The sequence below is a fragment of the Trachurus japonicus genome, unplaced genomic scaffold (genome assembly GCF_045865225.1).
Source record: "Trachurus japonicus isolate A0001 unplaced genomic scaffold, Traja_1.0 AP031100.1".
Classification (NCBI taxonomy): Eukaryota; Metazoa; Chordata; class Actinopteri; order Carangiformes; family Carangidae; genus Trachurus; species Trachurus japonicus.
Window position 1 is genome coordinate 145,451 of NW_028221233.1, and position 144,179 is coordinate 289,629.

The 144,179-nt window shown below is 42.5% G+C and overlaps 6 protein-coding genes across 6 annotated transcripts in view; 3 read left to right on the top strand and 3 right to left on the bottom strand.

The window, feature by feature from the left end:
• Positions 1-11,781: 11,781 nt before the first annotated feature.
• LOC146959756 (GTPase IMAP family member 2-like) lies at positions 11,782-20,650 on the bottom strand. The gene is made up of 3 exons (XM_085772933.1): positions 20,600-20,650; positions 13,316-13,450; positions 11,782-12,452 (listed from the first exon to the last, which is right to left on the bottom strand). Exons 1-3 carry the CDS (start codon positions 20,616-20,618, stop codon positions 11,782-11,784), a joined length of 825 nt encoding a protein of 274 aa, XP_085629059.1. The 5' UTR covers positions 20,619-20,650.
• A 2,254-nt stretch (positions 20,651-22,904) lies between these two features.
• Positions 22,905-69,137, bottom strand: LOC146959757 (thyroglobulin-like). Its single transcript, XM_085772934.1, has 49 exons — positions 69,068-69,137; positions 66,976-67,084; positions 66,766-66,857; positions 65,932-66,087; positions 65,139-65,301; positions 64,756-64,862; positions 64,532-64,675; positions 63,570-63,761; positions 61,771-62,279; positions 60,145-60,535; positions 58,927-58,969; positions 58,604-58,830; positions 57,314-57,418; positions 56,387-56,464; positions 56,115-56,209; positions 55,039-55,150; positions 54,122-54,283; positions 52,297-52,494; positions 52,026-52,153; positions 49,401-49,563; positions 47,720-47,878; positions 47,312-47,455; positions 46,574-46,738; positions 46,349-46,453; positions 45,381-45,484; positions 45,141-45,270; positions 44,529-44,702; positions 43,345-43,515; positions 42,664-42,723; positions 41,274-41,336; positions 40,989-41,126; positions 40,710-40,892; positions 39,871-39,985; positions 39,661-39,740; positions 39,418-39,564; positions 37,864-37,923; positions 37,554-37,688; positions 36,305-36,490; positions 35,080-35,287; positions 34,381-34,468; positions 34,121-34,274; positions 32,571-32,824; positions 32,305-32,472; positions 31,107-31,247; positions 30,117-30,304; positions 26,596-26,700; positions 26,310-26,450; positions 24,972-25,153; positions 22,905-23,015 (listed from the first exon to the last, which is right to left on the bottom strand). The coding sequence occupies exons 1-49, from the start codon at positions 69,135-69,137 to the stop codon at positions 22,915-22,917; spliced, it is 7,293 nt and encodes a 2,430-aa protein (XP_085629060.1). The 3' UTR covers positions 22,905-22,914.
• Positions 69,138-79,619: 10,482 nt separating this feature from the next.
• Positions 79,620-89,459, top strand: LOC146959758 (uncharacterized). The gene is made up of 7 exons (XM_085772935.1): positions 79,620-79,652; positions 79,790-80,036; positions 86,973-87,341; positions 87,426-87,695; positions 88,215-88,299; positions 88,426-88,479; positions 89,205-89,459. Exons 1-6 carry the CDS (start codon positions 79,620-79,622, stop codon positions 88,469-88,471), a joined length of 1,050 nt encoding a protein of 349 aa, XP_085629061.1. The 3' UTR covers positions 88,472-88,479; positions 89,205-89,459.
• Positions 89,460-101,434: 11,975 nt separating this feature from the next.
• On the top strand, positions 101,435-106,288 carry LOC146959759 (uncharacterized). The gene is made up of 6 exons (XM_085772936.1): positions 101,435-101,510; positions 103,434-103,802; positions 103,887-104,156; positions 105,102-105,112; positions 105,231-105,311; positions 106,211-106,288. Exons 1-6 carry the CDS (start codon positions 101,435-101,437, stop codon positions 106,286-106,288), a joined length of 885 nt encoding a protein of 294 aa, XP_085629062.1.
• An 8,193-nt stretch (positions 106,289-114,481) lies between these two features.
• LOC146959760 (CKLF-like MARVEL transmembrane domain-containing protein 6) lies at positions 114,482-130,026 on the bottom strand. Its single transcript, XM_085772938.1, has 5 exons — positions 129,861-130,026; positions 125,229-125,355; positions 117,325-117,501; positions 116,258-116,356; positions 114,482-114,817 (listed from the first exon to the last, which is right to left on the bottom strand). Exons 2-5 carry the CDS (start codon positions 125,343-125,345, stop codon positions 114,650-114,652), a joined length of 561 nt encoding a protein of 186 aa, XP_085629064.1. The 5' UTR covers positions 125,346-125,355; positions 129,861-130,026; the 3' UTR covers positions 114,482-114,649.
• An 11,350-nt stretch (positions 130,027-141,376) lies between these two features.
• Positions 141,377-144,179, top strand: part of LOC146959761 (copine-4-like) — a gene marked incomplete at its 3' end in the record, with an annotated part of 49,019 nt that continues 46,216 nt past the window's right edge. Inside the window, exons 1-2 of the mRNA XM_085772937.1 lie at positions 141,377-141,399; positions 141,497-141,686. Of these exons, the coding sequence (XP_085629063.1) occupies positions 141,377-141,399; positions 141,497-141,686 (213 nt within the window). The remainder of the gene's footprint in view (positions 141,400-141,496; positions 141,687-144,179) is intronic.

The following is a 144,179-nucleotide window of genomic DNA, read 5'->3' on the forward strand; positions in this document are numbered from 1 at the left end:
AGACAGAGTTGTGGAGAATTCTCAGCATTGGGCTGAATGAGAGCAGAGAGCTCCCTGGCTGCATTTAAAAAATATTTAAAATTATTATCTAAGTCTCTTTGCATTTTTGACCAGAATTTTAGCCAGAAGACAAGTGTGGCTACAAAACTGGAGAAAATAATTTGTCTAGAGTTTAATTTGCAGAAAAAGTTAAATATTTGAAAAAGTATAAATAGTTAAAAAGAGAAAAGTAATGCCGATAAAGTTCAAAAAAAGCTGCACGTTTTGATATATGAATTGTTGAAATAGCACAACACCTAACACACTAACCATATGGCCACAGAGAACCTGAGTTACAATGAGCTTTATACTATGAGGAATCAAAGACTGTCCAATGACAGCTGAATAATTGGAATCAAAAGTCAAGCAATGATGTGAAATGACTGAGGCAGGACTCGAACCCGTGACCATATGATCACTAAGCCTTTACTCTGCCACTCGGCTACAGAGAGCATACTGCTTTCAAGACTGTTGTCATTCATTCTAATGTGATGATGTGCTGCAAACTGGTATGAGTAATCAAGAAGATAACAAACACCTGTAACCAATTGAAGGCGGGGGAGGAGAGCAGAATTCAACATAACATAACAAGAGTTCTTCCCTTGGATTCGAACCAGTGACCTTAGGGTTGGCAGGCAGTTACCCTACCCCCTACACTACAGTGGAGTTGTGAAGAAGAGAGGTTGAGACTTTGATGAATGTGAGATTTTTTGTGAAAAAGTTAAATATTTTAAAAAGTATAAATAGTTAAAAAGAGAAAAGTAATGCCGATAAAGTTCAAAAAAAGCTGCACGTTTTGATATATGAATTGTTGAAATAGCACAAAGTATGTGCTATTTCAACATTTCAACATTCAACATTCAACATTCAACAACAGTGTGACTGCTTCAGCAGTCACACTATTGTTCTTCTGTTTGGCCATTTTCTTCCGCCTTTTTACGGTCTTCTTCTAGTCCTTCATACTTTGTGCTATTTCAACAATTCATATATCAAAACGTGCAGCTTTTTTTGAACTTTATCGGCATTACTTTTCTCTTTTTAACTATTTATACTTTTTAAAATATTTAACTTTTTCACAAAAAATCTCACATTCATCAAAGTCTCAACCTCTCTTATTCACAACTACACTGTAGTGTAGGGGGTAGGGTGGATGCTTGCCAACCCTAAGGTCACTGGTTCGAATCCAAGGGAAGAACTCTTGTTATGTTATGTTGAATTCTGCTCTCCTCCCCCGCCTTCAATTGGTTACAGGTGTTTGTTATCTCCTTGATTACTCATACCAGTTTGCAGCACATCATCACATTACAATGAATGACAACAGTTCTGAAAGCAGTGTGCTCTCTGTAGCCGAGTGGCAGAGTAAAGGTTTAGTGATCATATGGTCATGGGTTCGATTCCTGCCTCAGTCTTTTCACTTCATTGCTTGACTTTTGATTCCAATTATTCAGCTGTCATTGGACAGTCTTTGATTCCTCATAGTATAAAGCTCATTGTAACTCAGGTTCTCTGTGGCCATATGGTTAGTGCTCAGCCTGAAATTCACAGACATTTTCATTCTAAGTCATTCAAGCTTGACTCTCAAGCTTTCTTGATGTTGACAGTGTGCAGATCATTAACAGACAACAGTCTCTGCAACTGTGTGTGCACCGTGGCCTAGAGGCAGAGTGGAAGTCTAATGACCATGAGGATGTGGGTTCGATTCTGACCTTGGTCAAACATTTGTATGGTGATCACTGCTTGCACTATTTGCTAATTCTGCAACAGCGTTCAGTTGCTATCAGCAGTCACACCATTTCCATTCTTGGAAATGCTTTTTCTAGTTAGTGTGACTGCTGAAGCAGTCACACTATTGTTCTTCTGTTTGGCCATTTTCTTCCGCCTTTTTACGGTCTTCTTCTAGTCCTTCATACTTTGTGCTATTTCAACAATTCATATATCAAAACGTGCAGCTTTTTTTGAACTTTATCGGCATTACTTTTCTCTTTTTAACTATTTATACTTTTTAAAATATTTAACTTTTTCACAAAAAATCTCACATTCATCAAAGTCTCAACCTCTCTTCTTCACAACTCCACTGTAGTGTAGGGGTTAGGGTGGATGTTTGCCAACCCTAAGGTCACTGGTTCGAATCCAAGGGAAGAACTCTTGTTATGTTATGTTGAATTCTGCTCTCCTCCCCCGCCTTCAATTGGTTACAGGTGTTTGTTATCTCCTTGATTACTCGTACCAGTTTGCAGCACATCATCACATTACAATGAATGACAACAGGTTTGAAAGCAGTGTGCTCTCTGTAGCCGAGTGGCAGAGTAAAGGTTTAGTGATCATATGGTCATGGGTTCGATTCCTGCCTCAGTCTTTTCACTTCATTGCTTGACTTTTGATTCCAATTATTCAGCTGTCATTGGACAGTCTTTGATTCCTCATAGTATAAAGCTCATTGTAACTCAGGTTCTCTGTGGCCATATGGTTAGTGCTCAGCCTGAAATTCACAGACATTTTCATTCTAAGTCATTCAAGCTTGACTCTCAAGCTTTCTTGATGTTGACAGTGTGCAGATCATTAACAGACAACAGTCTCTGCAACTGTGTGTGCACCGTGGCCTAGAGGCAGAGTGGAAGTCTAATAACCATGAGGATGTGGGTTCGATTCTGACCTTGGTCAAACATTTGTATGGTGATCACAGCTTGCACTATTTGCTAATTCTGCAACAGCGTTCAGTTGCTGTCAGCAGTCACACCATTTCCATTCTTGGAAATGCTTTTTCTAGTTAGTGTGACTGCTGAAGCAGTCACACTATTGTTCTTCTGTTTGGCCATTTTCTTCCGCCTTTTTACGGTCTTCTTCCAGTCCTTCATACTTTGTGCTATTTCAACAATTCATATATCAAAACGTGCAGCTTTTTTTGAACTTTATCGGCATTACTTTTCTCTTTTTAACTATTTATACTTTTTAAAATATTTAACTTTTTCACAAAAAATCTCACATTCATCAAAGTCTCAACCTCTCTTCTTCACAACTCCACTGTAGTGTAGGGGTTAGGGTAACTGCTTGCCAACCCTAAGGTCACTGGTTCGAATCCAAGGGAAGAACTCTTGTTATGTTATGTTGAATTCTGCTCTCCTCCCCCGCCTTCAATTGGTTACAGGTGTTTGTTATCTCCTTGATTACTCATACCAGTTTGCAGCACATCATCACATTACAATGAATGACAACAGTTTTGAAAGCAGTGTGCTCTCTGTAGCCGAGTGGCAGAGTAAAGGTTTAGTGATCATATGGTCATGGGTTCGATTCCTGCCTCAGTCTTTTCACTTCATTGCTTGACTTTTGATTCCAATTATTCAGCTGTCATTGGACAGTCTTTGATTCCTCATAGTATAAAGCTCATTGTAACTCAGGTTCTCTGTGGCCATATGGTTAGTGCTCAGCCTGAAATTCACAGACATTTTCATTCTAAGTCATTCAAGCTTGACTCTCAAGCTTTCTTGATGTTGACAGTGTGCAGATCATTAACAGACAACAGTCTCTGCAACTGTGTGTGCACTGTGGCCTAGAGGCAGAGTGGAAGTCTAATGACCATGAGGATGTGGGTTCGATTCTGACCTTGGTCAAACATTTGTATGGTGATCACAGCTTGCACTATTTGCTAATTCTGCAACAGCGTTCAGTTGCTATCAGCAGTCACACCATTTCCATTCTTGGAAATGCTTTTTCTAGTTATTATCTAAGTCTCTTTGCATTTTTGACCAGAATTTTAGCCAGAAGACAAGTGTGGCTACAAAACTGGAGAAAATACTTTGTCTAGAGTTTAATTTGCAGAAAAAGTTAAATATTTTAAAAAGTATAAATAGTTAAAAAGAGAAAAGTAATGCCGATAAAGTTCAAAAAAAGCTGCACGTTTTGATATATGAATTGTTGAAATAGCACAAAGTATGAAGGACTAGAAGAAGACCGTAAAAAGGCGGAAGAAAATGGCCGAACAGAAGAACAAAGCATTCACACTAATAATTCAGTCATACAAAGATTAGACTAGGTGCAGCAGGTGTCTTCAACTTTGTGAAGTTGTGATATCAAATCGGAATGGGGTTTATAGGGGGATTGACAGTATAGGCTAGTGCTGCCTATATAGTGAAAAATCAATACATTTAATTAATAAATTTAATCCAGAGGAAGTACAGAGTTAAACTAGAAAAAGCATTTCCAAGAATGGAAATGGTGTGACTGCTGATAGCAACTGAACGCTGTTGCAGAATTAGCAAATAGTGCAAGCAGTGATCACCATACAAATGTTTGACCAAGGTCAGAATCGAACCCACAACCTCATGGTCATTAGACTTCCACTCTGCCTCTAGGCCACGGTGCACACACAGTTGCAGAGACTGTTGTCTGTTAATGATCTGCACACTGTCAACATCAAGAAAGCTTGAGAGTCAAGCTTGAATGACTTAGAATGAAAATTTCTGTGAATTTCAGGCTGAGAGCAGCAGTTTCAACATGAAGCAAGTTATCAGAAGTCAACAGAGGACGACTGGGAAAATAATTCACTATAATTGTTGTTGAGGCAAGAATTGAACCAGCAACCTTCAGGTCTCCAGACCAGCAAGCTAACCACTAGGCTACAGACAGAGACAGCATGTGAGGGGTAAAGAAAACCTTTGATAAGAGGATCACTGGCTTCTGCTTTAAAAAAAAGTAAGGAATCGAACCCATGACCTCATGATCAATAAACCTTTACTCTGCCACTTCGCCACAGAGAGCACAGACATAAGCATGTTTCAGACAGAGTTGTGGAGAATTCTCAGCATTGGGCTGAATGAGAGCAGAGAGCTCCCTGGCTGCATTTAAAAAATATTTAAAATTATTATCTAAGTCTCTTTGCATTTTTGACCAGAATTTTAGCCAGAAGACAAGTGTGGCTACAAAACTGGAGAAAATAATTTGTCTAGAGTTTAATTTGCAGAAAAAGTTAAATATTTGAAAAAGTATAAATAGTTAAAAAGAGAAAAGTAACGCCGATAAAGTTCAAAAAAAGCTGCACGTTTTGATATATGAATTGTTGAAATAGCACAACACCTAACACACTAACCATATGGCCACAGAGAACCTGAGTTACAATGAGCTTTATACTATGAGGAATCAAAGACTGTCCAATGACAGCTGAATAATTGGAATCAAAAGTCAAGCAATGATGTGAAATGACTGAGGCAGGAATCGAACCCGTGACCATATGATCACTAAACCTTTACTCTGCCACTCAGCTACAGAGAGCACACTGCTTTCAAGACTGTTGTCATTAATTGTAATGTGATGATGTGCTGCAAACTGGTACGAGTAATCAAGGAGATAACAAACACCTGTAACCAATTGAAGGCGGGGGAGGAGAGCAGAATTCAACATAACATAACAAGAATTCTTCCCTTGGATTCGAACCAGTGACCTTAGGGTTGGCAGGCAGTTACCCTAACCCCTACACTACAGAGGAGTTGTCAAGAAGAGAGGTTGAGACTTTGATGAATGTGAGATTTTTCAATGATGCTTAAAACAAAAATAAATTAATATAAATTAGCCACACCAAGTAAGAAGAGGACTTTTTTGTGACCTGTGACTATTTTTTGGTGAATTAAAATGAATTAAAAAGCACTTAACAGCAAGTTACAAAGTTGAGCTCCTTCTCCTGCTGATGTGAAAAAAATGCATTGAGCTTAATGAGAGCAGAGAGCTCCCTGGCTACATTTAAAAAATATTTAAAATTATTATCTAAGTCTCTTTGCATTTTTGACCAGAATTTTAGCCAGAAGACAAGTGTGGCTACAAAACTGGAGAAAATAATTTGTCTAGAGTTTAATTTGCAGAAAAAGTTAAATATTTGAAAAAGTATAAATAGTTAAAAAGAGAAAAGTAACGCCGATAAAGTTCAAAAAAAGCTGCACGTTTTGATATATGAATTGTTGAAATAGCACAACACCTAACACACTAACCATATGGCCACAGAGAACCTGAGTTACAATGAGCTTTATACTATGAGGAATCAAAGACTGTCCAATGACAGCTGAATAATTGGAATCAAAAGTCAAGCAATGATGTGAAATGACTGAGGCAGGAATCGAACCCGTGACCATATGATCACTAAACCTTTACTCTGCCACTCAGCTACAGAGAGCACACTGCTTTCAAGACTGTTGTCATTAATTGTAATGTGATGATGTGCTGCAAACTGGTACGAGTAATCAAGGAGATAACAAACACCTGTAACCAATTGAAGGCGGGGGAGGAGAGCAGAATTCAACATAACATAACAAGAATTCTTCCCTTGGATTCGAACCAGTGACCTTAGGGTTGGCAGGCAGTTACCCTAACCCCTACACTACAGAGGAGTTGTCAAGAAGAGAGGTTGAGACTTTGATGAATGTGAGATTTTTCAATGATGCTTAAAACAAAAATAAATTAATATAAATTAGCCACACCAAGTAAGAAGAGGACTTTTTTGTGACCTGTGACTATTTTTTGGTGAATTAAAATGAATTAAAAAGCACTTAACAGCAAGTTACAAAGTTGAGCTCCTTCTCCTGCTGATGTGAAAAAAATGCATTGAGCTTAATGAGAGCAGAGAGCTCCCTGGCTGCATTTAAAAAATATTTAAAATTATTATCTAAGTCTCTTTGCATTTTTGACCAGAATTTTAGCCAGAAGACAAGTGTGGCTACAAAACTGGAGAAAATAATTTGTCTAGAGTTTAATTTGTGGCCATGCTGACAGTTTAGCCAGAAAAACTCTAGAATGTTTTTTTGCCTCTCTCCACTCTGACACCACTCTGGCTCTGCTCGTTAGACGCAATACACACACATTATAAAGCTGAAAAAAATCAGAAAAAGTTAAATATTTGAAAAAGTATAAATAGTTAAAAAGAGAAAAGTAATGCCGATAAAGTTCAAAAGAAGCTGCACGTTTTGATATATGAATTGTTGAAATAGCACAAAGTATGAAGGACTAGAAGAAGACCGTAAAAAGGCGGAAGAAAATGGCCAAACAGAAGAACAATAGTGTGACTGCTTCAGCAGTCACACTAACTAGAAAAAGCATTTCCAAGAATGGAAATGGTGTGACTGCTGACAGCAACTGAACGCTGTTGCAGAATTAGCAAATAGTGCAAGCAGTGATCACCATACAAATGTTTGACCAAGGTTGGACTCGAACCTACAACCTCATGGTCATTAGACTTCCACTCTGCCTCTAGGCCACGGTGCACACACAGTTGCAGAGACTGTTGTCTGTTAATGATCTGCACACTGTCAACATCAAGAAAGCTTGAGAGTCAAGCTTGAATGACTTAGAATGAAAATTTCTGTGAATTTCAGGCTGAGAGCAGCAGTTTCAACATGAAGCAAGTTATCAGAAGTCAACAGAGGACAACTGGGAAAATAATTCACTATAATTGTTGTTGAGGCAAGAATTGAACCAGCAACCTTCAGGTCTCCAGACCAGCAAGCTAACCACTAGGCTACAGACAGAGACAGTAAGTCAGGGGTAAAGAAAACCTTTGATAAGAGGATCACTGGCTTCTGCTTAAAAAAAAAAGTAAGGGATCGAACCCATGACCTCATGATCAATAAACCTTTACTCTGCCACTTCGCCACAGAGAGCACAGACATAAGCATGTTTCAGACAGAGTTGTGGAGAATTCTCAGCATTGGGCTGAATGAGAGCAGAGAGCTCCCTGGCTGCATTTAAAAAATATTTAAAATTATTATCTAAGTCTCTTTGCATTTTTGACCAGAATTTTAGCCAGAAGACAAGTGTGGCTACAAAACTGGAGAAAATAATTTGTCTAGAGTTTAATTTGCAGAAAAAGTTAAATATTTGAAAAAGTATAAATAGTTAAAAAGAGAAAAGTAATGCCGATAAAGTTCAAAAAAAGCTGCACGTTTTGATATATGAATTGTTGAAATAGCACAACACCTAACACACTAACCATATGGCCACAGAGAACCTGAGTTACAATGAGCTTTATACTATGAGGAATCAAAGACTGTCCAATGACAGCTGAATAATTGGAATCAAAAGTCAAGCAATGATGTGAAATGACTGAGGCAGGACTCGAACCCGTGACCATATGATCACTAAGCCTTTACTCTGCCACTCGGCTACAGAGAGCACACTGCTTTCAAGACTGTTGTCATTCATTGTAATGTGATGATGTGCTGCAAACTGGTATGAGTAATCAAGAAGATAACAAACACCTGTAACCAATTGAAGGCGGGGGAGGAGAGCAGAATTCAACATAACATAACAAGAGTTCTTCCCTTGGATTCGAACCAGTGACCTTAGGGTTGGCAGGCAGTTACCCTACCCCCTACACTACAGTGGAGTTGTGAAGAAGAGAGGTTGAGACTTTGATGAATGTGAGATTTTTTGTGAAAAAGTTAAATATTTGAAAAAGTATAAATAGTTAAAAAGAGAAAAGTAATGCCGATAAAGTTCAAAAAAAGCTGCACGTTTTGATATATGAATTGTTGAAATAGCACAAAGTATGAAGGACTAGAAGAAGACCGTAAAAAGGCGGAAGAAAATGGCCAAACAGAAGAACAATAGTGTGACTGCTTCAGCAGTCACACTAATTAAATTCCAGCCCTGACTCCATATTCAGACCATCTGCAATCCTGTTTGTGTGTGTGTGACAGTTGAGGGTCCTGTCACTATGCCTCCTATTGATCATGCACCCTGGCTACTTGGCCAAGGGGATGTCCCTTTGGCCGAATGGTTAGCATACATGACTGTTAACCAAGAGTCTGGGGTTCGAAGCCCGCCCTGGACCCTCTTCACCTTGCCACATGTGCCTTTCCTAACCTCTGCCATGAAGCACTGTTGCAAAATTACAATATTTTTTTTAAGATAGATAATAATGTAATCATGAAAATAAAAATGTTTAAAGCAGGACCTTCTAAGGAAACACCTACTCATTTTCTAATCAATTCATAGTCAAATCGGTGGGGGATGCTTGGAGATGGTAATGCTCTGGAGCAGGTGTGAATGTTCAGGGGTTTGGAGTGTGTTGTTGCTCAGGAGAGAGTCTGGTCCAGCTAGCCTTCCAACATAACCTCCCCTCCCCCAGTCCTCCTTCAAAGTTGAACAGCCAGCTCCATTGCAAGCTCTGTGCAATTTGTGTGACAATGGGTGACCAATAGGCGGCCCATTAGGGCAAACAAAAGATTGAGCAATGATAATGCTAATTCCCTGGTTGAAGGCATGCACTGAATACCTGCAACTGCAAACATCTTAAAAAGGCTTTCATCACTCCCTTAGTTTTTTCCTATTTAAATGTAGAGTCACAGTAAATAAATTGTGATAAAAAAAAATTGACAGTAGGTATTATTAGCTACAACAATTTATTTCCAGATAAAACAGTGGCCAGCATCTCCAGTAGCTAGGTCTGTTAATTAATTTCACTTCTTAAATCAAACATGTACTCGTGGTTCTATGAATTATGTGAATTTCCACTCACCACCAGCGGCAGCACTTTAAATGGCGCCTCTGGCGATATGTACTGTTCTGTGAGAGAAGCGCCATCTCCTGGTCATGTCATGTATTTCATTGAATGGGTGGAGTTCCAGTAAAAACTAGTCACACCCAGGAAAAGGAGGGGGTCACTCCAGCTGCTGGGACTTTGCTGGAACTCTCATGGGAACAGCATGGGAACAGCATGGCAGCAGCATGGCAGGGGAATTTCTATGTGGCTCCCACTGTATAGTTGTCTCTCAGTGCAACTTATAGCTCGACTGGAGAGACTGCTAAGCATTTGCTCAAAGATTGTAGGACCAACACTTGAGCCAATTTTTGGTTATCTGTTTTTTATGATGAGCTACCTGACATTGGAATTTCCTTTCTGGATCAGTAAAGTTCACTCTACTCTATATTCTGTCTGTTCAGTGTCCTCCAACAAGGACGGGTGGTGGTGGGGTTCATAATGTTCACAACGTTATAATAATAATAATACCTTTTATTCATAATGTGCTTTTACAGGTGCACTAACATGAAAATATCAACACAATTAAAATGTAGAACAATGTGGAGTAACACACAATTAAGGTAAACAAACAATGTAGAAGGTTAAAAAAGACATAAAAAGAGGATAATAGAACAGAAAATTAGACCTATTTAATTCACAGATTCAGAGACAGTTTAAAAAGGTGTGTGTATTAGGAGTGTAGGAGTGATTTGAAGTCTGTACAGGGGGGTCTGTACCCTGTGAGCAGGTGGGTAGCGGAGAAAAAAAAAAAAAAATGTGCATCCCTACTTGTGTCTTTTGCCAGTCTTTGGAACTTTGGCTCAAATGTTGTGATGGCCAGGCGGACACACTGTTGCAAGTGTTCATTTGTGTGCAATCTAGGCTCCAACAGCTGGAAAAGTATGCAAACCGCTTCAAAAAATAAAGTGAAACTTAAAAATGCGCTCGCAGCGCAACCCAGTAACAGGCTGTCTGTGTATCATTGGCATGGAAACAAGTCCCGATATACATGTGTTGACCCAACCAAAACACATGCTGAAGAAATAACAGTTCGGGGGCCACAAAGAGGTGGCCGGCGGCCGCCTATGTTATCCTAGCCATTAGATAACAGAACATAACAGGATGTGGATTTGAACAACGCCTTTACAGTAGGAAAGTTTGAGAGAGACGGGGAATGGGGGGGCGCGGGAGGGGGAGTAAAGAGCTGCCAGGGGTGGAGTTGTTGTTGTTCATGAGACGCTGCTCTACCAGCTGAGCTACTGTACACCACGGCCCGTTGCGGTTTAGCTCTGACTCTCAGATCACACCATCGGCCACTGCTCTGTCTCTGCAGCCCAGAGCAGCTGGAGACCCGAGGTCACAAGATCACGGAGCACAACCAACCAGCTAATGTGATAACAGCTGTGTATAAAGTCAGATTAACACGTAAACAACAGGCCACTTTGCCTTTCTGAGACCTTGACTTGCTGTTCAACATTACTCCTTGATTTTTTTTCTTTATTTTCTGTTTGTGTTCTTGTGGAACGGATGTTTTATGTCATAAAATATTGATCTCCATGAGGTCTTGTTTGCTTCAGGACTCTGACTGACTGGTGACTCGTGGCCTGGGCCAGTGAGTGTGACTGATGTTGACTAAAGCAATGATTTTAAAATTGGGTGTTTACCCATTGTGTCTTGTTTTGAAATTTACCGGATGCTCAGTGCATTTGACTTCCCGTTTGGAGCGATCTAGTCTAGATAGACTGATGCATGCTGGCTGTATGACACTCTTGATTTGCATGTTTTGTATTGTGATACTTAGAGTAAATTACTGATTACATTTTTGACAGGTAACTTGTAATTTTACTGGATTACACTTTTAAAGTAGCCCTCCCAACCATGACCACGCCCCTTGTTTCCATAGTTATACTCCTCGTCAACTCGGAACTTCATCATCTGAGCTCTAGAAGAACTTAGACCCAGTCATTTTCAAACTTTTATTCATCTTCAGACGTTGAAACAACTGAAACATTTAAACAACCACATTTTACATCAGGTTGATGCTGATTGGATGGAGGTCGTCTGGTTTTCAGGTTATAGACAGAACCACTCCAACATGTCTGTGCAGGTCTATGACCTCATGAATATTAATATAGGATTAGTGATCAATCACATTTGTAGGAGATTAATTCAGGATGGTGGTTAGACAAGATCTGATCTCAGCACATGTTTATTTACTACCCTCCACCCGTGCCGTGATCTCACTATTGCTGTCTAAAGATCAACCTGAAGAAGTTACAGATGATGTTATATACATTTCTAAACGTGAGACTCATTGACTGAGGTCTTTCCTCATAAACGAGACGTCCTCCCTCAGAGACTGAATCTATCTTGTGCAGCAGCTGTTGGACCTGATCTCTGTCCTCCATCCTCCTGTTATTGAACACCTGGTACCGACCACTACACTTCTTCAGAAGCTTCTGCAGGTTCTTGTCTTCTCTGATGAACTGGTCCAGGTCGATGCCGCTCTCTTCCAGTCTGTCTCCGTAGGTGAACAGCACCATGGTGTGTTTAGAGACATCAGGACTCAGCATGTTCTCCAGAGCCTCCAGACCTTTCTGCTCCTGTTCAGTGAATCTTCCCAGCTGGATGGTGAGGAGGAAGACGTGAGGACCTGGAGAGCTCAGCTCCAGAGCTTCCTCCAGCTGAGCCTTCACCTGGTCCTGAGTCAGTTCAGAGCTGAAGAGACCGGGGGTGTCCACCACAGAGACTCTACGACCACCAACCATAACTTCTCTCTTCTCACATCTCAGTGTCACAGGTGAAGCACTGAAGCTACAGTCGAACTCCTTCGTCCCCAGGATGGTGTTTCCTGCTGAGCTCTTCCCAACTCTCTCCTGACCCACCAGCACCACCCTCAGGTCAGAGCTACACCCTGGAAACAACACAGGTCATTAGGCTGGAGACAGTGAGGAAACACCTGAGCTCCAGGACTCAGAGCTGTCAACACATCAGAGAGACACTACAACATGTTCCTGTCTCATGTTTCCATGTGTTGAAGAATCAAGTTCTGGAGACACAGCTGCTTTTAAACATTTGTGTTTATTAACATGTTTAACACAGATACATCACATGTTGGATTCATGATGTTTGTTCCATCAGACTTCTGCAGTCAGTCTTTTACAGCTCTGAATCAGACAGAGAGGGTATTAATGACATAATGAATTATCAGTGTTGATTAATGACAATGTTCATAATCGATGAAAACCAGAACAAGTGATAAAAAAAGATTAAGCTGTCCAGTTGTGGACATAATATAATGGTTATTTGACATTAAATATCACTGTATGGAACAGACATTGTAGTGTTTTAATGCCGCTGCTGCAACTCCCACCCCAGCTCCCACTACAGCTCCCGTTACACCTCCCACTACAGCTCCCACTGGACCTGCTACAAATCCTAGTGCAGCTCCAGCAGCAGCTCCTGCAGTAACACCTCCGACAACACCAAATACTACAGCATCTACTGTAGCGTCTCCATGGGTGAACAGGACCATGCTGTACTTTCTTGCTTCTCTTCCAAACATCTCCTGAAGGATCTTCACTGTTTCTTGTTCTTCTTTAGTGAATCTGTTTGGTTGGATCACGATGAGGAACACATGAGGACCAGGAGCAACAAAACAGACGCTTTTAGCCACCTCTCTCTTCACCTCATCCATTTCTTTTCTGGTGTCAAACAGACCTGGAGTATCAACAACAGCCACTTTTTGACCATCAACATCTCCTGTTTCCTTCTTACACTCTGACGTCACTGAGGATAAAGACAATGTAGATACAAAGGCTGGTCTTCCTAAGATGGTGTTTCCTGCTTTGCTCTTCCCAACTCCAGTTTTCCCAAGAAGTGCAATCCTGAGTTCTGTTGGATTTTCTGCCTCTGTTGGAGAATTTAAAACTCATTAATGACCACTGTTGTGAATAGACAGAGTGTAAACTAAAATTACAGCAGTGTGTCAACAGAGAGAAACAACAACTGTTTAGAGTCAAGACCAGCTGCCACAGTGTCAGGCTGGAACCAGTCTGGAAGACAACACAAGCTAGTCTAGCTTGTGCAGACTAGTGAGACTTGTTGCGTATGAACTGATGAAGCCCCTTGGATAAGAGGCGAAACGTCTTCCCAGACAAATGCAAGTCCAGTTGCCTACGATTCAATTTGCCCAGAAAAAAAAAAACAAGGTCTAAACAGCCATTAAACACTACGTCCAGAAAACAAACTCCCTTCATCACAGTCACATGAACTCATTTTTCCCACAGGCCTTGAAGGTTGCTGTGACGCTAACAGGTGGTGCTAATATGGAACAAGGAACAGGATGCAGTTTTGGTTTAATGGAAGGTCTAAACAAGTTCCAAGGTGTTTCTGCTCCATCGTGTCCATCTGATCTGATTGGTTCTGGTTTTCACACCAAAGAACTGCTTATGACATGTTGGCGTCCTGTCAACTGTCTCCTCCCCCTCCTTTCCTTCAGCTCCCACATAAAACATGTGACTAGGACCGCCTTCTTCCATCTGTGCAGTATGACTAAGATTAGGAATATCCTCTCCCAGAGTGACGCTGAGAAACTGGTGCATGCATTTATCACTTCTAGGCTAGACTACTGCAACTCTCTCCTGTCAGGATGTCCAAAAAACTCTCTAAAGAGTCTCCAGCTGGTCCAGAATGCCGCAGCAAGGGTTTTGACAGGAGTTAGGAAGAGAGAGCACATCTCTCCCACTTTAGCTTCTCTCCACTGGCTTCCTGTAGGATTTAGATTAGACTTCAAAATCCTTCTGCTAACTTATAAGGCTCTTAACTCATTGAGTGCCGCGCTCCTTTCCAAAGTTTTAGTCAAGTGTACCGGCAATTTAGACCATTTTTGACGATTTTTGTAGAGCCACAGCGTATTCTATATTATTGCCACCAACACATACTGTGGCTCATTTGAAAGGTGAAAGTTCTGCTTCAAATGGCCACAAACCGTTGTTTCTACGTGCCTCCGTTCCTGAGAAAACTCAAGCTAAACATGGCTGGAAGAAAAGAAAACGGAGCCTGGAGCACACGAGTCACTGGTGATGCGAGTAGTTTACTTAGTGCAAAGCAACAAGACCAACGTTTCGACGTACAACGCCTTCATCAGGGTCAAATGGTTCTGGTGCGGTATACGAGGCATTTAAATATCCTCCGTACTGTGACTGGTTGAGGAGGGTGGGAGTGCCAGCACCTATCACACCTATCACATGGAAGCATACATCGTTTCTGAACCAATCAAAAGTGCTCATTCGTTACAAGACAAAAAACTATACAAACATCAATATATACAATATTTACACTTTTGTTAAGCAATAAATCGACACGGGCAAGTGGCACATAGCAAAACAAAACAAAAAACAAAAAACACACAGTAGCCTAATGCAAAACACATAGGGCCGGATTTACTAAGATCTCAGATAGCGGGCGCTATATTGTTTGCGCCCGCTATAATATTGCGAGTTTGGTTAGTGCACGCAAAACAGGTGATCTACTAAGAGTAACCCGCTAAATGAAAACACGTGCAAACCGCAATATGTAAATGAGGGTTTTGCGCGTGGTAATCGTTTCCGCCATGGAGAGAGTGGACAGAGAGCTGGACGGACAAAGGGACAGAATGACATTTGATCCGATGCATAGGCTACAATGACAGCATGTGTGTTCATCTCTCTCGCGCTCTGTTTAGATAAACACAAATCGCTACATGGCCCAACTCGTCATATAGTGACGAACAGGCAGCAGCTGCAGCGACAATCACGCACCTATAATATGTGTGTGCCGCCCATGATCCAGTGGATTAATAGAGAGCTCAGGTGGGACACACGGATCTAAACGCTCTGACCACTGACCAGAGGGATCAAAGACGGGTGAAGGCAGCGGTGACGTGTCTCAGTCCGGGACCGGGACCGAGAGACGGAGCTGAGCAGCCAGGTACTGGGAGGAGAGGAGCCAACGGAGCGCACTGCAGGACAGACGTGCCCCGTGCGTAACGGCGCGTAAATGACTTTTAACACGGCTGAAAAACTGTTACAGAATTACCCAGACGTGAGGAAATGCAGAGATGTAAGATCACGGGGCTCTGACAGGTATCAAACCAATAAACGCATACGTTTTGGCAAAGTTGTATCAGTTAGTACATGGTTTTCAGACGTGGTGAATAAAGACGCAAAAACAGCCACCGCAATCTCTTCCTGGTTTGGTAAATCACATTGCACACGCTAAATAAATCGATTTACATCTATTCCCAGTATTCTGCACATTCTGGCAGAAACGCCCATATTTACATATTCATCAAGGCAAACACGCTAAATGGATCACACGTGCTATTCTGCCCGTGTGAGGGACGCAATCCTCGGTGCGTCTGGTTAGTAGATCAGGTTCCACATGTGTTTGCGCGTGCAATCACGTTTGCACACGTTTTAATACACGCAAACCTTTAGTAAATCCGGCCCATAGGCTATTAAAGAAAACATGAGAGACTGAGTTCTTCATTCAGTCCGAGTGGTTCCACTGTGTTAAGGGTGTAAATCCAAAACGCCTCCCTCCTGAGGAGCTTATTGATAATATCTTCGCCCCTCAAGGAGGGAGAAATTTTCTCAATGCCCCAGAAACGCAGAGTCGCAGCGGAGCCCTGGTTTGCCTGTTTGTAATGCCGAGCGACTGCGTAGTCCATGTTATTGTTCCGGATGGCTGCTTTGTGTTCAGCTATACAGACTTTCAGAGGACGTTTTGTTTGGCCGATGTACACCATACTGCAGGGGCATTTGAGCATGTAGATGACATGTGTGGTACTGCAATTAATGAAAGAGTTTATGGGGTATTGTTTACCAGTCCGGGGGTGACAAAAGTGTTTGGTCTCAGGGAAGTTGGAGCAGTGCGCGCAGTGACCACATCTGTAGAACCCAGAGGGGGGAGCAGGCAGCCAGGTGGTTCTTTGGGGGGGGCGGTGTCATTGTGTGAACCACTCATTGTATAGTTTTTTATCTTGTAACGAATGAACACTTTTGATTGGTTCAGAAACGATGTATGCGGCCATGTGATAGGTGTGATAGGTGCGGGCACTCCCATTCTCCTCAACCAATCACAGTCGGGGGGATATTTAAATGCCTCGTATACCGCACCAGAACCATTTGACCCTGATGAAGACGTTGTACGTCGAAACGTTGGTCTTTGTTCTGCTTTGCACTAAGTAAACTATTCGCATCACCAGTGACTTCCTTCCTGAGAGCACCGACCTCCACCTGTGGAGGGGCCGCAGCGCACAGATACTCCTTTCTAAACATGGCTGGGTTTCACCAAAATCCCTCCTTTTTTTCTAGAAAAGAGAGCGTCTTTTATGAAAGCTGCTCTGTTTGTGTCTGTCGCTCTTCTGACACTCGCATTTCTGGATCAAAGGGCTCGTATAAGATAAATATACACAACAATTGTTGTTCTATTCACAAAACCACCATCGGGGGTGGGGGGGGGGGCGCCACTAAACAACAATAACACAGACGCACCGTGCCGTGTCACAGCCTCTCACCGCGGAATGTGATGGTCTCTGGGCCACAGCGGCTCGGGAACACCGGCCCCACCGGTGGTCGCGGTCTGTCTGTGGTACGGGTCGGTGATGCCGGTCTGCTTTGACCCAGAGACCATCACATTTTACGGCGGGAGGACCTTGGGGAGGACACGGTGTTGCTCCAGATGAAGACCGGGCGGGACTGTCGGCTGAGAGCTTCCTGTTTCAGCTCTGAGCTGCTGGAGCCTCGCGGGTGAGAGCAGAGCAGCTGCTGCATCCACATGCAGAACTCCGTTTTGATAAAAACTTCCAGATCATGAGCTGTCATGAGTTTTTGATCATCTATTTCAGTTCTGCTCGTCGTAGAGTCCCCAAATTTGCACATAAAGGTGTGTTAAAGTGTCTATTTTCATAATAATAATAATAAAAAAGCAAAAAGCGTAAAATTATGTTTTTGGCACTCAACGCATGGGAGCGAAAAACGAGAAATTACGTGGTTGGCACTCAATGAGTTAAGTTAAACTAACTTGTCCCATTCAATCACTTCAAATCATTAATTAATAATTCCCTGTCTTCCGTTTGTAATTGTTTCCTCTGATCTCTTCTGTATTTTGTTTGTTTTGCTTTGTACTCTCGTCTGCACTGTAAATGAGGCTTGCCTCAGTGTACTAACGAGTTTATGTAACCTAGATGAATAAGACAATAAACTTATAAAATTAAGATCAAACCTAAAAGTAAGCAAACATAATAATTATTGTGTTTAATTTAATAGAATGTCATCAAAGCAGTCAAAAAGCAGAGTACTGTTCAATTAATCATTATTTTATGTTTACTGCTCCTTTAATAAGTGCCGGTCAGGTGACTATAGCGCCGCTTACTGGAGGGAGAGGAATAAACAGAGTAACAGCAGAACGCTACCGGCAGCAGCAGGCGGATAACTCGTGAGTGAGAGGAAAAAAAGAGAAACAATTAGGAGTGAAAAGTGTGTATTTTGAGGTTTTATACCCTGTTTTCTTTACTTTTTGAGGAAGATATTGTACTCGACTGCTGTCCACGTTGCTGGAATCGTTTTTGTTTTGTTTCAAACGAGGATTTGGTGAGTGAAAACTATTTTCTATGTGTGTGTATTGCGGCAGATAATCCTTTGCCGTACGAACCCAGTGTGTAAACAATATAACTCGCAGCTAAGTTAAAGCAGTCTTAGGTTACTGTTATGCTGTGTATTTTTTATTTTCATGTGTGTAATAAGTAATTAAGAGCTAAAAGACAGAGCATACGTGGTCGAGTTGCATCGCGGCCAGGTGAAAGCGAAAGTAGAGCCGCCATGTTAGGATGCGGTTTGTATTTATGTTGGTAATTAATCAGTTTTCAGTACTGGTAATTTATTTTTATTTAATTTACTGATTTATATAATGCTAAAGTGCCTGCTTGTGCATTGCCTTGCTATACGGCAGGCCAGGTTTTTTGTCGGGACCGGTGGACCGTTAGCCAGGCTAGCGCCGCCTACTGGTTCCGGCAAATTTCATTTGCCTCAACCATGTAGTCAGGAAACTAGCAATGCGTTTCGGTTTGCTCCGTCCGCCAGAGCGGACGGACCAATCAGCGAACAGACGGGTAAGTGAAGGCGATGACGTTGAACTCAAGCGCTCAAGATTAACCTATGAGCTTAACCGGTGTATAGCACACGTGACCACCAAGCAGCAGCGATTAGTTGAAGCAAATGTAAGCAACCGCCTCCCGGAAGCAAACGAATCCCTATGGCACGTGTTCAGACGCTACATGAAATGTAATGAAATAAGCGGCTGATGCATCAGGCTAGTGGACCGTGACAACACCGAGGAGAAACCAAGATGGCGAGCTACCCACGATAGGAGACGAGACCCGAACGGAGGAGAACTGAGGAGCACCTTGCTTGCAGAACCCGCCTACACACAGACACATACACTGACAGTGACACTGGGATCGTGGTAGGACAAAATTGACTGGTTTTGCAACAACACACAGTGGATTCATTTGGATAAAGAACTCAATCAAAAGACTGGTTATTCACCACACTGTGGAAATTTGAGTTATTGTTTACATTGATCTGTGAGATCCGAGAATTGAGTTGTAAGTTTGATATTTGATTTAATTTTATTTCTTTTTATTTCTTTTCCTTGTGTGCCAATTTGGTATTACATTGTTGGGTTTTGAAAAGGTGATTTAAAGCTTAAACATAGCTGATTAAGCAAATTAAAGGGATAGAAGAAAAATAGAACTAAAACTCTTAAATAGGCCTAAACCGAGAATAAAACGAGAACTTAGACTGAACAAACTCAAAATAGATACCAAGAACTAAACAACCAAAATAGAAAACCTAAACCAAAATTATATCTCAACTCAAATAGGTTGAATTAACACAGAAGAAATAAATAGGGATAAATAAACCTGATTTCCTGGGATTTTGGTTTCATTTTGAATGGTTGAAGGGAGATTGAACATTTCACTTATCGAACGTATGTGTGTATGAATGTTGGTACCATTTAATGTTTACTGTTTTTCTGATCATTTTCTATATAAATAAGCCGGCAGTTAAAAACTCACTCACTGGTCTGTGGTCTGTTATTCTTTTTTTTTTTTAAAGTATATTTTTCGGCTTTTTTGCCTTTATTTGATAGTGATGACAGTAGAGATAGACAGGAAATGGGGAGGCAGAGAGAGGGGGAATGACACGCAGGAAAGGTCTGCCCGATGCGGGATTCGAACCGGGGACACCTGCGGCGAGGACTGTAGCCTCTACATGGGGCGGCCGCTCTACCCACTGCGCCACGCACCGCCCCTGTGGTCTGTTATTCTTAACACTAAACTCACCACTCTTCCTGAACCTAGAGACTAGTCCAAGTTATCTGTATACATTACAGGTGTTACATTTAAATAAAGGTAACTAAACTAAACTAAACTTGGGCTGGTTCAGGTAGTTCTGAACCATTTTATAGCTATGCTGCTATAGGCTTATACTGCTACACATCTGGTTACACATCCGGTCCCCTCCCCCCCTGCATCATCTTCTTCCCCCTACACAACGACCATGATGGTTGTTACGTTAATTTCTTTTTAGCATCTGGAATTTTTTTTACCTACTAATGACTCAGCATTTTGATCTCTAACACATTTCTATACAGTCTTATCTGGGGCGTTCTGGTCTTCATTAGATAGGACAGTTGAGGAATGACAGGAAACAGTAGGAGACAGTGTCTTAACAGACAACACACAGTAACTCATGGTCTCTGTCTGGAATCAAACCCACAATCTCCTGCCTGACGATCACAGCCTGTGTGGGACGTTGCTGTCTGACCACTCATCCGTGCTGCACATTTTAACATCACATCTATCGTAGTACTAACTCTAAAATGCTCACACAGTAATCATCTACTTAATGAGTGGCTCAACTTTAGAATAGAAATGATGTTTCTCTAAATTAAGTCACTGTAATTTAAACAAATTATAATCCTGTAAATAACTCTGAGCAGTAAAACACCTACCAAGCTGACGATGAGCCATGTTTGTCTTTTCCAGGTCGAGGACGTGTTCAGTCTCTGCCGCTGTTGAAGTCAATACGTTCAGTTTCACTTCCTTTTGCTTTATAATCTGCTGCCCTTCACCCCACCACCCCACAAACCATCACCACCCTGAAAACACGTCAGGTATTCACCAATAGAAACTATCTGCATGCAGTCAGAGGGCGGAGTCGATGGAAAACAAGTTGCAGCTGATCTGACCTGATCAGTTTACAGCCTGTATGAGGAATATTACAGTTTTTCTCTGTTGCTAAAACTCTAATTCCTGTTGTGTGAATCAGTTGCTCAGTTTTTGAAACTCCTTCACTGAATCAAACATCCTTTCGACAAAACCATAAACTATCTTCACCTATACTATATTACTATATTTACTAGTAAAACACTATTTACAGATCTCAGGAAACAACTCCCATGTTTTTCTATTTATTTTAATTGATTAGAGCAAGACCTGAAAACACTGTTTGGTTTTGCTTCAGATAAAAACTGTTCTGAGGAGATGGTTTGGTTTTACAAAAAGAATCAGAGGTTTTGTGAATGTAGTATGAGAAAATCGTTTTGTGTTTACAATTCTGAGAAAAGGGGAGGAGGATTCAAACAATGTGTTTTAACAACTGTAAAGCCCTCTGAGAAAAACTGTTTGTAAAAATGGGCTATACAAATAAAATTGCCTTGCCTTGCCTTGAAAAACTGCAATATATTAATGTACAGTGATGAAGACATATGACATCATCACAGAACATGAAAGCTGATTCTTCATTGATCAGTCTGAAGCTTCTCTCAGATGAATAAACAGTAAATGACTGCGTTTACATGCACTTCAGTACCCCGATTTCAATCGGGTTTTTTAAGTACCCCGAATTTGTGTTTGCGCATGTAAACACCATTTCCCGATTCCAGAAATCGGGATAAGCTCATATCCCGATTTTGAGAAACCCGATTTTGCTGCCCGGAGAACTCCGAAAGAAACCAGGATACTGGAGCATGTAAACACAGTACCCCGATATCTGAAAGCCGCTCAGCCAGCTGACGTAACAGTTACCATAGATACGTTATGTAACAAAATGGCGGCGACAACAAGAGCGCATTCTGGAGCGACGAGGAGACTATTACGTTTTTTTGTTCGTTTTTTTCATGCGAGAAAATAACTGTTTAGTCCCCCAATGTGCGGCCGGTTTATCCAAACGACGGCTGTTTACAAGTTTGCTACGACGTTTTCCGGAGCAGTGAAGCTCCCCGTGTGTGAGCTGTGACCGGGACATTACAGAGGCAGCAACCCCGTCTCCTGACGTGCTCGCCGGCCAGACTACTCCGTCACCTCGGGAGAGAAGACGATCGTTAATTAACTTACCCGTAGGTTTTTAGATGTTTACTGCCGGCTGGTTATATTATTTTTAGGAGATAAATGCTGGTTTCATTGATGAAATCTAATAATTGTGGCAGTTGCCTTAGTTTGTTTGAATGAAAAGTGAAGCTTCATGTGTGTATTGGAGGAGCAGTGCTGCCTGGAGGCTCTGTCGCCTAACGTGTGTACAGAAATCACTACTTTTACATCAATAAAAGCATGTTTTACAATGAACCGATCAGTCTGCATTGAATTTACCTTTCTTTTATTAAGTTATATAACATGGCAGCATTTTTAATTTGTAATTTTTCGGACCTATATTTCCTAGTAGTTGCGCTTCCTGTTAATAATAAACATGAATGAAACACACATACGCACGTAAGACGCAGTAGGCCTAATCAGAAACTGGGATACTGTATTTATCATGTATACAGGGATACTGAATAACCGGGGTTCTCTAACTTCATGTAAACACCATACCCCGAATTTGATCAATAATCGGGGTACTTAAAAAACCCGATTGAAATCGGGGTACTGAAGTGCATGTAAACGCAGTCTATGTAAAGAGACAACAGATTTTAAACTTTAGACAGGAAGTGGTTCCCTGATGGAAAGCTTCACTCTAGTTGTGTTCATTTACATGAAGATTTGGGCAGCCGTCTAATTCCCATCATGCCTCTTGGCTGTAAAATATTGATTTATTATTGATTATTATAAATGACGACACTGAAGAAAATATCAAATATCAACACTGATGATGTCAGCGGCCTGAAACGATGATGTCATACTGAAGTGTTGATGATGTCATGTTTCAGTTGAGAGAGCGAGCTCAGACTCAGGTGAGTTTCAGATGCTTTTATTGATGATTGGAAACTGGATCAATACAAACTGGATCAATGAATTGGAAGTGGAGACAGGAAGCTGTGATGTCATGTGATTAACTGTAGCCGTCTTTCTCGGGCTGTGATTGGCCGGAAGCTGCAGCCACTGGCAAATGAGGGCTCAGCACAGGTAGGACAGGCTCCGCCCCCGACTCACCTGCAGAGAGAAGAACAGAGGGAGCTGAGTTCTACTGAGTTCTACTGGACTCTAGTGAGTTCTACTAGACTCTACTGGACTCTACTGGACTCTATTGGACTCTACTAATTTCTATTGGACTCTAGTGAGAACAACTGAGTTAAGTCCAGTAATTTTAGGCCAAAAAAGGGGTCAACGTTAAACAAATTGCAACAGAAGCAAACTCAACTGATTTTGTATCCTCAACATGTCCTGAGTGAGGGAAAAAAAGCCCCGAAGAATCCCATTAGGGGAAAGTTTCGAAAAACACCCAAACATATCCCATTTATACGCATATAAAAAAAAATTTCACGTGTATAGGGTAAAATTTTTAACCTTTAGATATCTCCATGAAAATTACTGAGTTGATTACTTACATTAAGACAAACAAAAAATGTATTACAAGTTTTTTGAAATTCTTTGTTAACATGAGCAAATTTGCATAAATTTGTATAAATTTGCATAAATTCCACTGTTTTGACGGCACATGTATATATGAAGTTGCTGTGGTGGTACCAGCATGAAAATTGGAATGAGTTGACTCCATCGGTCAACCGACAAGTTGACCACTTTAAATTTCAAGATGACTGTAATTTTTCAAGACAGCCACATCCTTAGTAGAGCAGGTATGACATGAGCCAACAGTTTGCATACATACAACACCTGATCTAAACATTGAGTAGAGTAGGTGAAAATGTCTTGTTCAATCTTGTTAACATATAATATGTTAACAAGATTGAACAAGACATTTTTTAACTGTAATATGATATTACAGTTAAAAAAGGAATGGAACCAATTTAGGCTACCCATGAGCATTAATAGAGATGGAGCATGTCATACCTGCTCTACTAAGGATGTGGCTGTCTTGAAAAATTACAGTCATCTTGAAATTTAAAGTGGTCAACTTGTCGGTTGACCGATGGAGTCAACTCATTCCAATTTTCATGCTGGTACCACCACAGCAACTTCATATATACATGTGCCGTCAAAACGGTGGAATTTATGCAAATTTATACAAATTTATGCAAATTTGCTCATGTTAACAAAGAATTTCAAAAAACTTGTAATACATTTTTTGTTTGTCTTAATGTAAGTAATCAACTCAGTAATTTTCGTGGAGATATCTAAAGGTTAAAAATTTTACCCTATTCACGTGAAATTTTTTTTTTACATGCGTATGAATGGGATATGTTTGGGTGTTTTTCGAAACTTTCCCCTAATGGGATTCTTCGGGGCTTTTTTTCCCTCACTCAGGACATGTTGAGGATACAAAATCAGATGAGTTTGCTTCTGTTGCAATTTGTTTAACCTTTTCTCATAAAATGACTGGACTTATAAGTTTTACTGGACTCTATTGGACTCTTCTGATTTCTATTAAACTCTACTGGACTCTACTAAGTTTTACTGGACTCTACTGAGTTCTACTGGACTCCACTAGACTCTACTGTAGTAAAGTAAAACAAAGAGTAGCAGGTCAAGAGGACACAGTAGAGATCAGTAGAGTCCAGTAGGGTCTAATAGAGTCCAGTAGGGTCCAGTAGAGTCCAGTGGAGTCCAGTAGGGTCTAATAGAGTCCAGTAGGGTCCAGTAGAGTCTAGTAGGGTCCAGTAGAGTCTAGTAGGGTCCAGTAGGGTCTAATAGAGTCCAGTAGGGTCCAGTAGAGTCCAATAGGGTCCAGTAGAGTCCAGTAGGGTCCAGCAGAGTCCAGTGGAGTCCAGTAGGGTCTAATAGAGTACAGTAGGGTCCAGTAGAGTCTAGTAGGGTCCAGTAGGGTCCAGTAGATTCTAGTAGGGTCCAGTAGGGTCCAGTAGAGTCTAATAGAGTCCAGTAGGGTCTAATAGGGTCCGGTAGAGTCCAGTAGGGTCTAGTAGGGTCCAGTAGGGTCTAATAGGGTCCAGTAGAGTCCAGTAAAGTCCAGTAGAGTCCAGTCCGTCTCACCTATCAGAGCGGTCAGTGTCGGGGCCAGGTGTCTCCAGAAGGAGCAGGGTCTCTGACTCAGGCCCTGCTGGTGGACGGGGGCGGGGCTTAGCTGCAGGTAGGTGGGCGGGGCCTCGGAGGCCTGGACCGGCTGCCAGCGCGGCAGAACTGACTCCTCCCACACATGGGACGGGTTCGGGCTCCTGGGGAAAAAACACGACAAATGAACTTCATCATCTCACCTGGTGACGTCACAAACCTCCCTGAGCCAGACTCTCCCCCTTTAACTGGACTCTACTGAACTCTATTGAGTTCTACTGGACTTTACTGAGTTCTACTGGACTTTACTGAGTTCTACTGGACTCTACTGAACTCTACTGGACTCTACTGGACTCTACTGAGCTCTACTGAGTTCTACTAAGCTCTACTGGACTCTACTGAGTTCTAATGGACTCTACCTATCTCTACTGAGCTCTACTGAGTTCTACTGGACTCTACTTGTCTCTACTGAGCTCTACTGGACTCTACCTATCTCTACTGAGCTCCACTGAGTTCTACTGGACTTTACTGAGTTCTACTGAACTCTTCCTATCTCTACTGAGCTCTACTGAGTTCTACTGAGCTCTTCTGGACTCTACTGAGTTCTACTGAGCTCTACTGAACTCTACCTATCTCTACTGAGCTCCACTGAGTTCTACTGAGCTCCACTGAGCTCTTCTGGACTCTACTGAGCTCTATTGAATTCTACTGAGATCTACTAGACTCAACCAAGTTCTACTGGACTCTACTGAGCTCTACTGGACTCGACTAACTTCTTCTGAGTTCTACTGAGCTCCACTGAGTTCTACTGGATCTTACTGGACTCTACTGAGTACAACTGAGTTCTACTGAGCTCTACTGAACTCTACCTATCTCTACTGAGCTCCACTGAGTTCTACTGAGCTCCACTGAGCTCTTCTGGACTCTACTGAGTACAACTGAATTCTACTGAGATCTACTAGACTCAACCGAGTTCTACTGGACTCTACTGAGCTCTACTGGACTCTACTGAGTTCTACTGGACTCTACTGAGTTCTACTGAGCTCTACTGGACTTTACTGAGCTCCACTGAGCTCTTCTGGACTCTACTGAGCTCTATTGAATTCTACTGAGATCTACTAGACTCAACCAAGTTCTACTGGACTCTACTAAGTTCTACTGAGCTCTACTGAGTTCTACTAGATCTTACTGGACTCTACTGAGTACTACTGAGCTCCACTGAGTTCTACTGGATCTTACTGAGCTCTATTGAATTCTACTGAGTTCTACTGAGTCCCGGGTTAGGCTCCACCCGTCCTTACACCTGTGCAGGTGTCTCACCCCGTCCTGACGAAGCTGGACACGTAGCTCATCATGGCCAATGAGAGGCGTCGATCAGAGGAGGTGAAACGCTGAGCGCTGATTGGATGATGCGGAGTCCCGAACGCGAGCTGAACGTCCAGAGGAATGAACACGTCGGCTCTGAAAAACAAAAACCCAATCAATAGGTCTGATCAGCGCTGATCAGAGTGGTGGAGGCCCAGACAGGAAGTGGACAGGTAAAGGTATTTATTTGTCACATATACAACTAGTACAGTGAAACTCTTTATCTGGACAGCTGTGGTACCTGAGGTCGGTGCTGGAGGCTGGCAGGTGATACAGGAAGACGTTGGCTCTGCTGTCGGCCCAGTGGGACGCCATGTGCAGAGTGGGACAGGTGATGAACAGGTCTCTGTGGGGACACAACGTCCTCTAGATCAATAACTAATTACTCGGCAGCGTTGTAATGTAACAAAATACAAAAATAATTTTCACTTTGTTATTTATACAGTATATCTGACAACTTCCACTTTTACTCCACTATATTTCCTAAATACAATGTGAACTTTTACTCTGATATACAGTATTTCTCTTAACCCTAGAACACTAACGTCGGGTGATTTTCACCCGTGAAATTATTGTTTCATAATTTTCATTATGTTGCTGTTGTCTGCGTTTCATGGGTCCCTGTAGCTTCATCCTGCTCACTGACGTCATTGAAGGTAGGAGGCATGTTTCCCTGCTCCCATCCCTAGTTTTTTCAGCAGGCACATGTTCGGGTGGATTTCACCCGACGTTAGTGTTTATGTATCTAAATCTGGCGACCATTTCTGGTGATGCTGAAAATGTTTCTTTTTTCTTTTAACTCCAACAAATAAGGCTCAAATGTCCCACAAATGGGTCTGAAGGACAAAGTCCCAGCTCCATTAGTTTTTTTTAAAGGAAGTTTTTTATAGGGTCCTCCATGATACCTTTTTTCATTTTGTGAAACATTGTATAGTGGAAAATAAAGTAAGTGTACTTCAATTTGCCATGTATTGTTGTATTTTAATATACTTTGATGAGAAATATTTTTTTATGGGTATATTATATCGGGTAAAAAATACCCGGCATTAGTGATGATGTTACTATTTTTAACGTTAGTGTTCTAGGGTTAATCATCTTTGTTAATCGTTACTACAAAATCAAAGTTTCAAATCAAAATTCTAACCGCTCACTTGTTAAAAAACGTAATTGCATTTTATATCAGAAAATTACTTTTGATACTTAGCCGCAGGTTTTCATGTTGTAACATGAGATATTTACCCAGAAAGACAGTACACTGAACATTTTTTTTAGTTTTAATTTAAGACCAGATCTGCACAGTGGAACCATCTTGGCCGTCTGCTCTCTGTGTGGTTACCCAGTCTTCAAGAATGTTTTCAAGTTTGGGCCATCTGCTTTTATGTACTCTGAAAGCTTTTGTCATCTTTTTTCAGTGACCCAGTTCTTCCCGCTGCTGCCTCCAACGTCTCACCATTAATTCATTGATACTATTTCCTTCTTTGACGGCCAGATCGATTGCCTTTAGCTTAAAAGCTGTATCATATGCATTTCTTCATGTGTTTTCCATGATGGTGTGTGTATGATGCGCAAAATGACCGTTCAAAATCAAAACTAGTGTCTTCTTTGGCACATAATCTTTCCCCACATTTCTGTCTCAATTTTGCGCTTCCTGCTAGAGCGCCCCCCGGAGGCCGTTAGCCAGTAAAAATCTATACATTAGCCGCATTGTTGTACAGGCCGCATGGTTCAAAGCGTGTGAAAAAAGTAGCGACTTATAGTCCGGAAATTACGGTAAGTACATTTAAAGGTGTACAGAAAAGAAAACTGAATTTGAGCCCACTCTGGGTCATAAAATTAATGTGATAACTCATCTATCAGATGATGTAGCCAAACTTTGTGCAAAATTCTATTTTTGAGTAAATCCAGGATGAAAGTGTGTATTTTTTTTTTCGCATTGGATAATGCAGGCGCACAGATTATACGTCAGCCTGTACACGATTCATCAGCCACTGATATTGGATCCGTCATTCAAACGTCTGAGACACACACACCGAGCTCGGTCTCACCCCAAACATTGAATATCCCGCCCGCTCGATAACGACCAATCAAATTCGTTTTCCTTACTCGGGTAAACTCGTGTTGCAGCTCGTGACAACTCGGTGCGACAAACAGGACAAACGGCCATTTCTGTACACCTTTAATGTCAAGACTTTTACTCAAGTCATTTTCTAAAAGGTGACTTTAACTTCTACCAAAGTCATTTTCTGGTAAGATACTTGTACTTTCAAGTACTTTATACAAGACTGTCAATACCAGGGGCCTCATTTATCATTGTGGATACACGTTTTTTTACACGCTCTTTCCCCCGTTTTGTGCGTACGCACTTTTCTCCGCCTAATTTGGGATCTATCAAACCAAAACCTGTCGGGAGAAAGTGCCGAAATTTACGACCAGTCCGACCCTGGCGTACCGGCATTTACACGCTTTTTGAAGAACAAGAGGAATTGGCGACGCCGCTGCAGAGTCAGAGAACTGCAGTATGCGAGGGAGAGAGGAGCGCGGACACTGTTTGAAGTAGCAAGTGGTGGTGATCATGACCCCCCCCCCCACCACCACCACCACCACCACCACCGCACACGTGTTGACGTCGGCACTTTACATGAAAAGCACAGCGACTCTGATTTTTCCCCTGTGCATTTACACTAGTTTGCTCCTAAATACTGCCTTTATAAAACGAATTTCGTTTTCTTTTGATATCATATTGATATTTTTCCCTTGCATGTAGGCTACAACTCTTCCACAACCCGTCTGTCCAGTCTGGAAAATAATTTCTGCGATGTGCGTGTGTTACGTAGCCAGACTGGACACAAACAAGCAAGCAGCAAGCACAATAATGTCGGCGCAAATCAAAGCAAATGAGAAAACATGATCGATATTTTTTGTGTGAATAATATTTATTGTATTTAACAAAAATGGGTGCTGCCCAACATCATTTTAGGAAAAGTCACAGACTGGTGGACTTCAATGTTTTTTTGTTTTTTTTTAAATATATAGCTATGCACAAATGAAAATCAAAGTCTTCCAGTGAACGGAAGTTGGGGGTTAGTGGAAAGGGGTGCAAAGTAGTACTGACTGGCAGTGGAAACCCTGTTTTAAATTATTATGACATAATCTAAAATAAGGGGCAGAATAAATATGATTCAAGTGACCTGCTGCAACCCAATTTCCCTACGGGGACAAATAAATTACTACTACTACTATCTTCTTCTTTCTGTTCTGTTTCATTTAGATTTGGGAGTTTTTTGTTTTTATTGTAGCCTTTCAATGCAAGATGATGTTTCTGACTGATATTGCCGTGTTACCGTGCATCTCGCTTTCAGAGAAATTCCGCTTCTTTCTCCGCTCTCCGTCCGTCTGTTGTCTTCACCGTCTTCCACTGACGTCATTCCACACGTTTCCAGAGTGCACATGGCTACTTAATATGCACGTAACTGATTTGCATTGACCACATATGGTTGCGTGGGGCCGTTTAGGGGGCTGGGTATGAGGCGTGTTCTCATCCACGCTTTTCTCAGGTCCGGTGTGATCTATCAATGGAAATACCGTGCAGCCGTGTGTACGCGGAGTTTGATAGATCTGAAAAGAGTGTATATTTTTTGGTCGTACGCACATTTTGCCTTTCCGTCGTACTGAAAATTTAAGAGGACTTTTACACGCTCTTTGATAAATGAGGCCCCTGGTATTGATCCAGGTCTCAGGTGGGTCCAGGTGTGTGTCTCTAACCTGGTGGCGTTGTTGAGCGCTCTGGAGAACAGGTTGTATCCTGCGGGGGAGGGGCTGTGATCCAGAGAGTAGAACCAGGCCGCCGCCTCCTTCAGCAGCTCACTTCCTGTCTCCCCGCCCAGCGAGCGACTCAGCGCCTCGTAGAACGCCGTCTTCCCGTCGGCCCGGCCCCGCAGCGCCTCAAAGTCCTGAACACACACACAAAACACCCGGTACAAACAGGAAGTGGAGCCCGAGTGGGTCCAAGTCACTGACTCAAACGTATTCACACCAGGAAAGTCCGATAGTTCACTTGCTTTGGTACGGAAAAAACGTTTTTTTTAAAAACTTGGTGCAGTTCCTATTCACATTGCAAGCAGACAAACTTTAAAAACAAAAGCATGTGTGTCCTACAGTTGCTCAATTATTGGATAAAAATTTTGGACGGGATATTGCATAAAAAGTAGCTACACAATGGGGGTCATGCATGCGTTTCTCGCTGCCCTTTTAAATTGGTATTTCCAGTCGTTTACGTCACTTCATCATTGAGGGCAAAGACGCACAAGACAACTACGGAGGAGAGCCTTCATCAATGCCTCCTATATATTGGGGAGTGTGTCTTCTAGGGATGGGCAATGATTTTCAAATATTCAAATAGTCGAGGATAAAATAGAATAAAAAAAACTCAAAGACAATCATCTTGTGTTGTAAATGTACCATTTTTACTGTCACAGAAGGAGGAGAAACATGGAGAGACTCTTACAACTGTCAGAAAGTTATGTGTCAAATGAAAAACTACCAAATAAAAAATATGGCTGGCATGTAGCTAATGAGTGATGATTTCTGCATTTTCTGACAAAAACGGAAGCCTGTTGAATCCAAAAAGGCACTTTTTTGTACATTACTAGATTTTGCATTTGGTTTGGAGAAGGTTCGGGCTGAATTCACACCACAAATGACCCTTATTGTGGAGGGGTGGGGTGTGGGGTGTGACTTCCTGTGACCTCTGACCTTTAACCGGCGAGCTCGGCCAATCAGCCCGTCCTGCTCCGACGTTCCCAGCAGCAGGTCGACTCTGTGGAGGCTTGATGGGGGGGAGGAGCCACGGCGGACTGGAGACCAGGACCTGAAGGGACCACGGACCGCTAGGAGCTGCAGGGACAGGACAGGTGAGAGGCTTTTTAAAAACTAATCATTATGTTTTTAGGACCTTAACTTCCGTTAGTTTTGAGCTTCGACACAAACTGTTTTTGTTGAGATTGTACCTTTTATTATCTTATTTTCACTAAATTGCAGAAATTAGGCACACTGAGGCCTCAGTGAGTGAACTCAAAACAATCTTTTTCTTGTTCATTTTGAAAAAGTTTCCCTTAAATGCTAGCCTGACCACCCAGACTATATAATCAACATGTCTAGTCTGGTAACGAGCGGTAGACCTCGGCTCAATCCAGGGGGCGGGATGAAGGCTGTCTTTCAAACTGCCTCTGCACCAATAGGGTAGCGCTACGACCAATCAGAGCAAAGAGCAGGATGACGTTAGCCTGACAAGCCAATTAAAATGTATGTCGTCATGGCGTTAAGCCGCCTAACGACTCTTTAAACAGATAGAGCGCTGTGATTGGTCAACACAAACGGTGTTCGAGAGTCAAAAAGTTCCTATGGCTCATTTCTAGACCTACGGAGCAAAGAGATCTGCTGCTGCTAGGGGGCAGATAGATTTATAGGCTACTTAAATGCATCATTGTTTCCATAAATCTCTGCTTCCACTCTGATCCAGTAAAAACAACTCTAAACACTGTAGTAAATCCGCCAGGCCTGTGTGTGGCGCTGTAACGCTGCCACACATAAACACCAGAAACAGAGAAGAAGACAGACATTTTCCCCGCTGGATTCAAACTCCAGTGTGGATTAAAAGTTGACTGGGAGTCATGTCAGAGCAAACATGATGATCGATAGTCGTCAAAAAAAAAACCTTCTTTAAAAATTTGAGAAAAAAAGTTTAAATTTCTCAAAAAAAAGTGGTAAAAATTTTTCAAAAGAAAAAAAATGAAAAATTTCTAGACAAAAGTGGACCACACATTGAGAACTAGCGCTTCTGAAGGTCTGGTAATATAGATTGAGTGAGTGAGAGTGATTGAAATTCCATACCCTAACTTTTTATTTCTTCCGCAAGCACAGGCGAGACAGAAACCAGGCCTTTAAACTCTACCTTGGTCTGAGCAGCGTTGAGCTGGTGAACCGGCGCCGCCCGGAGGCAGGAGGGGAGGTCAGAGGTCACACAGCCGAGCTCCGAGGCCAGATCCAGAGCCAGACGTCTGGAGGAGGAAGAGGAGGAGGAGGAGGAGGAGAAGAGGGACGGAGAGAAGACAGACCCACCCTGCAGGAGGAGGAGGAGGAGGAGGAAGAGGAGGTGTCAGTTTTCCACATGAAGCAGCTGCTGAGTGAGGAAACATCTGGAGTGACCGACAGACTCACCATCAGCATCATCCTGTGGAACAGAGGAGAAGAGGAGGAGGAGGAGTAGGAGGAAGAGGAAGCGGAGGAGTAGGAGGAGGAGGAGGAGGAGGAGGAGAGGAGGTGAAGGCTGGTGATGTCAGCGCCCTGACGCTCCGCTCCAACCGTCACGCTGCTGTTGTCTCCGCCCATCAGGGAGATGTGGGCGTTGACCCAGCGAAGCACCGCCTCCTGGTCCGACAGCCCGTAGTTACCACGGAGACCAGACTCATCATCTGGGGGGAGGAAGAGGCAAGTCAAGTCGTTCCTTTCATTTCTTAATTTTCCCCCGAGTACAAGCAGCACCAAATACATTATATCTAAAGCCATTCCATAGGGCAACAGGGTGTTTTAACACAAATAATAATAACCCCCCTCTCGGAAAACAGCTGGAACATTGTTATTAATTACATTGAACATAAGTTGACCAGTTTTACATTTCAAGGTCCAGAAATTTTTATGTTTTAGAGGCTAAAAACAAAATATTTGTATGGTCCAGATGACCAGCTTGGTTAAAGCAGTACTAAAGAACTTTCAGTTTTGGTTGAGTTTGGCGGCGACAGTGGCCCAAAGCGGTAGTGTTTTGCCTGAAGGAAGACTCCATTTCCCATGAGCACCAGCGCGTAGCATCGTAAACATCTTGATCTCCCGGTGCATGGAAATGAACAGAAGACGTCCAAACTAAGTTTCTGTTTCCAGCGGATCATTTCTCAGTAAACACACACGCACAATCTGACAGAAAGGTGCCGCATTGCTGTTCCCTCCTCGTCGTGACTCACGAAAGTGAAAGTGAAACTTAAGTGAGAGCCAGTGTCCTACCATGCTCCTCAAAGCTGCTTAGTTCCAGTGACGGCGATACAGACCATAATGATACAGACCCCCTCAGGCCATGACAGAGGTGTCATTCAACCTGTTGTAAGTCGATGTACCATCACAAAAGTTATGAAAATATTATATGAAGGTTGAAAAGTTCCTTAGTGTTGGTTTAATTAACCTTATAGCTCGCTTCTGCAATGTACATATCCGTTTCAGGTTACTTTCACACGTATTACCCCATATACTTCAACACAATATAACAAATAGGGGGTGATAAGTGAATGGTACAAAGTAAGTAGGGATTTCTGATCCAAAATGTCTTTTTTTTTTGTCTTTTTCTTTACACATTTTTGTGTTTTTGGTTTTTATTGTGTTGTATTGTATTACTGTATCTTGTGTTGTATGCTGTGATCTTGTGCTGCTTTTTTAATGAGCTTGTCTTTAATTTAAAGGTGAACTTGCGATTTTACATTCACAATTTCCAAAAAGCATTACTTTAGCTTTTATTACATTTAGTGATAGTTTATTTTTATCAAACCAACACTTTAATTTGATCAGTTCCTTGTTGGTAACACAGGGGAGACTGGAGATTATCACCAGAACATAGAATATTCGTGTTTTTCACCAAAAAAATACATTTTACAGATGTCGTTAATATATAAAGGAGTGGTTAAGGAAGAGGTATGTGTGTGTGTGTGTGTGTGTGTGTTGTTCACCTGTGTTCAGAAATCCCAGCGCTGCAGTCCTGTAGTTTGCCGTTACCACGACGATGTTACCCACAGCAGCGAGGGCGGAGCCGTCCAACAATCCCGCCGCGTTGTCATTGGCTGATGGGTTGAAGAAGAAGACCAGGACTGGGACACGCCCCCTCTGACACACACACAGACACACACACACAGAGACAGGTGAGCTCAAAGGTGAACTGTGAGACGACCTGAGAGAGATGAGGAGTCACCACGGCAACAGGAAGACTCACCACGGCAACAGGAGAGAAGACGTTCAGGTAGAGACAGTCCTCAGAGACACCTGCTGACTCCTCCTCACCTGGCTGCACACAGGTCGGCCTGCACACACACACACACACACAGAAAGATTGTACTCAAGTAAGAGAATTGTAACTTAGAATAATATTACTCGAGTAAAAGTAAAAAGGAGCCATAGCAGTAGCCAAGCTATTTACTTGAATAAGAGAAATAAGAAAGTACTTGCTGAAAAAACTACTCAAGTACTAAGAAACTGTTGAGTAACCTCTGATTGATTTGTTTAATAATCAGCACAATATTCAAATACACAAAAATATAAAATAGTAATGACAAAATTCAGATAATGACAAAGAACAACACATAACAACTAAGATAATAAATCAAGTCTTTACAAAGTTACACAAATTAAGGTAAATTCAGCCACAATTCCTGATTAGTGACAGCTTGTCGTCGGGCATCATCCCTCACACGCAATATGTAATAAACTTTGCCGCATTTTGTAATAAGTTGTTACATAATGCACCAAATTATTACAAAATGCAGGTGTTGCATTTTTTTATGAAGAAAATGTAATAATTTGGTTCATTATGTAACAACTTATTACAAAATACGGTGTTATTAGCATATCGGTGTCATGATGTCATAATGTAATAAAGTTTCACATCATGACAGACAGACAGACAGGTGGTTACCGTGGTTTGGTGGCGTCCCAGGTTCCCGTCCAATCAGCTGGCTGCGCCTCCTCAAAGCGGAGCGATCCTATTGGTGGACGTGCGTAGGGGACTCCCAGGAACTGAACCACCGTCCTCTGGAGGTCCGAGCCCAGGGCTGTCTCCACGGCAACGCCCTGCAAGGTCCCGTGACCCGGGATGGCGACAGTCGTAACCGGCGGCAACCGTTCTGAGGAGACACATAAGAAGACACGTAAGAATTCTAAATCAGCAAGATCAAGTCAGTCTGTCATTGTCACCAGTATTGGTCAACAAATTGAACTTATATCTACTTTCAAATATCTGGGGTTCTTGATTGATGACCACTTGTCTTTTAAGGCACATATTCAGTATACTGTAAAGAAGCTGAAGCTTTTACTTGGATTTTATTTTAGAAATAAGTCTTGCTTTTCTTTTAGGGTGAAACAGAAACTGGTGGAGTCGACCTTTCTTCCGATTATTGATTACGGTGATGTGTTATATATGAATGAATGCCTCCGTTCAATGCCTCCACATGTTGGATAGTGTGTATCATGATGCTCTGAGGTTTATTACAAACTGTGGAGCTCTAACTCATCATTGTGTCTTGTACAGTAAAGTAAACTGGCCATCTTTATATGTGCACAGGCTCGGCCATTGGTATGTGCTGATTTACAAGGCTGTTCTTGAGATGATTCCATCTTATTTATCATCCCTTCTAATCTTGACTAACAGGGTCGACAGTCTCCGCTCTCAGGACTTTTGTCATTTTACTGTTCCTAAGGTGAGAACAGAAATGGGGAAGAAAGCTTTTAGATTTTCTGCTCCGAGTACACGGGAACAGTTTGCAGTCAGAGCTCAAACTCCAAAGTCTGGTTGGTTTCAAGTCCATCATAAATTGCATCACTTCCAGGCTTCAGGAGTGCAAATGATTTACTTGAGTGCAAATGTTTGACAACCGGTAATCTTGTAAATTCTTTTAACTAATTTTGAAAATTGAATTGCTTTTTGTTTTGTTTGTTTGTTCATTTGTTTTGTGTTTTTTAATTAATGTGACTATGTGTTGAAACTATGTGCTGTCATTCTTGGCCATGTCTCTCTTGCAAAAGAGATCTTGGATCTCAATGGGACAAACCCGGTTAAATAAAGGTTATAATAATAATAAATAAGCCAGGTGAGCACCAACACCAACCTGTGCTCTGTGCTGTGATTGGCTGACGCTGCTCACCTGTCCTCAGGTACACCTGGGCGGCCGGCTCTCTGACGACCAGCCGGCAGGAAGTGGCGGCGGGCGAGGAGGAGCCGGGGGCGGAGCTCAGCCCACAGGCCGTGGTGTCGGGGTAGAGGACGCAGCGGGCGGCAGACTCCGCCTCCCCGAGTGACACGGCCACACAAGACTCCGCCTCCTCACAGGCTGAACAGGAATTGAACAGGAAGTGATGACATAACTTTTCATCTCTAATCTGGGTCCAATTCCTTTATCTAATAATAATAATAATAATCATACATTTTATTTGTAAAGCACTTTTCATAAAGTAATCTCAAAGTGCTAAAGAAAACAGAAACAAAATAAACAAAAGACTAAGAGAAAAATCAGACACGTTAAAATCAGCAGTAGATAAAACAGCTAAAGGAGGAGATTAAATGGTAAATGGTCTGTTTTTATATAGCGCTTGATTATACCTGAAACGATACCCAAAGCGCTTTACAGTGCATCACATTCACCCATTCACACACTGATGGCGGAAGCTGCCATGCAAGGCGCTAACCACGACCCATCAGGAGCAAGGTGGGTAAGGTGTCTTGCCCAAGGACACTACGGCAGCAACCGGGACAGAGCGGGATTCGAACCGCCAACCCTCTGATCATTGGACGACCCGCTCTACCACCTGAGCCACTGCCGCCCCTTATTAAAGTGCAGAGAGAGAATAAAAACATCTAGGAACGACCTAGGAAAGCCCGTCTGAACAGAAAAGTTTTAAGCCCTTTTTTAAAGGCATCGATAGACTGGGGTTGTCGTAGGTGTTCAGGGAGGGAGTTCCAGATGTGGGGGGCAGTGGAGCAGAAGGCTCGGTCTCCCATGGTGCGGAGTCGTGTGCGGGGCTGATGGAGGAGGTTGGTGCTTTGGGACCGGAGGTTACGGGTGGATGAGTGAGGGGTAAGGAGGTCTTTGAGGTATTGCGGGGCGTTGCTGTAGATGCAAAGGTGGGTGATGAGGGCGATTTTGTATTGGATTCTTGAGGTTATGGGAAGCCAGTGTAGGTTCTGAAGAATGGGGGTGATGTGGTCGTATTTGCGGGTTTTCATCAGAGTTCGGGCAGCACAGTTCTGAATGAATTGAAGTTTCTGAAGGTGTTTGTTGGGTATACCGATGAGCAGGCTGTTACAGTAATCAAGCCTGGAGGAGATTAGGGCGTGGACGAGTTTATCTGGTAAAGGAAGACGTGTGTTGTGTTGTGTTGTGTTTGTTTTCTTACCATGGAGACACCAATCCCTGGTCCTGTTCCGGTCGGTGCTGATGTCACGGCTCAAGTGGATGACGTCATACGTGGAGAGAGACGGGTCGACCAGGAGGGAGGAGTAAGGGAGGAGACGCCAAACGTCCAGAGACACTGAGACACGATCAGTAAGAGAAGTAATAACAGCAATAACAGTAACAGTATTAGTAATAGTAGTAGTATCAGTAACAGCCGCACTAGAGTAATAGTATTACAGTATCAGTAACAGTAGTACTGCAGTAGTAGTAACATTAGTAAGAGTAATAGTATCAGTAGTATCCAGTCTCACCTGTGTTTGTCTTGAGGCTGAACTCAGGACACAGAGCAGGAGCTGAACTCCACTGGTTCACTGACAACACACACACACACACACACACACACACTGGGTTACACTGTGTTTATGTGTGGGCTTGTATTTGTATCGTGATGGGGATATTAATGTGTTTACACAGTCACAACATGGGGACCACCTACACTATAGGTATGGACCTCAATCAATCAAACCTCAATCTTGGCCCTCATCTTGTCAGAGGTCCCCATGTTGTAGGTGGTCCCCATGTTGTCAGAGGTCCCCATGTTGTCAAAGGTCCCCATGTTGTCAAAGGTCCCCAGATGTTACTGTTCCACCGACACTGTACAACATGGGGACCACCTACAACATGGGGACCACCTACAACATGGGGACCTCTGACAACATGGGGACCACCTACAACATGGGGACCACCTACAACATGGGGACCTTTGACAACATGGGGACCTCTGATAACATGGGGACCTCTGACAACATGGGGACCACCTACAACATGGGGACCTCTGATAACATGGGGACCTCTGACAACATGGGGACCACCTACAACATGGGGACCTCTGACAACATGGGGACATTTGACAACATGGGGACCACCTACAACATGGGGACCTTTGACAACATGGGGACCACCTACAACATGGGGACCTTTGACAACATGGGGACCACCTACAACATGGGGACCTTTGACAACATGGGGACCACCTACAACATGGGGACCTCTGATAACATGGGGACCACCTACAACATGGGGACCACCTACAACATGGGGACCTCTGACAACATGGGGACCTCTGATAACATGGGGACCACCTACAACATGGGGACCTCTGACAACATGGGGACCTTTGACAACATGGGGACCACCTACAACATGGGGACCTCTGACAACATGGGGACCTCTGATAACATGGGGACCACCTACAACATGGGGACCTTTGACAACATGGGGACCACCTACAACATGGGGACCACCTACAACATGGGGACCTCTGACAACATGGGGACCACCTACAACATGGGGACCACCTACAACATGGGGACCTCTGATAACATGGGGACCTCTGATAACATGGGGACCACCTACAACATGGGGACCTCTGACAACATGGGGACCACCTACAACATGGGGACCTTTGACAACATGGGGACCACCTACAACATGGGGACCTCTGATAACATGGGGACCACCTACAACATGGGGACCACCTACAACATGGGGACCTCTGATAACATGGGGACCTCTGATAACATGGGGACCACCTACAACATGGGGACCTCTGACAACATGGGGACCACCTACAACATGGGGACCTCTGACAACATGGGGACCTTTGACAACACGGGGACCACCTACACAATGGGCACCACTGACGACATGGGGACCAAGATTGAGGTTCCCATAAGGGAAACCCTTTCAAATCACTAAAGGATCAGTTCTAAGCTCTGTGAAGTTTTAAGCTTTTGCCCATAACACATGCTTTTCAGTCAGTGTATATGTGTGTGTATATATATGTGTGTGTGTGTGGTCGTTACCAGGTTTCTGATACCAGCCGAACGGTTCTGGTTTGGTCTTGACGTCAGACTCTCGACAGTCCTGAGTCCTCCAGGTCGTCCTGTCGTCCTCACCACAGGTCTGAACCCCGAGACTGATCAGAGACAGACACACCACGTCTGAGGCCCCTGCACACACACACACACACACACATGAACACACACACAGTTAATAGTAAACAAACTAAACAAAACAGCAGCCATCACCGTTACACCTATAGTCACCTGTTGACTTGGTGTCTCGGACAAAACCGATGCCACGGCAACAAGGATCTTCATCACAACGACGTTCACACTCCCTGAACCTGCACACACACACACACATGCAGATTGACTCACTAAACTTTCACTTTTTGAAGATGTTAACTCCACATATACAGTAATATATTTATTGTGTGTATGTGTGTGTGTGTGTGTGTGTGTGTGTGTGTGTACCCCTCAGACAGCGGTGTGTCCTCTCTCACGCTGACTCGGCTGCGTACGGAGTAGGACACCATCTTCTGGAAGGAAACTCTGGTGTAGAAGCTCCTGACCGGTCCTGACAGATCCACTGGTACAAACAGGAGGAATCAATAATCAATAATACACATCCACTTAACATAGGGGAGAGCGGGGACGGTTGTAACATGGGGTCAGTTGTAACACTTTCAATTTCTCCTATCAGAAGAATGAGAATAACAACAACAAGGAGAAGACGAAGGGGAAGGAGGAGGAGAAGGATACTGTGTGTGTTTGGTTTATTCACACACAAACACACAACACATATTTTGTGTGAATCAGGTCTCCCATTGAAGCTACCAAAAGCTTATTGCGGGAGCCTGGATACATATAACACAAATCAATACAGCATATACAAGACTGCAATACACACGAAACATTAACAGTATGAATACACACACACACACACACACACAACAATAAAGCACGTACAAAACTAACAATACAGTACATGAAACATTAACAGACATTAGACAACGTGGACCCCAAGCGTACCAACAGAAGCTTTTCATGTAGATAAAAAAGCAGATGATTATAAAATTTACATTCAATTTACTATGGTTCAGATGCTCAATGGTTGCAGCTTATATACAGTATATAAACTAAGTAATTTAATGTTTAGCTTTTTCTTGAAAATGGAGATGGACGTCTCCACCTTCAAGCTCTCATCTAGCTTGTTCCAGATCTGCGGCCCTCTGCATGCAAAAGACAGTCTCGTTCTTTTTAATCTTCTTTTTTTCCCAGTGATGGGGAAAAAAAAGTAAAGGGTTTCCCACCTTTCTTGCTGTAGGTGTTGTTGGGCCTCCGGTCCAGCAGGGGGCGACAGGCTCGTCTCAGCGGTGTCTCGTAGCCTCCACACACTCTGGTGTCGGGAAACAAGGAGCAGCTGAAGAAACCTGCTGAGTCATCGTCGCCATCTGTGATGTCACAGAGCGAGCACAGAGGCTCCACCTCACAGCCTGAAGCACACACACACACACACACACACACCTGTCACCACACACACACCTGGGCACAGGTAACAACAACAACAACTTGCGGCTGTAGGTACATACGTGAGAGGCACCAGAGCAATGCCTGCTGGGAGTTGTAGTTGTTCTTGTTGAGCCAGAAGGAGAGAGACGGGAGTTTCCTCTGAGGGTCGACGAGGACGTCGTCTCCTGACAGGGACTCGAACCTCTGCTGCACTGACACTGAGCACACACACACACACACACACACACACACACACACACACACACACACACACACATTATATTGATCTTCCTCTGTGTGTGAGTGACAATCGGACGACAGGATGTTTGTTTTCTGATGTGATGTAAAATAATATTTTTACACACCGTCCAGAGGACCGAGTTCTGTCGATGCTCCACATGACGAAGAACCAGAACCAGAACGAGCTGCTGAGATGCACAAACAGTCAGTCAACATACACACACACACGTACACACCAATCATCATGATGTTTAACACACTGCTGTGTATAAACTGTGGCAGTGGTCAGTGTGTGTGTTTCTGTGGAGCTAGCTGGGCCATCAAAGAACAAATCTATGAAAAAGTTAGACGTAGTGATAATTTAAAAAAAAAAAGAAAAAAGTAAATGACTGAAATAAACAAACGAAAAAACATTTATTAGCATTTTTTAAGTTGTCTATTTTCACTTATATTCTTTCTTCCTATTTTTATTTCAGTTTTATTCATTCTTTCTATTTTCTTGCTAATGTCTAACACAGGGGTGTTCAACGTTTTTTAGGCCAAAGACCCCCAAACTGATGCAGAGATGCAGCAGGGACCCACTACTGTATATGTTATATAAAACTGTAATTTATTAATCTGGGCCCAGTGCCATGTATAAACGTACCTTGTTATTGTGCATTGTACAAGATACCAGTGTCGATATCAACAGTGTCTGTCAAATGATAATCATGCAGACAAGCTGTTCAAATTGATGTTTTTTTTATTTGAAATATTCGATAGGCTATAGCTAAAATTAAAACTAGAAAAGGTTTAATCTGTTTTAATTATCTAACTCTCTTTGATTGGCTGCTGATGTTTATTTTTTCAGCTTCTCTTGTTTTGTTCTTTCTTTCTTTTTTTTCTCAATTCATTTATTTTTTTGGCAACTGTGTTGCGGTGTTAGGTCCTTCATGTCTTGTGCTTTGCTTTTTAATTCTGTTTTCCTAGCGCCCCATGGTTTTTTTTTTCTAGTTTTTCTTTTCTTTTCCCTTTAGTGTTTACTTGAACTTAAATCATCTGTACCAGTTCTCTTCTTTTGTCTCGCTTTCTTTTATCACCTCTTTTCGTTTATTTATTTATTTATTTAGTGCTGTTATCATTACTACTACTTTTATTTTTACTACCAACATCTTCCCTGCTTTTTTTTTCTTCATTTTTTCCCCCTTTCTTTTTATTTTTTTTAATTGTATTATTTCTCTACCTTGCACAAGGTATGTGATTATTATTTCTTGACTGTGCTTCAATGATTTGTTAGATCAAGGTGAGGTCGTGTTAGAAGCCTTTCGGGTTTCAGACCTCACCTGCACATTTCTTTTTCATATCTTTCTTACTAGTAAGAGAGATAAGTAAATGTTTTGTTTTATCTTTTATGTGCAAATAAAATAAAGTCTAAAAAAAAAAAGTCTAAAGTCTTGTCATGTCTCCATGTTTGTCACTTGTATTGCACAATAAAAAAAGCAGTGGGAGTCAGGGTTAAGGTCAGAGGTCAGGTACCTGAGTTCAGGTAGACGCCCTGGAAGACGAAGGCGTCGTCCTGCGGCAGAGCTGAGGCACCTGGGAACCAAACACACACACACACACACACACACACACACACACACACACACACACACACACACACAGCGTCAGTGGGGAGAAACTAACCTACTTCCTGTCTGAACTTTGCGATGTCACAGATATTTACTAAGTCAGACAACTGTGGGACAACGACAAGGAGCATGAACAAGCAACACTGTAAAATTCGAAGATGCAGGACAACATTCGGCCAATCATCCCTTTCAGTGCTGGGTACACACCTATGGAGTTTTTTACCACCAGAAATCAAATCCCAAATAGAACTAAAGATGTTTAGTGCTAAAGCTAAACATTGGCTTAAGCAGCAGCAGAAATGTGAACATTAACTTATCTCAAGTCACTGTCAGCATTTTACTAATGTTTAATGTATTTGATCTGTGCAATTTCTTAATCTAAATTTTGTGGCTGTGTTTATTTATTCATGATATCCATTCACTGTATTATTCACTGTATTTGTATTATTGCACTTATTGTATTCAGTATCTTTTATCCTTCTTCAGCCTGACCAGGGACAAAGACTGCACATTAGCTGAAGCTAGACGTCTTGTATGCATCGCATTTTTCATTCTTTGTGGCAATGTTGTATAAATGTTTTCTCACCGAACGTGAACGTCTCTCCTCCAAAGTCCCACACGAAGCGCCCATCCTGCTCCTTCTCCATTAGCTTCGTCCCACAGTCACGACTGGCCGGTCCCTGTCCAATCACGTCCCAGTCCTGGTCGCCACACATCAGCACCGACGGAGCTCTCAGCCAACCACAGAACAGAGACCCTGTGGGGGGAGGTGGGGGGCGTTCATCCAGTCACTCACTAACACTTTTACATCCATATCTAAAACCATCACTTAGTTTAGTTTAGTTTCTTAGTTTAATAAGGGACAGTGTGCAATTACATTAATCATTTAAAGGAAAAAAAAATGAAAAGATGGTTGCACCAGATTTAGCTCCCAGCTAATTTCCATATGTAGTCCCTACACATAACAGGAAAGTGATAAAATACACAGAATACAAGCTACTATACAAAGATGAGGCATAAATAGACACAGTTAGACAATGGACAACACTTAGACAACACCGAAACATGTGTGATCACGTATCACTGGTTCTCTCTTGGAGTTAACCTGTGAGTTTGAAAAGATTCAAATTCCTGACAAAACTATACGTAAAATTCATAGTAATATCTTATACTCCTCTTATAGAAATTCAATCTCACAAATGTTCTCCAAGGATACAATACACTATGAAATAATCATGTAACAATATGAGACAGAGTTGTTTTAGAGGTAAATGCAGCCGGAACTACATTCCTGACACGGCTGCTGGGCGGAGGGATTTCAGGAGAGAAAGTAGTTCAGAGTATTTGTTTCATGTGTCGTTATGTTACATAATTATACGTGATTATCTCATAGCGTGGTGACTGTACAGGTCACAACTTGATGACTTTCTCATCAATAACATACAGACACAAGTGCAAATTTCTAAAAATCAACTCTTAGGTTTTTACATGTTTCATAACAAATGTCTTCATTTCATAAAAACTCTCTTATGAATGTTATGAAAAAGAAAAATGCCATTAAACTGTTTAGTATTATTGGTAAGTATGATTTACAAAAGAAGCCCTGGCCTTTGTTTTATTATACACATATGTTTGTCACATATACTATATGTTTGTTTGTTTCCCCTTGGTTCTCATATGCACCTGTTCCTTTATTGTGTTGTTAAAGAAACTTTTTCCACCACTCTCATTCCTCACTCACTCACCCGGCCCGTCTCCATGGTAACCTACCTCCGTTCAGCCTGTTGTGGTTGAGGACGAAGCCGTCGCAGCAGGCGTCGCGGCTGCAGCTGTCCTGACAGAAACGGTGAGCGTCGGTCACCGAGGTCCGACCGGACGGGAACACCTGAGTCCTGAACACACCTGAGACTACGCGGGTCATCCTGGTCTGCAGAAACTCCACCCCTGACACACACACACACACACACACACACACACACCTGTCAGACTACCATAATATCATTTAAAAAACACTCAAAAATAGGATGATCAATTCATGTAAGTTAGAACAATGAACCATGATGCCTGCTATGCTGTAGAGAGTTTCATCTCTAGTAGATTGCATAGTTTTTAATATAACCTGATTTATAATAGGGTAGGCAAAATAAACTAAGCTTCAGCCTACAACTCAATCTAAATGTCTATTGTACACTTTCTTAATTTACTTATTGTTTACTTTGATTTACATATTTTCTGTTTTATTGCTCTTTTCTTTTTTAGACCTTGTCTCGCTGCTGTATTTATGTTGAGCTGTAATTTCTATTGTACATTGAGGAGCCATGTCAAGACCCAAACAAACTAAACTAAACTAAACTAACTGTTGTTCCAAGTGTCCGTCGCCGCCTGGTTGCCACGGTAACACCTTACCATTCTTCCTGATGACCACCAGCTCTGAAGCTCCGCCCCTCACTTTGACAGAGCAGCTCAGCCAATCAAACAGCTCGGCCTGAGGATTACCCAGAAACCCACTGGTCTGGAGAACGACACATCAAACACACGTTAATCACATGTTTAGGTGTGTGTATGTTTATGTGTATGTGTATGTGTATGTGTGTGTGTGTGTGTGTGTGTGTTTGTATGTACCTGCTGCGAGGTGTTGCAGTGTGTGTTCAGTGTGTGTGTGCTGTACAGTTCACACTGTCTGTTGAACAGCGCCACATGGTGACAGGACGGCTCCACTGCACAAGCTGAGAAACACACACACACAACAGAGCTCAGATTCAACTGTTCTACAAAATGTGGTCAAATTTCTCAAAACAATTCTAGAAAAAAGTGGTCAAATTTCTCACAAAAAGAGTTTTTTAAAAATTCTAGAAGAAACTGGTAAAACTTCTCAAAAAAGTTTAAAAGTTTGGTAACACTTTACTTGAATACGTGTTCATACTTACTTTTTTACGGTATGTTTTAAATGACATTACCATAGTTTTTAGCTATAGTTTCTATTTATTGTACTTATTTATTTTTGTTTATCTTAGTGGGCTGGCATGGGACCAGGGCATCGAAATTTCCTTCATCCCATGTTTTTAACATGTGTTGTATGACAATAAAGAGACCTTTGACCTTTTGACCTTTGATAAAACTGACCACAATGTCATAACCATGACATAACAGCTGTCATAAACATCAATGAATACTTATGACAGCTGTCGTTAAGTGTCATTCGGTAAGTTATGTCACTTTTGATGCAAAGTTGACATTATTTGAGATGTCCTTGTTCTGACAACTTGACACAAAGACAACATAACCTGTCATAGCAGACCCAAGTGCCAAATTATGTCAAGTTGTCATAACAAAGTGATATAACTTACCGAATGACACTTAAAGACAGCTGTCATAACTATTCATTGATGGTTATGACAGTGTAATGTCAATATTACAGTATGAACATGTATTAAAGTAAAGTGTTACCAAAAATTCTCAACCCTACGCTCATGTTAAGATTGATAAATTCAGATCCTTGCGGTGGAATTGGCATACACCCATTTTTTTGGTGTGGTACACATGATTGGTGAAGAGCACAGTGTGTGTGTGTGTGTGTGTGTGTGTGTCACCTTGGACACAGGTCTTGAGGTCAGAGGTCATCGTCTGCAGCATTTCAGTATCTTCAGCTCCGACAATCAGATCTGATCCAGGAACAGCCTGAAACCTGCTGAGAACTGCAACACACACACACACACACACACACACACAAATTAACAGCACTGATCCATATGTTAAAAAAAATAAACAAACAGTAGCTGCTCTCTGATTGGCTGCTGCTGCTGCTGCGTCGTCACCTGAGCACTCCTCATCGGTCAGAGCCTCGCCGCTATTGGTCCACTGAAGCTCCGCCCCCTCGCTGCTGACACACCTCCACCTGCCGGACAGGAAGTCAGGCTGCGCTGACAGGAAGTCGCCGCTCTCCGAACAGCGCAGGCCCCGCCCCTGACAGTCCGTCACACCTGTCACACACACACCATCAGTTTAATTTGACTTACAGAGGTCCTATGTTTTGGGATGGACGACCTCCTTCACTAAGATCCATTTCTTCTTATTCACTTTTTAAAAAGCAGCTACAAATACATCTCAACTTCTCTTGAATTTCCCGCTCTTTCCTCTCTCTCTTTCGCTCTCTTTCGCTCTCTCCATATCCCACATCCTCACTTTGTCTCTTTATGAGTTTAATTAATACTTTTTTTTTTGTACCTTATCTCTATTGTCTCTATTTGTTACCGAATCACTTTGCACTTTATCTCTTTATTTTTTTTCTCATTTCTGTTCATTTTGCTCATGTAACATTGATTATGTATGCACTTAATCTGCTTTTTTTTCTATGTTTACTTGTTAGCCATTGAAATGTGTCATGTCATTTCTGTGCTAAATAAATAAACTCTAAACTCTAAACACACACACACAGGGAGTTAGATTTCCATTGATTGATTGATTGATTGATTGATTGATTGATTGATTGATTGATTGATTGATTGATTGATTGATTGATGGTTTAAGGCCCAGTGAGTGAAGCTCTGACTCACACTGACTGACAGATGAGGATCCAGCGGGTGAGGAACCAGTGGGGCAGCTGTTGCAGAAGCCCCGCCCCTCTTCGTCCTGATAGGTTCCCTCAGGACAGAGAAGACACGCCCCCTCTCTGGAGAAGCTGCCTGCAGGACAAGCCACTGTAGAGACAGAGACGGGGACTAGTACAGACCAGTACAGACCAGTACAGACCAGTACATACCAGTAGAGACCAGTATAGACCAGAACAGACCAGTATAGACCAGAACAGACCATTACAGACCAGTAGAGACCAGTACAGACCAGTCCAGACCAGTCCAGACCAGTATAGGCCAGTCCAGACCAGTAAAGACCAGTCCAGACCAGTATAGACCAGTCCAGACCAGTACAGACCAGTATAGACCAGTCCAGACCAGACGACTCACCGCAGCCTTCACCGTCTCCAGACAGGTGGTAACCGGGGGAACAGCCGAAAGTTGCCGTCGTCATGGAAACCAGTTTAGGCTCCGACGTGAACATGGACCGGATGTTTCCCAGAAGCCTCTGCACTCCCTCCAGGAGTCTGGACTCGTTCAGGAACAAACCTGAACACAGAAGAACACAACCTGATCAACTTCTGATGGTTCTGATCACGTGTGTGTGTTGTTGTTGTTGTTGTTATACGATACGATACGATACGATACGATACGATAAACTTTATTGTCCCGTTCAGGGAAATTTGTCTTGGACACTGTAGCTGCTCCATAAATGCCTTAATGGCCACAATGACAAAAACAAAAAACAAAAAGAACAATACACCTCAAACATATTAACTCATTGAGTGCCGCGCTCCTTTCCAAAGTTTTAGTCAAGTGTACCGGCAAATTAGACCATATTTGACTTTTTATTTTAGAGCCATAGTGTATTCTATATTATTGCCACCAACACATACTGTAGCTCATTTGAAAGGGTTAACTTTATCCTTCAAATGGCCACAAACCGTTTGTTTCTACGTGCCTCCGTTCCTGAGAAAAGCCAAGCTAAACATGGCTGGGTTTCACCAAAATCCCTCCTTTTTTTCTAGAAAAGGAGATAGAGCGTCTTTTATGAAAGGTGCTCTGTTTGTGTCTGTCGCTCTTCAGACACTCGCATTTCTGGATCAAAGGGCTCGTATAAGATAAATATATACAACAATTGTTGTTCTATTCACAAAACCACCATCGGGGGCGGGGGGGGCGCCACTAAACAGCAATAACACAGACGCACCGTGCCGTGTCACAGCCTCTCGCCGCGGAACGTGAGGCTCTGCCGGCCACAGCGGCTCGGGAACACCGGTCCCGCCGGTGGTCGCGGTCCGTCTGTGGTACGGGTCGGTGGTGCCGGTCTGCTTTGGTCCAGAGACCATCAGATTTTACCGCGGGAGGACTTTGGGGAGGACACGGTGTTGCTCCAGATGAAGACCGGGCGGGACAGTGGGCTGAGAGCTTCCTGGTTCAGCTCCCAGCTGCTGCAGCCTCGCGGGTGAGAGCGGAGCAGCAGCGGAGCAGCTGCGCTGCATCTGCATGCAGAACTCCGTTTGCAGAAGCTGAGTTATGATAAAAACTTCCAGATCATGAGCTGTCATGTGACTTTGATCGTCATCTATTTCAGTTCTCCTCGTCGTAGAGTCCCCAAATTTACATATAATGTGTATTAAAGTGTCTATTTTCATAATTTAAAAAAAAAGCAAAAAACGAAAAATTTCGTTTTTGGCACTCAACGCATGGGAACGAAAAACGAGAAATTACGTGGTTGGCACTCAATGAGTTAATCCAACAGCATTGCACATATCCCATAACATAGCACATATTGCACACATCCCACAACATAGCACATACATACACCTCATAAATTCACCATGGTAACAGCACTATAAGAATTATTGCACAGACTCGTTAAGAAATTTGATAGAAGTTGGGATAAAATAATTCTTAAAACGGTTGAGTTTACAGCGAGGGACTCTGTATCGTCTACCTGAGGGTCGGAGGTCAAACTGAGTGACGGATGTGGGAGGGGTCATTCACTATCCTCAGGGCTTGTCTAAAAACAGTTTGCTTGTACATGTTATAAAAGAGGAAACAGACTCACCGACGTCGTGCAGGTCGGGCAGGTTGTGGGACGGCAGCTCAGACAGGGACACGCTCCACCTGAGCCTCAGATCCACCGACTCAGCACCGACACCGACACCGACACACTGCAGCTGCACCGAGGAGCCGTCACACACCGACACAGAGCTACCGGACACGGGCAGCTGCACACACACACACACACACACACACACAGATGTAGTAACGTGCAATTGTTTAACGCAGTGGTTCTCGAACCTTTTTACATCAAGGACTCTAAGTTCACAAATTACACCATTGGACAAAATTTGAAGGAAACCAGAAATACACAAATATTTGTTCTGAGACTGAAGAATGTTACTTTTTTAGATAAAGTACGTTCAACTTAGGGCCAATGGCGTGAATTTTTGGAAATATTGTAGAGAAAGAAGAGTTCCCGCACACATGGCCAACTTGCAGAATTTATTGTATTGCAACGTTTCGGTACTAGACCTTTTTCAAGCAAATGTTTCCACATTTTCAAGCAAATGTTTCCACATTTGTTGAAAAAGGTCTAGTACCGAAACGTTGCAATACAATAAATTCTGCAAGTTGGCCATGTGTGCGGGAACTCTTCTTTTTCTAATTTGGACTTAATTGTCATCCTCTGACACACCTGCCTAAGAAATAGATGTGCGAAGATTTTTGTTTTTTCTGGAAATATTGTAGAGAAAAAAGTGGTAAATTTTCTCCAAAAATATTTAAACATTTCTAGAAAAAAGTGGTAAAAATTCTCAAAAAAAAAAGTTTTAAAAACATTCTAGAAAAACGTGGTAAAGATTTTGAAAAATCTAAATAGAAAAGTTAAAATTTTTCTAGAAAAAAGTTGTCACATTTCTAAAAAAAAAAGTTTTTAAACGATTCTAGAAGAAACTGGTAAAATGTTCTCAAAAAAAGGTAAAAAGAAAAAAATTCTAGAAAAAGTGGTAGCATTTCTATAGTAAATTTCAAGAAAACGTTGGGGGCCCCCTTGAACCCACACGGGGTCCCCGGACCCCACTTTGAGACCCACTGGTTTAGTGAACTGAATCTGTTCACATCCATGATGGTTTGGACCAGAGGAAAAACATACGCGTGTGAATGTGAAACAAACAAACTGAAAAACAATGAGTCGTTTCTGCAGCAGTCTGAGTGAAAACAGCCTGAAAGTGAATGAATGAGAATCAATGACTACGTGACTTTCTGTTTGTGTTGAGACTTATTTACCATTTAACTCTGTTCTTACTTCATGTTTCTGCCTGAGAAGTTGTTGAAGCTCAGTGGAGCTTAAACACAAAAAGTTTGATGTGAAACAGTTTTTTTTTCAATAAAGTAGACCAGGGGTATTCAATTAAAATTCATTGAGGTCCAGTTACTAAACTTTCATCCAAGTGAAAGGTCCGAACCTTATAAAGTCCAAATGGTGTCTTATAGCCTACCCCTATGTCAAATAAATAAAATCAACAAAGTGCATTTTCATATCTATCGTCAATTTTCAACACAGGAAACATTTAACATAGTGCACTTGTATAGTAAACAACTAGCTTTTAATTTTTTTTTTTTTTTTACCATGAATAAAAGTAGCCCCCAGGCAAATTAATTTAAGGCCTGTATTTCAATTAAAGAGAACAAGACCGAATAAATAAGGGGGTTTCCCTGTTTGTTTGTTTGTTTGGTGCTTTTTTCTTTCTTCCTTTCTTTTTTTGAGGCCAAGGTGTCAAAAGCATCTTGATAGCTGCACTGTCATTGCATTGTCCCCCTCCATTAAATATGGAGGGAGGCTGAAAATCACAGGATGTGTCTGTTCTGTTCTGGTGATACAAGTCAGTAGTCCTGAAATAGGTGTTTCTCTTCTATAACACACATTCTACATCTCTGAAGCGACGTCTTCCCGCATACGGGCTTCCTTCTCCTTCCAAACGGGGCAGAGCTCCGCGTGAAGAAGTTTACAGACCGAGGGAGAACCGGGGTCTGACACAACACCGGCGGAGAAGCAGGAAACAAGCACGTCGCACTGAATACGCACCGCTACGGCGTTGTGAGCGCACATTAAAGTAATGGGCTTGTGCGCGCAACAAGAGACCCATCTGAACGGCCCCCACGCGCACACACGCTTAAACCAAGGCGGCAGCGGCGGCCACAAACGCCCGGCGGCTCGCCTTTGACTTCAGCATCAACTTTTTTTTTTATTTTGGAGCAAGACAAGCTGTCATCAGTCCGTCTCCTTTCTCTTTCCCTCTCAGACGCACTGGCCGCGCAGGGTAAACAAACGATCTGATTGGCTCAATTGAGTGAAGCTGCCGTATTGACCTATAGCTGAGCCCGCTGTCCCGTCGGAAAAAAATGCTCCAGGAAAATGTTAACTTATTAGAGATTGGTCTCGGGTCCGGATCGAAGCATCACTCGGTCCGGGTTCGGACCGAGGTCCGCCATTTGGTGATGCCTGAAGTAGACTAATGAATTTAGAAACACATGGGTTCTGTTTTTTTTTTTTAAATCGTGGTATCAAATAAGTATCGAGAATCATCAAAATTCACTGGTGTTGGTATCGACTAGTACTGAGACTCTGGTATTATGACAAGAGTGTGTGTGTGTGTGTGTGTGTGTGTGTGTGTGTGTGTGTGTTCACCTGTTGGGAGCAGAGCCCCCTGCTGGTCATGGAGCTGAACAACAGAGACTGTAACCGGCTGATCTGAGAGCAGGACGAGGACAAGGACCAGAGCTGAGAGGACGACACCGTCTCGAGAGGCCGAGACACTGAGCACGAGCACACACACACACACACACACACACACACACACACACACACACACACACACACACACACACAGAAAAACAATCAAAGTGTGTAAACGTGTTACACACACAAAGATCCTCAGAGAAGTAAAACGATGTCTCACTCTGACAGGCTCCTCTCAGCGGTTTGTCGTCTCCGTCCCACCGGCGACTCCCAGTGTCACACGTGAAGCTGCTGACAGGAAGCGAGTTGTGGTAACCATGGTGACACACGAGATCGCAGCTCTGACGGCCGTCGGCTGCTGCCGGGCGCCGGCAGAGCAGTGCACCGTGGGTAACGACGGGGTCGGGACAGACGGGACCTGGAGACAAACACTTCAACTTCAACTTCAACTTCAGCTTCATCGTCCCCCAGGGGAAATTCATGTTGCAGAAAGGTAAAAAAACAACACAGAACATATAGAGCACATCCACACAACATTGAAATGACAAGTATCCCAGAGGGCAAACTGGGAGCTGTTCCATACAATTGAAAATAAATAAGTAAGTAAATAAATAAATAGATAAGTAAGCGGGGTGTATCATGACTGTTTAGTATTTGAATTAAGTTGGGTAATTGCTTGTGTTATGAATGAGTTTTTCAGTCTGTTTCATTTGGCTTTTGGCAATCTGAATCTCCTGCCAGAGGGAAGGAGCTCAAACTCGGCATGGAGAGGATGGTCAGGACACTGAATAATGTCCTGAGCCTTAGACATTATCCTCCTGTGAGAGATTATGGACAGATCGGGTAATGTAACCCCAATAATTTTACTGGCCACTTTGACAATGTGTTCCCGGCTCTTTTTATCTCCTAGTTTGAGACGGCCAAACCAAGAGATGATGGAAAAGGTCAGCACTGATTCAACCATAGAATGATTAAAAATAGTCATTAATTTGTTGCACAAAATGCAGTCGCTGCTGCAATTTTTTATACACAATGTCTGTGTTTTCATTAAAGGTTGTGACGCGCTCCACAATCTCTCCCTTAATTACTGCTGGGGGTGGAGCAGGGCCGGTTCTAGGCAGCATATATGAGGGGGCAGTCAGAAATGTGAAGGGGGCATCATGTGAACACATCATGCTCCAGTACTGTTTTTTCTCTGTGCTTATCGTAACTTCATTGAATTGGGTTGTTGGCTATGTGTCCAACCCCAACCTGGAGAAGTGGATTTCACTTTGTCAGGCCTCTACCTTCAGACCTGTCCAACTAGGGGCCGGGGTGTCCTTACTGTCGTAATGCAAAGAGCCACATTATAGGGGGGGTTAGGGGTGCATATACTGTACCTGAAGATGCATTGCAAACCCAGAGGGGGTGAAAAAGGTGAGTAGCTAAACCCCTGTAGGAGGGTCTGGGGGCATCCCCCCCAGAACATTTTTTTGATTTTAAAATGTGAGTGAAGCATTCTGGTGTACTCAGAGAAGAGGGGGGGGGGGGTCTACTATGGTCAAGATTTACAAAACTGAGAGGTCACTAAAAAAAAGAAGAAAAAAGAACAGAACATTTTAGAAAAGAACAGTGTCCCCTTTTTGGCGGATTTTTGTGCTACTGCAGATAATTTTGTCAACTTGTAATATACACATTTAGTATATTAAAATGTGCTTTCTCAACTTCTAAAATTTGGATTTGAGGGGGCAACACATTTATTTGCTGCCCCCTCTTGCCCCTGCGTAGAGCCGGCCCTGGGGTGGAGGGTTAGAGTTCCTTCTAAAATCTCTGCACAAGTCTTTAGTTTTTGTCACATTGAAGTTTAAAAAGGAATCATCACAGCAGCTGATAAAATCATCCACCACTGGTCCCGGGGCAACAGACTCACTATGACCGTGTCATCAGCACACTGAAGTGACACACAGTGACAAGAACACACACACAGACAGACAGACAGACCAATCAGAAGCTGCCGTCTGTCGTCATAGGCAACGACCCGCTGAATGACGACGGCGGCGACTTACGGTCACATGACGGCGTCCGACCCGTCTGGCGAGGCGTCCTGGTCCCGCCCACTTCCTGCCCGTCCACAGACACGCACCAACAGGAAGTGACATCACACTGCAGCGGGAGGAAGGAGCCGTCGGGGCGACACTGAAGACCCTGAAGCTCACACCAGCTGGGACCTGAACGCACCACACACCACCAACACTTTAAAGGGATAGTCCAACATTTTGGCAAATCGGCCCATTGCCATAATAATCCCTATATTCATAGCAGTAGGTTTGTTACCTTTAATTGTCGGTGCAAGCTGTTTTTAGAACGGCGGAGCAGAGCCGTGAGCTGCTCAGAGCTACGCTACGGAGGCTCATTATGGGATTTCTTGGTTTCCCTCATCAAACTCATCAAATACACAATCCAACAACTCCACAACACTCTGGTGGACAAGTTGTGAGCTGCACATTCACCACACTATGAGATAATAACACAACGTTACCACACAGAGTTGTTTTAGAGGGAAATTCATGCAAAACCACTGATGCACGTTGCCTTCAGGGACAGTTTTTCATCAACAGTCTCTGTATTTCCCTCTAAAACAACTCTGTGTGGTAACGTTGTGTTATTATCTCATAGCGTGGTGAATGTGCAGCTCACAACTTGTCCACCAGAGCGTTGTGGAGTTGTTGGATTGTGTATTTGATGAGTTTGATGATGAGGGAAACCAAGAAATCCCATAATGAGCCTCCGTAGCGTAGCTCTGAGCAGCTCACGGCTCTGCTCCACCGTTCTAAAAACAGCTTGCACCGACAATTAAAGGTAACAAACCTACTGCTATGACTATAGAGATTATGGCAATGGGACAATTTGACTAAATGTTGAACTATCCCTTTAACACAGTGAAGTGACTGACAGCAGAGAGAGTGTGTGTGTGTGTTCGTACAGGTCAGCTCTCCGCTGGCGCTCAGCGTCGCCGTCTGAATCTTCTCTCCGGTCTGAGGGTTCACACACCAACCTGCAGCGCCCCCTGTCTGCAGCACAGAGTAACGGCCGTCCTGACACACACACACACACAAATACAAGTGTTAGACATGTGGGCGGAGTTAAAGTATATGAATGTTTTGAACAGACACAATATTTCTCATCTATGATTTCATCGATAGTTGTTTTATTGATCAAATCTGATCCACGGTTTTCAAATGTGACACAGAGTCTGAGAAACTTTTAAAGGTGTTCAGAAATGGCTGTTTGTCCTGTTTGTTCCACCTCCTTCCACAAGTTTCCACACAAGTTTACCCGAGTAAGGAAAACTAATTTGATTGGTCGTTACCGAGCGGGCGGGATTTCACCCCGGATTTACTCGAAAATAGAATTTTGCACAAAGTTTGGGCTCCATCGTCTGACAGATGAGTTATTACCATAGACTGTAAAAAGAATGGACGTAGCGTCCGTGACGTCACCCATTGGTTTTGGGGAGTCGTTTTTGTGACTCAAATATGGCGGCCTGAACAGCGCCATGTTGGATTGGCTGGCCGAGAACCCGCCCACTGGCCTCGAAGCAGCTGTCCACGGAGCTGCTCGGACCTGTCACTCAACGTTTCCGCGCCCTAATTGGCCAGAATTTTAACCTAATAACAGTAAAACGGTAGAGTTAAAAAAAATTCACCCCCCTCAGAGTGTGTGCGGGGGTAGAAACTATCGATTGAGAAAAAAAAACGTTGTGACACCAGGCTTTTAACATGTTTATTGAGGATGTAAAGTGGGTGATTTTAACATGGGGGTCTATGGAGAATGCTGCTTTCTGACACCAGCCCCCAGAGGAAGAAGAGGGGATTGCAGTTTGTTGAACGCGGAAGTGACTTCACTTCTCAGACCCACAACTGCCCCCTTGGTTATTACACTAATGTTAAGACCCATAGTGGGCTCAAATTAAATTTTCTTTTCAGAATACCTTTAAATGTTGGTTTAAAAGTGCAGCAACGTGTGTGTCAGAGTGTGTGTGTGTGTGTGTGTTCTTACCTCGTCACACTTGGGGTCGTACGGTGAAGCGTCGATGTTTTTCGTCCAACCAGAGAGAAGAGAATGAGTCTGAGCTCTCTGACAGGAAGTCAGACCTGCAACACACACACACACACACACACACACACACACACACACGTTCAGGTTGTCGCCTCCTGCATTTCCAGCTCAAACACAACTCAGTTCATTTATACTGATCTTCCTCTGTGTGTGTGTGTGTGTGTGTGTGTGTGTGTGTGTGTGTGTGTGTGTGTGTGTGTGTGTGTGTTTACATCTGGGCAGGCTGAGTGAGCGGCTGGTCAGGGAGCCTGGGATGTATTCTCCATCTTCATCGACGCACCAACACTGAGCTGAACGCACACATACACACAGACTTTGTTATTGTGGTTATTTTACATGATGATGTCACTCTGATCTGTGATGTAATGTTTCACTGTGAAGAGACGGTTCTACTTCATCAATAAAATAAGTTAAATATCACAGTTCTTTGAATTTCTGTATTATCTTGTTTTTGTTAAGACGACCACTGTTGTTTTTACATAGCAGATGTAATTTCATCAGCCTTTTCTGGCTTCCACTTCTCCTGCACAATGTTTAATTTCAGTATTTTCATTGTTTTTACGCAGGCTATATAATGTGCAAATAAACTAAAATAAACTAAACTCTGATAAAAACATGTTTGTCACATCATTTCCAAGATTGCCAACGTTTCTGCTGAGGAAATGTGGGTAAGGCCGTTTAATTTACAGGCCGTTAATTACACGATAATGTCAAGAAATAGCCTAGAAATAACAATTAATTGTGTCATAACGTTGAGAAATATTGCCAAGAAATAACAATTGATTATGTAGAAATAGCCCAGAAATATCAGTCAATTGCAGAGGACTTGGTGGAGAAAAATTCTGGTCTTTCCCCAAAAAATTCAAAGCATGAAAAAAGCATGTGTAATATTTTACCTTTATGAAAAACATGACATTAATATGAAATTGACAATTTCTTGACCGTGCTACAATGAATTGTTATTTCTTGGCTATTTCTTGACATTAACACGTAATTAACGGCCTATAACTCAATTACCGGAATTGTTTTTTTCTTTTCCAGTTTTTGCAGCTGTATAAGAATATGATGTAAATATGTAAATATAACACAGAGTGATGATACTTCAGACTGAGCAGCAGGTGGAGACAGGTGAGTGTTACCTGAGCCGTGGTAACACTGTGTGTTGAGCCAGCGGCCGTCGGCGTCACACTGAGGAGTGAAGGGCTGATAGGAGCGACGGCCGGGAGGCAGCAACATCTGGACAGCTGCAAAACAACAACAACAACAACAGCATCATCACCATCATCATCAGTAACCCAAACAAGGACAACACACACATTGTTGAGCTCACACGTTTTGACTCGGAGACTCGAACCACCAGCTCTAATGGCTGTTGTTATTATCAATATCATCAATATAGTCGAGCAAGAACTCATTAGTCAACCTGAATTTCATTGGTTGCTTGGTCACAGAAAGAAAAAAAAAAACATTTGAAGCCGTGTCTTGTCAAAATTAAGTCAAAATCTATATGACTGAACTGTGGGCTTTTAATTTGAAGGGCCAAATACAGTAAGTCGTGACACTCACTCACTGTCAGTTTTTAAAATGTATTTATTTTTACGTCATAGTCTCGTTAATTAATTGTAAACACTGTAGGCTATTATCATTGTCTGCAATAATTAGTCAACTAATGGCCCTAAATATTATTATTACTATGTTTTTAATCAGATCAATAAAACACCTGGACTGAACAGACTATGATCAGATGTGGTCGTGTGGTCGTGTGGTCAATGGATTCTCTATGAAGTTCTGCAGCTTCTGTTTCTCTGGAGCTTTTATTCTGAAGGGCCACGACATCGTCAGGAAGTGACATCGTGTTTACTCACACTACAGCACTGGAATAAGAGAGTATAACGACACGCATTGTCCAATGGAAGCGCCTCCTGGTGGAGGAATATGGGTTTTGCAAAAGCGCCCAAGAACTGACAACTCTGCATTGCTGGTGAATGAGCAGTGTGGTGTTTTCAATCATTTAAGGACATTTATAGATCACCCACGTTAATAGCATCATTGAGGATCCTTTACAGATAAACATTAACACATAGGCTGGTAAAAAACAAACAAACAAAAAAAACAGTTGTCTACATTAATGTTTCAATCTACATTTTGTAATAAACAAATTATAAGTATAATTTGATATATCCAAGACACCTAAAAACAAAAACACGGCCGTTTTCACCAATTTACAAGCAAGTGGGCAACACACATACATTGGAGTGAATGAGTTTTCTGGGCGCTTTTGCAACACCCATATCCTGCCACTAGGGGCGCATGAGGCTTTAACCACGGGAGTCAATGGTGGTGTCGTTACTCTCTTTTCCAGTGCTCTAATTCACACATTAACTCTCCTGACAGGTGAGGTCATAGTGTTTCTTCACGGTCAGACTCACTGGAGAAAGCAGCCAATCGCAGAGCGGCGTTGGATTGGCTCAGCAGCGACTCAGAAATCCTCATCTCCTCCTCTGATTGGCTGATCTGCAGCTCCTCCGGCGTCAGACGCAGGCCCTCGGCCAATAGGAAGCCGTATCCCAGCGGCAGGTGGGAGGAGTTAGAGAGAGAGATGACGCTCTTCACCCGGTCCCTGAACGCAGCGGCGAGGGCCGACGCCTCAGAGCAGCTACCTGAGGAGGAGGAGGAGGATAGGTACTAGGTTAGCATGTCACAGCTGTCCAGATGTTTACAGTCACAGCTGTGATTAAAGCTGCAGCTGAACTGACCTGAAGACGGAGGAAGCTTCTGTGACGTCGTCTCTGGACCTGAAACACAACAGACGGACAGTGAACGCATCACGACTCAACTCGTTACAATGACAGGCTGGTTCCTGTGGCTCCAGAGTGTCTAATGGAGGTTATCTGATGTTATTTATGGTTCTTCAACAAGTCAAAACAGTCCCATTTCCCCATTAGACAATGTTTTTAACATAAAGCAGCTGAAACCAGTGGAAAGCTTAGTGGTGGTGACGTCAGTCACGTGACCGTGTAGTAGTCCGTTAAAGCCTAACGTTAGCTTTTTACTTCTGAACATCACATTAAGCTTCAGATACAGTAGAAAAGGAGTTCATATGTGAAGATTATCTCACTGAACTACGTAAACTTGTGTTTTAGTCACAGAGCTGATTTTCTGACATCATCCAAAACACAATGCAGAAATCACATTCACTTTTTGGAACCAGCACCGTGATAAACTTAAGCCCTGGTAAAACTCTATGGCCTGGACTACACGTATATGGATATTTTTTCAAGTGGATATTTTCGTCCTCGTTTTAAAAAAAAAACTCCACACCACAGAAATATCTCTGTCCATATGAAGAGGCAAAACTGAAAATGATCGCCTCTGAAGCCTCCAATGCCATGCCTGGCAGATAGGTGGCGATTAGCAAAATGGAAAATGCCACAGAAGGTTATGAGCATGCGCAGCCAAACGGTCCAGTGTGGCGTTTCTGGTGGATTTCAAACCATGGACGCTTGGGGCTATCCAGTAATATTGGGTGCAGCAGACGCCTTTGCGTACTGGTGGAATGCAGTTGATGCAACAACGTTACGTTCATGTGTAGAGCTGAGATGAGGCCTAAAAGTACAAAGCACACATAGATAGCCCGGTACATGTCGGCCATTGTTGTTGAGAACTGTTTTGCTTCCATGCATGTGCGAGCGGCTTGTCGCTAGGCGCTTGACGTCATCGCGTCAACACCAGCTCCGTTTAACATTGCTACACGGATCCACTCAATCGGATATTTTTTTATTTTTCCACTTTTTTATCCGTTTACAAATATCTCCGTTTTTGTGGGTAAAATCGCTGTGTGGTTGAGAGGCCCAACTGGACAGAAAAATGTGCGTTTAGGAATATATCGTATTCCTGTAGTCCAGGCCTATGTGCATATTGCATATTTTCTCTGTTGGTTTGAATTAAAACACCACTAGTCGTGACTTACAGCTGGCGGCGCCCCCTGCTGCTCCGGCGCTCGTCCTCTTCCCCTCGCCGTCCACGCAGAAGCAGCGCGAGCCGACGCACTGCAGCGGCAGGAAGTCCCCGTCCTCGGAGCACGCCGGGACGTAGATCTCAGCTCCGGCCGCCAGGTTTCCTTTCACCTGCTGCGCCGCCGCTCTCTCTGTCTCGCAGCGGGACGGGCAGCGAGGACGCCGGCCGGAGGAGGTCCGAGACCCGGGCACCTCCGACCCCTGAGGGTCAACGCACCAGCACGCTCCTCTCCAACACTGAACCTCCTGGTAACCACCGTCGGGCGAGCAGCTGGGAACAAAGATGGCCGCCGCGTCGCCGTCTTTGTCATCACCAGAGCAGGAGCGAAGGAGCGGATAGAGGACCTGGAAGAGGAGGAGGAGGGGGAGCATCATTCTGTGACCTCAGAACTCCTGTCAATCATCCGTCAACACTAAACAGGGCCTGAAAGTGGCGTACGTCACTTTCAACTCAAAGGTTGTGATCTATAAAAAACAAACTTGACGGGAGAATGTGCACAGCCCCAAGCAAACTCTGACCCATGTGTGTACACATGGTTTGGAGGAAAAGGGGAACTGGCGACACAGACGGCAGTGAACTGAAGTCAGATTGAAGAAATGTAGAGTCAGAAGGACAGTTGTTTTTATTATCGCCCTTCACCAGTGTTCAAATTACGGGGGAGTCGAGTTCCCCTGAAAGCCGACTTAGGGGGAGCTCTGAAATGTTGGTGATGCAAGGAAAGTGGCCTAAAGACATGGTGGTCCTTGGTTGTAAAACAGAATAGAACAACAAGAAAGTGACGTGATATGTGAGAGTGAGACGTAGGCCTATGTCGTTCACTTCAATTGACCTACCGCTCATAGGCATTCAAGGCTTAATTTGACTTGCCGATCGGAACCGGTACCTAATTGATTGACTCCGGGACTTCCCCTGTCAATCAAAATCTATAAATAAACTGCGAGTGATATAAAATATTATTTGTGCTTGTTCATTTCTCTTTGAAATTAGACTACTTATAGATCACAACCAATAGGTTTTTGGCACAAATAAGGAGGAAACCAGGAAAATAGTAAACAAAAGGTACTAAAGGACATAGAAACGCTAAGAGTAAAGTAATAATATTGTGGGCAGTTAACGTAGGTAATTGATATTTTCTGTTGTGCAGTGTTATTGATTAGGAGCGATACCTATGCTCATCAGTGGTTGTAGAGCCAGATCAGGGGACTTTAATCACGCATCACTGAGAAATCTCTTTTATCGTTCTTTTCTCACCTGCAGACAATATTCACAACAACGACAGAACAGGAGCACGCCAGGTTCCTTTACATGCAGACCTCATTCATGAGGTGGTTTGCACTGACCATCTATGGTTAAAAAAGGGTGTGTACAGGGCGGGACATGAAGCTGATTCAGGTGTGCACGTTTGTAGGCACACTGAGGGAAGTTTACTTGCAAGTGTGCGTACGCAGGGTTATATAAATCTGAATATTTTTTGGCGCACGTTAACTTTCACTTTTGGAGGCACATACACTTTTTGTAATGATCCTACGCACAGTTTTTATAAATGAAGTCCCTCATGCATGACCACCTGCAGTCTCACCTGGTCCAGGGATTCGTCCTGGGAGATGCTCAGTTCTCTCAGCGTTTGCTTCAGCGCCGACAGGAAGCTCTGATCCTCCAGGACTCTGCTGACCGACCGCACCAGGTCCCGGTTCTTCTGCAGGTTCTGAGAGGAGAGACGCTCCAGACCCAGAGCTCCTCGAGCCCCCACCTCGCCGCTCAGGTTGAAGGCCGCGGCGTTCTTCAGGAACTTCCCTCCAAACAGGTTCTCCTGCAGCATCCGGGGGGAGGAGGAGGAGGAGGAGCGCGCCAGAGCCTGCAGAGCCCCGCCCACCGAGGGGAAGAGACCGTGGAGGACGTCCACCATCTGAGACAGGAAGGAGGTGGGGTCCGAGTCCACGGGCAGGAGGAGGTCCCTCAGAGGACGGAGCAGGGAGGCGCAGGAGGAGGCGGGAAGTCTGATGGAGTTGGTGAGACGAGGAGGAGAAACAGGACCAGCGAAGAGACGGGACAGAGCCACTCGACGCTTAGAGGGACAGTCAGCTGGACCTGGAGGAGGAGAAGGAGAAGGAGGAACAGGAGGAGGAGGAGGAGGATTTGACTGTTATATACTGTGATATGTAACGGACGGTGCGGGTGCACTCATTCACCCATAACGGACGTGCAAACCCGACTGCCAAGTGGTCATTGATCTCTTGGCACAACGGTTTGCATCATCGCCCGCAACCCCCATTCCGACATCCCACACAACACTTAATTTTTAAATTTTTTTCCCCAAAAGAGTTTGCACTGGTTGGGTTTAGGCAATGATGAAAGAGAGTTGGTGGGACGTTCGCATGTCGGAATAGCAGTATGTTGGAATGGTGGGATGTCTAAATGGTGGGATGTTAAAGTGGTGGGATGTTGGAATGGTGGTATGTCTAAATGGTGGGATGTTGGAATGGTGGGATGTTGGAGCGGTAGGATGTCGGAGTGGTGGGATGTCTAAATGGTGGGATGTTTGAATGGGGGGATGTCGGAATAATGGTGGTATGTTGAAATGGTGGTATGTCTAAATGGTGAGATGTCGCAATGGTGGGATGTCGGAATGGTGGGATATCGGAATGATGGGATGTCTAAATGGTGGGATGTCGGAATGGTGGTATGTCTAAATGGTGGGATATTTGAATGGTGGGATGTCGGAATGATGGTATGTTGGAATGGTGGTATGTCTAAATGGTGGGATATCGGATTTGGTGGTATGTCTAAATGGTGGTATGTCAGAATGGTGGGATGTCTAAATGGTGGTATGTCTAAATGGTGGGATGTCAGAGTGATGGGATGTCTAAATGGTGGGATGTTGGAATGGTGGGATGTTGGAATGGTTGGATGTCTAAATGGTGGGATGTTGGAATGGTGGTAAGACTAAATGGTGGTATGTTGGAATAATAGTATGTCTAAATGGTGGGATGTTGGAATGACAGCATGTAACCGTGCGGGAAACCAGGGTTCGAACCCCACCTGGGGCAGTTTGTACCAAAACAAAGCACAGCGGGCCAGATAACATCGGCTACATAAGGGATAGTGACCGACGAGGTGCCGATTATCAGGAATTAATGGATGATGCGGAGCCGTGAACCGTTACCGTCTGTGCTCTGTTGTGTTGTTTTGTATTATGCCTTGGTTGTTGTATATGGATGGTGGATGGGTATTTGAGAGCCTCTATGTATGTCTGTTGTCATGACTGTATGTGCTTTTCGTTTTATGTTGGACCCCCTCAAAAACAAGATGGCTGCTCATCTCAAGGGGCTATCCATAAATTAAAAAAATAAAGAAACCCTTGCGTCTTGTCTGGTGAACACCCACCACAGTGCGGGGCGTCTCCGAGCCGCCGTGTCCCGGGCAGCTCTCTCCCTGCAGGGTCGACACACCAGCACTGCCCCCCCCTCTGACACTGGGTGGGGGTGAAGCCTCCTCTGATGTCACAGGACGGGACGAACACGCTGGACGCCGCCGTCGCTGCTCGCTGCTCCTCCTCGCAGGGGGACGGACCTGGGACAGACAGACAGACAGACAGTGTTATTAACCAGTTCAAACCTGTTCAAACAGTTGAAAACACTGGGGTCCTTGTAAAGAAGGCTCAGTCTAGGCTTTTCTTTCTTAGGAAACTTAGATCCTTTGACATTAGCCCAAGGCTGTAAGGCACCTTCTACCAGGGCATCCTGGCTAGTGTTTTATTTTACGCTGTTCTGTGCTGGGGAGGCAGTATATCCATTGACGACAAGAACAGAATTAATAAGATGATAAAGTGATTGATTGGTTTTAACCCAGATAAGCTTGAGGTAATAGTGGAGAAGAGAACAAGGACCAAGTTGAAAACAGTCCTTCTCTATGATAACCACCCACTCCACAATATATTTAAGGAGCTTGAAAGCTCCTTCAGTGAGCGGTTAGTGATGCCTCGGTGTTCTACTGAACGACTTAGACGCTCCTTTGTTCCTGCAGCAGTCAGATATTTTAACCACAAATAGCGGTTGTCTGTTGTTGTTGTTTTTTATCTTCTGGAGGTGTATATTTATTTATTTATCCTTGCCTATATTAATATCAATTTAAATCACTTGCTTTGAGCAGCCTACTCTCTCGTATGAAGTATCCAATCATGTTGATAAGTTTTGTGCAATGGTATGGAAATGTTTGTGTATATATTTGTCAAGTGGATGTATGTGTTTTTATTGGGTGGCAAATCAGTTTCCCCTTGGGGATCAATAAAGTTTTCTAATCTAATCTAATCTAAACCAGTTAGGACCAGTGAGTGACGTTACATCTGAAGCGTCCGGTGAGGGCGAGGCGAACTCCCAGCATCCTCCGCTGCAAGATCCTGTAGATGTTGGACTGAGAGAAGGAGCAACCAGAGGGCAGAGCGGAGAAGGCCGAGTCGTACACCTGAGACAGGAGGAGCTCCACACCTGGACGGGATCGACACACCTTCATCATCACCTTCATCATAACTACCACCATCATCATCATCATCATCATCACCATGTACCTGTGTCCTCCAGCTCGCGGCCTCGACTGTCTGAACAGAAACAGTAGGAGGAGACAAACGGGAACGTCTTCCTGAAACTGCTGAACGTCCCAAAGGCTTCTGGGAAACTGACACACACAGGTGAGACAGGTGATGGATGTCACTAGATTTACTTGGTACGGTTATTGTCAGAGAGATAATCACAGGTATTACGATTATCACGTTTATTATGCATGAATTAATCTCACAACAAATCAAATATAGTCCAAATATATTTACATTACTAATTATATTCTATCTATTAACATAGGACCAATTGTTTTGTTTTTTTTATTGCAAATGACAAACTAAAATTTAAATTCCTACTAATTCAGTGTTACATTAGGTGTGTCAGGTGAGTGTACCTGGTGATGGCGTGCAGCAGGTCGAGCTCGGTCCTGTCGGTAGTGTTGATGAATTTACACTGAACGGGCAGGAAGCGGCCGTCGGCTGCACACTGAGGGGGGGAGGTAGGAGAGCCGGGGGAGTGGAGCAGCCGCCGCTCCCTCACCTCACAGCTGCCAGGACCTGAAGGTCAGAGACAAACGCTCCTGGTTAGTGCTGCACTGCAAAAACTCAAAATCTTACCAAGAATATCTGTCTTACTTCTAGTCAAAATGTTATTTCTAGTCAAAAACTCAAAGTACTTGTAAATTCTTTTAACTAATTTTGAAAATGTAATTGGTTTTTTTTTGGTTTTTTTGTTTGTTCGTTTGTTTTGTGTCTTTAATAAATGTGACTATGTGTTGAAACTATGTGCTGTCATTCTTGGCCAGGTCTCTCTTGCAAAAGAGATCTTGGATCTCAATGGGAGAAACCTAAAGGTTATAATAATAATAAAAAAACTTAAAATAAGACTTTTCACAAAGAGTAGCTTGTTCTTTAGACAATTTTTACTTCTTTTAAGCATATTTTTTACTTGAAATAAGTAGAAAAATCTGATAGTTTCTTTCTTATTATGAACACAAAAAACGTGCTTTCACTGGCAGATTTTCCTTCTTATTTCAAGTGAAAACTAGTTTGAAAACAAGTTAATTTGTAGGTGATGAGTCTTATTTTAAGTGGAAAGAGCTTAATTTTGACAGATAAATATTCTTGGAAAGATTTTGTTTTTTGCAGTGTGGGGTCAGAGGTCAGAGGTCAGGTGTGTGTACGTACAGCGCTCAGGCGTCCCGTTCTGTCGGGTCCCGTACAGCTCCATCCCGTCCTGGTCCACGCACCAACACTGCCCCCTGCTGGAGTCACACTGCACCGACTCATACTCACCTGAGGGGGCGCAGGTGAGCACCGCCTGCAGCTGACAGGGGGAGGGGCCTGAAGACAGACAGGTGAGGACACACGACACAGGCGTCTCTCAGTTTTTAAGACTCAGCTTGATTCATGTTATGTCCTCTTCCTGTCCCCTATCTATCCTCTACCTCAGTGGCTCTCGAAACTTTTTACATCAAGGACCCTAAATTAACACAAATTAGACTACAGACCCCCATTCGACAACATTTTGAAGCAAACACCAGAAATATACAAATATTTGTTTTGAGACTGAAGAACATAACAGAGGTTGATTGCTCTGTGTGTGTGTTTTATGTGTATTTATTGGTATTGTATGTTTTTATGTATTTTGGATGTCCTGGCTGCAAATCAATTTCCCAACTGGGACAATAAAGATAACTTTGAAACTTTGAAACTTTAAACATTACTTTTTATAGTTAATGTATGTTCAAATGAGGACCAATGGCGTGACATTTTGGAAATCGTGTAGAGAAATTTCTGGGAAAAACTGGTACAACTTCTCCAAAAACACTTCAACATTTCTAGAAAAAGTGGTAAAATTCTAAAAGAAAAAAAAAAGAAAAAGGAAAAAATAAATAAATAAAAAATTCTAGAAAAAAGTGGTAAGATTTCTTTTTTTTTTGTTGCCTTTTTACTTGACAGCCATAGTAGAGATAGACAGGAAAGTGTCATCCTGTGATTCATGACGTCACAGTAACTCACAGGACGGAGCAGAGCTGCTGGTTCGAGTCCCGACGACCTCTTGACCTTCAGCATCGACGCACCAACACTCCTGACCACTGCACTGCACCGGCCTGCACACACACACACACACACACACACACACACACACACACACACACACACACACACGTCATGACATCACAGGCTTCAGCGTGACCCATGTGCTGTGATGTCATCATCGACACTCACCTGAACCGGCCGTCCTCCGTACAGTGAGGGGCCGCACCCTGTTGCTTGGCAACGGCCACGCCCCTCAGCAACTCGCATTGGCTCAGGCTCTCCGAGTCCAGCTGGTACTCTGCACGACATCGACGTGACAACAACAGCGACATCATTTTATATAACACTTGTTAAAATGTTTTTTGTGTTCATCTTTTTTGTGTCATTGTTGTGTGAGCTACTGGACTAACTTGAATTTCCCTGCTAGGGATGAATAAAGTATTCTCTATCTATCTCTATCTATCATCAGTAAGCTGTGACATCATGAGGGTCAGAGTCACAGACAGGAGCGACATCATGCAATCAAGGTGGTTTTATTTGTATAGCCCATTTTTACAAACAGTTTGTCTCAAAGGGAAAGCAGATTTAACATTTAAAAGCTAAGTTTGAGTCTCCGGAATTAACATTGAAGATATCAACAACGTCTTTCTACATTTTAAATAGTTGGATATTTCATTCAAGATATCTGTAATTCAGTTTTGCCTCTTGTCAAAAAGAACATTTCAGATCTACAACTTTATTCTTCCTAGGACAGACAACGTCACTTTTGCCGTTCATGTGTATGGGGTTTGTCATTACAGATATCTACAGTTCAGTTGCAGATATCCACTATGTGAATTACAGATATCTGTAACTGAATTACAACTATTCCTAATTCCAGTTACAGATATCTACAACTTCATTTGGCCTAGTCAAAACTTAATTACAGATATCTGAAAAGGGACATGTAGATATCTTTAATTGAGGTGAATTAAAGATATCTAGAACTGGAATTATGACTAGTCAGAAGCAAACTGTAGATATCTCAAACTGGAATTAGTACTAGTCGTAATTCAGTTACAGATATCCGTAACTCACATAGCGGATATCTGCAACTGAATCATAGATATCTGTAATGATAAACCCCATACACATGAATGGCAAAAGTTACGTCATTTGTCCTAGGAAGAATGTAGTTGTGGATCTGAAATGACAATTGTGGATAGGAAGAATGTACAGTAGTTGCAGATATCTGAAATGTTCTTTTTGACTAGACAAAACTGAATTACAGATCTGCAACACATATCCAGTCTGGCTTTTAAATGTTAAAATGGCTTGACATATTAGATGGCATCATAACAACATCCTCTGTCCTTAGACCCTCACATCTACTGAGGAAAAACTCCATAGAAAACCCTTTTAACAGGGAAAACCAGGAGAAACCTCAGGGTGAGCAACAGACGTGACATAGATGTTGCATACAGACAAGACAACAGGTGATGAACTGCAGCGTCACAGTCGGACACTGTTCAGTTTGTAGTCACACAGATTATACGATATCATATTTAAATTTAAAGGTACATTGTGTAGGAATTACTCCCATCTAGTGTTGTGGTTGTATATCGCAAGCAACTCAGTCGTATTTTTCATGCTGCATTCACGTGAAATCGGTTAGATGGCAGACGGACGACAGCCGCTGCACGTAACGGCATAAACAAGCCTCTATGTAAACAAGTGGTCCGTCAGCACGAGGCAACACAATACACGTGACAATATGTTGTCATGGCGATGTGGTATTGTTTTACCGTCTTTCTCTGGACTTCTGTGACTAAAATGACATCTGGTTTGTTGGCGACGGCCGTCTGCCCGACTGCAGGTGAATGCAGCATCAGTGTAACGCTCCGTTCCTCCTCACTGCGTTACCGCGGTGACTTTTCACAGACGCCACCTCGACCTGAGCCGACAGCTCTTAATTAATTATTAATTAATGAATGAAAAATGTACTTTTGAACAAAATAATCAATTTTCGTGAATAGATAACAGGAGAAGTTACACAATGTCCCTTTAAATATAAAGAAGAGATTCTCTGAAACAAACAGAGACACTGATTCATGTGGATCCATCCGCCGCTGAAAATAGTCCCGACCAGCAACACTCTGCTTCCTCTTAGAGTCAGAAACTTCCTGTTTACATTAAACTCTACATCTACAGTAAGAAGCACAGAGCTCACACTCACACACACACACACACACACAGACACACACACACACACACACACACACACACACAGGTAGCTGCTTACCTGAGGCTTTGCCGTGCAGCAGCTCCAGGCAGCAGAGCAGGATGCAGGTGATGCCGAGCAGCCGAGCCATCGTCTCCGTGGTGACGGGCCGAGCGTCTCTGCCCCGGTTTATAAACCTGCAGACCTGCTGAGTCAGCATGAGGAGGACACCTGCACCCCCCCCCCTCCCACCTCCCCCCCGCCCTCTTCTCCATCCTCCTCTGTGCACGCTGGTGGAACCACGAGTCCTTGAACGCCACTCAGGGGGGGGGGCGGCAGCGAGGCGCGAAGCCCTCTGATTGGACGAGAGGCCCTCGAAGACGCTGATGTTTTCACTGCAGAGACCTGAAGACGTTTCACCTGACCACCAGGTGACACACACTGCAAAAACTCAATATCTTACCAAGAATATTTGTCTTATTTCTAGTCAAAACAAATCTCATTATACCTAAAATATATTTATACATAGTTATACATAAAAAGCAGCTTGTTTTTAGACACTTTTTACTTCTTTCAAGCAGATTTTCATTTGAAATAAGTAGAAAAATCTGATAGTGGAGCAAATTTTTCTTTCTTATTACAAGCACAAAAAACTTGCTTTCACTGGCAGATTTTTCTACTTATTTCAAGTGAAAATTAGTTTGAAATAAGTGAAAATGATCTAAAATCAAGATAAGTTTCAGGTGATGAGTCTTATTTTAAGTGGAAAGAGATTAGTTTTGACTTGAAATGAGACATTTTGACAAGAAATAAGACAAATATTCTTGGAAAGATTTAGAGTTTTTGCAGTGCAGGCAGGGCGGTTTACATGAGGGGGCTTTACATGACATCATAAGAACGTCCTCTGACCTTTGACCCTCACATCCACTGAGGAAGAACTCCCTTAAAGGAATAGTTCACAAAAAAATGAGATTCAGTCATTATCGACTCCCCCTCATGCTGATGAATACTCTGGAGTAGGTTTTTATTCCTCAAAGGTCATCTGGAGACCCGGGAGGCCGGTTCCTAGTCCAACCAGAACTTTATATGAGAGTAATAATAGGGCCCGACACAAAAACTAAGTCCATAAAACTACACAACAACCATTTAATATTCCTCCACACTGCTCGTCCACTGCAATCCAAGTGTGCTGAAGGGAGATAGTCCAGAGTTTACTGGAAACTACCTCAATTAGGACATTTTTACAACCTAAACAGTCCTGTGTTGACTTTGCCTGGGGAGCGCTCTCACGTTTACATCGCTCAGTGTGTTTACATGCTCAGCTAAATGCTCAGCTCCATTTGAGCGTCCTGTCGGACTTCTGTCCTTGTGCCAGTTTACATGCAACAGAGAAGATCAAATAACTGACAGTGTCCTCCTCAAAATGGGCGTGGATATGCATCGGGTCAGTGAGTTAATACGGACTCCTTTCTGTTGACTTTTCTGTCACAGAATAAAAAAAATGGAAATAAATAACTTAGAGTTCTCAACTTCAGTTGCCGACCGGGTTTCAGCCTACATGAATGAAATGTCCTCAATCAGTGCTTTTTAAAATGTCTTTGCCTGGTTCAGGCCGGGTTCTACTTTGTGTCATTTTATCTGTTGTGGAGCATGTGCACATGCATGGTCCAGTTTAACTCTAATTAAGAAGAAAAACGGTTTCCAATCAAATTAGGTAAGGTAGACTAAGGCAATAATTTGTTTTTTTCAAGTGTGATGTAAACGTAGTGACTGACACTGTGCGTCAAATTAACTGTCATTTTGTGGTCATTGCATTATGTTGGCTTATTGTCTCTATTCTTTTGTGTCACTGTTGTTGTATGTGCTTTTATTGTCTATATTTTAATGTTATACTCCCCCTCTCCCTTGCCCTTAGGAGGTCTTTCACCTCCTACCAGGCCATTGCCTTATTAAGAATGTATTCTTAGCAATTCTTGCCTGGTAAAATAAAGGTTTATACTTTACTACTACACAGAACCAGAAGCTGTTTGATGTCACACACACAGTCGACAGGTGACAACACAGGAGAATCTGACTCATTTTACACCAAGGTACAAAAGGAATACTTCTTGAAAAATGAAAAGAGGAAGTGATAGTAGACAGAAAGACCGTGAACGCACCGTCCCAGTTTGACAGTAAGTGTCTCCATCACCAGCTGTGTCACCGCTCAGTCCACTCACCACCATGAGGACCACTTTGAAGATTTGCAGCTTCATGCTGCTGCTGGCTGGTAGGTCCTCTTGTGTGTTTGTGTGTGCATAATTATTGATTGATTGATTGATTGATTGATTGATTGATTGATTGATTGATTGATTGATTGATTGATTGATTGATTGATTGATTGATTGATTGATTGATTGATTGATTGATTGATTGATTCTCCTGAAGTGAAGTCTGTTTCAGTTTCCTGTCACATTAACAGAGAACATTTGAAAAAAGAACCAAAAAACATTACAGTAAAGGGATAGTTCAACATTTTGGCAAATTGGCCCATCACCATAATCCCTATAGTCATAGCAGTAGGTTTGTTACCTTTAATTGTCGGTGCAAGCTGTTTGTAGAACGGCGGAGCAGAGCCGTGAGCTGCTCAGAGCTACGCTACGGAGGCTCATTATGGGATTTCTTGGTTTCCCTCATCAAACTCATCGAATACACAATCCAACAACTCCACAACGCTCTGGTGGACAAGTTGTGAGCTGCACATTCACCACGCTATGAGATAATAACACAACGTTACCACACAGAGTTGTTGTAGAGGGAAATACAGAGACTGATGATGAAAAACTGTCCCTGAAGGCAACGTGCATCAGTGGTTTTGCATGAATTTACCTCTAAAACAACTCTGTCTGGTAACGTTGTGTTCCTCATTTTTGTGTTGTTGCCTCTGGTTTAAATAAAAGTCACTTTCTGTGTGTGTGTGTCTGTGGGTGCAGGTGCTGTGGGTCAGAGTGTGAACTATTCAAGTCCTGTCTGTGGTGTTAGAGGATCGACTGTCACCCTCCCCTGCTCCTTCACTCCTCAGTCTGAGAGGAACGGAGAACCGGTCTCAGTGAACATCATCAGAGTCGTCTGGTGCATAGATCATCCTATTTGTCACCGTGTGACTCCGTCTGTGTTCGACAGTGAGTCACGGACCAACAGGCCCATCGACCGTCGCTACAGTTACCTGGGAGACAAGGAGGGAAACTGCACTTAACAGATCACAGACGTACAGGAGAAAGACGAGGGAAGGTTTTACTTCAGGATGGAAGCTAATGATAGCAGAGCACACTTAGTCTAGTACGAAGAGGGGGGTATCATGCACCCCCCGGAAATATACTTCTAACCAGTGTTTCTAGATTGGAAAAAATGTGTAGAAAATGATGAGCTATGTTAAAAAGTTGTCAGAATGTCCCATGTATCATTTTTATGCAAATTAGTGCCGCCATTATCGAAAAAACCTAATTTCACTATATCTCAGCCAATATTGCAGATATCTGAACAAATAAGGTGTCTAGACCCATGTTTTGGGGGTCAGAGATCACAATAAAACTATTCATAAAGTGATCACATGTTGGTGGCATGCTTGTAAGCAAACCTAACCCTTTTACCAATTACAAGACGCCAATATTGGAGATACCAAATAAGGTGTCTAGACAGAGGTTGTTGTGTGTTTAACCAAGGTTTATTTGGATCAAACATCATAATAGAACTCTTGTTGATGTGACCACTCTTCTCTTTCCCATGCCAGATAAACAGTCAAGTAAATGGTTCTCCACTATGCATCACTCATCATCGTTTTCACTGAAATCTTCAAAGTTAAACTCATCCTCTCCTTCCTCTTTCTCCTCCTCTTCCTGTTCATGCTCTCAAGTGTCATGGGGATCAACCAGTGAAGTTGGTAGGATAGGACCACAGGACCACACCGGTTTCAACACTCCTTCATCAGTCTTCATCCATCCCTGCCCCTCATCATAGGGTTTTGGTTTTTCCAGAATAGGTTCATCAGCTCGCTTGGCGACACGGTAGTTCACACGTCAGGCATGTGGCTTCAGAGCAGAGTGGCACGGAGGAAGGCGAACCAGGTCAACCTTAGACTTGTAAGTGAGTTTCTTGTCCTCCCCCACCATGTTGCGGAGCAACTTGGCACGGACAACATCCACTGAAGACTCACAACTCTGTCCAGACATCAGACTGGTGAATTGCTCCAACTGCCTCAGCACCTCAGGCTTGACACTCTAGCAGTCACTGAGTTGACTGAATACGTGAAACCTGTGATTCTTCTTCAAGGGCCCCACCTTCCTTCTCCCTTTGATGGCACTGGTACAGTCTTCTCCACAGAACACATAGAACCCAAGAAGAGTGGTGCGGTGGTCTTCTCCCAGGGATTCTGCAGTACTACTACTGCCTGGCTTCCAATGCACCTGTCCCCACTGATGTTGAGATGGACGTGTTACAGTACGAGCAGAAGCTGTGGGCAAGGCTGCTACAGCTGACTTCATCAGACCCCTACAGTGTGAAGATCCAGGAAGCTTCTCAACATCTCTGAGCTTGCAGAATCCCTGGGAGAAGACCACCGCACCACTCTTCTTGGGTTCTATGTGTTCAGTGGTGAAGACTGTACCACTGCCATGTATATATTTTTGGCTTTTTCATGCCTTTATTTGACAGTACAGTTGAGAGAGACAGGAAATAGGGAGGCAGAGAGAGGGGGAATGACACGCAGGAAAGGGCCGTCAGATGTGGGATTCAAACCAGGGCCGCCTGCACGAGGACTATAGCCTCAATATATGGGGCGCCTGCTTAACCCACTGCGCCACTCGACGCCCCGGAAGGTGGGGCCCTTGAAGAAGAATCCCCGATTTCACGTATTCAGTCAACTCAGTGACTGCTAGAGTGTCAAGCCTGAGGTGCTGAGGCAGTTGGAGCAATTCACCAGTCTGATGTCTGGACAGAGTTGTGAGTCTTCAGTGGATGTTGTCCGTGCCAAGTTGCTACGCAACATGGTGGGGGAGGACAGGAAACTCACTTGCAAGTCTAAGGTTGACCTGGCTCACCTTCCTCCGTGCCACTCTGCTCTGAAGCCACATGCCTGACGTGTGAACTACCGTGTCGCCAAGCGAGCTGATGAACCTATTCTGGAAAAACCAAAACCCTATGATGAGGGGCAGGGATGGATGAAGACTGATGAAGGAGTGTTGAAACCGGTGTGGTCCTGTGATCCTATCCTACCAACTTCACTGGTTGATCCCCATGACACTGGAGAGCATGAACAGGAAGAGGAGGAGAAAGAGGAAGGAGAGGATGAGTTTAACTTTGAAGATTTCAGTGAAAACGATGATGAGTGATGCATAGTGGAGAACCATTTACTTGACTGTTTATCTGGCATGGGAAAGAGAAGAGTGGTCACATCAACAAGAGTTCTATTATGATGTTTGATCCAAATAAACCTTGGTTAAACACACAACAACCTCTGTCTAGACACCTTATTTGGTATCTCCAATATTGGCGTCTTGTAATTGGTAAAAGGGTTAGGTTTGCTTACTAGCATGCCACCAACATGTGATCACTTTATGAATAGTTTTATTGTGATCTCTGACCCCCAAAACATGGGTCTAGACACCTTATTTGTTCAGATATCTGCAATATTGGCTGAGATATAGTGAAATTAGGTTTTTTCGATAAGGGCGGCACTAATTTGCATAAAAATGATACACGGGACATTCTGACAACTTTTTAACATAGCTCATCATTTTCTACACATTTTTTCCAATCTAGAAACACTGGTTAGAAGTATATTTCCGGGGGGTGCATGATACCCCCCTCTTCGTACTAGACTAACTACACTGGACCAGAAGGAGTGAATGTTAAAGTTGTTGGTGAGAGAATCAATGACCTCATTCTGACACTGACATGAAGCATTAAAGGGATAGGTCAACATTTTGTCAAATTGGGCCATCCCTATATTCATAGCAGTATAGGTTCGTTAGCTTTCATTGACGGTGCAAGCTGTTTTTAGAACGGCGGAGCAGAGACACGAGGCTGCTAAGCTAACGCAACAGAGGTGCATGGTACTTTCGTTTTTCCCTCATCAAACTTATTTTGATAAGGGAAAAGAAAAAGCAGTGAGAGCTCTTATCAGTTTCCCGATGATCAAACAAACATGCACGATCACCTGTTCAACAAGATCCATTCTCTGCGTAGTTCAGCGATTTTGACTTAAACCCTCCGATTGGCCGATTGGCAATCCAACAACTCCACAACGCTCTGGTGGACAAGTTGTGACCTGCACATTCACCACGCTATGAGATAATAACACAACGTTACCACACAGAGTTGTTTTAGAGGGAAATGCAGCCGGAACTACATTCCAGACACGGCTGCTGGGCGGAGGGATTTCAAAAGAGAAAGTAGTTCAGAGTATTTGCTTCATGTGTCGTAATGTTACATAATGTTACATGATTATCTCATAGCGTGGTGAATGTGCAGGTCACAACTTGTCCATCAGAGCGTTGTGGAGTTGTTGGATTGTGTATTTGATGAGTTTGATGAGGGACAGGGGACCTGGACCGCTCATCTCCATGCACCGATAATTAAAGGTGATGAACCTGCTGCTATGGCTATAGTGGTTATTATTGATCTGAAGTAAAGTGTTGAATGAATTTCAGAGACAGTTCAACTGTTGGTGAGCAGCTCCAGTGGAGAGAAACAGAGAGAGGGAGACAATGTGACTCTGCTCTGCTCCTCCTCCTCCTGCACCATCCACCAGCTGAACTTCACCTGGTTCAAAGATGACCTCATCCACCCAGAGTCTGGCCCTGTCCTCCAGCTCGGCCCTCTGACCGCAAAGGATTCTGGGAACTACAGCTGTGCTTTGAAGAGAGACCTGAGGTCCCGCTCTGCAGCGTACCGGCTGCAGGTGGAGGCTGCACACACAGGTGAGTTTGTGTCTGGTTTTCTACTTCCTGTTCCTGTCCCCTCCGTCTCACAGCCTCCGTCTGTCCTCGTCCCACAGTCGGTGTCCTGACCATCGGCCGCCTGCTGCTGATCGCTGTGCTCATCGTCACGGTAACAGTCATCATCATCAAAAGGTAAATGAAGGACAGGACAGGACATGCTGAGCAGTTCATCACTGTAACCCACCAGGTCCATGCCTATGTTCCCACAATTCTAAGATTTTTCTCAAAATTAGGCCCTATGTTCCCTCTGGACTCTCTCTACCTATCTGGACTCTATCTATCTGGCCTGTCTAGCCTCTACCGGGTCTTTTTACTAAACTTAACCAACTCTTTTCTTCATTGCCTAAACCCAACCAATGGTGGGACCAAAGGGCTGAGGGAACATAGGGCCTAATTTTCAGTGACAACAAAAGTTAGAAATGTGGGAACATAAGGCTGTGGGAACATAGGAATGGCCCCAACTCACCAACTGTTGTTGTTGTTGTTCAGGACGTGTGTCTGCAGCAGCAGCAGCAGCAGCAGCTGAGCAGGAAGACCAGTGATGCTGCAGGTGAGTCTCTCACACCGTGGCTGCTGATTGGTGGAGAAGCAGGAGAGAGCGTGGAGGAGGTTACACTGCAGGTTCATGTGCGAGAGAGCAGCTGAAGCAGGATGTAGAGACACTTTAATGACCCTCACACAGTTAAAGAGGACATATTACGCTCTTTTCAGGAGCTTTTAATGTGATATTGGACCCCAGTGAAGCACTATTGAACGTTTCAATCAATAAAAAACTCCAACAACAACACTGAAATACTTTTGGACTCAATGACAAGCCTGCTCTTACATTCAAGGAAGTTGTGTAACCAAAAGGTACAGAAATTGGCTTGTTTACTAGTTCAGCTACTAATTAATTTAGGCTGCTCCAAATGTCGAGTTCATCCATAACATGTTGGACCTCTCTGAATGGTAAACGCTAAATTCCACCACATCTCATATCATCATCGTACGGTTAGATACAATGTCAGCTTCCTACTAAAAGTGCCTAGTGTCTGTGTCCCTGTGTCTGTTTCTTTGTGTTGAGTTCAGTCCCTGTTTAGTTTAGTTCCTGTTTTATTTTGAAGTTCTACGTTTTCCTATGTGTCATGATCTGTGTCTTTCGTTTCCTGTTAGGTTCCTGTTTTAGTTTGAAGTCCTTGTCCTGTCTTCCTGTGTGCTCCCTACCCTTGATTACCTAATGTCCCTCATGTATTTAACCCCAGTGTCTCCCTTTGTCCTCGTCGGTTCATTGTCATTTTTTCATGTTTGGGTCCTGCATTCCTACCAAACCTGACAGAATGAACCGACCAAAGAAGGACCCAGTGGACCGAATGATCACTTTTGTTGAGTATCTTGCTTTACTGGCAGAATGGACTGCCAAGAGTGAGTCGTCTGCCTCCAACTCCCCAAGACCCAGAAGAGGAGTCTCCTCTCGCCGCCGCCAGCAGCCAAAGCAAGCTGGCAGGCAAACCTGCTATTCCGGCTGGGCCGCAGCCTTCAAGTTCCCCGGCTGGGCTGCAGCCTCCATATCCCCTGCCTGTGGAGAGGCAGTTCGTGGTCCGGCCGACTCCTGCTCCCCCTTGCCTCATCGGCAGTTCGGCCAACTTCTCACCAGGTTTGAGCCTGTGTCCCTCTCTCAGATTGTCGACATTGTCTCCCATACTAGGCCGACTACCTGTACCACAGACGTTCCCACGAAACTGCTGAGGGAAGTTTTTAACACTCTGGGTCCCACAGTGTCACTCCTCTTCAATAGTAGCCTGGCTAATGGTTCTGTTCCATCACGCTTCAAACACGCAGTTGTTCAGCCAATTATCAAAAAACCAAACTTAGATCCTGCTGTTCTAAATAATTTTCGGCCAATCTCAAAACTCCCGTTTCTATCCAAGGTCATGGAAAAAATTGTTTACTCCCAGCTTCTGTCCTTCTTAGATAAAAATAACATCATGGACAAATTTCAGTCAGGTTTCAGGGCACGGCATAGTACAGAGTCAGCACTGCTAAAGGTCACGAACGACCTGCTGCTCTCCCTCGACTCTGGTAAACCCGCCTTATTAATACTCTTAGACCTCAACTCTGCCTTCGACACTGTTGACCACTCCCTCTTGCTGAATCGGCTTGAGCACCAGGTCGGTATCCAAGGCAGCGCTCTCCAGTGGTTTGCCTCCTACCTTTCTAACCGATCCTTTTCTGTTAACATCGGTAATCTCTACTCCTCATCTGCTCCAATCACATGCGGCATACCCCAGGGTTCCATCTTAGGCCCCATCCTATTCGCCCTATACTTGCTTCCTTTAGGCTCCATTCTCCAAAAGCGCAATATCTTGCTACGCCGATGATACACAGTTATATCTTCCACTCGAACCTGGTCATAGCAACAACTCCACCTTGGAGTCCATTCTTGACTGCCTCCAAGACGTCAAACTATGGTTGGTAAATGACTATCTCCAATTAAATGATGGGAAGACAGAAGTGGTCTTTTTGGCCCCCCAAACTCCTCCAAAGGTATAATAAATCACTTAGGCCGCGTTCAGACTGCCAGCCAAAATCCGATTTTTAGCCCATCCAGATTGGAACTGGATGGCTCTTTTTAAGTCTGAACAGTCTCAAATCACATGAAATCCGATTTTTGCAAAACGGATCGAAACCACCTCCAGGAGGTAGTTTCAGATCGCATTTGGACAGATGCGTCTCAGTCTGAACAGCTCCAAACACTCAGATCGGTTCTGACTGTCCGTGGCGTCACTCTCCGCGGAGTTAGAAGTGTGGGAACATAAGGCTGTGGGAACATAGGAATGACCCCAACTCACCAACTGTTGTTGTTGTTGTTCAGGACATGTGTCTGCAGCAGCAGCAGCAGCAGCTGAGCAGGAAGACCAGTGATGCTGCAGGTGAGTCTCTCACACCGTGGCTGCTGATTGGTGGAGAAGCAGGAGAGAGCGTGGAGGAGGTTACACTGCAGGTTCATGGGAGACAGAGCAGCTGAAGCAGGACGTAGAGACACTTTAATGACCCTCACACTGTTAAAGAGGACCTATTATGAGCTTTTAATGTGATATTGGACCCCAGTGAAGCACTATTGAACGTTTCAATCAATAAAAAACTCCAACAACAACACAGCGTCGGCTCCCTCTGAAATACTTTTGGACTCAATGACAAGCCTGCTCTCACATTCAAGGAAGTTGTGTAACTAAAAGGTACAGAAATTGGCTTGTTTACTAGTTCAGCTACTAATTAATTTAGGATGCTCCGAATGTTGAGTTCATCCATAACATGTTGGACCTCTCTGAATGGTAAACGCTAAATTCCACCACATCTCATATCATCATCGTACGGTTAGATATAATGTCAGCTTCCTACTAAAAGTGCCCAGTGTCATGGTCTGTGTCCCTGTGTCTGTTTCTTTGTGTTGAGTTCAGTCCCTGTTTAGTTTAGTTCCTGTTTTATTTTGAAGTTCTACGTTTTCCTATGTGTCATGATCTGTGTCTTTTGTTTCCTGTTAGGTTCCTGTTTTAGTTTGAAGTCCTTGTCCTGTCTTCCTGTGTGCTCCCTACCCTTGATTACCTAATGTCCCTCATGTATTTAACCCCAGTGTCTCCCTTTGTCCTCGTTGGTTCATTGTCATTTTTTCACGTTCCATGGTGTTTCCTTTGTTCCTGTGTCACGCCAAGGTAACATAAAGCCTGTGTTCTTTAAAAGTCTGCATTTGGGTCCTGCATTCCTACCAAACCTGACAGAATGAACCGACCAAAGAAGGACCCACTGGACCGAATGATCACTTTTGTTGAGTATCTTGCTTTACTGGCAGAATGGACTGCCAAGAGTGAGTCGTCTGCCTCCAACTCCCCAAGACCCAGAAGAGGAGTCTCCTCTCGCCGCCGCCAGCAGCCAAAGCAAGCTGGCAGGCAAACCTGCTGTTCCGGCTGGGCCGCAGCCTTCAAGTTCCCCGGCTGGGCTGCAGCCTCCATATCCCCTGCCTGTGGAGAGGCAGTTCGTGGTCCGGCCGACTCCTGCTCCCCCTTGCCTCATCGGCAGTTCGGCCAACTTCTCACCAGGTTTGAGCCTGTGTCCCTCTCTCAGATTGTCGACATTGTCTCCCATACTAGGCCAACTACCTGTACCACAGACGTTCCCACGAAACTGCTGAGGGAAGTTTTTAACACTCTGGGTCCCACAGTGTCACTCCTCTTCAATAGTAGCCTGGCTAATGGTTCTGTTCCATCATACTTAAAACACGCAGTTGTTCAGCCAATTATCAAAAAACCAAACTTAGATCCTGCTGTTCTAAATAATTTTCGGCCAATCTCAAAACTCCCGTTTCTATCCAAGGTCATGGAAAAAATTGTTTACTCCCAGCTTCTGTCCTTCTTAGATAAAAATAACATCATGGACAAATTTCAGTCAGGTTTCAGGGCACGGCATAGTACAGAGTCAGCACTGCTAAAGGTCACGAACGACCTGCTGCTCTCCCTCGACTCTGGTAAACCCGCCTTATTAATACTCTTAGACCTCAACTCTGCCTTCGACACTGTTGACCACTCCCTCTTGCTGAATCGGCTTGAGCACCAGGTCGGTATCCAAGGCAGCGCTCTCCAGTGGTTTGCCTCCTACCTTTCTAACCGATCCTTTTCTGTTAACATCGGTAATCTCTACTCCTCATCTGCTCCAATCACATGCGGCATACCCCAGGGTTCCATCTTAGGCCCCATCCTATTCGCCCTATACTTGCTTCCTTTAGGCTCCATTCTCCAAAAGCGCAATATCTTGCTACGCCGATGATACACAGTTATATCTTCCACTCGAACCTGGTCATAGCAACAACTCCACCTTGGAGTCCATTCTTGACTGCCTCCAAGACGTCAAACTATGGTTGGTAAATGACTATCTCCAATTAAATGATGGGAAGACAGAAGTGGTCTTTTTGGCCCCCCAAACTCCTCCAAAGGTATAATAAATCACTTAGGCCGCGTTCAGACTGCCAGCCAAAATCCGATTTTTAGCCCATCCAGATTGGAACTGGATGGCTCTTTTTAAGTCTGAACAGTCTCAAATCACATGAAATCCGATTTTTGCAAAACGGATCGAAACCACCTCCAGGAGGTAGTTTCAGATCGCATTTGGACAGATGCGTCTCAGTCTGAACAGCTCCAAACACTCAGATCGGTTCTGACTGTCCGTGGCGTCACTCTCCGCGGCGCTGTCACTGTGTTACAGGTCCCGTACGGTCCCGTGAGCTCCAGTTAAATATCAATTTCCTTCTTGTTACGTTTCTTTTATGCAAACTACCGTGTTGTCGGCGACAGGAGTGACGGCGACGGCGCGCTCCCAGCTCTGGGGTGCTGGAGTTTCCCGTCTCTGTGGCTGCACACACACACACGCACACCAGTCTCTGGTACACGTACACACACACCAGGCGGGCTGAGGTTGAAACTAGCGGGGTAGTGCGGCTGCTAATTTGTGTCAAATTAGGGGTCCTTGATGTAGAATTTTGAGAACCACTTTAGAACAAGTGTCCAACATTTTAAAAGCTGGAAAAGTAGAATAATAGTTTAGTTGAGTTTTATTATGGATCCCCATTAGTCCTCACCTTGGTAAGGACTATTCTTCCTGGGGTCCAGACACTCATACATGACAATCAAAACATGATACAATAAATTACAGAATTAAATAAATGAAAAACAACAAAATAAAACAAAATAATAAAAATAAAATATAATAATAGGTCCTCTTTAAATAAAGTCCATAACTTTTCATCATCTTGTTGTCATTCAACTTAACTAACAGATTAAATATGGTCTCAGAGTGAGCACCACACAGCAGGGAAGTGATAGTTCGTTTCACACACCATCTACTTCCTGTTCCAGGCTGCGGGCACCTCTTCAAGGCCTCTTCATCTGACATCATTGACACATCTGCTCTGGAGCCTGACCGATGTCATTGATCAAACATATTGATACAGTTATCTATGTAAACAGTTGATGATGACATTTTCTGTATTTTTACATCAAGTTTTATTTTATTTTTTATTTTTTTACTGTATTTTCATTCACAGTTGTTGTGAGACTGAGATCGCAGGACTATACTCAACTATAATCAAAATGGTAATAGCATTAACAAGACTAAATTGAGACATGTATGACCTTGTGTCTCATACATTAGCATATAAAAGAGGAAGTGCAGTTTGGCAATAGGAGGAGTGCAATGATGTGAAATGTACCTAGCACCTAGAGAAGATGACCATATAAAGTCATGTATGAGTTAAAAATGAAGTAAAGATATCAACATGTAACCAATGTTAAAGCAGAACAATGTAAGTCGGCCGGAAATAGCTCGCTCCTTCGTTGGTTTCTCTTTTTTTCCCTCTCCGGAGCTCCCCCACAGTTCTGGGAGGCACATGTCACTGTCGTGAAAAAAAAAAACTCGCCGCCGCCACCTCCTCCACCCCCCCTACACGTGCTTGTGTTTACTGCTGTTTGCTAAGCCCTGCTAACACCGAGCTAACGCTAACACCGAGCTAACGCTATGCTAACGCGGAGCTAACGCTAACACGGAGCTAACGCTAATACAGCCACACACAGGCACAAAGACACAGACATACACACACAGGAATAAAGGTTCCAAAACGCGAAGGTGTGTGTGTGTGTGTGTGTGTGTGTGTGTGTGTGTCATGATGATCTTATAAAGACCCATGGTGTGTGTATCTGTGTTAGCATTAGCTCCCCGTTAGCCACAAGCTGAACTTCATCAGTAAACATTTCATGTTTCCATGGTTTCCTCCGACTTTCCGAACTCAAACCAATCACGATTCGTGACATGCATGACGTCATGTGCGCTCTTATCTCGTACTGCCGTAAGGCAGTTTCTCGCGATACTTCTATCCATTGACAAGATTTGTAACACCGAGACGGACGACTGATCTTGCAAGTGCGGTTTTCAGCCAGTGGGGGGGGTGAGCGGGGAGCATACGTCAGTCCGACGGCCCCAAAATCCGACGGCCCACCTCTCCGACTACCCATTAATCCGACTTTTATAGGCCCATTGGTCCGACTGCCCATTGCTCCGACCAAAATAATCTCTGTATTCCGACCAGGGCTAAATTCGACCATCCAGAATTCCGACACCGGCGTTACTGTTTGTGTCATTTATTGGAGCAGTGGTAAATGTTTTTGCTGCTCTGCTCTCCCATGTCACTCTTTTACCCCTTGGTTGAAGTGCATGCCACACACACACACACACACACACACACACACACACACACACACACGGGGGGCGGCACCAGATGCGCATTTCTCCGTGCTGCGCCTCGGCCCCTCAGCTGTGTGTCTGTGGGTATGTGTATCATGTGAATGTGTGTATTAATTTCTGGCGCGCTCTGTTAAGATGAAAAACACAAATCGCCCAGAGCGCGAGCCTGGCACAGAGGTGCGCGCTCTGGCGCATCTGGCGACAATCGGTTAACGGGGCCGAAAGGAAGCTGGCTCGCTCCGCGGCTATTTTACGTCTGAGGCTTATGTTAAACTCATGTTTTTATTGATACTGTAGCGTCCAACCCGACGTTACTGTCTACAACAACATAACCCTAACTTATGACTGCTCTCCCTTCCCTCCTCTGCTCCTCCTCCCTCACTCACCTACACACAGACGCAGCTGTCTTCCTCACTCTGGCCCCTCAGTTTCTCATCCAACCACCCTACCTGCCCGTGCCCTACACATTCACAGTCAGTCAGAAATCACACAACTTAATCATAACAAGAACATTACTGTGGAGTTGCTACAATATTTTCAGTTGTGCAGTATAGGCTATTATTGATTAAAAATGAGCCATAAGTCCCATTACGTGGCATATGATATGTTTGTAGAGCCCGTTGACATGACACACACGTGTCTCGTGTGCAGACGCAACTGATAAATATTTATGCTATAGACCATGGACAGCTCCCGGATCTCAGCGCATCATTTGCGCACAACGTGCACCAGTGTTACTGTAATAACACAGATGTGGGCAAGTCTGATATCAGCCAGGTAGCCTACTGAAGAAACATAAATATGGACTCGAGGCATCTTGTTTTACTGATCATTTAGTGCCCAAATGACTGCATCAATAAATGAGGAAATTATATTCACAGATCCTATTTAAAAAGAAGAAAAAACATGGTCCTAGTGGATATGACAATTAACCACTCAGATAACTCCTTTCTTTCTATTTTTTCCTTCTATCAACGTTCATGGGCCATGAAGATCAGGGCTTAGTCAGTTCGGGGGTCACAGCATCTGCGCTGTTTGTGTGTGTGTGTGTGTGTGTGTGTGTGTGTGTTTGTGTGTGTGTGTGTGTGTGTGTGGGGGGGGTTCTGGAGACATTTATTTTAAGGTGTAGCCTACGGTACGACCAATCGCGCGCTGTCCGCTGTCTCAGTGCTGAAATATGAATCAATGACAGCGTGTCACTGCCCGAGAGAGAGAGAGTCTCTGCCCGCCCCTCCGCCTGCACTATAGGTGCAGCCCAGCCCATATTACAATCTTATTGTTTGTTTTAATCAATCCTCTAGCACCGTGTGACAGAAATACTCATTGTTGCAGAGGCACAGTGACAGTGGCGCTGACTGTATCGCACTGTGCACATACATATATTTTATTTTATTTAACCTTTATTTAACCAGGCGAAAATATATATACACATAAAAGGAACAAGAGCAGGACCCACGCGCCTAGACTAGGCTACACTGTGGCGCCGTCAAAATACAGGAGATTAAGTTGATATCAAAGTCCTGCTTCTGGGCCCGATTTGTCGGTCTAATACACTGTCGTAATTACTGGGAGTCGTAACACCGGGCATACTTAAGTCGGGGAAATGGGAGGTCGCATTAATGGACGTAAAAATATAGAAATGTATGGTCGGAGAAATGAGAAGTCGAAGTGTTGGGTCGTCGGAGAAATAGAGAGTCGGACTAATGGACTCAAAAATTAAGAAATGTATGGTCGGAGAAATGGGAAGTCGGACAAATGGGAAGTCGGACAGACGCCATGCGCCCGGGGTGAGCGCATTGGCCTAGACCCCATTCACTTCATAACAGGTCACTCAACCATCACAGTGACTCTGAGCCACAATAATTACAGCCCAAATCCTGCATAGTTCCGCTTTAAGGATAGGGAAAGGTAGTCATGTCTGATTGTAACCAATGGTAAGGTTAGGGTGAGAAAGTCTTATGTGATTTTTGCTATTTTGAGATTTGCGTTGAAACCTCACTGCAAAAACTCAAAATCTTACCAAGAATATTTGTCTAATTTCTTGTCAAAATGTCATTTCTAGTCAAAACAAATCTCATTCTACTTAAAATAAAACTCATCACATAAAAAAGCAGCTTGTTTTAGACACTTTTTTTTTTTTACTTCTTTCAAGCAGATTTTCACTTGAAATAAGTAGAAAAATACGACTATTACAAGCACAAAAAACTTTGATTTTGATTTTTCTACTTATTTCAAGTGTATTTTTTTTTTTTAAACAAGTGCAAATTATCTAAAAACAAGTAAATTTTTAGGTGACAAGTCTTATTTTAAGTGGAAATAGATTAGTTTTGACTAGAAATTAGACATTTTGACAAGAAATAAGACAAATATTCTTGGAAAGATTTTGAGTTTTTGCAGTTCTGTGAAATGATGAAATGATGTAAACCATTAGAGGGGTGGCAGACTGGGAGTTGGAAAGCCAATACATTTTGAGTGTGTGTGAGTGACTCTGAGAAGTTTCTGTTTGTTATTGAGGGGCAGCATGGGGAAATAGCAGGTTGCACAGTACAGAAGGATGGACGCAATGATGCTGCAACGCAATGATGTAGCAGAACCACCAAGATATCAATCAATACTTCCTGAAAAATGAAAAAATGAAAAGGGGAAGTGATAAGTTGAGACAGTCTGTCTCCATCACCAGTCCAGTTGTTTGGTGCGTTCCCATAGGTTGATGTTACTGATTTTGTTTGGCCAGAAGATGCCGAGGATGCGTCTTAAGCAACGGTTTAGGAAAGTCTGCAGTTTATTGACAATGTGAGTGGTGGTCTTCCAGGTTTCGGAACCATACAGCAATACTGTCTTAACGTTGGAGTTAAAGATTCTGAGTTTGGTCTTCAGGGAGATGTTTTTGTTTTTCCAGACTCTATTTAGAATGTTGAATGTTGTTCTAGCTTTCCCTATTCTTGCCTTCACATCCTCCTCTGTCCCACCATCCACTGCAATTACACTTCCAAGGTAAGTGAATTTATCGACCTCTTCCAGGGCCTGGCCCGTGATGGTTATGGGATTTGTGTTTTTGGAGTTAATCCGCATGATTTTAGTTTTTGGTCCATTTATTTTGAGTCCGAGTTTAGCTGCAGTTATTTCCAGCAGCTGGGACTTTTCCTGCATCTGTTGGTGTGTATGTGAGAGAAGTGCAATATCATCCGCGAAGTCGAGGTCCTCAAGCTGGTCTGTCATTCTCTTTTATGAACAGCATGATTTTATCCATTTAACACAATTTAATCATGATGGTTATTCCAACTGTGACTGTTGTTATTGTTATGATCGGCGTCTTGTATTGTTGCCCTTCACACTTCACACCAAATTTCCCCTCGAGGGGAAGAAAAAGAAAAAAAAAATTCCCCTTGAGGGACAATACAGAACTCTAAACACACAAACAACTCGCAGAGCTGTGGCACGCACGCTACTTAGCAAATTAATTCATGATATGGACATTTTTTTAATAGCACGTGCAACATTATGTTACACCGTACAGCCCTGATTCAACTTGTTTCCAGATGTCTCAGTTCAAACCAATGAAGTGACTTTTTGTTCCTCATTTTTGTCATATTGTTGTCTCTGGTTTAGTTGATGTTTAACTGAACAAAGAAACTTAAAGTCACTTTCTGCACCTTCATCTCTGAGAACAACTCAGAGACTGATCAGAGAACAGTTCTGCAGCAGTCTCACAGTGTGTGTGTGTGTGTGTGTGTGTGTGTGTGCAGGTGCTGTGGGTCAGAGTGTGAACTATTCATCTCCTGTCTGTGCTGTTAGAGGATCGACTGTCACCCTCCCCTGCTCCTTCACTCCTCAGTCTGAGAGGAACGGAGAACCAGTGAAGATCACCAGAGTCGTCTGGTGCACAGATCATAACATTTGTCAAGGTGAGACTGCGTCTGTGTTCGACAGTCTGTCACGGACCAACAACCCCATCGACCGTCGCTACAGTTACCTGGGAGACAAGGAGGGAAACTGCACTTTACAGATCACAGACGTACAGGAGAAAGATGAGGGAAGGTTTCGCTTCAGGATGGAAGCTGATGATAGCAGAGCACACTACACTGGACAAGACGGAGTGAGAGTCACAGTTGTTGGTGAGAGAATCAATGACTTCATTCTGACACTGACATGAATCATTAATATCAATGAGCTGATGTAAAGTGTTGAATGAATTTCAGGGACAGTCAAACCGAGGGTGAGCAGCTCCAGTGGAGAGACACAGAGAGAGGGAGACTCTGTCTCTCTGCTCTGCTTCTCCTCCATCTGCACCATCCACCAGCTGAACTTCACCTGGTTCAAAGATGACCTCGTCCTCTCAGAGTCTGGCCCCGTCCTCCAGCTCGGCCCTCTGACCGCACAGGATTCTGGGAACTACAGCTGTGCTCTGAAGAGAGACCTGAGGTCCCGCTCTGCAGCGTACCTGCTGCAGGTGGAGGCTGCACACACAGGTCAGTCTCTGTCTGTTCTTCTACTTCCTGGTGTCATTTACGTTGGGGACATGTCCCCACCACTTTTTGTCAACAACAATATTGTCCCCACCACAAAATTAACTTAACAATATCCTAATGAAGAATGACGAAAAAACGTTGCAGTGGAAACAGTGTGCAGTGTGAGCCAACTCGCAACAATGTAGCTTCGGGGGGTGGGGGGGGTGGTGGATTGTACCGGATAAGACAGCACCCGATATATGCTTGATGTTTGGGTGCAATTAGGTCACTGTTAACAAAATCAACATCTAATCTGTCCCTTCAAATTAAAGTTTGTAACGTGTCTGTTTGGAGCAGCAGCTGACAGTGACAGTTTCCCCATCTAAACCTGGGCCCTCATCAGATCTTCCCTCGTTCACATTGTGACAACAGGACAAAGTCTTTTGGACATATATTGTATATTCTGTGTTTTTCATATATGGTCATATGGTAAACTGACGCCCCTCTGTCTCACAGCCTCCGTCTGTCCTCGTCCCACAGTCGGTGTCCTGACCATCGGCCGCCTGCTGCTGATCGCTGTGCACACCGTGCTCATCGTCACGGTAATGGTCATCATCATCAAAAGGTAAATGAACCCCAGGACAGGACAGGACATGCTGAGCAGCTCCTGTGTCTGGAGAAGACCGGACAGTTCATGACTGTTGTTGTTGTTGTTGTTGTTGTTGTTGTTGTTGTTGTTGTTGTTGTTCAGGACGTGTGTCTGCAGCAGCAGAGCAGCTGAGCAGGAAGACCAGTGATGCTGCAGGTGAGTCTCTCTTCACAAATCCAACCATCACTACAGGTTCATACCTGTTCAGCATCTAGTTGAAAACTCAACTAACCAACAGATAAAATGTTTCAAAGAGTGAACGCTACACAGCAGGGAAGTTTGTTTCACACCATCACTCAGAGAGGAAAACCACACTGATTTCATCATAGTTGCTCTGTGGTCACGTCACAGATAATGACTGGTATATTATGGTAAAGGGCCAGTTCAGTTCCTTTTAAGTGGGGTTATATGAGGTAGAAATGCCCCTGTGTAGGCTAACAGGGGCAGATCAGAGAGCTGTCTGCTGCAGGTGTTACAGTTTACTAAAGAGGGCAGTTTGAACCTCACTTCAGAAAAACTCAACTATCTCTGTAACTGTGCGTTCACACCAAAAGCTTCCAAAGAGGCAAAGTCTCCCGAGGAAGCGCTCAGACAAGACAGCTTCTGAAGCAGCAAAATATTTTTAGACGCTTTTCACGTGACTGACGTCAAAGTTCGATTGTGCTGGTCATTTAAAGGAGCCACAAAGCTGCTTTAAGAGTTTAAAGCATGCCTCGCTGGCCTATTGGAGGTTTTGCGTAGTCATTAAATACAGAAAAGAGCACAGAGCGTGAACATAATTGAAAATCAGCATGTAATTAGTCACAAGCACATGTGAAGGCACAGTAACACTGTTACTTCTTTTCTTCTCTGTCTTGTCTGAACTCTACTTCCTGTTCCAGGCTGCGGGCGCCATCGAGGACGAGGCCCCTCCCTCTGACATCACCGTGGTGACTGATGTCATTGATCAAACATATTGATACAGTTATGTGTGTTAACGGCTGATGACTTCATATCTTCTCGTTCAGTGTTTATGGTTATCAAACGCTCTCTGTTCTGCTTCACCTCAACCCTTTATAGGGCGCTCACAGAAACCCTAGAGAGATACAGGAGAATACCACAAGACGTCATTTCTTGTCACTTTTTTTCAAAACTTTTATTTTTTATTTTATATAAAGATATAATGCCATTCAGGAAACTAAGGGTTTCATTCAATATATTCAAGGTTAATTCAATATATTCAGAGTTTCATTCAATATATTCAAGGTTAATTCAATATATTCAAGTTTCATTCAATATTTTCAGAGTTTCATTCAATATATTCAGAGTTTCATTCAATATATTCAAGGTTCATTCAATATATTCAGAGTTTCATTCAATATATTCAAGGTTCATTCAATATATTCAAGTTTCATTCAATATATTCAGAGTTTCATTCAATATATTCAAGGTTCATTCAATATATTCAGAGTTTCATTCAATATATTCAGAGTTTCATTCAACATATTCAGAGTTTCATTCAATATATTCAGAGTTTCATTCAATATATTCAAGGTTAATTCAATATATTCAGAGTTTCATTCAATATGTTCAAGGTTCATTCAATATATTCAGGGTATCATTCAATATATTCAGAGTTTAATTCAATATGTTCAAGGTTCATTCAATATATTCAGGGTATCATTCAATATATTCAGAGTTTAATTCAATATATTCAGAGTTTCATTCAATATATTCAAGGTTAATTCAATATATTCAAGTTCCATTCAATATATTCAGAGTTTCATTCAATACATTCAGAGTTCCATTCAACATATTCAGAGTTTCATTCAATATATTCAGAGTTTCATTCAATATATTCAAGGTTAATTCAATATATTCAGAGTTTCATTCAATATGATCGAGGTTCAGTCAATATATTCAGGGTATCATTCAATATATTCAGAGTTTCATTCAATATATTCAGAGTTTCATTCAATATATTCAGAGTTCCATTCAACATATTCAGAGTTTCATTCAATATATTCAGAGTTTCATTCAATATATTCAGAGTTTCATTCAATATATTCAGAGTTTCATTCAATATATTCAAGGTTAATTCAATATATTCAAGGTTCATTCAATATATTCAAGTTTCATTCAACATATTTAGAGTTTCATTCAATATTTTCAAGGTTAATTTAATATATTCAAGTTTCATTCAATATATTCAGAGTTTCATTCAATATATTCAGAGTTTCATTCAATATATTCAAGGTTAATTCAATATATTCAAGGTTCATTCCATATATTCAGGGTTTCATTCAATATATTCAGAGTTTCATTCAATATATTCAAGGTTCCTTCCATATATTCCAATATATATATTGCAAATCAAGGTCAATTCAATGAAGTTATGTGGTTCCTCACCCCTCTAGGGTAAAACATTTTCAGTATTTTTACATAATCTTCATTTACAGTATTTTCAAAGTATTCTTTTTTACAGTATTTCATTTACTGTATTTTACTGAATTGTCATTTACTGTATTTTCATTTCAGTATTTTTGCTGTATTTTCATTTGCAGTGTTACTTCTGTTGTTGAATCATAGTATTGCAGTATAAGTGCCTATTTCAATTAGTATTTCTTTGCTATTTACAGTTATATACTTTATACATGTTTTACACTATCTTATTATAGTAGGCTATCATACTTTTCAAATTGCAAATCTCATCTGACCTCACTTAGTCACTTACCTACAGTAGTTAACCCTTTTCCTAAAGGAGACACAGGTTTATATTTGTAAACTATTTAAATCCTGAGCTCCTAATCCACAAATAATAGAGTTTAAACTCAAATACATTATGCCATCATCATAACTAAATGCTGTACATATACACATATATTCATAAAATCTGCAAATTTCTGTTAATAAATAATCTCATCAGTCCAGTGGTTCTGTTGTTTCCTCCTGTGAGTAAAGCAAGATTAAATGAAGACTTGTTGCTATGGAAAATCACCATGGTAACCTATGTTCTGTTGTAAAAAAGGATTTGCCTTCTCCCGGATTCCTTACTTTTTTGTATAGGTATTTGTCATACTTAAATGTTTAAGATCATCAAACAAATTTTAATATTAGATAAAGATAACCAAAGTTAAAAGAAAAAGTAATTTATTACATCATGAACTTACTGTGACAATTCAATTTTTTTGGAAAACTGACCCAGACCTGATCACTGCCAGACCTGTTGGATCAATAAATTGCTCCAATAGAACCCAAAGCTAAAGTCCCAAAGCTTTAGAAATGGCTTTGTAACACTTCCCAGACTGATAGATGTCAATGATTTTGTTTTTTTCATCTTTTCTTTGCATGATGTGTTGCTGTTTGAGATCTTTTAGCCTCCTTTACCTCACTCAACTTGATTCAACAGGTCTGGCAGTGATCAGGCCTGGGGGTGTGGACAGTGAAATTAAACTCCACTTTCAAAAGAATTTGATTTATCACAGTATGTTCATGATTTAACAAGGGGGCAATTACTTTTCCACATAGGGCCAGGTAGGTTTGGATAGCTTTTTTTCCCTTTAATGAATGGAATCATCAATTGTAAAAACGGCATTTTACATTTACTTGGGTTACTTTGTCTAATATTATTTTTATTATATGTAAAGAGGACGAGGATGTTTATATCTCATACGCTGCACCACTGGCTCCATCTAGTGGCCGAACAAAGTATTGGAATTTGCGATAGTGCTACTTTACAGTAAGTGTGACTGTGAATTACAGTGAGTTGCTTCCAGTGGTGGACAGTAACGGAGTAAATTTACTTGAGTACTGTACTTAAGTACATATCCAGAGGATTTCTACTTTACGTGAGTATTAGATTTCTTTGGTACTTATTACTCTTACTTGAATACATTTCCAAGACAAATATTTTTTACGTTTACTGGAGTTAATTAGTAGGAAGGCTGAAAAGTACTGGTTACTTTCAGGTCTTTTTCTAAAATCCTATTGGACACCAGCTGTGTTTGTCTGTGAAGGAAACCCTAACCCCTAAAAGCAGCACATCAGTGCAGCTGAGCAGCAAAGAGTTCATTCTCACTAACAAGAGTTAAAAGCTCCTTACATTCATTTACAAACTATTAGAGTCATTCATTGATGTGAACAATAAGAAATGTACTCTTACTCTTACTTCTTTTGGATACTTAAGTACCTTTAAAAGCAAGTACTCTTTTACTCTTACTGGAGTAACATGTGGACTGAGCTACTTTTACTTGTAACAGAGTAAATGTTGACCAGTAGTATTTGTACTCTGACTCGAGTACTGGGGTGGAGTACTAGTCCATCTCTGGTTGCTTCCTCTGTTCTGTCTGTGGGGACTCCCCCTGTTCTCCTACTCAAGTGCCTGTCCAAGGCCAGTTCCAGTACTGACCTGTGACTGCCACCTAGTGGCCAGTCTTGTGTTGATGCAGCGAGGTAGAAAAGGGAGGAGAGTCTCCTTTGTTTGAATTGTTTGTGGTTCGAAGTTCCCTGGACTATGTACATATGTATTATCTGATGATAAGGTTGCTGCAATCGTTATTGGGAGGCAGATGGTTCCTAGACCAGACCACACCTTCAGCACCTTCAGCACCTTCAGCACCTTCAGCACCTTCAGCACCTTCAGCATTATAAGAGACTAGCTCCCTTGGTAAAGAGGAACGAGGTATGTGGACCTCAGTTTTGGGCTTTTACCTTTTATCCTCAAGATGTCTGGATTAGTTTTATTTTGAAGGATGCCGCCCACACTATTTGATAGGCTTTGATTGGGTTTTAACGATGATTGTGAACACTATCTAATAATAAATGTATCTTAATTTTTATTGAATGGGGAGAAGTGTATTGATGGTTTGGATCTGTATTATGAAATTTTTAATGAAATGTTTCACTCATGTTTTTTTAATCTGATCTCCTTTTCTTTCTTTTCTGTATTTCCTTTTCATAGTTTTCATGGTGCTATGTCAGACAATGAAAGTTTAGCGCCCTATACGAATATCTTCGCTTCTTTCATTGAAACAAAGGGTCCGCTACAGATTCAAGATTAATTTATTTGCCATTTTATGTTTAAACATAATTGGAACGTTCAGTGGTGATGTGTGTGTGTTCATTTCTTTTCACATAAATTAATAAGTGCAGGACAGGACAGGACAGTGAAAACACAACAACTGCAATGGACAGTTTAAATTATAAAGTGCAGGTGCAGTTTGTGTTCATTATTGCTTAGGGGGAGGGGGAGAGGGAAAGGGGGGCCAGAGCTGTTCACAAGCCTGGCAGCCGACGGGAAGAAGCTTTGTCTGTGTTGGGACTTTACAGTCTTCACAAGACGCAGCCTTCTTCCCGACGGCAGCGGAGTGAAGAGGCCGTGGCCAGGGTGGGAGGGGTCAGCCATGATCTTCCTTGCCCTTCTTAGGGCCCTTGTGTCGTGCAGGGACTTGAGGGAGGGCAGGGGACAGCCAATCACCCTCTCTGCTGAATGAATGACCCGCTGCAGCTTGGTGAGGTCCCTGGCAGCTGCAGCAAGGAACCAGGTGATGATGGAGTGGGTAAGGATGGACTCTATGATGGCGGTGTAAAACTGGACCATCATATTCCTTGGCAGCCTGAATTTTTTCAACTGTCGAAGGAAGAACATCCTCATCTGGGCCTTCTTCAGGAGGGCCTCACTGTTAAGGCCCCACTTCAGATCCCGGCTGACTGTCATGCCCAGGAAGCGGCATGACTCGACGGGGGCCACCGCGACGTCTCCCAGTGTGATGGGAGGGAGTGGGACTGCGTTCCTCCTAAAATCCACCACCATCTCTAATGTCTTCTGAGCATTGAGCTCCAGGTTGTTGCAGCTGCACCAGCTCCGCATCCGTTCGATCTCTCTCCTGTAGGCAGACTCATCCCCCCCGGTGATGAGACCAATCAGGGTGGTGTCGTCTGCAAACTTCAGGAGCTTGATCGACAGATGGAGGGAGGTGCAGCTGTTGGTGTACAGGGAGAAGAGTGGGGGGAGACAGGACGCATCCCTGTGGGGAGCCTGTGCTGATGGTTCTGGAGCTAAAAATGTACACTTCCCCAGCTTCACCCGCTGGGACCTGTTGGTCAGAAAGTCTGTTATCCACCTACAGGTGGGAGTCGGCACCCGCAGCCGGGCAAGCTGGAGCTCCAGGATGGATGGGAGGATAGTGTTAAAGGCCGAGCTGAAGTCCATGAACAAGATCCTGGCGTAGTTGCCTGCAGTGTCCAGATGTTCCAGTACGTAGTGCAGAGCCATGTTCACCGCATCCTCCGTGGATCTGTTGGCTCTGTAGGCAAACTGCAGGGGGTCCAGCGCAGGATCTGTTATGGACTTCAGGTCGGCCAGGACAAGGCACTCCAAGTCCTTCATGGGAACAGAGGCCAGAGCGACGGGTCTGCAGTCATTGGGGCCTGTGACCTCGGCCTTCTTAGGGATGGGTATGATGGTTGATGCCTTGAAGCATGCTGGAACCCGACACAGAGCCAGTGAGGTGTTGAAGATGTAGGTGTACACTGGGGTGGTACCTTCTCGAACCTGCAGTAGAACTCGTTGAGCTCGTTGGCGAAGGAGAGGCTGTCGGGCAGTTGTGGGGGCTTTGGTTTGTAGTTGGTAATTTTCTTGAGGCCTTTCCATACGGAGGAGGGGTTACCCTCAGAGGGCTGCTGTTGCAGTTTCTCTGAGAAGCGATGTTTCTCCTCCTTCACCTCTATGGCGAACCGGTACTTGGCCTCCTTAAACCGGTCAGCATCCCCACTTCGCCTAGACGTCTCCTTCTCCGGCCTCAGTTGCCTTATATGGGCTGAGAACCAGGGCTTGTTGTTGTTGTAGATCTTTTTGGAACGGGGGGGGGGGGCACACACCTCCTCGCAGAAACTGACAAATGAGACGGTGTCAGTGTAGTCATCAAAGTCATTTCCCGCTCCAGGTCCAGCCCAGGCCTGGAGCCACTATGAAAGCCACTATGAAAGTCTTACAGATGTAGCCACCTAGAAGTTCCCCCTGGTCCCTATCGGGACCTCTGTGGGACCGTGATGGGTCCGTGGCGGGTCCGTGACGGGCTCCCGCTTGGCCCGTGGTGATAATTTAATCCCCCGCGATGACGTAGCGAACGCAGCCACGACTGTTAACGCCCCTCTGCAGCCCGTGTGAAAATCAGCTGCAGTGTCTCATTTGTCCACGGGGAGGAGCAGTGATTTTGACCCGAGTTAATCTGTCAATCACTTCTCCTCCTCCTTTCTTTTTTCCCTCAGATGAATTGCTATAATTGCCTCCAAAACAGGCGATCTATAAGTAGCTTCAAAGATAAATAAACACCGACAGAGCACAAATAAAAATGTATATCACTCGCAGTTTACCTGTCTACAGATTTTGCATTCTAGTAAATGTTTGCCTTGTGGTGGTTTTAATGTTAACACTGAAGCATACGGTGCGCAAATAAACCCTAACCAATAAATAAACAACATGCCAACGTGTCCGTGAATATAAACGCATGAGACTGGATGTGTAAAATGAAAGGGTGGTCCTAAGTGACCGGCCTTATTCAAACAAGAGGAAAGAGAAATAATTAGGTTCATAAATTAAAACCACATGTGCGTCCTGCGCCCTCGCCATGGCACAGCTGAGACTTAACATGGGCTACTGGATGTTTTTTGTTTGTTTGTGTGAAACCTGTAATATAAACAGTTATTTACAAGCCCCTCTTTCAGTTTTTGCCAGTCGGCAACCATGAAATCTGCTGTGCATCTCTGGCTTGCTCATTCACTCCCGATCCGCAAATAAATAAATAAATTTCTAGTGACCACAGCGCGTCACGTCTCAGAACCACGGGCTACATCTGTGTATTTATTAGGGCTGTGCAAGTTGCGTTATGGCAACTCATTAAACTATTAACGCCGACATTAATTTTATCACGCATTATGCATGTTGCTCACATGCTTTTATTTTGTAAAAGTCTGTTGCTGGCTGCTGCGGTGTAGGGGTCAGAGTCGCCGCGCTGTGCACCTGTAAAATTCTCAATAAAATTTCATGAATGAGTGTATTTTTCACCACAGAATACTAATATCCCTCCCCCTGCGCTATGCTGACCTGACAGCTCTATCTCTCTCTCTTTTCACTTTTAATGATAAAGTCACGTCAAACCAGCCATTCCCATTAGGAGAGCCAAATGCCTGACGCGCGATCTACTGGCACTGACGCACCTGTCTTAATATGGAACTCAACATGAGAGCGAAAGTGCGCTCTGCTCTTATTTCCATCTCACCCCACACATGTCGACCTGTGTCTTGTGAAGACGTACAGCGCAATGGAGAGAGGGCGAGAGAGGGAGAGAGAGAGAGAGAGAGAGAGAGAGAGAGAGAGAGAGAGAGAGACCATACAGTAGACCAGCTGATCCGCTGGTCCACGGAGTGGTATAAGCACGTTAGTCAGATAATCAGGGCCGTTGCTAGGAATTCTGGGGCCCCTGAAAGAATACTAAAGTGGGCCCCTGACTTTTCCACTTTTTTTCTTAGACTATGTATGTATGATCATTTTTTATTTAGCCTACTTTGTTTTGATGCTAATGCAGCATTACTATGAGTATTAGTCAGGGTCTTATGCAGAATAATTCAGTCATACAAAGATTCGACTAGGTGCAGCAGGTGTCTTCAACTTTGTGAAGTTGTGATATCAAATCGGAATGGGGTTTATAGGGGGATTGACAGTATAGGCTAGTACTATAAGTAGTAAATTATAGTGAAAAATCAATACATTTAATTAATACATTTAATCCAGAGGAAGTACAGAGTTAAATTAAATTCCAGCACTGACTCCATATGATGTGCAATCCTGTTTGACTTGTGTGACGCGCGTGTGTGTGTGTGTGTGTGTGTGTGTGTGTGTGTGTGAGACAGTTGAGGGTCCTGCCACTATGCCTCCTATTGATCATGCGCCCTGGCTACTTGGCCAAGGGGATGTCCCTTTGGCCGAATGGTTAGCGCACATGACTGTTACCCGAGAGTCTGGGGTTCAAAGCCCGCCCTGGACCCTCTTCACCTTGCCACATGTGCCTTTCCAAATCTATGCCATGAAGCACTGTTGCAAAATTACAACATTTTTTGTAAGATAGATAATAATGAAAATAAAAATGTTTAAAGCAGGACCTTCTAAGGAAATACCTGCTCATTTTCTAATCAATTCATAGTCAAAGTGGTGGGGGATGCTTGGAGATGGTAATGCTCTGGAGCAGGTGTGAATGTTCAGGGGTTTGGAGTGTGTTGTTGCTCAGGAGAGAGTCTGGTCCAGACCGTCCAGCTAGCCTTCCAACATAACCTCCCCTCCCCCGGTCCTCCTTCAAAGTTGAACAGCCAGCTCCATTGCAGGCTCTGTGCGATTTGTGTGACAATGGGTGACCAATAGGCGGCCCATTAGGGCAAACAAAAGATTGAGCAATGATAATGCTAATTCCCTGGTTGAAGGCATGCACTGAATACCTGCAACTGCAAACATCTTAAAAAGGCTTTCATCACTCCATTAGTTTTTTCCTATGTAGAGTCACAGTAAATAAATTGTGATAAAAAAAAAATTGACATAGCTACAACAATTTATTTCCAGATAAAACAGTGGCCAGCGCATCTCCAGTAGCTAGGTCTGTTATAATTTCACTTCTTAAATCAAACATGTACTCGTGGTTCTATGAATTATGTGAATTTCCACTCACCACCAGCGGCACTTTAAATGCCGCCTCTGGCGATATGTACTGTTCTGTGAGAGAAGCGCCATCTACTGGTCATGTCATGTATTTCATTGAATGGGTGGAGTTCCAGTAAAAACTAGTCACACCCAGGAAAAGGAGGGGGTCACTCCAGCTGCTGGGACTTTGCTGGAGCTCTGCTGGAACTCTCATGGGAACAGCATGGGAGCAGCATGGCAGCAGCATGGCAGGGGAATTTCTATGTGGCTCCCACTGTAAATGATCTCATAAGTGCTATTGATTCTAAAGAATACTGTGTTGCATTGTTGTTAGATCTATCAAAGGCTTTTGACTTAGTTGACCACTTGGTCTTGTGCCAGAGACTGCGAGATATTGGAATGTCTTCAAAAGCTGTCATGTGGTTTGGCAACTACTTGAGCGGCAGAACACAAAGTGTTCAGGTTGATGGTGTATCCTCCAAACCTTTGTTGACTCAAAATGGTGTCCCCCAGGGGTCCATATTGGGTCCCATTTTATTTACTATATATATAAATGTCTCGTGTCAAAATGTAAATGATGCCAAATTTCACTTTTATGCAGATGACACTGTTTTGTACTGTTCTGCTTCATCATTAACAAATGCCATAAAAAAGCTACAATCTGCTTTTAATGTCATTCAGAGTAATCTTAATCAATTAAGACTTGTGCTCCATTCTGACAAAACTAAATTGATGTGCTTTTCAAAATCAAAGACTACACACATGGTAACATGGTAGATGATAAATAACCTCATCCACCGCTCCATGGATTGATTTCGCACCGGCTTCGTTGGAAACAAATGATGCACATGGAGGAGAGGAGGGTTAGAGACACTGAGGAGGAGACACCAGACTGTTAATCTTTAAGCCTACATCAAGAGAATAATAAGACGCAACAGTAAATTAATGACATTAAAATGATTGTTTAATGTAATATTATAATAATGTACAAATACAAATATAGGCTATTTCTGTTTCAAAAACTTGGGGGCAACTTTTGGCCCCTGGAGCATGGTTTTTTGGCCCCTGGAGCATGGTTTTGGGGGGCATTTTAGGCTAAATTGGGGGCTAAATGACCCATGGCCCTCGCTAATTTCCAGTGGTGGCCTGGTATGAAATTAGAGCCCAAATAGTTTAAACTGTCAATTTCATTTCATTTTTATTTCATTTAAGTAAATTATTGTTTCACTGCTAGTTTTAGTTTGAGTGAACTATAATAACCTATCATAGATTGTGATGACGATGATGAGGAGATGATGATGCCACATGTTTCAACAGAGGAAGAACTGACTCATTTCACAGCAGGTAAAAGAAAAATACTTCTTGAGAAATAAAAAGAGGAAGTACCACAAAGACAATAAATGCACCATCTCAGTTTGACCGTCTGTCTCCATCACCACTCCTGTCGTCTGAATAGGACTTGAGCAGTTCACTCATCACTATGAAGACGTCTTGGAAGATTTGGAGCTTCATGCTGCTGCTGGCTGGTAGGACTTTGTGTGTGTGAAGTCTGTTTCAGTTTCCTGTCACATTAACAGAGATCATTTGAAAAATGAAACTTTAAACTTGTTGCCAAGCACCTCATGTTCCTTTTGTTCCTCTGGTTTAGTTTACGGTTAGGTTTAGGTTTAGGTTTATTTGTTTAGCACAAAAACGATGCGTAAAATGATGCACAAGGAGGGACTTGTACTTGTACAGAGTTCCACCCCTGTCAAAAATACAAAACAAAAGACAAGTAGACAACAACACACAAAAGAAAAAGACAAGAAATCAATAGGTACTTGAAGCCACTAACAGCAAAAAAATATGTGACAAAAGCAGAACAATGACGGAGAAAATATAGTTAAAGAACGAGTAGGGAAAGATAATTAGGTTCCTGTGGAGAGTAAAAATTCCTTCAGATTCTTTTTAAAGATGCAATGGGAGGAGATGGACCTCAGTGATGAGTTTAGTTCAGTCCAGAGCTTGGGGCCTCTATAAGTAATGTTGAATTGATGACTTGATGTTTTAGCCTCGTAAACCAGCCTCTCCCGGAACTGCATTTCATTTCATTCTGAGGGAGAGTCTGGCCTCATCCCCATTCTAAACGTTTGGACTGAAACCCTCAGAAGGCCGAGCCAATCAGGGACCGACTGGTGCAAAGCCCCGTCACTACACCAACTTGCTGATTGGCTGAATGGGGTTGTCTATCAACGCTACTACTCCCGCCCAGCTCCCGCCCACCCCAGACGCTTGGAGCGGGGATGAGGCCAGACTCTCCCTCAGAATGAAATGAAATGCAGTTCCGGGAGAGGCGGGTTTACGAGGCTATTGATGTGATTGGGACGACGGTAAAAATAAGCTGTTATTACTAAGCCTTGTTTGATAGGAATGAATATCTGTAGTCGGAATAAAGAAATTATGAAAAGTAATAGGCAGATGTTGTTTCCTGTTAATAAACTTCTGGATGAAGAGGCGTGTTTGATAGGCATTCACTTTATCAATAGATAAGAGTCGATATTTCAAAAAGTGAGGTGTTGATGGCGCATATCTAGTCGAGTGGGAGATCTGTCTCAGAAACCTCTTCTGCATTAAGAGTAGTTTTCTGAGATGAATCAGATAAGTAGCTGCCCAGACAATGTTACAATAATTTAAATGAGGCAATAAGAAACTATAATAGAGGGTTAAGTAAGCTGATGAGTCAATTAAAGGGAGAAGTTTCCTCAAAATGCCTAGCATCTTCGAATAAGATACAATACATTGCAGCTGCCGAGGGAGGAGGGGGGGATGGCTCTACCATGCTTGAGGGATTTTTATGTAGCAGCACAATTAAGACCTTTGATTATTTGGTGTAACCCTGAGTATGAAGCCAACTGGAAAGACATTGAATTATCAATATCAAGTAGACCTGTGCAATCTTTGTTGGGCTGCCCTTTGGTTATGAAGGACTTACCTGATCTCCAGAATCAATGGGTTTGTTTTTCACTTAATGTGTGGCTAGACTTTGTGAAGAAATTTCAGATCCAAAAAGAAATAAAAATATTGAGGTGGCCAGCATACGACCCAGATTTTAAGCCTGCATCCCTAGATTCAAAATACAGACAGTGGATAAGGTATGGAATTACATCATACTCCTCATTAGTGAAGGATGGGAAATGAATGGACTTTCAGTCTATATCTGGAAAATATGGTCTAGACAAGATTTGTATCACAAATACAACACTATTATCAAAGTGAGGTGAAAGGACAGGGCACAGAAGAGCAATCTGGGGTTACACAAATGTTCATGAGAGCTTATAACTTAAAGTCCTCCCGACAAATTATTGGGAATCTGTACTCAAGTATTTCATTGATGAAGACCCACTCAACAGATTATATAAAGCAAAAATGGGAAAGAGAGTTGGAAATTGTAATCTCCCCAGAGGAATGGACTGCCATAATACACACCTAGATGTCGACCACAAACTCACAGTGTTGGAGAAGCTTTTGCTGGAAGAACTAGGTGAGGTTTTTCATAACCCCCAGAATAAAATCAAAACAAACAGGACACCAGACCCAATGCTGGAGACAATGCGGACAATTAATAGCAGACCATACCAGGGGTCGCGTTAACCGGATATTTTCCGTCATTGACCGTTTTTTTAAAACGGTGACGGAAAGATTTTGAGGCCATCCGTCATTTTGACAGATTGCAATTCACAGCCATGGCCGTCTGGCCATGTGCATTTGTTTACAATGAAGCCGGCAGATAATCAATAAATGGAGCGGTGGATAACGATATATAACATATACAATGTCTCAAAGTCACTACGGTGAGAATTAGATTAAAAAAAAAAAAAACCTCACAGCTGGCTGGTGCGCTCAGTAGAACGCTGTAGTACATTACATACCCCAGGCCTGTGTGGAGCGTGTGTGGCGCTGTTAGTGCTGCCACACAGAAACACTAACAACAGAGAAGAAGACAGAAAGCTTCCCGCAGTATTCAAACTCCTCCAAGTGTTGACTCGAGTCGTGTCAGTGCAAATATGACGGTCGATAATGATTTAACGGGCGAGATTCATCTGCAGTGTCCGAGGGACCGACAGTAGTCAGCTGTTACTTAGCTGTAGCTACACAGCTACAGTTTCACACACTCGCCGCGCACAACTCTTCCAAAGGTAACGTTAAGCCTTATTTTAATGTATTCTGCCCGCCGTGGCATTGTTTATAACACGTAAAGCTGAGTGGGTTTGGTCCTGTCTGAATTTGTGCTGCATCTGGCTGTGTGGTCTATAGCTTCAGTTGTTTCAGTGATGCGCAGTGGCTGCGTGCGTGCTGCGTAAAAGAGAGGCACAGAGAGAGAGAGAGAGAGAGAGAGAGAGAGAGAGAGAGAGAGAGAGAGAGAGAGAGAGAGAGAGAGAGAGCTAACGCCAGTGCACTATGCGGTGCCTATGTGAAAACGTGCTCCTTTGGATGTTTTGGTATAACACATGGGTTAGCATGTTGATTGTTGACAGAAAACTGATGTCATCATCAGGTATTTACGTTGTATTTAGATGTTGAGTGGCAGAAAGTGACCCCCGCATTCACTGACTGACCCCACGGTTAGATGTGCTCTGACGCAGACTCTGCTCCGGAGCATTCTCTGTTCAATTTGTTTGGACTTGATATGAATTAAACATGAATTAAAATTGAATGCTATTGAATATGGCATTATTATCATAAAAAAATTAAAGTGACCTCTAAAAATAGATTATGACGGAATTTTTATGACCCCGTCAGTCAAAATGACCGGCAACGAAAAAGTCTAGCGCAACCTCTGGACCATACTCATATTTTTCGGACCTGCCCTGCCTTGCAACCTTTCTGGACCCAAGTACAAGCTACAACAAAGAGGATTCTGGGATTTGATTTTGATTTAACTTGTGCCTCATTTTATTTGGGGAATATATCAAAGGATCTGCATAACAGGGATAGATATTTATTAAAGATCCTCATGGCAGCAAGTAAAAAAGCAATAACCAGATGCTGGCTTCTTAGAGAACCTCCCACCCTGAACCCGGACATATACAGTATGGAACGTATAACTTTCACTTTGAGATTACAGAAGGAAAAGGGGAAAGATTACTGGGCGAAATGGGTTACATACCTAGCCGACGCAGAGTGTGACGGCTGAAACTGTTGTAGATTGTGAACAAAAGTTTATCACCCTGTGGCGAGCACTTATGTGTATTATTCAACGTGACTGAATGATTGTATATGACCTCATGTTTGTGTTATGAAAACAAAAAACAAAAAAGTATATAAAAAAAAAGAAATGCCTAGCATCTTCATGATGATCAAAGTGTCTACTAGAAGTCACTTTCTGAACGTTAATCTCTGAAGAAAAGATTAGTTCTGCAGCAGTCTGATCAGTGTGTGTGTGTGTGTGTGTGTGTGTGTGCAGGTGCTGTGGGTCAGAGTGTGAACTATCCCCGTCCTGTCTGTGCTGTTAGAGGATCGACTGTCACCCTCCCCTGCTCCTTCACTCCTCAGTCTGAGAGGAACGGAGAACCAGTGAACATCATCAGAGTCGTCTGGTGCACGGATCATGAAATTTGTCAAGGTGGGACTCGATCTGTGTTCGACAGTGAGTCAGTGACCAACAACCCCATCGACCGTCGCTACAGATACCTGGGAGACAAGGAGGGAAACTGCACTTTACAGATCACAGACGTACAGAACAAAGACAACAAAACGTTTCGCTTCAGGATGGAAGCTGATGATGACAGAGCACACTACACTGGACCAGAAGGAGTGAGAGTCACAGTTGTTGGTGAGAGAATCAATGACCTCATTCTAACACTGATATGAATCATTAATATTAATGAGCTGATGTAAAGTGTTGAATGAATTTCAGAGCTCATTAAACTGAGGGTGAGCAGCTCCAGTGGAGAGACACAGAGAGAGGGAGACTCTGTCTCTCTGTTCTGCTCCTCCTCCTCCTGCACCATCCACCAGCTGAACTTCACCTGGTTCAAAGATGACCTCATCCTCCCAGAGTCTGGCCCCGCCCTCCAGTTCGGCCCTCTGACCGCACAGGATTCTGGGAACTACAGCTGTGCTTTGAAGAGAGACCTGAACACACGCTCTGCAGCGTACCGGCTGCAGGTGGAGGCTGCACACACAGGTGAGTCTCGTCTGTGTGAGTTCCAGTTCCCCCCTTGGCCCTACCCCTTCGTTTTGTGCGTTCACGTGAAGTGGTGGTGTCCCGATTCTGGTTCAGAGGAGGGTTAGGGGGAAGTGGTCGGGCTATCTGGGCCTTCAAACTGAGATTTTTCAGAGGCACACCCCAGAATGCTCCCAGAATGCATCTCGCGACAACCGGCAGCTGTTTCATTTCTCGCTGTAGCGCTTTTATTATGTCACTTTGTTAAGTTTTTATATTTTTTCATGCGATAAAGTAGCTGTTTAGATCCCTAATGTGAGTTTGGTTTATCCAAATGACGGCTGTTTAGACGTTTGCTCCGACTTGTGGAGCAGATCAACGGCTTGTCACGGAGACACCACCCGTCTGGAGAGCTCGTCAGCCGGCCAACCTCTGTCGTCATCCCGGGAGAAAAGATGATCGCTAATTAACTTACCCGCAGGTTTTTAAAGGTTTACCGCCGGGTAGTTACATTATTTTTAGGAGATAAATGCTGGTCTCATTGATGAAATGTAACAATTGTGGCTGTCGCATTAGTTTGTTTGAATTAAAAGTGAAGGTTCATGTGTGTATTGGACACAGGAGCAGCCCCCCTCTCTCTGCCCCCCCCTTTCCTGTCTATCTCACTATGTACTATCAAATAAAGGCAAAAAATATACTTAAAAAAAAAGAAGGGGTGTCTCAATTCGTTCCTACCGCTTGTAGCTGCGTTTCAAGGGGCAAGGGTTAAGGGCTAGGGCAAGGGGTAGGGATGAAAACTAGAATTGGAATTGGGCATAATAATCACTAAACATTCAGATGCCACTACAACATGGAGGAGTCACTGTGTAGAGGGTAGTAAGTGATTTCGGACACAGCTCAACTCCCGGCCTCAACCCCCTACGGACTGACTTACTTAAGCCTACTTTATGCTTCTGCGTCGTGTAGACGACGGCAAGGCAAGGCAAGGCAATTTTATTTGTATAGCCCGTTTTTACAAACAGTTTGTCTCAAAGGGCTTCACATGGCATGTCTGGTGTTCTTCTACTTCCTGTTCCTGTCACCTCTGTCTCACAGCCTCCGTCTGCCCTCATAGTTGGTATCCTGACCATCGGCCGCCTGGTGCTGGTCGCTGTGCTCTATGTGTTCATCGTCACGGTAACGGCCATCGTCATCAAAAGGTAAATGAAGGACAGGACAGGACATGCTGAGCAGCTCCTGTGTCCGGAGAAGACTGGACAGTTCATGACTGTTGTTGTTGTTATTGTTGTTCAGGACGTGTGTCAGCAGCAGAGCAGCTGAGCAGGAAGACCAGTGATGCTGCAGGTGAGTCTCTCTTCACAAATCCAACCATCACTACAGGTTCATACCTGTTCATCATTTAGTTGAAAACTCAACTAACCAACAGATAAAATGTTTCAAAGAGTGAACACCACACAGCAGGGAAGTTTGTTTCACTCCATCACTCAGAGAGGAAGTCCACACTGATTTAATTATAGTTGCTCTGTGGTCACGTCACAGATAATGACTTGTATATTATGGTAAAGGTCCAGTTCAATTTTTTTTAAGTGGGGTTATATGAGGTGGAAATGCCCCTGTGTAGGCTAACAGGGGCAGATCAGAGAGCTGTCTGCTGCAGGTGTTACAGTTTACTAAAGAGGGGCAGTTTGAACCTCACTTCAGAAAAACTCAACTATCTCTGTAACTGTGCGTTCACACCAAAAGCTTCCAAAGAGGCAAAGTCTCCAGAGGAAGCGCTCAGACAAGACAGCTTCTGAAGCAGCAAAATATTTTTAGACGCTTTTCACGTGACTGACGTCAAAGTTCCATCGTGCTGGTCATTTAAAGGAGCCGCAAAGCTGCTTTAAGAGTTTAAAACATGCCTCGCTGGCCTATAGGAGGTTTTGCGTAGTCATTAAATACAGAAAAGAGCACAGAGCGTGAACATAATTGAAAATCAGCATGTAATTAGTCACAAGCACATGTGAAGGCACAGTAACACTGTTGCTTCTCTTCTTCTCTGTGTTGTCTGAACTGAACTCTACTTCCTGTTCCAGGCTGCGGGCGCCATCGAGGACGAGGCCCCTCCCTCTGACATCACCGTGGTGACTGATGTCATTGATCAAACATATTGATACAGTTATGTGTGTTAACAGCTGATGACTTCATATCTTCTAGTTCAGTGTTTATGGTTATCAAATGCTCTCTGTTCTGCTTCACCTCAACCCTTTATAGGGCGCTCATAGAAACCCTAGAGAGTTACAGGAGAATACCACAAGACTTCATTTCTTGTCACTTCTTTTCAAAACTTTTATTTTTTATTTTATATATAGATATAATGCCATTCAGGAAATTAAGGGTTTCATTCAATATATTCAGAGTTTCATTCAATATATTCAAGGTTCATTCAATATATTCAAGTTTCATTCAATATATTCAGAGTTTCATTGAATATATTCAGAGTTTCATTCAATATATTCAGAGTTCCATTCAATATATTCAAGGTTAATTCAATATATTCAAGTTTCATTCAATATATTCAAGATTAATTCAATATATTCAGAGTTTCATGTTCAAGTTTCATTCAATATATTCAGAGTTTCATTCAATATATTCAAGGTTAATTCAATATATTCAGAGTTTCATGTTCAAGGTTCATTCAATATATTCAGGGTATCATTCAATATATTCAGAGTTTCATTCAATATATTCAAGGTTAATTCAATATATTCAAGGTTCATTCAATATATTCAGAGTTTCATTCAATATATTCAGAGTTTCATTCAACATATTCAGAGTTTCATTCAATATATTCAGAGTTTCATTTAACATATTCAGAGTTTCATTCAATATATTCAGAGTTTCATTCAATATATTCAAGGTTCATTCAATATATTCAAGTTTCATTCAATATATTCAGAGTTTCATTGAATATATTCAGAGTTTCATTCAATATATTCAAGGTTAATTCAATATATTCAGAGTTTCATGTTCAAGGTTCATTCAATATATTCAGGGTATCATTCAATATATTCAGAGTTTCATTCAATATATTCAAGGTTAATTCAATATATTCAAGGTTCATTCAATATATTCAGAGTTTCATTCAACATATTCAGAGTTTCATTCAATATATTCAGAGTTTCATTCAATATATTCAAGGTTGATTCAATATATTCAGAGTTTCATTCAATATGTTCAAGGTTAATTCAATATATTCAAGTTCCATTCAATATATTCAGAGTTCCATTCAATATATTCAAGGTTAATTCAATATATTCAAGTTTCATTCAATATATTCAAGATTAATTCAATATATTCAGAGTTTCATGTTCAAGTTTCATTCAATATATTCAGAGTTTCATTCAATATATTCAAGGTTAATTCAATATATTCAGAGTTTCATGTTCAAGGTTCATTCAATATATTCAGGGTATCATTCAATATATTCAGAGTTTCATTCAATATATTCAAGGTTAATTCAATATATTCAAGGTTCATTCAATATATTCAGAGTTTCATTCAATATATTCAGAGTTTCATTCAACATATTCAGAGTTTCATTCAATATATTCAGAGTTTCATTTAACATATTCAGAGTTTCATTCAATATATTCAGAGTTTCATTCAATATATTCAAGGTTCATTCAATATATTCAAGTTTCATTCAATATATTCAGAGTTTCATTCAATATATTCAAGGTTAATTCAATATATTCAAGTTCCATTCAATATATTCAGAGTTTCATTCAATATATTCAAGGTTAATTCAATATATTCAAGGTTCATTCAATATATTCAGAGTTTCATTCAATATATTCAGAGTTTCATTCAATATATTCAGAGTTTCATTCAACATATTCAGAGTTTCATTCAATATATTCAAGGTTGATTCAATATATTCAGAGTTTCATTCAATATGTTCAAGGTTAATTCAATATATTCAAGTTCCATTCAATATATTCAGAGTTTCATGCAATATATTCAAGTTTCATTCAATATATTCAAGTTTCATTCAATATATTCAGAGTTTCATTCAATATATTCAGAGTTTCATTCAATATATTCAAGGTTGATTCAATATATTCAGAGTTTCATTCAATATGTTCAAGGTCAATTCAATATATTCAAGTTCCATTCAATATATTCAGAGTTTCATTCAATATATTCAAGGTCAATTCAATATATTCAAGGTTCATTCAATATATCCAGAGTTTCATTCAATATGTTCAAGTTTCATTCAATATATTCAGGGTTTCATTCAATATATTCAAGGTCAATTCAATATATTCAAGGTTCATTCAATATTTTCAGAGTATCATTCAATATATTCAGAGTTTCATTCAATATATTCAGGGTTTCATTCAATATGTTCAAGGTTCATTCAATATATTCAGAGTTTCATTCAATACATTCAGAGTTTCATTCAATATGTTCAAGGTTCATTCAATATATTCAGAGTTTCATTCAATACATTCAGAGTTTCATTCAATATGTTCAAGGTTCATTCAATATATTCAGGGTTTCATTCAATATATTCAAGGTCAATTCAATATATTCAAGGTTCATTCAATATTTTCAGAGTATCATTCAATATATTAAGAGTTTCATTCAATATATTCAAGGTCCATTCAATATATTCAGAGTTTCATTCAATATATTCAGAGTTTCATTCAATATGTTCAAGGTCCATTCAATATATTCAGAGTTTCATTCAATATATTCAGAGTTTCATTCAATATGTTCAAGGTCCATTCAATACATTCAGAGTTTCATTCAATATATTCAGAGTTTCATTCAATATGTTCAAGGTTAATTCAACATATTCAAGTTTTATTCAATATATTCAAGATTCATTCCATATAAATATATATATTGCAAATCAAGGTCAATTCAATGACATTATGTGGTTCCTCGCCCCTCTAGGGTAAAACATTTTCAGTATTTTTACATAATCTTCATTTACAGTATTTTCAAAGTATTCTTATTTACAGTATTTCATTTACTGTATTTTACTGAATTGTCATTTAATGTATTTTCATTTCAGTATTTTTGCTGTATTTTCATTTGCAGTGTTACTACTGTTGTTGAATCATAGTATTGCAGTATAAGTGCCTATTTCAATTAGTATTTCTTTGCTATTTACAGTTATATAGCCTACTTTATACATGTTTTACAATATCTTATTATAGTATCATACTTTTCAAATTGCAAATCTCATCTGACCTCACTTAGTAGACCTACAGTAGTTAACCCTTTTCCTAAAGGAGACACAGGTTTATATTTGTAAACTATTTAAATCCTGAGCTCCTAATCCACAAATAATAGAGTTTAAACTCAAATACATTATGTCATCATCATAACTAAAGGCTGTATACTGTGTACATATACACATATATTCATAAAATCTGTAAATTTCCGTTAATAAATAATCTCATCAGTCCAGTGGTTCTGTTGTTTCCTCCTGTGAGTAACACAAGATGAAGACTTGTTGCTATGGAAAATCACTATGGTAACCTATGTTCTGCCATAAAAAAGGATTTGCCCTCTTCCGGATCCCTTACTTTTTTGTATATTTGTCATACTTACATGTTTAAGATCATCAGACAAATTTAATATTAGATAAAGATAACCAAAGTTAAAAGAAAAAGTAATTTATTACATCATGAACTTACTGTGACAATTCAAATTTTTTGGAAAACTGACCCAGACCTGATCACTGCCAGACCTGTTGGATCAATTAATCGCTTCAATAGAACCCAAAGCTAAAGTCCCAAGGCTTTAGAAATGGCTTTGTAACACTTTCCACACTGATAGATGTCAATGATTTTGTTTTTTCATCTTTTCTTTGCATGATGTGTTGCTGTTTGAGATCTTTTAGCCTCCTTTACCTCACTCAACTTGATTCAACAGGTCTGGCAGCAGTGATCAGGCCTGGGGGTGTGGACAGTGAAATTAAACTCCACTTTCAAAAGAATTTGATTTATCACAGTATGTTCATGATTTAACAAGGGGGGCAATTACTTTTCCACATAGGGCCAGGTAGGTTTGGATAGCTTTTTTTCCCTTTAATGAATGGAATCATCAATTGTAAAAACTGCATTTTACATTTACTTGGGTTACTTTGTCTAATATTATTTTTATTCTATGTAAAGAGGACGAGGATGTTTATATCTCATACGCTGCACCACTGGCTCCATCTAGTGGCTGAACAAAGTATTGGAATTTGCCATAGTGCTACTTTACAGTAAGTGTGACTGTGAATTACAGTGAGTTGCTTCCAGTGGTGGACAGTAACAGAGTAAATTTACTTGAGTACTGTACTTAAGTACATATCCAGAGGATTTGTACTTTACTTGAGTATTAGATTTCTTTGGTACTTATTACTCTTACTTGAACACATTTCCAAGACAAATATTAGTACTTTTACTGGAGTTAATTTGTAGGAAGGCTGAAAAGTGCTGGTTACTTTCAGGTCTGCTCTTTTATTTATTTATTTATTTTTCTAAAATCCTATTGGACACAAGCTGTGTTTGTCTGTGAAGGAAACCCTAACCCCTAAAAGCAGCACATCAGTGCAGCTGAGCAGCAAAGAGTTCATTCTCACTAACAAGAGTTAAAAGCTCCTTACATTCATTTACAAACTATTAGAGTCATTCACTGATGTGGAGAATAAGAAATGTACTCTTACTCTTACTTCTATTGGATACTTAAGTACCTTTAAAAGCAAGTACTCTTTTACTCTTACTGCAGTAACATGTCGACTGAGCTACTTGTAACAGAGTAAATTTTGACCAGTAGTATTTGTACTCTTACTGGGGTTGAGTACTCTCCCTTGTTCTCCTACTCAAGTGCCTGTCCAAGGCCAGTTCCAGTACTGACCTGTGACTGCCACCTAGTGGCCAGTCTTGTGTTGATGCAGCGAGGTAGAAAAGGGAGGAGAGTCTCCTTTGTTTGGATTGTTTGTGGTTCGAAGTTCCCTGGACTATGTACATATGTATTATCTGATGATAAGGTTGCTGCAATCGTTATTGGGAGGCAGATGGTTCCTAGACCAGACCGCACCTTCAGCACCTTCAGCACCTTCAGCACCTTCAGCACCTTCAGCACCTTCAGCATTATAAGAGACTAGCTCCCTTGGTAAAGAGGAAGGAGGTATGTGGATCTCAGTTTTGGGCTTTTACCTTTTATCCTCAGGATGTCTGGATTAGTTTTATTTTGAAGGATGCCGCCCACACTATTTGATAGGCTTTGATTGGGTTTTAACGATGATTGTGAACACTATCTAATAATAAATGTTCTTATCTTATCTTAATAAATGTTGTTAATTTTTATTGAATGGGGAGAAGTGTATTGATGGTTTGGATCTGTATTATGAAATTGTTAATGAAATGTTTCACTCATGTTTTTTTAATCTGATCTCCTTTTCTTTCTTTTCTATATTTCCTTTTCATACGTAGTTTTCATGGTGCTATGTCAGACAATGAAAGTTTAGCGCCCTATACGAATCTCTCCGCTTCTTTCATTGAAACAAAGGGTCCGCTACAGTGGCAAATATGCAAAAATTAAGAAATAAGGAAGGGGGCAAATACTCTGTGTAATCTGTGTTGTTGTTTTTTTGCAGTTACACTATACCTTTAAGGTAGTAAATATAAATTATGTCTGAAAAATTACAATAAAGGTTTTATTTACTGTAAAACCACACAGCAGCCTGCATCTTAAACGTGGCGCTGCTGCCCCCTCCTGGAGGTTGTTAACTCCTACAGCCCTTTTTTCAGTTTGTCTGTCCACTCTTTGATTACCCATAATACCTTTGCAATCAGAATGAATATGACCTCAGTGCTGTTTATTGATTCAAGATTAGAGATCGCCTTTATTGTCATCGTATAACCAGAGAAAATATACAACAAAGTTTTGTGTGCTTGACACATACATCACAAATTCCTGTAGCATCATTACTTCAAACTTTTCTTTTTTTTTTTTTCCAGAAAAACAGAAGAAAAGTGATTCGACAAAGTTAAAAAACAGAGCGGATTCATTTATTACACGACAAAATATTCACTGATTGTAGAAATAAACTGAAACAAGTGTTAAAGACAAAGTGATCGTCACTGAATGTTTATATAAATGTGTGTGTGTGTGCGTCTATACACACAGTTTATATATACATACACAAAAACCTTCTTCCTGAACATGATTCATGTCTCGATTGTCACAAAGAAATAAAGGAAATAGGCTGTTATTCTCAGTTTTACAGTGAATTTTTAGTGATTTATTGGATGTTTAACAAACCGTTGTGACGTTACTGGGCAGATTTTTAGTTTTACACATAATTTAAAATTCCTCAGACTGAAAGAAAACACAAAAACAAACAAAAAAACAAAGAACTTCATTGTCAAAGATCATCTCATAAACCCGTCACAGACACAACAAACACCTGCTCACATACAGGTGTGTTAGTTTTTAGCCATTTGATTTGATTTCTCACAACAGCAAAATCATCATCATCATCATCATCAATAAAAACTTGTTTTATCTCCTGTTAGTTTTGTCTCCTGAGACTCGGTGGCCACTTCTCAAAGGAATGTTAAGAAATAAAAATATTAAAAAATAATCAACTTGAACTTGGTGTGAAATGAGACGTGCGTCCTTGTGTGTGTGTGAACTTGCAGTCCGCTTCATTCTCTGGGCATAAACGTTAAAGTAAGACTTTCAGACTATGGTGGGCAGGCTGATTGATTGATTGATTGATTGATTGATTGATTGATTGATTATGAGTTTAAAACTGGAGATTAAAAGCATAAAAAAAAAACCATTTAACCCAAACACAGTGATTTTGTTTCGATCCCTAAACCGAGAACGACGACATGAAACACGACGACCGCTCAAAACGCACAAAAAAATGGCAGCAAATTCATTCTCAATAAAGTTTTGTTTCGTCCTCAATTGACACAAAAAACACACAAAACACCTGAAGCATCTGTCCACATCTGTCCACATCTGTCCTGGACTCAGACAGAGAGAGAGAAAGTGGAGGAAATCGGACATTCACTTATACACTTAATAATAACGCAGATATGACTTTATATATAAATGTTGGAAAAAACAGCATCGTAATCTTCAGAAAACATTCAGCATGAAGAACAAAGCGATGAAGACAACGTTCAAACAGCGGAGAAGTGGAAAAAAACCCAACAGAGCTAAAAAGTTTGATAAAAAACAAAAAAACAAAAAACAAAACAATATTTGACAACAGAGAGAGAGACAGAGTGATTGGTCCAGAGGTCGGAGGTCAAAGGTCGGAGGGAAAAGGTCAAACTATGGTGGTTGACGAGGACAGATTTATTACATTATTATGTAATAATATGGTAAATGTTCACCTCATGATGTAAAAATCTGCTGCATTTTGTAATAAAAGTCTTGAACGTAACATGTAATAAACTTTGCAGCATTTTGTAATAAGTTGTTAGGCTACATAATATGAAAAATTGTTACAAAACGCACTTCTTTTATGGAAAAAAAAAGTAATAATTTGGTGCATTATGTAGCCTAACGACTTATTACAAAATACAGCAAAGTTTATTACATGTTACGTTCAAGACTTTTATTACAAAATGCGGTGTTATTGATTTGATTCGTTGTCAATACATTTTAATGACGACTCGTCCAACTCATCTGGTTTTAGAGAGATAGTTCAACATTTAGTCAAATTGGCCCATTGCCATAGTAATCCCTATAGTCATAGCAGTAGGTTCGTTACCTTTAATTGTCGGTGCAAGCTATTTGTAGAACGGCAGAGCAGAGCCGTGAGCTGCTCAGAGCTACGCTACAGAGACTAATGGGATTTCTTGGTTTCCCTCATCAAACTCATCAAATACACAATCCAACAACTCCACAACGCTCTGGTGGACAAGTTGTGACCTGCACATTCACCACGCTATGAGATAATAACACAACGTTATCACACAGAGTTGTTTTAGAGGGAAATTCATGCAAAACCGCTGATGCACGTTGCCTTCAGGGACAGTTTTTCATCAACAGTCTCTGTATTTCCCTCTACAACAACTCTGTGTGGTAACGTTGTGTTATTATCTCATAGCGTGGTGAATGTGCAGCTCACAACTTGTCCACCAGAGCGTTGTGGAGTTGTTGGATTGTGTATTTGATGAGTTTGATGAGGGAAACCACCAAGAAATCCCATAATGAGCCTCCGTAGCGTAGCTCTGAGCAGCTCACGGCTCTGCTCCGCCGTTCTAAAAACAGCTTGCACCGACAATTAAAGGTAACAAACCTACTGCTGCTATGACTATAGGGGTTATGGCAATGGGCCAATTTGACAAAGTGTTGAACTATCTCTTTAAATGTCTCTCACTGAGCGGCTGATTGATTGATTGATGTGTTACACAGGATTTTAAAAATGGACGCCATGTTGTCCCGTTAAAAAGAGAATAGTGCTAAGACCTTTGACCTCTGAGTGCAGCAGCGTAGAAACAGGTTTATGCCACATCGGGCTGGTGGAGTTTCTCCGCCTCCGGTTGACCCGGCGCCGCGGCAACGCCGTTACTCGACTCCATCTTCCCGCCTTTCTTCAGAGGAAAACCACGGTTCTTAAAGAGCAGGAGGAAGTCAGCGAGGAAGGAGCCGCACGCCAGGAAACCAAACGCCTAGAGGAGAGAGGGAGAGAGGGATGATACCGGTGAGAAGAAAGAAAAGAGAGACAGGGAACGAAAAAGGAGGAGGAGGAGGAAGAAAAGAGAAGAGAAGGTATGGGAGGAAAGAAGGAGGAGAGAAAGTTGGAAGAGAGGAAGACTGAAGGGAAGGAGTAAAGAAGAGAAGGAGTGAAGGAGATGAGAGAGTGAAGGAGATGAGAGAGTGAAGGAGATGAGAGGGTGAAGAGTGAAGATAGGAAGGAGAGAAGGAGATGAGAGAGTGAAGAAGAGAAGGAGATGAGAGAGTGAAGGAGTCAAGGAGGTGAGAGAGTGAAGGGGTGAAGGAGATGAGAGAGTGAAGGAGTGAAGGGGATGAGAGAGTGAAGGAGATGAGAGAGTGAAGGAGTGAAGGGGATGAGAGAGTGAAGGAGATGAGAGAGTGAAGGAGTGAAGGGGATGAGAGAGTGAAGGAGTGAGAGAGTGAAGGAGATGAGAGAGTGAAGGAGTGAAGGGGATGAGAGAGTGAAGGAGTGAGAGAGTGAAGGAGATGAGAGAGTGAAGGAGTGAAGGAGTGAAGGGGATGAGAGAGTGAAGGAGTGAAGGGGATGAGAGAGTGAAGGAGTGAGAGAGTGAAGGAGTGAAGGAGATGAGAGAGTGAAGGAGTGAGAGAGTGAAGGAGATGAGAGAGTGAAGGAGTGAGAGAGTGAAGGAGTGAAGGGGATGAGAGAGTGAAGGAGTGAGAGAGTGAAGGAGTGAAGGAGATGAGAGAGTGAAGGAGTGAGAGAGTGAAGGAGATGAGAGAGTGAAGGAGTGAAGGGGGTGAGAGAGTGAAGGAGTGAGAGAGTGAAGGAGATGAGAGAGTGAAGGAGTGAAGGGGATGAGAGAGTGAAGGAGTGAAGGAGATGAGAGAGTGAAGGAGTGAGAGAGTGAAGGAGTGAAGGAGATGAGAGAGTGAAGGAGTGAAGGAGATGAGAGAGTGAAGGAGTGAGAGGGTGAAGGAGTGAAGGGGATGAGAGAGTGAAGGAGTGAGAGAGTGAAGGAGTGAGAGAGTGAAGGAGTGAGAGAGTGAAGGAGATGAGAGAGTGAAGGAGTGAGAGAGTGAAGGAGTGAAGGAGATGAGAGGGTGAAGGAGTGAAGGAGATGAGAGAGTGAAGGAGTGAGAGAGTGAAGGAGTGAAGGAGATGAGAGAGTGAAGGAGTGAGAGAGTGAAGGAGTGAAGGAGATGAGAGAGTGAAGGAGTGAAGGAGATGAGAGAGTGAAGGAGTGAAGGAGATGAGAGAGTGAAGGAGTGAAGGAGATGAGAGAGTGAAGGAGTGAGAGGGTGAAGGAGTGAAGGAGTGAGAGAGTGAAGGAGTGAAGGAGATGAGAGGGTGAAGGAGTGAAGGAGATGAGAGGGTGAAGGAGTTGAGAGGGTGAAGGAGTGAGAGAGTGAATGAGTGAAGGGGTGAGTCTCACCACTGCTCCTCTCTCCACCGTGGAGCCGCTGTTCTGAGCAGCGAAGACGATGGAGGAGATGAAGAAGAGGACGGCGATGACCAGGGTGTAGAAGAAGTCCTGAGGAGAGAAGAAGAGGAAATTTGAATTTTGGGTGAACTATCCCTTTAATGAACGTCGATCCCCTCTTTGACTCCAATGCTCGAGACCATGACGTAATTTTGATCGATTCCGATAAAAAATCGAAATGGTGACACCCCTAGCCAACACACACATTATTATTATAGAAACTGAGAACGTTTTAATTGAATTAAAAACGTAGCAGAAAACCTTGTGACCGTCTACAGTCGTTTTTATATTCTATGTGTGATGTAAACAGGAGAACGTACATAAAGTTTTCTTTAATTACAAAAAATAGTTGTGTTTCTCACTGGTGAGTTTACTGACCTGAGCATAAAGAGTTCTATAGGTTTCATATTGCACTTAAAGCAGAAGTAAGTGATATATTTGTGTTAATATAAGTCTTAAATAGTTGTATCTTCCGACAGCAATCACTTCTATAGAGTGTTTGGTCTGAAACACGGGTCTGTCAGTCACTCTGCTCTGCTCTGAGCCCAGGAGAAAACTTTTCTCGTATCCTACAGTTTTTATCCAATCAGGAGAGAGAACGGCATGCAGGGCTGTGTGTGCAGCCAAGGGACGCCGTGAATGTGGTGACGTAGGGACGAGGACTGTTATGGTGCGTTCAAGGCAACTCGTAACTCGTGTTTTTCCGACCTGTGAAGTGGTACCAGTTCGATCTGGTACGAGTTCACGGGTCAGAAGTTACGAGTGGCCGTTATAGTGACTTTCACCGGTAAAACAGGTCGGAGAAACACGAGTGGGTTGCCTGGAACGCTACAAAGTCGTAAGTCGTGACTTGAAGCTGTAATTTACGATTTCAAAAGCCTGCCTGGAACGCAGCATTAGCCAAAACCACCGGATCGCTTACTTCTGCTTTAACTGTTCATGTTAATAATGAACATTAAAAATCTAAATATTTGAAATGTTGTAAAGGTGTGTGTGAGGTGGGCGGAGCCTCTTCTCACCACACTGTGCCAGCAGCTGATGCCGACCCGGCTGTGCAGGCCGGTGGAGAGGAGGATGAGGAGCAGCGCCGTGAAGAGGAAGGCCGTGCAGCTGACGAACTCAAAGAAGTAGAGGGCCGAGCAGCTGATGCAGCTGCTGACCACCTCCTCCATGATGAAGGCCACGAAGGAGAGGAGCTGCAGGAGGAGAGAGGAGAGGAGGAGGAGGAGGAGAGGAGATGTCAGGTTTATGAGGGAACATGTGATCTTCAAACAGATTGATTTTAACCGTTTAAAACTCGCCTAGTGAGTCATTTCTTCACCAGTCTGAGTGAACGCAGCCTGTGAATGCAAGTGAATAAATGAGAACAACAGTTCTCTGGTTGAACTGCTGGGAGGATAAAAGTAACGACAACATGACTTTCTGTTGGTGTTGAGACTTATTAGTCATCACACTGAGCACTGGCCCCTACAGCTATGAATTAACTAAGTTGTGAAGTCAATGGGACGGGCCGGGAAAAAAAAGCAAAAAAGAGCAATCATTGGAGTTTTTCAAACGTCTACTGCTCAGGCATACTTTCACCTAGAGACTCCATTTAAACTTTAAACAGTAGACACAAGTCTTGTGTATTGGTGTATTACTCCACGTTTTGATAGGTCATATAGTTTTTGATCAATCCCTGATCAATGACCATGACCATTTTTGGAGAAATTATGAGATTATAATGGGTAGGGCCCGACCGATATGGATTTTTTGGGGCCGATGCCGATGCCGATTATTAGGGGGAAAAAAATCCGATAACCGATTAATCGGCCGATTATTATTTTTTTTAATAAAGTTTTACAATTTTATTAATTTAAGTAATATATCTACATATATTATATAATATATAAATTAGGGCTGCCAAATTTTCCTTGGTCAATTGGTTGCAGGAAAAAACAACAACATTTGAGTACTGTCTTGTCAAAATTAAGTCAAAATCAATGACTAAACTGTGAAAGGCTATAGGGCTTTTATTTTGAAGGGCCAGATACAGGAAGTCATGACACGTGACACTTTTTTGTTGTTGTTGTTGTTTTTACACGGCACGGCGGTCTCTCTCTCTCCCTCTCGCTCTCTTTTTTTTTTTTTTTTGAAAAGCGACTTTTTCCAGTGTTGTTCCAGACGTTTCTGGTTTGTTGAACTCGAAGTGGAAGCACGTATCACCGCTGTTTTCAATGTTTAGCGGGTGCTGCCGCGAGCCCCGGTCCCACAGCGCTCAGTGTGTCACGGAGCAGAGACATGATTGTCCCGCTGCAGTCAGAGACCCGCACCGCCGCCCCCCACACAGCCTGAGCTCAGTCCCTCACCCTCCTCATCCACTGTGTTTATTGATAAACGGGCGTAGCTACTGCCGGTAATAACTGTAAAACCCGACCGGCTTGTTGAATCTCGGACCCAACACGGCCGGAGTCACGAGCATTAATTAATTAATTCACAACCCGACCGCGGTGTAAAAAAAAAAAAAAAGTAAAAAGAAAGCCAGCAGCAACACTGGTTTTGAGACAGTTAACAGTTAATCAAGTTGTTAATAAGCTGTGTGATGTGTCTGAGTGACAAGGCTATGGCGGAGCGTGTCCTGCTGCAGATCAGTCACTCTGCAGGTGTGTTGGTGTTGGTGTGAGTCGATGGCTGTGAGGTGGTTAGTGGATGCAGTTGGATGCGCCCTCTACAGGATAAATAACCTAATGTCGGGGGATCTTTTCAAATGGGGGAACATTTTCAAAGTAAAACCAAGTCTTATTCCCTGCATTTTATTTCTGAAAATATCGGCGACAATCGGCGAGTTTTGGCCGATTACCGATTATTCTCAAACGGGCTATAATCGGCCGATTTAATCGGCTCGCCGATAAATCGGTCGGGCCCTAATAATGGGTGTGTATTGCACGGAATGTTCGTGTCAGAGTGCGTGACATCATCGGTTAGAGTGGGAGAGAGCCCAGAAAAAATCCAGATTTTTTCTCTTTCCACACTCCTCCTGGCCACAATTTAGACTCTACACACATGATTTTTTCCTACTTTGTAGACAAACTTGTTCTGTGTCTCACCATGTGCTCAAAATATCAGAGAGACTTACAGAATTTGAATTATCAGCCTCTGAGTGCGGCCACGTCTGTCTCTGCTCCTCATTGACTCCAATACAAAGATTTTCTGAGAGAAGCAGAACGGACCGATGTTTTAAACTCGCAAGTGTCTCCAAAATATTTACTGTAGAAACACCAAAATCACACCAAATCGTTCAGGAAGTCCTTACAGCGCTGATGGTCTGTGTTTTGTTCTGATAGGAGTTACCGTTTTGTCACAGTAAGCCTTTTGCGAGACCAGTGCAGAGGCAGAAAATCGCTCTTTTTCTCCACGTTTCTGTCTGTCTCAGCCTGGGGGGCCCCTATCGTCATTGGCAACCACCTCAAGTTGCCGTGGTAACGTCTGACTCTCAGGCCAGAGCTCGTTAACTTCATAAACAATCCACCTGGCGCTCGTTAAAGTGTTTATAAACACACACACAGACACAGGTAACCTAGGTGACCTTGTTTCTGCTGCTCTTTACACTCTAAAAGTTGTTGAAGCTCAGTGTAGCTTCAATACAAGAACGTTTGATGTGAAACAGTTTCTTTTTTAATAAAGTAGACAAATGGATTTAGAATCACAGAGTTCTGGTTTTGTTTTTTTTAATCGTGTTATGAAATAAGTATCGAGATTCGTTTAAATGTTCTGGTGTCGACTACTGAGACTCTGGAGTCATGACGAGAGAGGCCGGTCCTCACTGTTATAGAGAGACCAACGTGTGTGTGTGTGTGTGGTGGCGTTTTTGGAAAGAGCTGCTGCCCACGCACACACACACACACACACAGACACACCCAAGATGAACAGCAGCTCTGAGGGTCAGTGAAGGCATCACGGTGGTGAAAAGAACCAGTCTGGGCCGGTTCCTGAGACCAGAACCACAGAGCTAAACACAGGGCTGATGTCAACACACACACACACACTCTACACTTATATGTGTCAGGGTTTGATTCCAAGAAGAGGAGGAGGAGGAGGAAGAAGAAGAGGAGGATGAAGAGGAGGAGGAGCTGGTCCTGTCTCACTTTCACAACAAAGGCTCTCTGAGGTGAAGACCCTGGAAGGCTTTTATTGTGAAAGTCCACTACAGATCCTCTTTTTCTGAATGACTCTGTGGTGGTTGGGGGTAGAGGGGGGTAGAGGGGGGTAGAGGGTGTGTGTGTGTGTGTGTGTGTGTGGGGGTGTCGGGGCCCCGGGGCCGGATGCAGCCGGTGGCTCCTCGTTGCGACAGCAGCTCTGAGATCTGCTAACGACAGCGGACACACACTCACTCTCACACTCTCACTTCCTGCTGCTGCTTCCTGATGGACAGAGGTCACTCACACACACACACACACACACACACACACATACACACACACACACACACACAGAGGTCCTGCTGCAAACTCGCACTGCAAACATCACATGTGGATCAATCCGCAGCAGAAACTAGTCCCTGACCCCGGTGGAAACCAGCCTACTAGGGCTGGGACCATATGCTATTTATAAAAATATAAATCAATTTTTTCTCCCACCCCTACAGGCTAAAGGTCGGATCCGTCTATTACCTGAATTACTTCATGTGTTACATTCATCTGCTACATCGATGGATCGATTCATATTCCTGTGATCCAACTACACTGGTCTGTGCTCGGCAGGTCGGCCTTCTGGGCGATGTATCGATCTAAAATAATTTAAAATGGTAAAAAAAAAAAATGATATCGCTACTAGGAAATTGCACGTTGGATTTAAGCATTTAAAGGGGAACTATGCAAGTCCGCTCGCTTTTCTGCTATTCTGGTTACGCTCCTCTCCTCCATGTGCGTTTGTTTACAACGAAACCGGCGAAACATCAATAAATGGAGCGGTGGATAACGTTACATAACATATACGATGTTACGGTGCGTGTCTTTGTGTAGCTGTCATTAACAAAAGATTACGAGTTACGGAGTGCGTTTGTGTTGCAGTGCCGCAGAGACAAGAGCTGGGACACCGGGGCGGCAGCTGAGTAACTACACTGATGTTGAAGGTTGGTTTTCAGCCGTGTGGTGAAGACAGAGAGCCTCTGTTGTCACGGTAACAAGTCACAAGTCATGTAGTTAACCATCACAATTACTCCGGAGCTTTTTAATTAAGGTAAAAATGTAGCAGAGCCACGGGAAAAATCCTGCTTAGTTCCTTTTTAAGCACTTTTGTTGGACCAACCCTCATTGTGAGATTTTTTTATTTTTTATTTAACCTTTATTTAACCAGGAATAGTCCCATTGAGATTCAGAATCTCTTTTGCAAGGATGCCATGAGATGAGTAGCTGACGGTGACGTTGTGCGACCGTCTGATCCTCCATCGCTCACATAGTGAGGACGGGACAAAGCCTCTTGGACACATTTGTGTAGGCTACATTGTTTGTTTTTCTCTCTTGATTTCTAATCATCTTGTTTCAGTTTTTGCCAGTGGGAAAACATGAAATCTGGTGGGCCGGTGCATATTCTCATTTGTCCAAGTCATAGTATTTCAAAGGAGGTTAAATCGAAAGCAACTGGACAAATAACTAAGTCCAGTTGCTTTCGATTTAATCTCCTTTGAAAAAAAAAGAAGAGAAATCTGGTGTTTCTTTCTCTTTCACACTCCCTCTTGTCCTCGATCCGCATAGAAATTAATGTTACTGTACGAAAACAAGAACTAGTGAGGAAAAAAAAACAGATTAACGGACACCATGAAAATGAAACAGTGTAATAACTCCTGTGACAGTGACCACAGCTGGACACGGTCGTCCAGGTCTGTCCTACGTGTTAATCACAGGCTACAGAGGTTCAGAGAAACATGTGGGAACGGGAATTAATATTATTGATGGTGTACTACTTGCATTGCCAGGACAGATCTCATCTGTCTATTGGCACTTGTATCTGATTCACTTCCACATATGATGGAGCCTGAGTCTGATCTGAGCCTCTTGAACCTTGTAGTGTAAAGACAGAGTTAGAGAGCAACATGAGAGACAAGGTTCACACTGCTCTACCTTATTTCTATTTCATCCGTCCACACCTGTGTAGGTGAACATGAAGACGAACCGCACACACCAGCTGATTGGCCGTCGTCTGAGTGAAATATCTGAGTAAGTCAGATCATTAATGACACGACCCACAGTGACACCTGACGCTCTCTCTGTTCTCTTCCAGTTGTACAGATGCTGACAGCTGTATTATATTATGTGAACATTTTGCACTAATGGTAGCCTAGTGAACACATACATAGATATAAATAAGTAGAAAAGTTGTTCCTGTGTGTCTCTTGCTATAGTTTTATTATTAATAACAATAGTTTTTTTGCTGTTCTGAATATCAGAATATATTGAATACTAGGGGTGTGACGATACACTCATCTCACGAGAACGAGACAAGACGAGATTTTAAGAAAAATACAATGACAAAATATATGACTGGACCAACAGACTTCTATTTAACCGAGCTGCACATGCATTGTTTTATTATAACTCTTTACATGCATGATGTAAGCATGAGCTTTTAATAAACTTCTATTACAAATTGAAATTAAAACTAAAATATATAAAAGTTAAAATAAAATTAGATACTTTATTTTTTTCTTTTTGCAAACAATATTATGTGCAGTGTTTCCTCTAGGATTTTTTAAAGTAGTGGCAGCGACCCCCTGCCCCCCCAGTGCCATTTCACTACTGGGATACTCGGACACTGGTTGATAAGTTTTGTTTTTTCTGAGGAGGAACTATGAAGAACTCTGCCATGATTGAAAAGAAAAGCACCTAAACCGAGTCGAGTAGAGTTACTGTAATGGTAACTGGTAGTGGAAAGACTGCTTTACATTAAAAGAAAAATTTAAAATCCCGCGAGACAGATTTTTAACGCAATGAGAAATATCGTCAAGTTCAATCTCGCGAGATCTCACACCCCTATTGAACACACTTGAAGCGTTTGAACTACTGCTCTCTTCTCATCGTCTTTAAGAACTGTCCAGTCTCCAGGTATTTATCTACTTCACAGTCACACTGGTTGAATTTTTGGCTAAAAACATACTGAATCGATTTCAAGGGTTAGGGTTAAGTTAAGTTAGGGTTAAGTCACTGAATCGGATCAGATCATTCTGAATGAATCTAATCGGTGATCACGAATCCTGATTCAAATTTAATTGTTGTTAAAAATAATTGTTAGACGTCTACAGAATATCTACATGATGTTTTATGCTCCAGATGTAAATGAAGATGCAACACCAGAGCAGTTCAAACATATGAACGGAAGCTGAACTCACAGGACAGATGACTGATGACTCATCATGTGTTTCTCTACATGTCGGAGGACCGTACGTCTTTCCACATACGGGCTTCTTCTCCTTTCAATATAGCAAGAGACATTGGAAACGCTGTACAAGCAAACCCTTAAAGTTTTGGACCAGAAACCGAACAGCTCACATCATTGCACCATCTTACACAAACATCAGCTTCTGAGCTGGGAGGATATCATAAAATATAGGAACATCTGTCTGGTCTTTAAACTCCTGCCTGGTTTAGCTCCTCCACCACTGACCTCATTCATAAACCAACGCAGTAACACTGGTCAGATCACTAGAAGCGCCACTCGTGGTGACTTAACAGTCCCATTCAGGAAAAGTACATTTGGCCAGCTATCATTTTCTGTTAAAGCATTACAAAACTGGAACTCACTTCCCACCCATATTAAAGAAATACATACATACTGTACTTTTACATCCAAACTAAAAACATGGCTCGCTCATAACTACACCTGTACCCACTAAGATATTGTGTTATTTGCACCATGATCATGCTGCCTGTCTGTGTTTTAGCTGTCTATGTGATGTCTGCATGCACCCCTGTCTGTCTGCATCCCAGAATGTGTAGTACAGTATGTGCTGATGTAGCCTATTGTGTGTGATTACTGGTATATTGCATGTGCTGCTCTTGTATGTTTCTATGTGCTGTCTTTGCATGATTGTACTGATGCCTACCTGCTCTATCCCTAGTGATTCTTTTTAATCATTGTGTTGTAATATATTGTTGTTTTTTAGGGTGCCCATTGTCATCTGGCCGGGGACTACAGCAGGATATTAGCCATGCTGGCTAAAGCCCTTTTTACTGTCATTTGATGCATTGGGACTGTCCACGTACAATAAAACAATAAAAGTAAAGTAAAGTAAAGTAAAACGGGGGGTTTGTGCAAGACTGTCTAAACACTGGAACCATTAAAAGGGATAGTTCAACATTTTCGGCAAATTGGCCCATTGCCATAATCCCTATAGTCATAGCAGTAGGTTCGTTACCTTTAATTGTCGGTGCAAGCTGTTTTTAGAACGGCGGAGCAGAGCCGTGAGCTGCTCAGAGCTACGCTACGGAGGCTCATTATGGGATTTCTTGGTTTCCCTCAACATCAAACTCATCAAATACACAATCCAACAACTCCACAACGCTCTGGTGGACAAGTTGTGAGCTGCACATTCACCACGCTATGAGATAATAACACAACGTTACCACACAGAGTTGTTTTAGAGGGAAATACAGAGACTGATGATGAAAAACTGTCCCTGAAGGCAACGTGCATCAGTGGTTTTGCATGAATTTACCTCGACAATGAGGTAAAAAGTTAATTTTACACCCTGTTAAAATATTCTAGAGGGCTTTGCCATTTCATCATTATGAGTCATTTCTAATTCCAAGTGAAGCTATTATTTCTTGTTCCTACAGAAAAAGCAGCAAAAGACCTTTCATTCATACAAACAGAACCTCCTCATCCACCTCATCACGTCACAGATGTGGTCGTCATGGTGACAGAGACCGAACCACAGCTACTCACTCACCACTTCCAGGATCTTGATGATGAAGCGGATCTTGTCCAGATGTTCGGACGGAACCTGGAACCAGGACGACTTCGGGTTCGGAGTCGTCGTCTCAGCGTAAACACCTTGAGAAGCCATGATGACGGAGCTGAGACACACACACACACACACACACACACACACACACACACACACACACACACACACACAATAAACTCAGTGACACAGAGTCCTTAAAAAAAAGAAAGAAAGAAAGAAAGAAACTGATCTGAGTTTAAGACTCTGATGTGTTCAGGGACAATCCGGCATCTCAGCTCTCAGTTAAGGAAATTAGGAAATGTGAAGATGTTCTTTGCAAGTCGATTAACAGTCTACGTCCCTAAATGTTCTGCCTGATTTTAAAGGAACAGTTCACCAAAAAATGAAATTCAGTCATTGTTGACTCCCCCTCATGCTGATGAATACTCTGGAGTAGTTTTTTATTCCTCAAAGTGCATCTGGAGACCCGGGAGGCCGGTTCCTAGTCCAACCAAAACTTTATATGAGAGTACCGTAATAGGACGAATCTCCTTGTTGTTTACAACTACTTCCTGGTAGAAAACCAGCATGAGAACAATAGTGACGGACGAGAGTTTCACTATATATAGCCTATCTCATTTTTCATGTCACTATATCACCGTTTAGACTAATCTGATGTTTGTAAAGTTTATAAAACCAATGATTGGACAAACATTACTATTTACGTGTGCACATTTTTGTAATTAGTCATGGTTATCATAGATTAGCCGGGCTAACGGTTAGCTACCTGTTTAACTTTAATAACTCAGTGACTCAATAAACGCTCCATGAAAAAATATTTTCTCCAGCGGATATCTGAGTTCCAACATGACTGAGCTAACTGGAGTAGTTTCATGTCGTGTCCCACAACGGGAGGGTTTTAACAGCTGACGTCCTGCTGTTAGCTTAGCTACCGCCGTTAGCTTAGCTACCGCCGTTAGCTTAGCTACCGCCATTAGCTTAGCTACCGTTAGCTGTCCCTGTCAGCTGAGCCACTGATGCTTTCTAGACACCGTGATTCCCCCAAACTGAATAAATACAACACATAGCAACACAAAACACACACACAGAAATAGTGATGTTTCTTCAATCATTTCAGATTTGTCTAAACGGTGATAGGGCCTGAAAAATATGATATATAGCTAAACTCTCGTTCGTTACTATTGATCTCATTCAAATTACAGCTGGTTTTCTACCCGGAAGTAGAATGTAAACAACAAGGAGATTCGGTCTATAGCGCCCGACACAAAAACGTCCATAAAACTACACAACAACCATTTAATATTCCTCCACACTGCTCATCCACTGCAATCCAAGTGTCCTGATGGGGATAGAGTCCAGAGTTTACTGGAAACTACCTCATTTAGGCGTGAATGCGATTCAATCCAGGACTGTTACGGCTGTAAAAATGTCCTAAATGAGGTAGTTTCCAGTAAACTCTGGACTATCTCCCTTCCCTTGGACTATGAACCGGCCTCCCGGGTCTCCAGATGCACTTTGAGGAATAAAACACTACTCCGGAGTATTCATCAGCATGAGGGGGAGGCAACAATGACTGGATTTCATTTTTTGGTGAACTATTCCTTAAAGTCTGGGAGGGAACTGTGCTCCTGGTAAAAAAAAAAAAAGGTTAGTCTGGAGCCCGGCTGCAATAGAGGTGCCAATGAAAAAAAGGAAATGCAAAAAAAAAAAACTCTGCATAGGAAAAGCAGAAATAAACTGGAAAATCACTAAAACTGGAGAAAAACAAAAAACACAGTAGTAGAAACAGAATAAACTCTAATCAGCTGTTCATTCAGTTGTGCTCTTTGTTTAATGTAGCAATTGAAAATACTGTACAAACTAATAATAATATTATAGATGAAAGTTAAGGACAGTATAAAAGTGCAAAACTATAACATTAAGGGATTCATGAATCAAAAACAAAACAAAACCAAATAGTAGCAGATGATAAGGTGAGAAATATTTTATCAGGCATTTAGATTTAACAAAAAACGGAGCAAAGAACTGATAAAATGAAATAATATGAGAATAATAGCAGAAGACAGGCTTGATTTATTGGCCTATTTGCTTTTTCTCTTTTTTTTCAAGATCAATTATTATTCATACGTTTCCAGAAGATGTTGTTTAATAGTTTGAATTTACAAGACATTAAACTTGTTATTAGCGAATGTAAATAACACACACACACTTCACCTGAACGCACCTCCTCTAAACTGACGTCATAGATCCTTTACACACACACTAGTTAAATATTTACCTACTATAAATGATTAGGCTACGTGGTGCGTTTATGGACACCTCTTTATTACAGCTCTGGAAAAAATAAAGAGACTACTACTCCAAAATGTTGTTAATAATCCAGCTTCTCTACACTGGAAGAAAGATTATAAATAAATAAATTAAAAAAACACTGTGCTGCGATTAAAAATTGGGATTATTCCACCAATGTTGATTTCTAAACTCTTCCTAGGTTTAAAAAGTAGTGTTGTGTTGCTTTAAAATGAATATGAACTTCTTTGCATTATACGGTAAAGGTCTGAAAACACCAGAATTTTCTTTTTTTTTTGTTATTTTGACCTGTTGCCATTTTCTGCAAATAAATAAATACTCTAAATCAGTGGTTCTCAAACTTTTTTATATCAAGGACCCCTAAATTGACACAAATTAGACCACGGACCCCCATGGGACCAGATTTTGAAACACCAGAAATACACAAATATTAGTTCTGAGACTGAAGAATGTCACTTTTTTGAATTAGGGCCAATGGTGTGAATTTTTTTGGAAATATTATAGAGACATTTCTGGAAAAAAAGTGATACAATTTCTCCAAAAATGTTTTAGCATTTCTAGGAAGAAGTGGTAAAAATTTTCAAAAAAGAAAGTAAAAGTAAAGTAAAAAGGAAAAAATAAAAAAAGGAAACATTTTCTCGAAAAAAAGTGGTAAAACTTCTTGTAAGAAAAGGAAAAAAAATTAAAAAAGGAAAAAAAATTCTAGAAAAAAAGTCAAAAAAATTCTCAAAAATAAATAAATATATTTTTTAAATTCTAGAAAAGGTGGTAAAAAAAATATATAATAAAAATAAAAACCTTCTATAAAAAACTGGTAAAATCTCAAGAAAAGGTTATGCTAATGCTGCGTTCCAGGCAGGCTTTTGAAACCGTAAATTACAGCTTCAAGTCACGACTTACGACTTTGTAGCGTTCCAGGAAACCCACTCGTGTTTCTCCGACCTGTTTTTATATTAACACAAAAATATCGCTTACTTCTGCTTTAATAAGTAAATAAATTGCATGGAACTATTAAAAATTAAACTTTACTAATCTATTAGTGTAAATATATTTTTTTCCAGATGAAAAAGGGCCAGGAAGTTACTGTATGTTTTCAGACCGTTTTAGTGGAGCAAAATGGCAAACCTGTTTCCTTTGAAAAAGTCTGCAGAAAAAGGTTTCACTATGGCTTCTTGAAAGTCATGTGATAAATTAAAGCATTGTTATTGGTTCTCTAAGGTCTCCTCTCTTTTTTTAAAAAAGTATTACAGCATTAAATGGGATGAATTGTGGAGATGTGACAGGGCAACATGGTACCATAGAGGGTTTTAAAGGCTTTTTTTTTTTTTTAATCTTGGTTTGAATTCTATAAAAGTGGGTCGCAACTTAATGACCAGGGGAAAATGTGAGTCCCAGAGTGAGACTAGTTGAGAACCGCTGCTCTAAATGACAATATTTTTATTTCAGATCTGGGAGAAATCTTGTCAGTAGGTTATAGAATGAAACAAAAGTGTTAATTTTACTCAAACACATAGCTATGGATAGTAAAACCAGAGGAACTCATCATTTTGAAGTGGTCTCTTAATGTTTTCCAGAGCTTTGTCCTCTTATCTCTACAGTTGTAGTGTCTGTGTCTTGGATTTTGTATTCAGTGTTTTAACGGTAGGCTATTTCCTGTAGGCTATTTTATCTTATATGATCACAATTAGTGCATATTTATATTGTTATTTATAATGATGCGTCTATATGTCACTATATGTTTTATCTTTATGTGATTCTATGAGCTGCAACCCAAATTGCACCTTGGGGACATGAAATAAACTGAACTGAACTGAACTGACCTGTGTGGTGCGTTCAGGGACACGCTCCCAGGGAGTGAAAGTGAAAGTTAACGCAGGTATAAAGTTCAGGTGAACAGGTGTGTGACTCATTTACGACCTAATAACGAACTGAACCGAACAGAACCGAACGGAAACGAACGGAAACGAACCTCATTAACACATTTTAATGTTATAGTTTAATGTTTCAACCTACAACAACAACAATAACAACAACAACACCGAGGGGAAAACCCAGACGGTTAAAAGTGGAGCTGTGTGTGTGTGTGTGTAAAATGGTTGTACCTGCGTTGTTTAACTCAGTTTGAACGTAAAACAACTTTCTCTCGTTACTTTCTCTTGTTTTTCTAACGCAGTCCGGTGTGTGACGTCACCGCCGTGGCCTCAGTCACCGACAGCGGAGCCGCCGCCGCCGCCGCCGCCGCGCGACAGGAAGTCACAGTTTCCCCCCGTGATAAAAAAGAGAAGACAGAAATGTCGGACTCACCTTGTCTCTTCTCTCTCTCCGCTTCACTCAGGTAAAAAGTTTCCCGCTGAAAGAAAAAAGAAAGAAAGAAAGAAAGTTCGTAGTCGCTTCGTTTCCCCCCCGCGCGCGCAGCTCCGCGAGCTCCAGACACAAACTTCAGACAAAACTTCAGACAAACTTCCGCATCCAGAGTTTTTTACAATGTGTCAAGTCAAAACAGGAAGTGATGCTATGCTATACCACCATTTCCGCCAAGGATTTTCAAATTAAAATGCGTACGTGTCCCTAGTTGCCTCTGGTCGGTTTTCATTTTTATTCAATGTTAGAAACTGAAAGATGTTTATGGGCAGAAATATGTGCCACTGCCACTAGAAACTGATCTGATTGAATCATTAAATCTGAATTTGAATTGGTAAACTTGAATAGATGCATTAAAAAACTCAAGTTGAATCACATCATTTGAATTTGTACTATTAGATAGATAGACTTTATTATTAGACTCAAGGTCCATTAAAAAAACAAACACACATACAAATATTGTATGTGTGTTTGTAGACTTCTATTGTTTAATTTGAATATATTATATATAATACATTCTATTGTTTAATTTGAAAATCAAATATCAAAATAACATTGCATTGAAAAACTGAATCTGAACACCTGAGTAGTAGCCTAGGCTATAATTTGAAATTGAATTTATTAGTTTGGACCTGAATACCAATAAACTTGAGACTGAATTAAATGTAAGATTATGAAATTGAATTCAGTTTGTTTGAAACTATGTTTGATTCAGAAAATATATTTCTAATAGAGCCACCGGATGTCAGCAACAACTCAACGAATGCACACTAAATCCAAACATTTATGTCCACGAATTAAGTAATGTGTGATAAAGTGAAATGACACAGGGAATAAGTATTGAACACATGAAGAAAAGGAGGAGGAGCAAAAAGGTAAAGAAGAAAGCAGCTGGAGTCTGTCAGTGTTTAGAAAGTCTTCCTGGGAGTAATCAAGAGCTTCTCCAGACCTTCAGAAACTGGAGCTGCAGAACATCAGACGGGTCTGAATGAACCGTTTTATCCCTTAGTGCCGTTAATCTGGAACTTGTATTTATTTCTGTGCCACAGTATTTAATCACCTTGAGTCTTCATCCTACACAGACGACAAAGTTTGACTCATTTAACTCAATGAAGAAATGGTGAAAACTATTTTATTGATGATTATAGCCTATTACGTAAACAAATAACATTATGCTGTATGAACAATAATATTAATTTATAAAAAATACTTCATAGGTGAAAACTAATTTTATGAATGCTTCTTCTAAAGCCAATTAAACAAATAATACTTACTGTAATGAACAATGATAATAATTTAAAAGATTATTTCATTGTTGCCTTTCTACGGAGCCCCCAAAGGGACATGGAAGGACATTTTTTCGCAATACTTTTTGCGAGATCTCGCAAAAGTATTGCGAGATCTCGCAAAAAAAGTGCCCTGTCCGCTGTCTCAGTGCTGAAATATGAATGAATGACAGCGTGTCACTGCCCGTGAGAGAGAGAGTGTGTAGAGAGTTTTGCCACCAGCTTTCTTGTGTCATTTTGTGGAGCAGTAAGGCTAAATCACAGAGTTCCTACAAGTGTGCGCAGCTGAATCCGCTTCACGTTCCTCCCTGTACACGCCCTGTTTTAACCCTAGATGGTCAATGCAAACCACCACATGAATGCGGTCTGCATGTAAATGAACCTGACGTGCTGTTGTGTTGTTCTGTCTGTGCTGTGAATCAGCTGCAGGTGTTAAAGTGACAACGTGACGTGTTGCTGCAGCTGTTAACGGCGTCAGCGGCACGGAGCGCACGCGGTGTTGTTTTGGTGCACTGCCCTCTCAAATGCTGGACCTGGTTCGGCACATAGTTACAACAATGACAACAGTTCTAGTGAGTCTGTATATGAACCAGTCACCATCATGGGCCAGGCAGTTGTCGGTCCCTGAAGACCCTCTTCCTCCTTATTCTCCTCCAGCGGTGCCGCGGTGCAGCATTACGCACGGGGCTCACCGCTGTATATAGGCCTATTTACAGTAATTAGACTGATCGATAAAACTTGTTGAGTCAGTTAGTGATCCTGGTCCTCCATCCTGAAATATATTCTTCAGAATTAACATGACGCTTTTATTTATGCCGATTTTCTCTCGGTTTTTGTGATGAACAGCATTAAGTAGGACTGATAACAAGAAAACAGAGTGTAACGATTGTGATAGTGGCTTTTTCCCAGTCTTTGATATTTAAAGCAGATATCAGTGGAATGTTTTTGTTAATATAAGTCCTAAATAGTCCTATTTTCCGTCAGCAATCACTTACATGAAGTATTTCAGCCTAAACACGAGTCTCTCCGTCACTCTGCTCTGCTGTAACCCGAGGAGAAAATTTTCCTTGTGGGATACAAGTGTTATCCAATGAGGGGAGAGAACGGCATGAAGGGCTGTGTGTGCAGCCAAGGGATGCGCGTGAATGTGGTGACGTAGCACGAGGACCAATTGATGCCTGACAAGGGCGGGGGCTGCTAACTCATGGTGCGTTCAAGGAAACTCGTACTTTGTGTTTTTCCTTCCTGTGAAGTCATACCAGTTCGATCTGGTACGAGTTCACGGGTCGGAAGTTACGAGTGGCCGTTATAGGGAACTTTCACAGACAACAGGACGGTAAAAACACGAGCTACGGGTTACCTGGAACGCTACCAAGTCGTAGTTGTGACTTGAAGCTGTAACTTACGGTTTCAAAAGCCTGCCTTGAACACAGCATTAGCCGAAACGGCCGTGAAGCTGATATCTGCTTTAATTGACTCTCGATAGGACCGGATGCTTTATCCCATGCAGCCGCGCCGTCCTCTCCTCCTCCTGCGCTCTGGGAGTGGACAATATGACGGAGAGATGGTGGTGACATCAGTCCGATGCAAAATAACGCTGTTGAATTAAATCACCGTGGGCGATCAGCATGGAGAGAGCTCCCCAAACAACCCAGACCCTATGATACGCTGTCCTTTAACTACATCCTACTAGAAAAACTGACAAGTCAAGCTGTAGTTTGTGTTAGAGGACTAATTCATCTGACATAACCTGACCATCTCTCTCTCTCTCTCTCTCTTTCACGGGCAGTGACACGCTGTCATTCATTCATATTTCAGCACTGAGACAGCGGACAGGGCACTTTTTTTGCGATATCTCGCAATACTTTTTGCGAGATCTCGCAAAAAGTATTGCGAGATCTCGCAAAAAGTATTGCGAGATCTCGCAAAAGTATTGCGAGATCTCGCAATAAAAAAAAATCCTTCCATGTCCCTTTGGGGGCTCCGTACCTTTCTGCCTCTCAAGGACATTAAATAAAATATTTTCAGGATTTTTATGTTATGTTAAAAAACAAAGTGGGTGATTTTTCTCCTGTTTCACTCCTCAAATACAGAAAATCTTTGTGTTTCAAAACAAAACAATGTGAGAGAACAAAATAGTAGTTCTGCCTTTCTGACCATAGTAGTGATGTAATTGTTCACTTGGACCACTAGAGGGAAGTGTCACTCCACAGCAACCAAAACTCCTTCACGTCCACGCCCCGTTTGGCTTCACACAACCCCCAAAAACATGATGCAAATGTGTTTCTAAAGTGTCTTATTGCACTTCATACATTATTTAATATACAGATAACTATAGGAACAATGTGCTTTGATTCAGAAATTAACTGAATGTCTGTCTAAAGGTCACATCTTACCCCAAAACTACAGATGAACATCGTGTTTATGGCAAAGATTTTAATGCTGCACAATATTATTTTAGTTTTTTTTCTTCTGACTGATGTTTTCTATTGCTGCATTTCATTTCATATTTTCTTTTCCAGTTGATTAGCCCAAAATTCTTTAAAAATCATGTGTTTTTATACAATCGGGGTTGTTTTTATGCCATCTAGTCTGTGACAAAACCCTATTTCATAAGTCATACTGCCTATTTTAGGTCATAGTGCTATTCAAATACTGTTAATAAAGAAAAAACACACAAAAAACAATGTTTTGTTGTGTAATTTAATTTTATTTATTTATTTTACATACCAGACAGTGGTGATCGAGATTTAATTATTCATCAGACCGATTATTATGGTTCAATTTTTCTTGTTTTTTCCATTTGATCTCACATTTATTAATGTTCTAACAGTCACTCTGTCATTTCTTTATTAAAACACTTTGAGCTTACACAATGGAGCGAATGACTGGAGACTTTTGAACAAAGGTGGAACTGTATTACTCTCTATTTGGAGGACTAATGGAGGAATATGTGTTATTATAAGACTGTCATACATCTCTAAGATTGATATTGTACTGCTGTTATTTATTCCCTTTGGTGCAAATATCTATTCTCTGTGCGATTTCTCTTTATGGTATTTTTACTGCATTTTATTTACCTGTATTTCAATTCATATATGGTCCTAAGTCAGTGAATGTTTTGTTTTTGTGGAAAAATGAAAAATAAAAAGTAAAAAAAAAACAAACACTTTGAGCTGCACTTCCTGGTTGTTTCAAAATAAAGGTCTTATTATTACTATTATTATTATTATTTTCATCATTGTATTTGTTTCATTGTGAGCTCTGTCTGTGCTGCTGCTGCTCGGCCTGCAGGAGGCGCTGCAGCCTGCTCCTCCTCCTCCTGCTCCTCCCCTGGTGTGTGTGTGTATGAGTATGTGAGTGTGTGAATATGTATGTGAATGTGTGTGTGAGTGTGTGTGTGTGTGTGAGGCTTCCCCGGCTATAAAGGCGTGTGAGGCGGCTGGAGGCTGTAGAGGCTCCAGCAGCCAGAGGAGGAGCAGCAGGAGGAGCAGCAGGAGGAGCAGGAGGAGCAGGAGGAGGAGAAGGAGGTGCAGCAGCAGCAGGAGGATGAAGCTGAGCATCCGTCAGCGAGCAGCTGGTCTCAGATCAGTCGGTCTGAGCTGAAACTGGAAACTTTCTCATGCTTTTGTCACAGCGGAGCTTCTTCTTTTCCCTTTTCTTCTCATTCTGCTGCTGCTTCCTGTGAGAAGGTAAAACACTAACTCTCTTTATTTTCATTATCAATTCATCTATCAACTATTTAAACCATTAATTGATTAGTTGTTTGGTCAATTTTTTGATTTAAGAAGGTTGGAATCAGAGAATTCAGGCTTTTTTCATTATTATTATTATCAGAATAGTTGACGATTCATTTAATAATTGATTATTGTTGGATAAATCGATGAATAGTTGCAGCTCTCCATCCTCTCTGTGTGTCTGAGTGGTTTAGTTGTGGTTTAGTTGTCGTAGCAGCAGCAGCAGCTTCTGCAATTTAGGATTATTTTCATTATCGATTTATCTGTCGACTATTTAAATCATTGATCGATTAGTTGTTTGGTCAATAAAATGTTAAAAAATGTCATAAAGGAACAAAAAAACCCCAGAAATATTCACATTTAAGAAGCTGGAATCAGAGAATTTTGACTTTTTGTGTTATTATTATTATCAGAACAGCTGACGATTCATTTAATAATTGATTATTGTTGGATAAATCGATGAATAGTTGCAGCTCTCCATCCTCTCTATCTCTGTGTGTCTGAGTGGTTTAGTTGTGGTTTAGCAGCAGCTTCTCTCAGTCCAGAGCTGCAATTTAGGATTATTTTCATTATCAATTAATCTGTCAACTATTTAAACCATTAATTGATTAGTTGTTTGGTCAATAAAATGTTACAAAATGTCATAAAGGAACAAAAAAACCCAGAAATATTCACATTTAAGAAGCTGGAATCACAGAATCTGGACTTTTTTTTCTCAGAATAGTTGACGATTCATCTAATAATTGATTATTGTTGGATAAATCGATGAATTGTTGCAGCTCTCCATCCTCTGTGTGTGTCTGAGTGGTTTAGTTGTGGTTTAGTTGTCGTAGCAGCAGCAGCAGCAGCTTCTCTCAGTCCAGAGCTGCAATTTAGGATTATTTTCATTATCAATTAATCTAGACTGTCGACTATTTTAACCATTAATTGATTAGTTGTTTGGTCAATAAAATGTTAAAAATGTCATAAAGGAACAAAAAACCCAGAAATATTCACATTTAAGAAGCTGGAATCACAGAATTTGGACTTTTTTTTCTCAGAATAGTTGACGATTCATTCAATTGATTATTGTTGGATAAATCCATGAATTGTTGCAGCTCTCCATCCTCTCTGTGTGTGTCTGAGTGGTTTAGTTGTGGTTTAGTTGTGGTTTAGTTGTCGTAGCAGCAGCAGCAGCAGCAGCTTCTCTCAGTCCAGATGTGTTGAGCTGCACAGCTGGATGGATTCTCCCTGGTTCAGAGTGAAGAGGAGTCAGAGGAGTGTGACGACTGTTTGATGTGAAAACGGTTTTATTCTCAGATCTGTGTGTGTGTTAGAGTGTTAGAGTGTGTGTGTTAGAGTGTGTGTGTGTGTGTGTGTGTGAGAGCTGATAGTGAAGATTTCATTCACTGAATATCCTGACGCTGAATGTCGAGCTCTCTCTCTCTCTGTGTGTGTGTGTGTGTGTGTGTGTGTGTGTGTGTGTGTGTGTATTGAGCTGTGATCAATGTTTTATCAGAGATGAATAACTCATGTTTCTCTCTCTGTTAAAAAGCTGCTGCTTCCTCTTCCTCTTCTTCGTCTTGGTCTGGTTAATTCAGGTGAATCCTCTGTAACGACCTCGTTAACATGAAGGCTGATGTAACATGATGTCATCAACACATCTGAGATTATTACAAATGTTTTATTGTGTTGTTTTTTACGACAGAGGAGAAAGCTCCACTGATCTGTGAAGATGAACCATCTTTAATCAGATAATTAGTGACTTCCTGAATCAGGCCTTAAGCCCCGCCCACCTCCACCTCCACCTGCTGTTAACTCTGGCGTCAGATGTAACATTATTAAATAACGATTATGACAAAAACTTGATATTGAAAGCTTTTTATTCAACACTTAAATCACTCATTATCTCCTACTCCCCCTCATGTGGACTAAGGGCTGGGAGAAGTTTCAGAGTCCTCCGTGGCTTCTCTGAGTTACAGGGGGTCTCGGCGTAGCAGTGCATGTCCATATGACGGTTGCAAATGGATACCAACTGTCTTCGTAACAAAAAGACACACCAAAAAACATCCAGATACCTCCATGCTGCTCGTATGTAATGTCCATCTTGTATTGAAGCCCCGACATGAGAAATTGTCCCGAAAAAAATTAAATAAGTCTATATTTCGAGCTTGTTTGTAGCGGAAGCTCCTCTTCCAGGTTTGTCCAATTCTGACAAACCGGGAAGAGGAGCTTTGAGAAGCTTCCGCTACGTTTTATTTTTTTATTTTTTTCATTTTTTTTTTAGAAATGTTACTACTTTTCTAGATTTTTTGGGAGACATTTTACCAGTTACTTCTTTTATGGGCGGGGGGGGGGGGATTTCACCACTTTTTTGAATTTTTTTTTTTTGCCACATTTATCTTTTTATCTTTAGCCTATCTTTTTTCTTAAAAAATGTAAATGTGTTTTTTCTAGAATTTTTCTTTTTTGTTTATGTAAGTTTTTTTTGGGAGAATATTTAGCCAACCCCTTTTTTCTAGAAATGTTTGAACTTTTTTGGAGAAATTGTACCACTTTTTTTCCAGAGATTTCTGTAGCCTATATAATCTTTCCAAAAATTCAACCTTCATTTGAACGCACCTTGACTAAGTAAATATTTGTGTATTTCTGGTGTTTGCTTCTAAATTTGGTCCAATGGGGGTCCGTGGTCTAATATGTGTCAATTTAGGGTCCTTGATGTACAAAAGAGTGAGAACCACTGCATTAATCAATTTAATCAATACAAAATATGTTTAAAAAAATACAAATAACGTAAAATAGTGGCCTCACCTGCACCTGCAGATCAGACTTTAACTGGTATTGATCGATCAGCTCCCGTGAACGTAGCAGAGAAACATGTGGACTGAAACCGGATCCTCCTCTGGTCACCATGACGATCAGCTGATCTGTGGTCAGATGTTAAAATAACTCTTCACTTCCTGTAACTCGACTCTGACTGGACGCATCAACGACTTCCTGCTAATCAGATCAGAGCTGCTGAGGGAGGAGGAGAGATGGAGAGATGAAGGAGGAGGAGAGGATGGAGAGATGGAGAGATTGTTTATTGGTTATTATACAGATCCCCATTAGCTGCAGCAAAGCCACAGCTATTCTTCTTCCTGGGGTCCAACAGTATCAAATATACAGTTGAAAACACAAAACATAAACATTATAAAAATTAAAAACAAAAAAAACAAGTGAGCGATATGCTTCACCTAACAAAACAAAAACAGAATAAGTGTTTACATTTCTTAACTGTGCTTCATTCATTCTTCGTTATATTAATTATTCACATACTAATCCTGTTACCCACATTTCTACATATCATATATGTATACATCAATACACATCACACATCATACTTGTATATACCTTGATTCTACAGAATATACATTATAATAACACATATCATATATCCATCGAAATATACTCGATGATGGAGGAGGAGAGGATGGAGTGATGAGGAGGAGAGGATGGAGTGATGAGGAGGAGGAGAGGATGGAGTGATGGAGGAGGAGAGGATGGAGGAGGAGAGGATGGAGTGATGGAGGAGGAGAGGATGGAGTGATGAGGAGGAGAGGATGGAGTGAAGGAGGAGGAGAGGATGGAATGATGAGGAGGAGGAGAGGATGGAATGATGGAGGAGGAGAGGATGGAGGAGGAGAGGATGGAGTGATGAGGAGGAGAGGATGGAGTGAAGGAGGAGGAGAGGATGGAGGAGGAGAGGATGGAGTGATGAGGAGGAGAGGATGGAGAGAAAGAGGAGAAGAGATGATGGAGGAGGAGAGGATGGAGTGATGAGGAGGAGAGGATGGAGTGATGGAGGAGGAGAGGATGGAGTAATGGAGGAGAGAATGGAAGAGGAGAGGATGGAGAGAAAGAGGAGAAGAGATGATGGAGGAGGAGAGGATGGAGTGATGGAGGAGGAGAGGATGGAGGAGGAGAGGATGGAGTGATGAGGAGGAGAGGATGGAATGATGAGGAGGAGAGGATGGAGGAGGAGGAGAGGATGGAGTGATGAGGAGGAGAGGATGGAGTGATGGAGGAGGAGAGGATGGAGTAATGGAGGAGAGAATGGAAGAGGAGAGGATGGAGAGAAAGAGGAGAAGAGATGATGGAGGAGGAGACGATGGAGGAGGAGAGGATGGAGTGATGGAGGAGGAGAGGATGGAGTGATGAGGAGGAGAGGATGGAGTGAAGGAGGAGGAGAGGATGGAATGATGAGGAGGAGGAGAGGATGGAATGATGGAGGAGGAGAGGATGGAGGAGGAGAGGATGGAGTGATGAGGAGGAGAGGATGGAGTGAAGGAGGAGGAGAGGATGGAGGAGGAGAGGATGGAGTGATGAGGAGGAGAGGATGGAATGATGAGGAGGAGAGGATGGAGGAGGAGGAGAGGATGGAGTGATGAGGAGGAGAGGATGGAGTGATGGAGGAGAGGATGGAGTAATGGAGGAGAGAATGGAAGAGGAGAGGATGGAGAGAAAGAGGAGAAGAGATGATGGAGGAGGAGACGATGGAGGAGGAGAGGATGGAGTGATGGAGGAGGAGAGGATGGAGTGATGAGGAGAGGAGGATGGAGTGATGAGGAGGAGGAGAGGATGGAGTGATGAGGAGAAAATGGAAGAGGAGAGGATGGAGTGAAGGAGGAGGAGAGGATGGAGGAGGAGAGGATGGAGTGATGGAGGAGGAGGAGAGGATGGAGTGATGGAGGAGGAGAGGATGGAGTAATGGAGGAGAGGATGGAAGAGGAGAGGATGGAGAGAAAGAGGAGAAGAGATGATGGAGGAGGAGAGGATGGAGTAATGGAGGAGAGAATGGAAGAGGAGAGGATGGAGTGATGAGGAGGAGAGGATGGAGTGAAGGAGGAGGAGAGAATGGAAGAGGAGAGGATGGAGAGAAAGAGGAGAAGAGATGATGGAGGAGGAGAGGATGGAGTAATGGAGGAGAGGAGAGGATGGAGTGATGGAGGAGGAGGAGAGGATGGAGTGATGGAGGAGGAGAGGATGGAGGAGGAGAGGATGGAGAGAAAGAGGAGAAGAGATGAATGGACGAGGAGAGATGGAGTAATGGAGGCGGATAGGTTGGAGGAGGAGAGGATGTAGAGGCGAGGCAGGCGTGCTGTCTAGGCATTCTAGGCAGTCTGCTTCTCTTCAGTCTCCATTTCTTCGCTGCAGGACTCGTCGCTGCAGTCTCTCCCCATCGGCTCCCTCAGCATTCCTCTTCTCTTAAATCTACCATGCGGCCTCGCCCAGTCCCGGCGCTTCAGGAGGCTGCGTGCCTTGTCTTCTTCTCTTGAAGTCGTCTTCATCTTCATTCTAGCATTCGATGCGTCTGTCTCGGCAGGTCTAGCATGTCTTGGCGTAGTCTCGCATTCTTCTGCTCTGTCAGTCTATCATCGTCTTCTCTTCATCTTTCTTCTCTTCATTCGATAATCGATCGCGTCGTCGGCGAGCTGCGGTCATTCGTCTCGCGTTCTATGAGATCTATCGCTCCCCCATATCCGCGTCCTCTGTCATTCGATCCTTGCGTCGGCCTTCATGCGTTCTGCTCGTTCATTCTGATCAGTCTTCGTCTGCTTGCATTCGACCCAGAGCTTGATCTTCATTCTGACCATTCTTCTCGTCATGTCCTCGTGCGCTGAAGTCGTCTCCCTCGTCGCATCTCATCATTCGGCGGTCTCGCATTCTAGCCCTTCTTCTCGCCCATCCCTCTGCTCTTCATGTCGTACCAGTGCCGTGGCTCTACAGCCCTTTGCCTCCGCCTCGCATTCGCTCCCTCCCCTTCGCCGTCTCAGCTGTCTTCTTTCCTTTTGGCGCGTGCATTCTATCATCTTCTCTTCTCTCATTGTCTATCAGGCTGCTTGCTCTTCATTACCGTCGTCTCTTCAGTGCCGCCTTCTTCTCTTCATTAGATTCCATCTTGCTCGCTGCATTCTACCTATTCCGCTACATCATTTCTTCTGTCCTCGCTGCAGTTCTCTCCCTACTGTCTCCGTCTCATCATGTCTTCTTCTCTTCATTCGACCATTCTGTCGCGTCATTCCCTTCTGCCTGAATTCTCGCCCTCTCTATCCTCTCATCATTCCTCTTCTCCTCATTCTACCAGTTCTTCTCGTCGCGGCAGCTGATCAGTCTTCTTCTTCTCTTCATTCTATCCATTCTTCTTCTCTGCATTCTCTTCCTTCATTCTATCATCTTCGTCTCTTCATCCTATCCTTCTGCGTCTCTTCATGCTTCTTCTCTTCATTCTATCAGCTCTCTTCTCTGCAGTGCTATCCTTCTGCGTCTCTTCCAGTCTTCTTCGCCGCATGCTCTCCCTCTTCTCCTCTCATCATGTCTTCTTCTCTCATGCTATCCTTCTTTCGCTTCAGACTAGCACCTAACAAGACTTCCCAGCCCACTGTGCCTCCACAGACATCGTAACCCACCCCCGGACATGCCAGGAATTACAAAGACACTGTACCATAACCGCTCACACATCCGAACCCTCGTCTACCATCCTTACCATAACAGTGTGGTCATGGACACACACCACCCCACCTCCCCCCCCCCCCAGTTGCCCCCCCTCCCTCCACCCATGTCACCTCTACCAGTCGGCCGCCTCGTCTCTGGGTCTGTTCTCCAGCCCGTGTCTCACCAAGGTGGAGCTGCGTCTCACCTGTAAGGGGATCTCCGACCGCGACGCGCTGTCCAAACCCGACCCCTGCCTCGTCCTCAACATGATGTCGCACGGCCAGTGGATGGAGGTAGGTCGCCACGGCAACCGGACTCTGTCTGTGTGGTAACGTTGTGTTATTATCTCATAGCGTGGTGAATGTGCAGCTCACAACTTGTCCACCAGAGCGTTGTGGAGCTGTTGGATTGTGTGTTTGATGATGAGTTTGATGAGGGAAAAAACCAAGAAATCCCATAATGAGCCTCCGTAGCGTAGCTCTGAGCAGCTCACGGCTCTGCTCCGCCGATCCCAAAACAACATGCACCGATGATTAAAGGTGATGAACCTACTGCTATGACTATAGGGATTATGGTGAGAGGAAATTTAGCCAAAATGTTGAAATGTCCCTTTTAGGTGCTGACGTAATTAGCTCAAAACTCTCACTTTTTTGGTAAATTTTTTGCTGAGTTAAAAAAAAAAAAAAAAACATTTTAAATGCTCACTCAACTTTTTAAAAGGTCATTTCTACACAGTACTACTTATGTATTTTGTAAAAAAAGAAAGAAAGAAAGAAAGTGTAACCTTTAATTTGCTCTTTAAAGCCCCTGTACAGACTTTTCCTGTAGTGTAGATTTTGGCGCCCCCTGTGGACGAAAGCGGCAGAATGAAGACTGCATTTCCCACTGTCATGAAGACGTTTGTGTAGATTTGTTTTGGAAATGTCGGAAAGAAGACGGGACTTGCTTTTTTTTTCTTTTTTTCTAGCAGCGTAATGTATCTATTGGTCTGGTTTGGTCAGTGGTCCGACCCGACCATGCCTTCCAGAGGTCTAGAATTAGACGACTTAGAAACAGCGTATCTTCACACTGACGGGCTCATCTGCTGTTGTAGGTAACAGAGACACATCAGCAGAAACCGTGTCCAGTTAAAAGCTCCGTACTGGGCCTTTAAAGCAGAAGTAAGCGATATATTTGTGTTAATCTAAGTCTTAAATAGTTGTATCTTCCGACAGCAATCACTTCTATAGAGTGTTTGGTCTGAAACACGGGTCTGTCAGTCACTCTGCTCTGCTCTGAGCCCAGGAGAAAACATTTATCGTATCCTACAACCTTTATCCAATGAGGAGAGAGAACGGCATAAAGGGGCAGTCCTCTCTGTGTGTGCAGCCAAGGGACGCGCCTGAATGTGGTGACGTAGGGACGAGGACTGTTATGGTGCGTTCAAGGCAACTCGTAACTTCCGACCCGTGAACTCGTACCAGATCGAACTGGTACCACTTCACGGTCAGAAGTTACGAGTGGCCGTTATAGTGACTTTCACAGGTAAAACAGGTCGGAGAAACACGAGTGGGTTGCCTGGAACGCTACAAAGTCGTAAGTTGTGACTTGAAGCTGTAATTTACGATTTCAAAAGCCTGCCTGGAACGCAGCATTAGCCAAAACCACCGGATCGCTTACTTCTGCTTTAAGTTCAGCGTCAGAGAATCCGACGTCTGACACTCTGATCGTTTATTCTCTCTGTCGGTTGTTTGATGCTTAATTTCACATGAACGTCTCTGCTGCTGATGTCAGCTGTGTGTGTGTGTGTGTGTGTGTGTGTGTGTGTTAGCAGACTGAGCAGGTGTTCAACAGGTGTCAACAGATGTTTCATGGATGTTACAGATGTTCAGTCTCTGGTGAATCCCACAGTGATTAGCGGGAGGTAATGATAGGTAATGTTATAGCTGCAGGCATTACTCAGTTACAGTTACAGTTACTTTAGTTACTCCAGTTACTCTGATGAACGATGTAGCTGCAGCAACCTGGGTTCTTGCTTTAACAGTTGAACAGAGAAGCTGCTCTGTCCCACACTGGAAGAGTTCCTGAAGGCACCACGAGAGACACTTCCTGTCCCTGTGGGTCCTCTGTCCTCCTCCTCCATCTTCCTCCTCCTCTTTCTTCCTCCTCCTCCTCATCTTCCTCCTCCTCTTCCTTCTTCTCCTCCTCATCTTTCTTCCTCCTCCTCTTCCTTCCTCCTCCTCCCTCCTCCTCCTCTTCCTCCTCCTCCTCCTTCTTCCTCCTCCATCTTCCTCCTCCTCTTTCTTCTTCCTCCTCCTCATCTTCCTCCTCCTCCTTCTCCTCCTCCTCATCTTTCTTCCTCCTCCGTCATCCTCCTCCTCTTCCACCTTCCTCCTCCTCCTTCCTCCTCCCCCTCTTCCTTCTCCTCCTCCTCATCTTTCTTCCTCCTGTTCCTTCCTCCTCCTCTTCCTTCTTCTCCTCCTCCTTCTTCCTCCTCATTCCTCCTCCTCCTCCCTCCTCCTCCCTCATCATCCTTCTTCTCATCCTCCTCCTTCTCCTCCTTCTTCTTCTTCCTTCTCCTCCTTGTTCTTCCTCCTCCTTCCTCCTGCATCCCCCTCCTTCTACGTACCTCCTTCCTCCTCCTCTTTCTTCTCCTCTTCCTTCCTCCTCCTCCCTCCTCCTCATCTTCCTCCTTCCTCACCCTATTCCTTCTCCTCCTCCTTCCTCCTCCTCCACCTCCTCCTCCTCTTCCTTCTTCTCCTCCTCTTCCTTTCCCCTCCTCCTCCTCCTCCTCTCATCCACCTCCT

Coding starts and splice junctions, on each gene's coding strand:
- LOC146959756 (XM_085772933.1), bottom strand. Junction 12,453..13,315: donor ATCCTCAGTGACGTCAGAGT/GTAAGAAGGAAA, acceptor TGTTGTTTCCAG/GGTGTAGCTCTGACCTGAGG.
- LOC146959757 (XM_085772934.1), bottom strand. CDS start 69,137: ATGGCTCGGCTGCTCGGCATCACCTGCATCCTGCTCTGCTGCCTGGAG. Junction 52,495..54,121: donor TCGGACGCCGTCATGTGACC/GTAAGTCGCCGC, acceptor GTTTGTCTCCAG/GTCCCGTCTGTCCCGACCCC. Junction 34,275..34,380: donor TCTTCTCTCCTGTTGCCGTG/GTGAGTCTTCCT, acceptor TGTGTGTGTCAG/AGGGGGCGTGTCCCAGTCCT.
- LOC146959758 (XM_085772935.1), top strand. CDS start 79,620: ATGGTGTTTCCTTTGTTCCTGTGTCACGCCAAG. Junction 79,653..79,789: donor TGTTCCTGTGTCACGCCAAG/GTAACATAAAGC, acceptor CTTTACTGGCAG/AATGGACTGCCAAGAGTGAG. Junction 87,696..88,214: donor GGTGGAGGCTGCACACACAG/GTCAGTCTCTGT, acceptor CTCGTCCCACAG/TCGGTGTCCTGACCATCGGC.
- LOC146959759 (XM_085772936.1), top strand. CDS start 101,435: ATGGACTGCCATAATACACACCTAGATGTCGACCACAAACTCACAGTG. Junction 103,803..103,886: donor AGTGAGAGTCACAGTTGTTG/GTGAGAGAATCA, acceptor AATGAATTTCAG/AGCTCATTAAACTGAGGGTG. Junction 105,312..106,210: donor TCTATGTGTTCATCGTCACG/GTAACGGCCATC, acceptor TTCCTGTTCCAG/GCTGCGGGCGCCATCGAGGA.
- LOC146959760 (XM_085772938.1), bottom strand. CDS start 125,345: ATGGCTTCTCAAGGTGTTTACGCTGAGACGACGACTCCGAACCCGAAG. Junction 116,357..117,324: donor TCAGCTGCTGGCACAGTGTG/GTGAGAAGAGGC, acceptor TTCTCTCCTCAG/GACTTCTTCTACACCCTGGT. Junction 114,818..116,257: donor CGGTGGAGAGAGGAGCAGTG/GTGAGACTCACC, acceptor TCTCTCCTCTAG/GCGTTTGGTTTCCTGGCGTG.